The following is a 144,179-nucleotide window of genomic DNA, read 5'->3' as shown; positions in this document are numbered from 1 at the left end:
CATTTTTATTTGGCCTTCACAGCTCACTTTACTTAGCCTTCACTTAGCTCCATTTTTACATTATGTCCAAAGTATAGAAAGGAGTCTACTCAAGGAGAATTGTTACCTGTGAAGGGTTGTTCTGGTAGAATATTACTCAATAATTACTAAAAATGGAAGTACCCCCAACTTTATTTTTTAAGTAAACTTTTTATTTTGAAAAAAATTTCAACCTGTAGAAAATTGCAAGAGTATGACAACAAACTCCATATATTTTTCATCTAGATTCACAATATAATACATATATTTCTTAATATTTTCTGAACCAATTGAAAGTAGTTTGCAGACGTCAAGGACCTTTGCCTATAAATAGTTCAGTATGTATTTTCTAAGAACAAGAACTTTCTCTTCTTACACAGCCAGAGTTCAATTATCAATTCAGGAAATTTAATATTGATACAATAATATGCAGGCCCTATTCAATTTTTAAAATTATCTCAATATTGTCCATTAGAGGAGCTTTTTCAGGGATTTAATCCAGGATCATGCATTGTATTTAGTTGTCATGCCTCCAGTCTACTGTAATCTGGAACAGTTACTCAGCTCTTCTTTGTCTTTCAAGAAATGAACATTTTTGAAGAATACAGACCATTTGTTCTGTAGAAGGATTAGATTTGGTTTATGCAGCAATGGCAGGAAGACAAAAGTGATGTGCCTATCTCAGTGATTCACATCAGGGACATGCAGTGTCACTTTGTCACATTTTTTGTGATGTTATCTTGGATCATTTGTTTAGGGTAGTGTTAAAGTTTGTTAAAGCTGCCAGAATGCAATATACCAGAAATAGGTTGGCTTTTACAATGGAGACTTATTAGTTTACAAATTTATAGTTCCAAGGCTGTGAAAATGTCCAAATTAAGGCATCGACAGGAGGATACCTTCTCTGAAGACAGGCTGCTGGCATCCAGGGCTCCTGTCATGTGGGAAGGCACATGGCCGGTGTCTGCTGGTCCTTCTCTCCTGGGTTTCATTGCTTCAGCTTCTGGCTTCAGTGGCTTCCTCTCTCAGTTCCTGTGGGTGTGTCCTTGTTTCTCAGCTTCTCTAGGGCTTCTCTCTGCTCTTGGGGCTTCATCTCTTATAAAGGACTCCAGTAAAAGGATAAAGACCCACCTTGGGGCAACTCCGCAACTGAAATAACCTAATCAAAAGCCCCCACCTACAATACATCTGCACCCACAGGAATGGATTAAAAAAACATGGCCTTTTCTGGGGTACACAGCTTCAAGCCACCACAGGTGGTGTTTTCCAGGTGTCCCCACCATAAAGGTACCTTTTTCCCCCTTTGTGATTAATAAGGAATCAATGGGGAGATGTTTAAGGCTGTGAAAATATCCTGTCCCCAGCATACTTTCATCCATAGATTTTAGCATCCATTGATGATCCTTATCTGAATCGACTATTACCATGATGGTTCCAAAATGGCGATTTTCTAACTCTGTCAATCCTTATACATTCATCTGTGTGCATTCTACTACAAGGAGACCCCCCACTTCTGTTGTATTATCAATTCATGGATAGTTGGTTTTTTTCAAGTTTCAATTTTTTTATTCATACTGTATGAAATGTTCTAAAGATCTCACAATATATTATGCAGAAGAAAAAGTAAACATTCACCATAAACCACCCTTCCCCCACCCTCATACACACACACACACTAAAAAAAGAAAAGAAAGAAAAAAGTAAAACTAAACAAAGCAAAACAATGCAAAAAAAGAAAAGGCAAGCCCTTGTTCCCCAAAAAGGAAATAATGTCTGCACTATTTTCTGTAACACCAGCCAAGATATGCACAAGCAAGGGAAATAGAAAGCATCTGCCAAAATATTTGTAACAAATACACACCAAAATATTCGTATACGACTAGTTCCCCCTTAAAGCAGAGCATGTGGCAGTTGACACTGGAAGAGCAAACCACCGGCTGGGATTATAAACCACATATTGATCCAGAGGAAGAAGGCTCCATGCAGTGGAGAATTTCAGTTTCAACATTAACATCTCCAAAGTTTGGCAACATTATCTCTTTAATTCGTGCAAATTATGGAAACAGGAGGTACATTTTAAATCGATCTACAGGCAAAACTCGACATCACAAGGACACTAAGCACCAGGATTTTTCTCTACTAGACAGAGCCCACAACGGCAGCTGAAGGAAGCACGATGGCAGGCAAGTGAGCTCAGTGGGAGATTAATCCACCTCGATTCAACCCTTTTCCGCTCATGATTATAAAACCAGTTTATATAGAAAAACTCCGTAGGCACAGTGTACCCTGTTGTGGACAATGACTGCAGTTAACTGTACAAATATAAGATTGTCCTTAGATGAAAAAACAAACAATTCTACAGGGAGACAACTATCCTAAAAAGCTAACTGAAATGTTTTTCTTCCAGCCAATAGTATCTTTGCAGAAAAGGGAAGGGATAATATCAAGCAGTAGAAGACAATAGGCTACTTTTATCTCACACAAATTTATTAAGTTGTCATTACATATTTTATGGGCAAATCAAGAAGAAAACCATCATGCACTTTCTATGCAGTAAAGAAACTTAAGAGGTTTAAATTTGTATAAAATTTTGCTCTTCTGGGGCATAAAAACAAGATTTCTCCCACAAAACTGTGGGAGTCACAAATTGTGTGAGTGTTAGATGTGTACATGCGCATTATCATGTTATTTAGACTAGTTGCAAGCCTTTTGAAATGCAGAAAAGAAATTTATGGTTCCAACATGCATTTAATGACAAATTATTTAACGACGTAATGAAATAAATGAAAGGATAACCTAAGCAGTTGCGTGATTATTTCAGGTGTTCTTTATTAAGTAATGCAGATGATAAACATAATTGCCTCAGACAGCTTCTGGTCTTCATGTATCAAATAGTAATTACACATAACTTAGGTTTACTCCGGGACAAAATAACAGATGAAGCAGCCCTCAGCACTGTGCAGTAGCTCTAGGAACAGGAGAGCTAGTTCTTGGCAACAGCATTAAACTCTACTTCCTCAGGCAGAGATGTATTAAAAGCTGCTCAGCAATGGGACATAAGCCCTGGATATATGTATTTATAGGTATAAATAAAGTTATAGACTCCTTTGTTGCAAAAATGTAATTAAGGTAAATCATAGGATGTTAACAAATACTTTGTCAATCTCTCAAAGGAGAAACAGGAAAAGGAAAGTAACTGGCTTAACACCCAGCTCAAATTTTACAATCTTCTATCTACATAAAAAAACTGTGAAATAAAGCTAAAGATGTGTATAAACATGTTTTAAACTTTTCGTGTTCTTCTTGGCACTTTTTACCCTGTTGTTTTGTTTCTGAATCAAGTATATTAAATTAAAGCCAACCTACTACCTATATAGACAGCTACGTATATCTCTATATAAATATTTACGTAAGTATATATAGATACTTTCTTGTTATAAAAAAGTAAAGAATAGTAAATTAAAGGCCAATACCTTGCCTTTCTCCACCACACTGACATGCTCTTTTCCTCTTACTGTCTTTCGGATTTTAAAGTGCTACCCTGAGTTACTGAGAGAACAACATCTGGGAAGACTTAGTTGGCTTGGTGAGGCTCATGTTGAAAATGTGGCTTCACTGACAAAAAATACTTCATTTAAATACACAGAGAGCACTGCTGGACATCTTGAGCAGATCTTTAGATGATGGAGAAGAAAGCGAAAGTGTTAGTGGTACTATTTTAAAAAGGAGTCACACGCCTTCCCCCATCTCTTCGTGCACATCCAGGCCACCTGAAATGGCACAGAATCCTTCAAGGACATCCTTCCCCCGCCATCCTTATTTATTATGCATTTATTATGGTTTTGTCTACAATTTGCTGTAACTGTGTATCCCTCAGATTGTCCTCCACCATCATCTTCAGTCCCTGCAAGAGTGCCCCTTTGGAATTAGAGCCATCTTTACCCAAGTCATAGCCACAGAAAGCAAACCTCCTTCTCTCCTTTGACGCTGCACTGAGACTCCCTCGATGAATTCTTTGAAGTCTCCTTCTCCGTTCCCACCTGCGTCAGCCATCTATTACTCGCTGGACTAAAGGGCTCTGTTGTCACTCAGCAGAGACATGAACTCTTCCACACCCAAAGTACCAGAATTGTCCAAATCAAGCTTCTGCAACCTCTTTCCTGCCTTTTCGTTCCGGCAGCGTCCGAGCGCGAGCACATTTCCCCAGGATGATACTCGCCTCCTTTCTCAGTCTGCTCGGCGGGCCGGGGGGGTGTGGGCGCTCAGACTTGCTTCTGCAGGAGCCAGACGCGGGGCGGGATGCAGGAGGAGGTGGTGAGGAAAGAAATTAAGGTCGAGATTCAGAGGCAGAGAGAGAGGAGGAGAGACAAGGGGGAAAGAGGGGCCAGAGGGGGCAGCAGCTGCGGGGCCGCAGCCGCGCTGGACAACCGCAGTGTCTCGGGCTGACCCGTGGGTTTTCTTTACCCTCTCTTCACCCTGATGATCAGCCTGTCCTACCCTTGACCAATGGGAGCACCTTTTGGCTGGTCTGTGTCCCACTGGCACGGCACCACACTTCTTTGGGACTCTCTTCACTTTCTGGCACAATGGGCTGCTCACGGTTCATTTTGCACTTTTCCTGTCCGGCCCTGGGTCAGCCGTGGCTTTGGGAGTCCCGTTTCCTTCAGCGTCCTGTGGGCGGGAGCTGGGCAGTGCCGTCTGCCGAGCCCAGTCAATAGATGTCTGTCAGAGTTGAAAACCAGCGAGAAGTTTGTGTCGTGGCCTGAGGGAAGCGAGCCCATTCTGTCCACAATTGCTGCGTGTGCCTGTGCGAGGACGCTGTGCGCTCTGCGCTCTCTTCCAGCCCTGAAGGCCAGGAAGTTTCTACTGCTGATGTTTGGGGCACCGCTAGGACATGCTCACCAGGGGTCCTTATAAAGGGCCGGGACATTCAGCACAACATTTGAAAAATGAGTTCAGCCCTCACTTAGAGTCACGGTTTAACATATTGTTAAGTGCCTTCTCCTAAGTTTGCACAGTTAAAAACAGTTTGGGGAAGGTTTTCTTTCTTATTTCCATGCTGTGAATTATAAAGTACCTTAGAATGCTGCAAAAGAGGAAAGAACTACAATTTGATTGACCTTTGTGATTTACCTAATGTTTTTCAATACTCAAGAAAATATGAAATTTATTCAAGGTGAATTCTTTGCTTGATTATACTTTATCATAAAAAAATTTTATAGCCACTGATACAGAGGAATTAAAACCCAGTCCTTACTTAGCAGTTGTTCCTGAAATGCTCCTCTCTAAAAATAAATAACTCATGAAATATTTATTTCAGGAAGCTAACCTTTTAAGTTTTGGTCAATAGTGCTGAACACAGTAAATCAAATGTATACCTTTAATAAGTTAAGTTGGACTTTCAAAAAAATGGATATGCTTTATTTGTGTATTCTTTGGGGGTGCCGTCATTGCTTTGTACATTTTTAAAATAAGCCCTTTATTCTAGAATGGTATTAGATTTACAGGAAAGTTACACAGTAGAGAGAGTTCCCATATACTCAGGCCTGATTTTCCTATTATTAACATCTTACATTAGCATCGGATTATATCTGTCACAATTAATGAGCAAATATTGATACTTAACTATTAACTAAAGTCTCTACTTTATTCAGATTTTTTTTAGTTTTTACCTAATGTCCTCTTTCTGTCCAGGACCCTAATCATATTTAGTTTTCATGCCTCCTTAAGCCTCTCTTGGCTGGGACTGCTCCTCAGACTTTCCTTGTTTTTGATGAGTTTTGAGAACTAGTCAGATATTTTGTAGATGTCCCTCAATTGGGAATTTTTTTGGCAACGTATATACAACATATTTTCATCTTAACCACTTTCAAGTATACAATTCAGCGGCATCAACTGCACTCACAATGTACTACCATCACCACCATCCATTACCAAATTTTTTCCATCACCTCAAACAGAAACTTGGCACCCATTGTTGCAGCCCATGAGGGCCATGCCAGTCCAGAGGCCAAAGAAGACAACGAGCATTTTCTGATACATGAACTTTTATTCAGGGCTCACTTACAGGGTGAGAAGTCATGGAGAGATCACGATGGCTGTCTCAGGCCGCGCAGGCATCGCATTCACAGGGAAGACAACCCAGCAATGCAAAAAGGACAGAAAGGCTTTTATAAGGGTTTAAGACAAAGGCCTTCCTAAGTGTGGGGGGAGCATAGATGCAGGAATAGGTCATTCTGACCTGGGGGATGGTGCAGGAAGGACTAGAATAACACTTGAACAGTTATATTTTGCTCTTTTTGTGAGACTAAGAGCCTCTCACTTCCTGCCTGCTTGCATAAAGTTACATTTGAAGGTCATTTAGCTGCCTAGGTCATGCAGACTGCTGTGCACCAAAGATCTGCAGGCCTGATTTGCTCAGGCCAGGGGTTGCCACACCCACTAAGCATTAATCATCCATTTCCCCTTCCCCTAACCCCTGGTAACCTGTACTCTACCTTCTGTGACTATGAATTTGCATGTTCTAGCTATTTCATATAAGTGATATCATACAATATTTGTCCTTTTGTGTCTGGCTTATTTCACTCAACAATGATGTCTTCAAGGTTCAGCTATGTTGTCACATATTTTAGAACTTTGTTCCTTTTAATGGCTGAATAATTTTCCATCATGTGTATATACCACATTTTATTTATCCATTTGTCAGTTGGTGGACACTTGGGTCACTAACACCTTTTGGAACACAGGTGTACAAATATCTGTTTGAGTCTCTGCTTTTGATTCTTTGGGTATATACCCAGAAGTGGGATAACCAGGTAATATGGTAATTCTGTACTTAACTTTCTGAGGAACCACCAAACTGTCTTCCATAGCAGCTGCACCATTTTGCATTCCCACCAACAATGTATGAGTGTTCCTCTTTCTCCACATCCTCTCCAACATTTGTTATTTTCTAGGTGTTTTTTTTTAAAGAGTAGTCAATTTAGTGTGAAATGGTTTCTCAAGGTTTTGGTTTGCATTTCCCCAATGGCTAATGATGTTGAGCATCTTTTCATGTGCTTTTTGGCCATCTGTATATCTTTTTGGAGAAACATCTATTCAAGCCTTTTACCTATTTTTTAATTGTATTACTTGACTATTTGTTGTCGAGTTGCAGGGTTTCTTAATATATTCTGGATATTAAACCCTTATCAGATATGTGGTTTCCAAATCTTTTCTCCTATTCTGTAGGTTGTCTTTTTACTTTCATGATGGACCCCTTTGATGCCCAAAAGTGTTTTAAATTTTGATTAAGTCCCATTTATCTATTTTTTATTTTATTGCTTGCGCTTTTGGAGCAAACTCTAAGAAACCATTTCCTAACACAAGGTCCTGAAAGTGTTTTGCTATGTTTTAGTTTTTATTTTAGGCCTTTGATCCATTTTGGGTTAATTTTTTATGTGGTATAAGGTAGGAGTCTGCTTTCTTTCTTTTATATATGGATATCCAGTTTTCCAGCTCCATTTGTTGAAGAGATTATTCTTTCCCCAGTGAGTGGACTTGGCACATTTGTTGAAAATCAGTTGGCCTAAGATGTGAGGGTTTATTTCTGAACTCTCAATTCAATTCCATTGGTCTGTATGTCTGTCCTTGTGTTGTTTTGATTACTGTGGCTTTTGTAGTAAGTTTTAAAATTCAGAAGTTAAATCCTCCAACTTTGTTCTTCTTTTTCAAGATGGCTTTGGCTATCTTACCTTTCTATATAAATTTGATGATTGGCTTTTCCATTTCTGGAAAGAAGGCTGCTGGAATCTTGATTGACATTGCATTGAATCTGTAAATCACTTTGGGTAGAACTGACATCTTAACAATATTTAGTCTTCAAATTTATGAACGTGGAATGTTGTTCCATTTATTTAGGTCTTCTTTGGTTTCTTTTAGCAATGTTTTGTAGTTTTCTGTGTACAAGTCCTTTACAATCTTGGTTAGATTCATTCCTAGATATTTGATTCTCTTAGTTGCTATTGTAAATGGAATTAATATCTCCTTGATTATTACTAGTATATAGAAACACCACTGATTTTTTGCATGTTGATCTTTTACCTTGCCACTTTGCTTATTTGTTTACTGGCTCTAACTCTACTGTGGATTTTTCAGGACTTTCTAAATACAGGATCATGTTATCTGCAAATAAGGAAAGTTTTACTTCTTTCTTTCCAATTTGAATGCACTTTATTTCTTTTTCTTGCCTAATTTCTTTTGCAAGAACTTCCAGCACAATGTTGAATAACAGTGGTGACAGTGTGCACCCTTTTCTTGTTCCTGATCTTATGGGGAAGGCTTTTATTCTCTCATCATTGAGTGTGATATTAGCTGTGGGTTTTTCATATATGCCCTTTATATGTTGAGGGAGTTTCCTTCTATTTCTTGGTTTCTAAGTGTTTTTATCAAGAAGGGGTGCTATATTTTGTCAAATGCCTTTTCTGTGTCAATTGAGATGATCATGTGTTTTTTTTTCCCCCTTTATTCTATTATTTGGTGTCTTACATTAATTTTCTAATGTTGAACCACACTTCCATACCTGAGATAAATCCCACTTGATCAATGTGCTATTGGATTTGGCCTGTATTTTGTTGACGATTTTTGGTTCTATGTTCTTAGGGAATATTGGTCTGTAATTTTCTTTTTTTTTTTTATTTTATTTTGAAATAAATTCAAACTTACAGGAACAGTTGCAAAAACCATACAAACCCCATACACAGAACTCCAGCATACCCCAACCCCCCTCCCCCGATACCCCAATCCACCAACTTTAACATCCTGTCACACCACCATTTCTTTCTTTCCCTCCCTCGCTCCCTCCCTCCCTCCCTATCATCCATCATCTATTGCTTTGTCTTCTGCAAGTATGAGAGCAAGCTGCACACATCCTTGAACAAACAATATAATTCACATATGCATTTCCCATGAACAAGAACATTCTTTTATGCAATCCCATTAAAAGCAGCTAAGAAGTTCAAGAAATTCAACATTGATACAAAGCTTACATTCTATATATCCTTTTTTTTTTTTTCTTATGTCCCATCTGTGTCCCTTTGAGCCTCCTATCCTCCATCCTCAGATCCCATTCAGGATCATCCTTGGCATTTAATTGTCATCTATTTAGACTTTTTTTTTTTTTCAATTGTGGAAACATATATACAGCCTAAATCTTCCCATTCCACCCCCTTCCTGGCATTCCATCAGTGGGATTAATCACATTTAGAATGTTGTAATGCTATCACCTTCCCACCATCCATTACTAGAAATTTCCCTTCACCTCAAACAGCAACCCTACACTCATTTCTTAACTCCTCATTGCCCCTTCCCCCATTTCTCTTAATTCATACTCTACTTTTCATCTCTATAGTCATATTCTCTGATAATTTCTTTGTGTTTACTGTGGGGCTTAAAATTGCCCTCTTAAATCCATAACAATCTTGTTTTTCTTTGATACCAACTTAATTTCAATAGGACACATAAACTGTGTACCTATACTCCTCCATTCCCCCACCTTTATATAGTTCTTGTCAAAAATTACATATTTTACATTGAGTTCAAAACCACTGATTTGTCATTAGAGTTTGTGTATTTTATATCATGTAGGAAGTAAATAGTGGAGTTACAATTCAAAAATTATTGACTTCTATTTGTATTCCATTGTGGTCAGAGATTGTGCTTTGTTTAGTTTTGTTTTAATTTATTGAGGCTTTAATTTAAATTAAATTAATTTAATTTAATTTAATTTTTGAGGCTTGTTTTATGTCCCAGCATATGGTCCATTCTTTAGAAAGATCCGTGATCACTAGAGAAAAATGAGTGTCCTGGTAATTTGGGATGTAATGTTCTATATATGTCTGTGAAATTTCTCTCTATCTCTCTCTCTTTTTTCTTTGTTTCTCTGTTGGTAGGGCTCCCTTTAGAATCTGAAGTAGGGCAGGTCTTTTATTGGCAAACTCTCTCAGCATTTGTTTGTCTGTGAAAAATTTAAGCTCTCCCTCAAATTTGAAGGAGAGTTTTGCTGGATAAAGTATTCTTGGTTGGAAATTTTTCTCTCTCAGAGTTTTAAATATGTCATGCCACTGCCTTCTCGCCTCCATGGCGGCCGCTGAGTAGTCACAACTTAGTCTTATGTTGTTTCCTTTGTATGTGGTGAATTGCTTTTCTCTTGCTGCTTTCAGAACTTGCTCCTTCTCTTCAGTATTTGAGAGTCTGATCAGAATATGTCTCGGAGTGGGTTTATTTGGATTTATTCTATTTGGAGTTTGCTGGGCATTTATGCTTTGTGTATTTATATTGTGTAGAAGGTTGGGGAAGTTTTCCCCAACAATTACTTTGAATACTCTTTCTAGACCTTTACCCATATCTTCCCCTTCTGGGACACCAATGAGTCTTAAATTTGGACATTTTATGTTATCTATTGTATCCCTGAGATCCTTTTCAAATTTTTTGATTTTTTTCTCCATTCTTTCTTTTGTTCTTTCATTTTCTATTCTGTGGATGTCTAGGATATTGAGTCGTTGTTCAACTTCCTTTAATCTTGTATTATGAGTATCCAGAGTCTTTTCAATTTGGCCAACAGTTTCTTTTATTTCCATAAGATCTTCTATTTTTTTATTTCATCTTGCAATTTCTTCTTTATGCTCTTCTAGGGTCTTCTTTTTGTCCCTTTTATCCTGTTCCATGGTCTTCTTCATGTCTTTTATATCCTGTGCCATGTTTTCATTCCTCGATTGTAATTGTTTGATTAATTGTGCCAAGTACTGTGTCTCTTCTGATATTTTGATTTGGGTGTTTGGGATCAGGTTCTCCATATCTTCTGGTTTTATCATATGCATTAAGATTTTCTGTTGTTTTTGGCCTCTTGGCATTTGTTTTGCTTGATAGGGTTCTTTCAAGTTGTAAAAAAAAAATACCAATCTAATTTTTCAGAAATACAAGTTGGTGGCGTACACTTTCTCCAACTAACCAGCAGATGGCATCTGCGAGTCACCTATACCCCTCAAGTCAGTTCTCCCCAACTCTGTCTCTGTGGTGTGTGGGGAAATGATTTTTGTGGGGTTCACTTGGTGAACTCAGTTTGGGTTTGTTGTTGGAGCTCTCTGCCCTGAACGTGGTGCTTGTGTCTGGGTGGTCCAGGAGGCAGGGCCGCTTTAATATTCAAACCTTCCAGGTGTTTCCAGAGATTCAAGGCTGTTGCAAGAGTCTAAGCCTTCATTTCAGTTTTGCCCCAGATTTTCTCTGTCTCTGACCCACAAATCACCAGCATTGATACAGCATCCCTGGGTTTTCCGAGCAGGCCCCCCTTCTCAGCTGTGATCTTCCAGGACCTCTACTGAGGAAAGGCTGTGCTATGTCACCAGTGCATGTCGTCCCTCAAGGGAAGCCCTGGGCCACCGGACCTTGCAGGGGCGCCCTCTGCCTGATGCCTATAATTCTTGACTGGTTTATGTTCTGAATGAAAGGCAGGCAGTAGAGCTGGGCCCCACCCCTTTCCTCTTAGAGAAGATAGACGCCTTGGGGGGGGTCATTAGCATTTCAATGGTCTCTCTCTGCCTGTGCCACACCCCTGTCTAGGTCACAGAACTGGGAACTGAAAATGGCTGAAGCTTTCTCCACTGAGTCAAAAAAGGAACAGAGCTAGTCTGAGGGGACCCTCCGGCTCTCCAAAGTCAGTCATCATCCAAAGCCTCTGTCTACTTGTTGGGGATGCATACCTCGTAGTGAGCAGTTCACACTCGCTAATTAAAACCCTAGTTGGAGCTCAGCTGAGCTATATTCGCTTGCTGGGAGAAAGCTTCCCTCTGGCACCAGGAGGTTTTGTAGCTCGGGCTGTGTGGGAGGGGTCTCCCGATTTGGATCCACAGTTTTTACTTACAGATTTTATGCTGTGATCTCGGGCATTCCTCCCAATTCAGGTTAGTGTATGGTGAGTGGACGGTCACGTTTGTCCCCTGCAGTTATTCCAGATTATTTACTAGTTGTTTCTGTTTTTTTTCAGTTGTTCCAGGGGGACTACTTAGCTTCCACTCCTCTCTATGCCACCATCTTAGATCCTCCATTTACCATGTGATCTTTACCGGAAATCTTTATTTCTTCATGTAGTTTCAGTCAATTGTTTAATATCCCTTCCTTTCAGCCTGCTCAATTCTCTTTAGCATTTCTTATAGGACTGATCTACTGGTGATGAAGACCCTCAGCTTTTGATTATCTGGGAGTGTTTTCATCTCCCCCTCATCTTTACCCTCCAGGTGTTTGTGAATTCTCCAAGTATCTGATGGTTATTGACTTCTATTTGTATTCCATTGTGGTCAGAGAATGTGCTTTGAACAAATTCAATTTTTTTTTAATTTATTGAGGCTTGTTTTATGTCCCAGCATACGGTCCATTTTGTAGAAAGATCCATGATCACTAGAGAAAAATGAGTGTCCTGGTGACCCAGGATGTACTGTTCTATATATGTCTGTTAAATTTCTCTCTCTCTCTCTCTCCTTTCTTTGTTTCTCTGTCAGTAGGGCTCCCTTTAGAATCTGAAGTAGGGCAGGTCTTTTATTGGCAAACTCTCTCAGCATTTGTTTGTCTGTGAAAAATTTAAGCTCTCCCTCAAATTTGAAGGAGAGTTTTGCTGGATAAAGTATTCTTGGTTGGAAATTTTTCTCTCTCAGAGTTTTAAATATGTCATGCCACTGCCTTCTCGCCTCCATGGCGGCCGCTGAGTAGTCACAACTTAGTCTTATGTTGTTTCCTTTGTATGTGGTGAATTGCTTTTCTCTTGCTGCTTTCAGAACTTGCTCCTTCTCTTCAGTATTTGAGAGTCTGATCAGAATATGTCTTGGAGTGGGTCTATTTGGATTTATTCTATTTGGAGTTTGCTGGGCATTTATGCTTTGTGTATTTATATTGTGTAGAAGGTTGGGGAAGTTTTCCCCAACAATTTCTTTGAATACTCTTTCTAGACCTTTACGCTTCTCTTCCCCTTCTGTGATACCAATGAGTCTTAAATTTGGACGATTTATTTTATCTATCGTATCCCTGAGATCCATTTCTATTTTTTCGATTTTTTTCTCCATTCTTTCTTTTGTTCTTTCATTTTCCATTCTGTCATCCTCGAGGATGCTGAGTCATTGTTCAGTTTCCTCTAATGTTGTATTATGAGTATCCAGAATCTTTTTAATTTGGCCAACAGTTTCTTTTATTTCCATAAGATCTTTTTTTTACTCTTGCAATTTCTTCTTTATGCTCTTCTAGGGTCTTCTTTATGTCCTTTATATCCTGTGCTATGCTCTTCTTCATGTCCTTTATATCCTGTGCCATGCTCTTGTTATTTGTCTTTAGTTTGATTAATTGTGCCAAGTACTGTGGCTCTTCTGATCTTTTGATTTGGGTGTTTGGGTTTGGGTTATCCATATCGCCTGATTTTATCATATGCTTTAAGGTTTTCTGTTGTTTTTGGCCTCTTGGCATTTGCTTTACTTGATAGGGTTCTTTCAGGTTATAAAAAATACCAGTCTCTAATTTGTCACATCTACAGCTTGGTGGCGTACACTTTCTCTAACTAACCAGCAGATGGCATCCGCAAGTCACCTCTTCCCCTCAAGTCAGTTCTCCCCACCTTTGTCTTTGTGGTGTGTGGGGATCTGATTCTTGTGGGGTTCAATTGGTGCATTAAGTTTGGGTGTGTTGTTGGTGCTGTCTGCCCTGAATGTGGGGCGTGTGTCTGGGTGGTTTAGGGAGGTTTAGGGAGGCAGGGGAGCTTTAATAATCAAACCTCCCAGGTGTTCCCAGAGATTTAAGGCTGTTGCAAGAGTCTAAGCTTTCATTTCAGTCTTTCCACTGATTGTCTCTGCTGCTGACCCACAAGTCCTTGGTATTGGCGTAGGGTCCCTGGGATTTCCGAGCAGGTCCCCCTTCTCAGCTGTGCTCTTCCAGGACCTCTGCTGAGGGAAGGTTGTGCCATGTCACAAGTGTGCGCTGGCCCTCCAGGGAAGCCCTGGGCCACTGGGCCGTGCAGGGTTGTTCCCAGCCTGATGTAAAGATGGTTGAATGGGGCATGTTAATTTTCCCCTTTTCGCACAGCTCTGCCTTCCCACCTCCGGGACAATTAGCTGTGGGTGGACTAAAGGCCACTGTCCATGGCCGATATTGTGGCATGTGCGCAGTGCTGTGGGAAACACTCCCCATCACACTGGGTTTCTTGGTGTGGCTCTGGGCTGTGGGTCCAGCCCGGGGCAGGAGTGTCCCCAGCCCACCAGGGAGATGGCTGCAAGGTGCGTGGTTTCTTTCTCCTTTTGGCTCCCCTCTGGCCCCTGGCCCCAAGACAATCAGTAGTGGGTGTGGGAAGGGCTATCTTCCATGCCAGACACCGAGGCATTGGTACAGCCCGCTCCTGCCATGCTTCACTGTGCGGTTCTCCCCGTGGTACCCGCAGCCGCTCCCGGGTTTGTTTGTTTTTTTAAAGAACTAGTCTGACTCCAAACGCCAACTCATGGTTTCCCCACACCGCAGCGCGGCCACCGGATTTTCAGCCAGCTCACTCACTCGTTTCAGAATGCAGACTCCCGGTTTCACCAAATGCATGGTCCCTGTGGATTTAGCAGCCCTTGTCTGGCTGGTGCATCGCTGGAACTGGTGTTCACTTCACAGAGGTGTTTTTTTGCCCTGTCTCACCTAGCCGCCATCTTAGTTCCTCTCTGTAATTTTCTTTTATTGTGGTATCTTTATCTGGCTTTGGTACTAGGGTGATGTTGGCCACATAGAATGAGTTCAGGAGTGTTCTCTCCTCTTCAGTTTTTTTGGAAGAGTCTGAGAGGGATTGGTTTGATTCTTCTTTTTGAAATGTTTGGTAAAATTCACCTGTAAAGCCACCTGATCTTGGGCTTTTCTTATTTGGGAGGTTTTTGATTACTGATTTAATCTCTTCACTAGTTACGGGAATGTTGAGATCTTCTATTTCTTTTTTAGTCAGTGTAGGTAATTTGTGCCTTTCTAGGAATTTGTCCATTTCCTCTAGGTTATCTAATTTGTTGATGGATAGTTGTTCATAGCATCCCCGTATAATCCATTTTAGTCTGTGAGGTCAGTAGTAATGTCCCCCCTTTAATTTTTTTAATGCAATTTTATTGAGATATATTCACATAACATACAGTCCTCCAAAGTGTACAATCATTTGTTCATAGTATCATCATAACAGCTATGCATTTATCACCACAATCTTTGAACATTTTCATTACTCCAAAAAAAAAAAAATTAAAATAAAAAAGAACATCCAAAGCTTACCATTCCCCTCCTGCCCCACTGTTTACTTATTTACTTTTTTTAACACTCATTCATTTTTTTAACTTTACCAAAAAATTAAAAGACCATAAAAAAAATTTCAAACAAAACCAAAACAAAGGAGTAAGAAGAAACAAATAACCTAAAATAACTACATTGCTTCCAACATGTTCCTACCATACCCCAAGAACTTCCTTTAATTTTTGATTTTAGTCATGTCCTCTCTCTTTTTTTCTTTGTTGGTTGAGCTAAATATTTGTTTATTTTATTGACTTTTTCAAAAAACCAGCTTCTGGTTTTGTTGATTCTCTCTATTGTTTGCTCTATGGTCTATTTCATTTATCTCCACTTTTGTCTTTATTTCCTTCCTTCTGCTTACTTTGGGATTTGTTTGAGGTCTCTGATTTGAGATCTTTCTTATTTTTTAATGTAAGCATTTAGAGGGATACATTTCCCTCTCAACATTGCCTTTGTTGCATCTCATAAGTTTTTTTTCCATAAGTTTTTATATGTGTTTTTATTTTGTCTCAAGATATTTCCTAATTTTCCTTGTGATTTCTTCTTTGATCCATTAATTAAGAGTGCATTGTTTAATTTCCACATATTTGTAGATTTTACAGTTCTCCCTGTGTTACTGATTTCTAGCTTTATTCCTTCATGGTCAGAAAAGTTATAATGTATGAATTCAGTATTTTTTAAATTTATCGAGACTTGTTTTGTGACCTAACATATGATCTGTCCTGGAGAATGATCCATATGCATTGGAGAAGAATGTGTATTCTGTTGCTGTTGGGTGAGGTGTTTTATACATTTTCTGTTAGGTCTGCTTGGTTTAGAGTATCGCCCAAGTCTAGGATTTTGTTATTGGTCTTCTGTCTAGATGTTCTATCCATTATTGAAAGTGGTGTACTGAAGTCTCCTATTATGAATGTAGAATCATCTATTCCTCCCTTCAAGTCTGTTAATATTTGCTTCATATGTTTTGGGGCTCTACTGTTAGGTGCATATACACTTATAATTGTTAACATCTTCCTGTGGAACTGTTCCCTTTATCAGTATATAATGACAATCTTTGTCCCTAGTAACTGTTTTTGACTTAAAATCTGTTTTAAGCAATAATAGTATAGTGACCCCAGCTTTCTTTTGGTTACTGTCTGCATGGCTTTTGTTTTTGTTTTTTTTGTCCACCCTTTCACTTTTGACCTACTTGTTTTCTGAATGTAAGTGGAACCTCTTGTGGACAGCTTATAGTTTAGTTATGCTTCCTTTCATTCATTCTGCCAATCTCTGCCTTTTCACTGGAGAGCTTAATCCATTTGCATGAATTTCTTCTGCCATTTTGCTATTTGGTCTTTTTAAGACATATCTTTTTTTTTTTTTTTTTTTGTCCCTCAATTCTTTGTTAATGCCTACTTTCATATTTATTTGATTTTCTGTAGTGTACCATTTTGAGTCCCTTCTCATTTCTTTTTGTATATATTTTCTTTGTGGTTACCTTGGGGTTTAAATTTAACATCATACATCTATAACAATCATGTTTGATTTGATACCAACTTAACTTCAATAGCATACACATTCAGTGTTCCCATACACCTCTATTACCCCAGCTTTTTGTTGTACTTGTTACAAATTATATGTTTATGCATTGTATGTCTAAAACCATAGATTTATCTTTTCTGCATTTTCCTTTAGAACCTGTAAGAAGTAAAAAGTGGAGTTGTTGGATTAATATTGGATGGAGGCCCACCCTCACCCAGTTTAGGCATATCTTAATAGCATCTTCAAAGGTCCTGTCTATAAAGGGATTCACACCCACAGGTCCAGAGGTGGGACCTGAACATGCCCTTTGTGGGGGGTGTGATTCAATCCCTAGCAGTACCTTTTTAGTTTCCAGGCCTTCTGAAGGTCGAGTGGATACCACATGGCCCAGAGCCCCCATCATATCAGTGTATTAGTCGGGGTTTTCCAGAGAAACAGAACCAATAGGAGATAGATATCATATATGTATACATATATACACATATATATAAAGGGATTTATTGTAAAGAATTGGCTCATATGACCATGGGGACTGGTAAGTCTGAACTTTGTAGGGCAGGCCGTAAGCTGGAAATTCTGATAATGGTGGTTCTGAAGTTCTTAGTTTGAATTCCATAGGGGAAGCTGGCTGGCTGGAAATTTCCAGTAAGAACAACTGCTGAAGCTGAATCTGAATTCCTCTTCTGACCCCTGAAAATCCTCAGTTCTGGCTTTTAAAATCACTAACTGATTGGATAGGGAGAGTCCCCAGGTTGCTGAGGACAATCTCCTTTGTTGATCATAGATGCAATCAACTGATTATAAATGCAAATCCCACCTTGAAATACCCTCGTATTTACAGGTAGGCTAGTGCTTGACCAAAAACTGGACACCATAACCTAGCCAAGCTGACACGTAAAATTAACCATCACAATCAGATAAGACATTCCAAGACCCAAGAGATCACCCCCCAGTAGCCAAGGACAAAGACCAGACTTTTTTGGGGGTAAGGTTAAATTCTTTACCACATGGTCTTTTTCTCTTTCTGGAGGATTTCCTTGACTTTTATCTGTAATTCTTCTGTTGAACTTTTAATTTCAGCTGACAGTTTTTATTTTACAGAATTCTTTCTCATTCTTTGTTCTTTTTTTATAGCATTCTATTCTTGCTTTATGGATTAATATCATCTCATATCCAAGAATGTTAATTAAAGTGACTTTGGGGTTTTTCTTTGTATTATTGCATTGTCTTTTTTCCTTAAGTTTCCTTTTTTATTTTATCCTCTCTTATGAAGAACTGAGTATCTTATTGAACGTAAATACTATTCAACCTGGATTTTATTAATATTTCTGTACTTTGCTGTATGTTTGAATTATTTCATGTATTTTAAAAGTAGTGTGATGGTTTGAAGCAGTTAAGTACCCCAGAAAAGATAATGTTCTTAAAGCTAATCCATTTCTCATTCCTCCGGGTATAGACCATTTATGGGTACAACCTTTTGATTAGGTTCAGTCGAGGCGTGCTCCAGGTGGGACTTAATCCTCTTACTGGAGTCCTTTATAAGAGGATGAAATAGAGGGGCAGAACAGAAGCTAAGAGAGAAGGACTCACACAAAAGCTGAGAAAGAAAGCCACAAGATGGAGAAGCCAGAAAGTGAAAGCACTGAAACTTGGGAAAGAAGGGAGAGACCAGCGGACCTGCCATGTGCTTTGCCATGACAGAGGAGCTGAGGATGCTGGCAGCCTCTCTTCAGAGTTCTGATACTGTCTCGATGATGCCTTGATTTGGACATTTTCACAGTTTCAGAACTGTAAGCTTGTAAGTTAATAAGTCCCCATTGTAAAGCCAACCCATTTCTGGCATATTGCATTTTGGCAACTTTAGCAAACTACAAGTAAATTGGAAACTATGTGTATCCATATGTCTTGATGACTGGAAGGCTTCAACATAGTGTAATCTTCAGCGAGCTGGCCTTTTCGTGAACCTTCAAGTGACAGCATTTGTAGGTCTTTCCTGTTGGGCCAGGCTGTCCAGAGAATTCCCCAATCTCCTGCCTGGGTACATATGCATGTTGCCAAAATTTTTGGAAAGGGAGAGGAGAATGGGGAGGAAAGAAGCTAAGGAACCCATCTTTCAAGGTGCAGGTATTCATTTAATTCCTTGTTTTCAATTCTAATACTCATCTCCCCTTTTCCTGAGCCCAGTTTCCTCAAGTCTGGAGTTTATTTTCTGCAAGTAATAAACCTCTAGAAGGGGTGGGAGCACCCCTTGCTGTGAAGGTTGGGAAGGGACTCCTGGGGATCCCCTTATTTTCTATACAGACTTTCTACCAGCCCCACTCTAGCCTGTTGCCACATGCTGGACCATGGAACCTGGGGCCTCAAAATCCTGGAACTCTTGAGATTCTTGAGGGCAAATTTGCTCACTTTTTATTGGTATTCCCCTTTGAAAACATTTAGGCTGTAACTTCTGCTCTAGAACAGTTAGTGCCCTATCTGTTTCCCATCTTCCATTTTAAAAAGTCGTAGTTGTTCAAGATTTGCAGAAATAAATATTTTAATTCTCATTTGCAGTTGTCTCTTGCCTTTCTTTTAGTCTGTTTAGGCTTATATTTTTAAAATTTGTGTGGCTCTGCTTACCATAAATTCTTGATGGACACACAGACTGACGGGCTCGGGAGTTTCCTGTGGCACGCAGGAGAAATGCGGTTCCCTGGAATGGTCACTAGGTGGCTCAGTAACCCTCCATTTAATTTATAGTTGCTGCATACACAGCCCTGCCCCAAGAATTGGATTCTGAGCCAGTTAATCCAGCAGAGGGGAACCACAGAATCATAGAATAGTCACACTGGACAAAATCTCGAAGGGCTTTTTCAACCACCTCCTTTTATTTTTATTTTTTTTAATATTCATTTTACTGAGATACATTCACATACCACGCAGTCATACAAATCATACATTCGATTGTTCACAGTACCATTACATAACTGTACATTCATCACCAAAATCAATCCCTGACACCTTCATTACCACACACAAAAAAATAACAAGAATAACAATCAAAGTGAAAAAGAGCAATCAAAGTGAAAAAGAGCAATCAAAGTAAAAAAGAACACTGGGTGCCTTTGTCTGTTTGTTTGTTTCCTTCCCCTATTTTTCTACTCATCCATCCATAGACTAGACAAAGGGGAGTGTGGTCCCCATGGCTCTCCCAATCCCATTGTCACCCCTCACAAGCCACACTATTATACAATTGTCTTCAAGATTCATGGGTTCTGGGTTGTAGTTTGATAGTTTCAGGTATCTACCACCAGCTACCCCAATTCATCAGAACCCAAAAAGGGTTGTCTATATTGTGCGTAAGAGTGCCCACCAGAGTGACTTCTTGGCTCCCTTTGGAATCTCTCTGCCACTGAAGTTTATTTCACTTCCTTTCACATCCCCCTTTTGGTCAAGAAGATGTTCTCCATCCCACGAAGCTGGGTCTACATTCCTCCCTGGGAGTCATATTCCACGTTGCCAGGGAGATTCACTCCCCTGGGTGTCTGATCCCACGCAGGGTGGAGGGCAGTGACTTCACCTTTCAAGTTGGCTTAGCTAGAAAGAGGGGGCCATGTCTGAGCAACAAAGAGGCACTCGGGAGGAGGTTCCCAGGCACAATTATAGGAAGGCCTAGCCTCTCCCCTGTAGCAACAGTCTCCCCAAGGGCAAGTCCCATGGTAGAGGGCTCAGCCCATCAAACCACCAGTCCCCTAAGTTTGTGGGCATGTCAGCAACCATCGAGGTGGGGCAGGCCAACACCCCTGCATTCTCCACCAGCTCCTCAAGGGGGCTCTGCATATTTTTTTGTTTTTTTTCTTTTTTTAACTTTTTTTTTTCCAAATCGACTGTATTAAAAAAAAAAAATTTTAAACCATACAATAAAAGAACATTTCAAAGAGACCATAACAAGGGAATAAGAAAAAGACAACTAACCCAAGATAACTACTTTGCCTCCAACATGTTCCTACTCTACCCCAAGAAAGTAACCCAATATAGCAACATTTCTGCGAACCTGCTCCTACCATACCCACCAGAAACCAACAGACCAGTCATTCCTGGGCATTCCCAGAACACTAAATCTACCCACAATAGCCTATCCGTTCTTACCAGATTACTGTTCCGCCTTCCCCAACCGCTCTCCATCGCCAGTTCCCCCTCATTCCACACCACAAACCACCTGTTCTACATCTTTCAAAGTTCACACTAGTGGCAGCACACATTTCTCCTTTTGTGCCTGGCCTATTTCGCTCCGCACCACGTCTTCAAGGGTCATCCATGCTGCCATGTTTCACAACATCGTTCCTTCTTACTGCCGTGTAGTATTCCATCTTGTGTATATACCACATTTTATTTATCCACTCATCTGTTGAAGGACATTTGGGTTGTTTCCATCTCTGGCAATTGTGAATATTGCTGCTATGAACATTGGCGTGCAGATATCTGTTCGCGTCACTGCTTTCCAGTCTTCCGGGTATATACCAAGAAGCGCAATCGTTGGATCAAAGGGTAACTCTATATCTAGTTTTCTAAGGAACTGCCAGACTGACTTCCAGAGTGGCTGAACCATTATACAGTCCCACCAACAATGAATAAGAGTTCCAATTTCTCCACATCACCTCCAGCATTTGTAGTTTTGTTTATTTAATGGCAGCCATTCTAATTGGTGTGAGATGATTGACCACCTCCTTTTAGAGTCAAGGAAAGGGAGAGCCACAGAAGTTAACCAATTTATCCACTATCGAGATAAAGTCAGTAGTAAACTTGGGCTTGGATCTTCAAGTTCTTTTAAAGGTATATTAAAGCTGCCTTTCAATTGAAGTACAAATGTGAATGCATGAAAGTGGGAAAGGGAGGCCCTTGCATCTCCTGCTGAATGTGGCAGGGAGAAAGCTGCGGAAGGCCAGTCCTGGATTCACTTACCACATGTCCCAAGCACTAAGAGCTGTGAAGACAGCAAGGGCGCCAAGGCACAGTCCCTGCCCACCAGGCACTTACAGTCTCTTAGATAAGCCATACAGAGGCCATGTAATGCAGCCCAGAAGGCGGCGATAAATGCCCAAGGGAAGTGTAGTAAAAAGCTGTCTTCCAGGTACTGAGGAACATCCTAGAGCTGGCCTTTGAAGAATAGTGGACATCAGCCCTTCTCAAACTACTGTGCAGAACTCACTGAAGGCTCTTGTTTAAAGCAGATTCTAATTCAGTAGGGGTGAGGCAGGGCCTCATGTCCAACAAACTCTCAGGCAATACTGACGCTGCTGAGCTGAGGATCACTTTGAGGAGCAAGGGTGTATGTAGGGCACCAGTTCATGAACTTTGCTGCACACTGGACTCACCAAGGGAGTTCAAACAACAAAACACTAATGCCTGAGCGTCACTCCAGAAGTGGTTGGGGTGCAACATGAACATTGGAATTTTTTTAAAGCACTCCCCAGGTGATTCTGAGGGCAGCAAAGTTTGAGAGCACTGGCATGGGGACATGTGTCACTCTTGTCCACCCAGGACCTAAATCCTCCACCTCAGAAGTCAGAGCCCACCTCCCACTATTGAAGCTGAACACAAGAGACACTCCCTTTTGCCACTTCCTTAGCACCTGGGGCATGGGCATACTTTTCAGGCTTCACCAACTGATGTAACTACCCCAGGCTCTGAACCAGAAGCTACTGAAACAAGGAAGCGCAGGCAGCAGTCCACCCTAGCAAAGATTTTGGCATTGGTGGCCGCTGTAATGTTCCAGAGACGGCAGCAACAACCCTCAGGGCCTCGGGTCTGTTCAGCAGCGGTTACAACAGGGCCTTACCTGGGCCAATTCTGCAGCCTGATTAGGGGCGTTGGTCTTGGCTGTATATAGCCTCTAAGACTAGTTCTTTGGTCCTGGAGATTGTGAGCACCCCAATATAATCTTTAACTCACACACACACAACCTTTTATGGTTAAATATAATACAACTTTTAAAACGTATGTAAGGCAAACAAGTAGCTTAATAAATTGTAATAAGGCAATGCTCTTGTGACCCACATCCATACCAGGAGATAGGACCTGGCTATTCACCCCAGAATCCCTCCATGTACCCCTACCAATTATAACCTCTCCCAACCTGCAGTAACAATTTAAAATATATTATCTTCACACATCCCTAAACAACACTATGGTTTAGTTTTGCCTGCTTTTTTCCCTTTTTAGTCTTTTGTTAATTTGCAGTTTCTCTTTGTCTCTGGTTCCTGCCCTTGAAGTTTAATTGTTGGAAAGATTGGATTAATTGTCCTATAAAATTTACCAGTCTGGATTTTTCTGACTGGTGTTCTTTCATATGTTCCTCTCTTCTCAGATATCCTAAAAACCAGATGTTTATCCTGATTGAAGTTTGATATTTTTGGCATGGCCTCATCATAGGAAGTATTGTTCCTCAAAAGGATCTCTCTATTTTGTGGATCTCTAATGTTAGTAGCCTTTGATGATCATTGCCTAGATCTTTTAGTTCATTAGAGGCTGCAAAAGTTACAATCTATCATTTGTTCTTTATTTCTCAGAATACTTCTCAATAGAGCAACTTCACCCTACTTACGAGTTACCAGTGGTGTAATTTATATAGGGAAGGCAAAACATAATTCTTGGTTCTTCTATTTACCGGAGAAGAGCGCTCTTTCCCCCTGGTCCACCAAAGGCGACCGATTGGGGGGTGTTGTGTGTGCTGTGGCATCGTTATGAATTCACGGATTTAAACATATTTGAAGTGTTCAAATGATACTCTTTGGCCACAGCAGGCCTCTTCAAGTTGGTCCCCAAGCCGTACTGACTCGTTCTTAGTGGACTTAGTGGAGAGTTTTCCTGTTGTTTGATGTCCCAAGATATTTCAGGCTCATCTTACACACTTCCTGCCACAAACTTGGAATCAGCTATTTCTTCAAGAAGTCCTGGTTTCTTTTAGGGGGGAGTGGAATTTCACAGGGCCCAGACTGTAGCAGTTTCCTTGGAGTTCACTGTGGATCCCTGCTACTTGGAGTGTGCAACCCTACTGCAGTTGTAGTCCACTGCTCTTCAGCTGGCTTGCAGAACCTTTGAGTACCTGCTGGTTATTTTGAAGTGCTGAGGTCCATCAGGTGCCCCAGTACTTCCCTTTGCTTTCTTCTGCAAAGAGGGTGGTATTACGTAGGTCTTGTTTCTGCAAGAGGTTTGTTCCCTACCTGCTTGTAATTGGGGGTTTGTGAGGATCTCCTGTCACCTACTTTTGCTGTATATGTCGTTCATGGCGTTTACTATCTTGGTTGTTGTTTCTAAAGAGAGATTTCTGGAAAATAAAAACTATGTTACTGTCACCACCTTCTAATCAGAATCCAAACTTAATATCATTTTAGTAAATACCCTTTTCTGCTTAAATTAGGCAGTGCTGGTTTTTACAGCTTGCAGTTAAGTCTCAAAACTGACACAATCAGATGTTAATTAAGCAAAGGAGTGGGGGAAGCAAAAATTCTGTTGACTTGTTTTGAGGTCTATAAATAGCTGAGTGGATTTATTTTGCACTTTGGTGCAAGTTAAGGCTGTTAATGGGTTGGGACCTGGTTATAGTCCCAAAGTTGGCTCAGGTGAAGCTGCTTTATTTCCTTGAAAGCTAGGACAGTGACAAACTGATTGAACCTGCAGATCCTTACTGTAGAGAATGGGAGCAGGAAAGTGGGGTATTCAGAAGATTAGGTCCAAATACCACAAGTAGAGCAGTGGGAATATAAAGGAGAGGACCTGAGACGAGGCAGGAAAACAGAAGGTTATAGGACGCTGGAGAATGGGGAGGGGGCATCAATGTTGGTTTCAAAGCTGAGTGATTCGGAAAAAAAGTATAAGTAACATCAGCTCTGCTACTTGTGCATGTGGTGTCTAAAGCAAATGGATCCTTTCCATTCAACACTAAAAACTCACCAGAGGTTAATGTTGAATTGACTGCTCTCTAATTCCACTCAAAAGACCAATAGAGACGACCATTTCAGAATCAAATGAGACAGTTAATGATCCTTTTAAAAAAAAAATAAAATAAACTGTATGCCTATGGCAAGTCACATCACCAAAAAGCTAGACTTCTTACTTCGGCTCCCTGCAGAAATGTCACCATCGATTTACAATTTAATTTTGCTTGCCTTTTACTGGGATTCAATAAATGATACAGGCAGACAAGCAAATTATTGCATTTTATAAACCCGCATTGAAGATATTTTCACTAAGAAAGTTCAGTGATTCTCAATTTTCACAGAAATTCCTGAGTTTTGTGCTAGAAAAAGTTTTCTTTCCTTAGCAATTGTTATGCTCTTCAAGTCCGACGCCTCAGGAGCATGGCCTGTTTCTCTCAGCACTGGAAAGCCAAACCTCAGTGTTTCCACAGCACTTGCTCGTGGGTTTTCAGCCTGGCTCTCTCACCTCCCACTAAATGGTTTTAGTCATTTATTGCCAACGACTTCAAATGCACGTGGAAGGTAGCATAAGCCCTATCCTACTGCCTTCTTCCCCCTCCCATTTCATGTTACCACTGTTACTCACCGTGGCAGCCAGGATCAGGCAGCAGGAACCCCTCAAAAGATAGCCTCAGAAGGCGGTTTTGGAGAACTGTGAAAAGCAACTGCCTTCTTGTTTACTCTTAGTTTGGACCAGGAGGAAATGTAATAAAATTAACAAGGTGGTGAGGGGTAATAATATAGGTTTAAAGGAAAAACAGTAGTAAACTGATCTAAGGTCCTTTTCGAGGGCACTCCTCCTTTTTAGATGGTACCAAGGTTAGGCTAAATGGTTATGTTAACCAGATAAGACCACCCAGCATTCTATTTTTGTTTGCTCTGGCGCGCATTTATCACACCCATTATAATCATTATAACCAAACCTAAACCTTAAAACCATATCCTGAGAAACTGATATGGTGATATGAAAAAAGGGTGGACAATGAGGTCAGGCTTGGTCTCAAAATCCAAATCTGACCAGCCATGACACATTAAGTAAATGACTTAATCTGAAGTAGAATCTTACCTCATGAGATATTACCTACTTCACCAGGTTGTCCATTTCAGAACACAAAGAATCTAGAACACTGCCACAAGCACCTACTAGGCTCATAAGAAATACTTTCCCCTTCATGTCTCCCCTAACTGTAACCCCACATATACCTCTGCCATCATTTTGGCCAGACCCTATTCAAACCTGGAATTCAGCATCCTTGGTGATCTCTAGCCTTTCAGCCTCTCTACTTCCAACTCTTCTAGACTTACTTTCCCCAAACACACTCTTCTTACAACTTACAAGAGACTATTGTGGCTCCCTACCACCCATCACGCAGTCCAGCTGGGCCTCTGGCTTTTCACAGATGCTCAGCTCACTGCTGACTCAGCTCTGCAGTCTGTCCTTCCAGGGCTTCCCTCCTGCCCTAGACAACCAGGCTACACCCCCAGGAACTAGTTCATGCCCTCCTCCCTCAGAAAGCCACCCCAGCTATTCCCACCAACTGAACTAGCTCTATTATTACAACACTTAAAATCTGGATCACAACTCTGCTGTTCTTGTACATGCTTTACTGGTGTCAGTTTTGCTATCTAAACTAGATCACAAATTTAAGAGCAAAGACCGTGTCCTATTTTCCTAAACCAATCTCAAAGGCAATTCCTAGGCCCCACACTAAACAAAGAAATCAGAAATATTTTGGGGGGAGGGTGTGGAGATGAACCAGCATTAAAACCATTCCAGGTGATTCTTATAAACACTGAAGCATGAGAAAACCCCTACATACCACCCTTCCAGGAGAGGTATTCTTGTTAATGAAATGAATACTTATCTTTTTTTGTCAAGACTTGGGCCAAAGTTGTTGCTTTTAGTTCATAAAAACCTGGGAAATACTTTACATTTTTCGGGTAAGAGGGCAGTCACAGCTAAAAGGAATATTCATCGTTCTGGGCGGTGCACTCACCTTGATGCCCCCGGGGAAGTCAGCTGACTTCAGTTGAAGTTGGACCTTGGCAAATTCCGGTGGTGTCAGCCTGGGTTTGACGAGGATCAAGGCACCAAGATGACTCTACTCTCGTGTCCTAGAGATAATGGTTTTATCTTCATAGTTTCTTGTCAAAGATAGCCTAATACCTCCCCAGTTTTCCATAAGCTGAGGAAGCTATTTCTACTCTCTGATATTTAGCTTACTGTTTTGCATTATTTTCAGAAGTAATCCTCCATCTTCAACTCCATAAATAAATGAAAACCAAACCACATAGTTGGAAATCAAGTTTTGTTTTTATAGGAACAGAAGTAGACCATCTAGAAATATTTCAGTTTATTTAAATTGTTAAGTAGAATATGAAACCAAATTTGTAACTAGTACCAGATAATGGACTTAACTGGTGTTTAATGAGAACAGCTTCTACACAGGATCCCAAGAGACTTACAGAAAATGGGCAAAGCCCTAATATTAAGCAAATAAAACTCATGTTTCCAACAGATACAAAAATTGATTCATACTCCATCCCCCCCCCCCTTTTTTTTTTTGATATTTAGAAAGTGCAGATTTAACAACAGGTAGCCACATCTTTTCTTCGGACAATGCCAGTTATAATTATGCAAACAACAAAAACTGTCAGTCTGTTACCTGAAATCCCAGTGTTTAGTTCTCAAACCTTAAGTCACTTCATTTAATAAGGATTAAGGAGAATTTAAAATAAAAAAGCTACTGCCACATTCCAGAGAAAGGGAAAACAAGTTAATCTAACAACAGTAGGCTTAAGCTAAAACTTTCTGAGAAGCTTAGTATCATTTCATAATTTTTTTTTAGTGGAAAATTAGGGATTATTTGGCAAGGCTGCTTTATTACTACAAGTAAACAATGATAAAGTCCAGTGAGGGGAAAACCCAAGAATGACAACCAGTTAGGCATATAAAATTGTTTTTAGGGCACTATTTGAAAAATTCTTGCATTTCCAGAGCAAATACGTCCATAGGGCATTAAAAGAGCCAAAAGGGCATTAAAATGCTATCCACGACACAGAAGGACTTTTCAATGGAAACTGCTGTCCTAAACTCAGCCTCTGCTAGAAATGAATCATGCTATTCACAATTATTTCAACAAAGGTATCATCTTAGGATGCTAGCAGCATAGCAAATTTAACTTACCCTATTCTAATGATAAACAATGAAGCAAAACTAGAAAATGAAGCAAAAAAAGGGGCAGGGTTAGAGATAGCTAGAGATCTTAACTTTACATGAAAAGCCTTTTGTTGTCCTTTTTCCAACAAATCTATGGTAATACAAGTTTTCCAAAAGCATGTGAAGATAAGACTTAAAATTAATAATATTCTAAAGTATTTTTAAATCTTAAGGTAAAGACAACTTAACACTGAAAAATGTCTTCAAAAGCCAAATCTTAACACATTTGGCAAACATGTTAATAAATTTCCCTCCTCCTTCCCTGCCTTTAAAAAACAAAAAATAAAAAAACCTTTATTGGGCTACCAAACTGCTGGAGGAGTTGCCAAAACAGAGTACTCAAATTTAGGTTAAGAGATTTATTCTAGGAAAATGAATAGGCTACACACCTAATTAGAAAGACAAACCACAAAACCCTCCAAACACTAGTGCATGCAATTAACTCTTCCATTTCATAAATGCAATGGATAGACAGGAGGGGAACAAAGAAGGAAGGAGAAGAGGACACAGAAGGAAAACAGAAAATGAAGGAATCCAGAGATGCAAGTTTTATGGGAGAGAGCACATGAGGGGAAGACACCAATTAACTGACATTTGTAGGCAGTTCGATTTTGTCTTTCAGTTTACTTAGCAAGTTAAATCAGTGCTTCATGTTAAATCTGACAAAGCTATTAGTTTTTTCCCTTTCATTTTTAAATAACTCATATCATGGGATGGTGGGGGGAGGGACAGGCAAATAAAGCAGCATGCAGGAAGAGAAGCAAGGAAAACGTGGCTAAGGAGAAGTGGTGGCAAGAATCATCTTAAATATCAGTGCTACTTAAAATGAGACTCAGCAAACCAAAGTTATCATTTCTGCAATAACCCTTTGTCCTCAATTAACTACTTTGAAAATTATAGCCAAGCAAATCACAAACATTTTAATAGTTTGTTTGGATGATATGTCTCCTGCACATGCGGCCACCAAAACAAAAAAGGTGAAACCAAAGAAGTTCCTTTCCACATAAGGCACAGGACAAAATTAACCCCATTTACATATTCAAGGTGAAAATGAGCATTTTCCTGGCTTTTTTTTGTTTCTTTTGCTATCGCACGTACGTCCATAGATTATAGGGACCCAAGCACATCATCCATGACAGAAAATTCCACTGTTGTACAAAATAAAATTGTTAATTCTAACTTTTATTCTTACACAATTTGCAGAATAGAGTTGAAATGATTGCTATAGGTTTTAATGTCAATAAGAACTGGACTATAACACAACTGAAATGCAGTGGTGAGCTGAGCAAGTACATTTAAAAATGAAGTCACAGACATGATTTTTCTATACATTTTTTGTTTGAAGAAACTATAAAGTCAGCAAGCAGTCACAGATGAAAGAACAAATAAAATAGGTGGATTTAAGATGAGGAATAAAAATATCTGTTTAGGGTTAAAAATGGACAGAGTGGTTTATTTTGCAGCAAGAGGAGAAAACCGGGTGGTGGATGGCAACTGGTGGAACAGGAGGACACTCAGCAACATTTGCTCTTCCAGCCTGTCATGCCCCCTCCACTGGAGATATCTACATTTTCACTGTTGGGCTCTTTTACCGGGGTCTGGAACAAACACACAAGGAAAGTAACCCATGAAAAAGTGTTGCCATGATTAAATCAAGATCCCAAAGAAATAGTCTCACAAATGTCAATTTATGTAACAAAATGTAATTGCAGTCACAAGAGATGTGTTTTTCCCCCACATAAAGAAAAGCTCTGGAAGTTACTCTTTTGACCTTCATCTCGACAGCTTTCTCCAAACTGTGAAATGCCTGGGGGCCTCCTGGCATCCTGTTCGAGTTTCTGAAATCTTCTCTGCCCTAATGCTTTTGAATAGTGGTTTGTATCTCCTAGCCCTGACCTCTGAGTACTTACAATACTTAAAGGAAAGCATGAGCAAGCATAACGTATAAAGCCAATGCTGGGTCATGCCTAACTTTATATTAGAGACGTGCAGCAGCTCTTGTCTGTTTAGTTATTTGCCTTTTGAGACTTGAGTTTGTATTTCTGTACATATATAACTTTAAAAAGGCAATCTCAATTATGATAATAGTAACATGAAGTTGGGGGAGAGGGGTGAGCAGAATGCAAAGCTGTCCTATGTTTTACGAAAAATGGATACAGAAAAAATCAAAAGAATAGACACTTAAATGTTAACAATAGTAACCCTTAACTGGTAAGCTTGTGGATGACTTTTATTTTCTTCTTTTATTATAATGTATCTTCCTAACATTCTAAATAATCCTTTTAAAATTAGAACACCACACCACTTTAAATGGGCACCCCATATTGTATGTATGAAAGGAGTACTTTAATGATAACTTTCATAGAGTAAAGTGCACAAATAATAGGTTTTTACAGCTTGGTGGATTTTTAGTGTACAGTGTGAAACCACCGGCTCAAGATACAGAACATCAATAACCCCAGAAGGCTCCCTATGCCCCTTTCCAGTCAGCATTACTCTCCCAAACATAACCAATATTCTGATTTCTCTCACCTTAGTTTTTTCTATTCTTGATCTTCTTGTATAGGGACCCATATTTTATGTATCCTTTTTGTCTGCTTTCTTTTACTCAGTATCAAGCTGTGAGGTTCATCTATGCTGTCGTGTGTAACAGTAATTCATCATGAATCGAATGCCAAAAGTTAGGAAGTAACTGGAAACATATTCTCTCATGGAAATATAAAGTAACACTCATGTGCAGCACAAGTCAGAAAAATTAAATTATTTTTAAAACTCAGGCAGCCCAAGAGAAGCCTGCTTAACTCATAATGAGGTGAAATTTCTAATTGCCCTTGAAGCACACCTACCTACTTTTCACTGCTTTAAGGGATTCTTCTACTCCTGGTGTTTTTAAAACTGTAGATGATGTATTAAAAGGACTTTGTGGGTTTTCCTGACCATCTGACTTTGCTACCTAACAAAGATCTTTGAGGAAAAATGTACAGAAGAGAAGGAGGCACCACTCAGCACCCAGCCCACAGAAGAAAATAATACGGTTGCATAAGAAATTCTCTCTGGGAACCTCCAGGTATGGGTCAGCTGTTAAAGATAACTTGGTGCTTGTAACTAGGGAGCTGCCTACATTTATTAATTTAACGCCTCACTCACAGTCCATCTTTTTACAATGTAACTTAAATCCTTGAAACAGTCTCTAAAAAAGGCAAATATATCTTACAGAGCAAAAATTTCAGAGCCAAAATATCAACCAAATTTATTAAATAGAGCTTTGGCTCCCAGCTAAAAATAAGAAAAAGGGCAATAACCAAATAGAAGCAACAGGCAAAAGAATACAAAAAACTTTACAGAAGAGGAAATGTAAAGCGATTCTTAAAACACCTAAAAAGATGCTCAGCTTTACTTATATATATAAGAAAACAGCAAATTAAATCTAGTTTTTTTGTTTTGTTTTTTTGTTATTGTAACTGCCAGACTGGCAAAGATCTGAAAGTCTTGTAATCTATGGTGTTGACCAGGGTGTGTATAAACACTCATACCCTGTTAGTGGTAGTATAAAGTGGTACAGCCCCCATGACAGAATCTGGCAGCATCTATCAAAATTCCAAATATATATAAATGCTTTTTGGCCATTTCTGGGAATGCATCCCTCAAATATACTTGCACATGTGCAAAATTACTTAAATATGACAGTATTCACCACATCACAGTTTATAAGATCATGAGGTAGAAAATCACCTAAATATCCCTCACTGGGAGACTTGCTCATTTTGATTCATTTATTCAAAGGAAGAGCATGCAGTTATTTAAAAAGTGAAATTAATTATATTAAGTGAAAAAGGCACGGTGCCAATGTACAGTATATTTGTTTTTTGTTACTTCATCCGTAAAACGGGTGGGGAGGTGGGGAGAGGAGGATATTCATATTTATTCATATATGAATAAGAAATAATAACTGGTTATTTGTGGTGAAGGAAAAAGGAGACGGCAACTGAGGACACTGGGGGAAAGAGGTGGGAGACTCTTCTGTACTTTCACTCTCTATTTTAAATGTTTGAATAGGATGAATTATCTATTCAAATCATTTAAGTTAAGAAATATTTTAAACTGTGGTCATTCTAAAGTTAAATTTTCTTGTATAAACTCAGGTGAAAAAGTATTGTATAAGAGGTTGCTAGTTAGGAAATCATTACCTCTATTTCTTCTAATATAAAGCATTTTTGTTTAATGTTTTAACTCATAACTTTATCACATCGCAGAGTGTGTGTGCGCGCGTGCGCATGTATATGAATAAAAAACTGTACATGGGGAAGGCTCTAGACTGAAATCTTCATTTAAATTTGTGCATCCACACTGTAATCTTTAATATAAAATAAGGAAGATCTACCTCGCCGTAACACATATTATATGCTGATGATTTAGAGCCATTCAAAAAAAAAAAAAAAAAAAAAAATATGCCAAGGCTGGTAATAGGATTGAGGGACAAAGTATAAACAGAAAGAAATTAGAACCATAGAGAAGACTTTTTAAAAGGCTAGAAAGAAAACAAACACAGAAAGATATACAGAGAAAGGGTGTTTCAGTAAGCTTTCTGAGGGTTTTCACCTGGACTGTGTGTACTGGAATAATTTTTCACTCTGGCCCACAACCTCTGTAAAAAAAAAAAAAAAAAAAACAAGCACCTTCTACCAATAAAAAGTATTTCAAAAAAGCAAATCATTTTTTTCTTAGGCCACCAAGTATTTTTCTATTCTTCTGTTTTTCAAAGGAATATTGTAAAATAAAAATTTATTTTCTTAAGGAATTCTGATGGGGTTTGTCCACTTGTGAAAGAATTACTATTTAAAAATTTATAATATAAAAAAGTAACATGTTAAAATTTCAAAATAAAACTGTGAAATACAAGAAGAGGCAGTGAGTGGATGAGCTTGGCCCTGGCATCGTGGGATTGAGAGAGCCTTCTTGAAACAAAAGGGGGAAGAGAAATGAAACAAAAAAAAGTTTCAGTGGCTGAGAGATCTCAAATAGAGTCGAGAGGTCATTCTGGAGGTTATTCTTATGCATTACATAGATATCCCTTTTTAGTTTTTAGTGTATTGGAATAGCTAGAAGGAAATAACGGGAACTTTATCCTTTATCCTTTATTCTTGAAGACAATTATATAACTACATAGCTTACACAGTGTAACCAAGTGACTGTGAAAACTTTGTGGCTCCCACTCCCTTTATACAGTATATGGACAGATGAAAAGAAAAATGAGGACAAAAAATAAATGAATCATAGGGAGGGATGGGTAGTATGGGATGTTTTGGGTGTTCTTTTTTAAAATTGATTGTGATGATGAATGCACAATTATATAATGGTAACTGTGAACAACTGATTGTACACTGTGGATGACTGTATGGTATGTGAATATATCTCAATCTTGAATTAAAAAACAAACAAAAAAGAGTCAGTGAGTGATTCTATCCTGTGTCCCCCCTCACCTTACCACTAGTCACTCCCTTGAAGTACCCACTATTTAGAGTTTGGTATTCCTCCAGACCTTTATTTGCTAAGCACAACTAAGGATGTGTATGTGTATGCATGTATCTTAGCGTCATATATAATTTTTAAAAATGAGATAGTATACATTGTAACTTGCTTTTCTTTACTCAGTGTATTATAGATATCCTTTATATTTATTTAATTATCTAAGCCTCTCTCATTCTCCGAAATTAAATTCAATTTTTGATCTCATTGAATTCTCATGGAAAACTTTACCTCCTAAAGCACAACTCCCAAAACATGATTGTTGGGGGCACAACTTTTGTTTCAGTCACTTTGAATAGCAATAACTGATGGTTATTTTTCCAGTTTGAACACTCAATTGCAGTTAACAGATATCAACATTTCTCTCTAAAAACCTAAGTTGCTTGGTTTCAACTTTAGTTAGTCCATTCAGAGAATTTTATTTACTTCAATGTAAATATCTAAGTCAACTTCTTGTAACTGTTCAGAAATTTTACTGGATTTATATTTAATATACCACCTCCATCACAGCTTATGTTCAATAGATACATACCTTCTTTGATATATGGGTTGATTTTTTTAAAATACTTACATTTCAGATATAAAGAAAGATTATCTTACCAGCAGCAATTACATTTTCTCCTACAGGATGGTCACTTTCTTTGGGATTTGTCAGGTTTTCTCTGTATTTATTTGCATTTAATATTTACAACAGATTGAATAAAGAACTCAGGATGCATTCCCAAATCTATGTATTTTATCTAGCCACTTGAGAGAAAATATGAAAATCAGACTTCCCAATTTTGTAACATGTTATCTGCAATGGCAAGTTTGGGGATTCACACATCTTAAATCCAGAAACAAACCTGAGGTAAAACGAAGTCCCAAGATCCAATTTTCAAATGTTTTATTTGTTTTTTTACATCACAGGTTGAAATGATGACTAAAAATGAAATTATGGAATAGTGTTTTTTCCATTTACTTAGTAAATACTATATAGCTGTCCCATTTACTGGCATGGCTGAGAACTGACTATACAGAAAAATACACAATAGATTCACTTATCTTAAATTTACCTTCTTAAATCATCTATGAGAATGCAAAAGACCTGTAATCACCTTAAGTGAGAAATGAGTGGGAAAGTCAACAGGAGAGCCACCCCACATACAAGATTAAAAACTTGGAAAAGGAATATGAAATGGAGGACCAGAATGAGTGTGAGAGCACAGATTTATTATTACCACTGACTAGAACTTTCAGGAGTTTGGATGGTTGTTTGCTCCTTCCAGTTTCTTACTTCACTTTGGGGGACTAGATATTGGTCAACAGCTAATAAACCTTTAGGAAAATACCACCCAATCCCAACTTTTAGATGTAAATTCAGTACTTCAGAAATGGTTGACTGCTCAACTGTGCCTGAGCACGTTGCCAGTAATTAAGTATAGGAACTTACCTTTCGAAGGATATCTTCAGCTAATGTGAGGAACGCCTTCTCGATGTTTATATTTGCTTTTGCACTAGTCTCAAAAAATCTAATACCATGCTCCTTTGCAATCTAAAATGGAAGCAAAATACCATCAAAAATCATCAGGTATGGGTTGTCAACTGATGATTTTAGCATCTGAGAGAAAATATAATTATTCTTCTAAAGGCAGCAGTCTTGACTACATAAAACAAACATTATGTCAATGGGTCACAAGAACAGGGTTCTATCAAAAAAAAAATAATCAAAATAAAACAATCTTCTTCCCACCTCAAGAGTTTATTTCAGATTTTCTAACTCAGATATTTTACTCTAAAAGCAAATTTAAAAGAAGCTCAAAATGACTTAAGCACTATTTGCTGCCTGTCACATGCTCCTGACTGTCAAGCTTTGGAAACATACTAACAAACAATTTTTTCAAGTTTTAAGTTTATTAAAAAGAAAAAGAGAGAGAGAGAATCATTGATTACATATTTTCCCTCTTTGAGGTTTAAATAAGGCTAAAAACACTACTGCCACAGATTTGATTCTCCCACACCTGTTGGATAGGCACTGAAAAAATTCACTCAAATGATAAACTGTTGGTTCCAACAGCACTAAAAAAACGATGCGAGTAGTGCAGTGCACTCTGTCCCCATTATTGTAAAAACAATCAAAAGTAATACCATCTTCACAAACAAAAGGGAGCAAATCAGTTTCATATAGAACTTTTTACCTGTTCTCCTTTTCCTTTAGGTACAACTCTTTTATCGTCCATATCACACTTGTTTCCTAGTAACATTCTTTCCACATCTTCATTGGCATGCTACAAAGGAATAAAATTTTATTTGTATATGCTACCAAGAATTATGGAAAAGACTTAAAAGTCTCTAAAAAGTGGCTGGAGGGAGGAGCGCGTCGGGAGGCGGAGCGCGGCCGCTGTTCTCCAGACCTCCGGGCCCTCGGACCCGTCCGCCCCCGGGCCGGCGGGTGAGCTGGGGGCCCGGGGCGCCCTGTGTCCCTGCCCTGCGGAGACCCCGAGTCCTCACCGGGACTGCCCACCGTCCTGGTCCAGGCCCTGGGGCAGCGGCAGGACCCTGTGCTCCCTTCCCCCATCACGGCCTGATGGCGGCGCCGCCGGGTTTCCCTGCCCAGACCTGCCCGGCGGCGGGCGTGGCGGGAGGGGAAAATGGCGGCCTCCCGAATGCCGCGGAGGGCCGATCCGGGACTCGAGCGCCCAGAAGGCGGGTCGTGTAGACTCGAGCTCGGTCCTCTCTCCAGCTCGGGCCATGGATCCGGGACCTGGGGTGACCGCCCCATTCCAACTGGACGAGATGCCACCTCCTCCCAACAACGACGGACAAAGGCCTTAAGGGGCCTGGAAGGTGAGCCGAGCCCTGGACGGCCACGGGTGGAACGGTTAGCGGCCGTAGGGCGGTTAGTCTTTGTTCTACCAGACCTTGCTTGACATTGAAAGAAATGGTAGACTAACCTGCGACATCTGTCCAATAAGAAGTGCCCACCACCTTTTGGGAAGATTACTGGCCATTTATGGAAGAAGGCCTGTGTATATAATATGAAAAAGCTGCTCTCAAATTGCCCCCCAACCTTTTTAAAGAAAACTTTCGCCACATCTAGGCTTTCTAGATGTCAAGAGGTTGCCGACTTATGATAAGAATTAGAAAATCACGTGTCTTCTAATGCCGATTTGTTAGGGGGAAAAAAAAAATCTTAGAAAATGTCTTCTGGAAATGACTTTGAAATGGAATTTAGACTGCCTCTGGAAGCAACATCAGGAGAGACACACATCCACGCTTGTTCTGTAGGTTGGAGGCCGAGAAGCAGAAGGCTAAGAGGAGGAAGAGGTTCTATGCCAGACTGGTCATATTTAGAAGATATTTTCATATTATAACTATTACTTTGTGTGTGCAATTTATTCTTCACTACTGTATATATAATTGACAATGCTAAGTACGTTTTGAAATATCTCCTCTTCCTAAATGTTCTGAAGTGCCTGACATATGTTAAAAGTAGAGGTAGCAGAATAACACGTTTTGTAAGTATCTTTTTGTTAAAATTCATATGAAATATTGTGGGGTTTTTTGGAATGGCCAAACCACCTCTGTAAGTTCACATTTTGTACACTGGTTTGGGGGAGGAGGGAGAAGGAAGTGCAAAGGGTTCTATGCCAGTGTGTTTACAATGAGACAAGATTAACCACTGTCCCTATATTTGTGCATTTGGTTTTACTTTGCTATGTATATAGATATATAATGGATGCACATGTCCTAATTTGCATCTAGTCTTCTAGATGTTAAGAGGTTGCCAGTGTATGACAAAAATAGAGTTAGTAAACTAGTACATCTTGTACATCTTGTGTTAAAATTCCTAAGAAAGATTATCTTCTGAAATTTTGAGCAGTATAGCCCCCAGGGTTGGTGGAGGAAGTATAAAAGGGAAGGGTTCTAGAGTAGAATGTGCATATTTAGAAGACACTTTCTGATTAACTGTTGTTGTATGTGTGCAGTTTATTCAAGACTGTTCTGTATATAGTGGACAAATTAAGTCATTATTTGAAACATCTAGTCTGTCTAGATGTTTAGAAGTGCCCAACGTATGCTAAAAGTAGAAGTAGTAAAATATTACTTTGTAAATACTGTTTTGCTCACATTCATAGGAAATAATATCTTTTGGAAATGAGAATGTTAAAACTATCTCTGTGAACAGCATACAACTGTCTGTATGCTCATTTAGTGGTTTGGAGGAGGTGGGAGGGAAGCAATAGCAAAAGGTAATATGCTAGTGTGTTCAGACAAAACTTTTTCTGTATGTCCTGTGTAGTTTATTTGGCTGTTATATAATGGACATATGAGTCCTAATTTTGCAGCATCTAGTCTGTAGATGTTAAAAGAGGTTGTCAGTGTATGACAAAGTAGAGTCATTAATATTAGCATGTTTTCTATACTCTTGTGTTGAAATTTATTGGAAAGCTTGTCTTCTGTAAATGACTTTTGGGTATGAATTTGTTCAACTGCCTCAAAGCATTACACTTGCCTGTACTTGTCTGCTGAACTGGTGGTGGAGAAAAGGAAGTCAGGAGGCTATGGTTGGAGACCAAGATGGTCATGTTTAGGCGATACCTCAGATTATAACCATTGTTATATGTGTATGGTTTTATTTAACAATACTATATATGCAGTGAACAAGTAAATTTTTATTTGAAATAGCTAGTCTTTTTAAATGTTTAGAAGTACCTGATGTGTTTAAAAATAGAGGTAGTAGGGTAACACTGTAAATAGCTCTTAAAAATTGATGAGAAATATTGTCTTTGGGAATGGAATTGTAAAACCACCTCTGAACATTGTACTTGTTCCTTGGTTTGAGGGAGGTGGGAGGGAAGAAATTGAAAACAGTGTTTTGCTAGTGTGTACAAGAACATTTCTGATCATCCATTGCCCTGTATGTTATGTGCATTCATTTAACTTTGCTGTGTTGTATATATTGTGTATATACTGGACAAATGAGTCCTAATTTTATAATATCTAGTCTCTAGATATTAAAGAGGTTGCCAGTGTATGACAAAAGTAGAGTTAGTAAACTAACACATTTTGTACACTTTGTGTTAAAATTCCTAGAAAGGTTGTCTTCTGAAAATGACTTTTGGAAATGAAATTATAAAATTCCATCTAAGTGACACATGTGCCTGTAACTCATCCACTGGGTTTGTGGTGGAAAAGGAATCAGGAGAAATGAAGGGCTGTAGACCAGAGTGTTTCTATTTAGAAGACACTTTCAGATTTAACAATTGTTACATGTGTGTGTAATTTATTGAACACTACTGGGTATATAGTGGACAAATTTAAGTCCTTATTTGAAACATCTAGTCTTTCTAGATGTTTAGAAGTGCACAAAGTATGTTAAAAGTAGAGGTAGTAAAATAACACATTTTGTCGATATTGTTTTGTTAAAAGTCATATGAAATATTTTTTGGAGACGGAATGGTCAAACCACCTTCAGAGCAGTACACATGCTGTTTGTGCTGTTTCAGGGAGGAGGGAGAAGGACGTGCCAAGGGCCCTATGCCAGTAAGTCTGTAGTTGGGCAAGATAAACCATTATCCTATATGTCTGTGCATTTTGTTTTACTTCACTGTGTATACAGTGTATATAGTGGACAAACGAGTCCTAATTTTTTATCATCTAGTCTTTCTAGACCAGTGTATGACAGAAGTTGAGTTAGTAAACTAATACATTTTGTACATTGTGTGTTAAAATTTATAGGGAAGACTCTGTTTTGAAAACGACAGAATTTTACTTGTGGAAGCAAAATCGTTTAAAAAACAAAACAAAACAAAACAAACCTTCTAAGCACTGCAGATGCAACCACTGGGTTAATAGAGGTGAGAAGGGGAAGGGTTCTAGGCCAGAATGTTCCTATTTAGAAGACATTTTCAGATTATATCCTTTGTTACATATGTATGGTTTATTCAAAGCTACTATGTATATCGTGGACAAATTTAACTCCTTATTTGAAACATCTAGTTTTTCTAGATGCTTAGAGATATACAACATATGTTAAAGTACAGAGTGTAAAATAATACTAAATATTTTTTCTGTTAATACAGAGGAATGGCTGCATTTGGGGAATGGCACTGTTGAACTAGATGTCTTGGAGCGGTGTGCTGAGGGGGCGAGGGGAGTAGGGAAGGAACAGCAAAGGGAAGGGTTCTTTGCCTGCGAGTTGTTAGACAAGTTCAGATTGTTTGACCATTGTTCTGTATAGGCATTTTAGTTATTGCTGTGTATTAAAGGACAAGTCCTAATGTCCAAAGTATACTAAAAATAGAAGTAGAAAGATAATCCCTATAAAATGTCCTTGTGTTAGTTTAAAGGAAGGCCTGTCTTCTGGGAGCAACTTTGCTAATCCACCTGTTGGAGCCAGATGCATTTCTGTACTTAGTCATTGAAATAGTGGAAGAGGAAGAAGAGGAAGGGCTCTTAGCTAGTATCTCTATATCTAGAAGATAGTTTTAGATTATAACTATAGTTCTATGTGCATTTTTTTGTAAAATACCTGTGTTTATTGCAGATAAGATTCATTATTTCACATTATCTAAGCTTTTTAGATTTCTTGAGGTGACAATGTATGATAAAAAGTAGAGTAGTGAATTAACGAATTTATAAATATCTTTTTGTTGATAGAAAAGAAGCATCTTGGACATGGAATTGTTAAACGACCTCTGAGCAGTTGGCATCAGAACTTGTTCATTCGGTTGGCTGCAGAGGGGTGGAAGAAGGTGCGGGGGAGGGATGTATGCAACTGTGTTCATATTTCCATTTTGATGTAACCATTGTACTTGGGCATCTCTTGGCTGTGCCACAGGAAAACACTGCTAAAATAATTCAGTGGAAACATAACCTTGCTATTTCAATATAGATCTGACAATGAATTCTCTTTCATGAATTATACTTATTGTATTCTTGCTTTATGTCTATTAAGGGAATGAAGGATTTGTAACTCTGCCAATATCTATAGAGGCCTGTTGCATTTTTGTCTTTTATGAAATTTTTGTCCCCAGGAAAGGCAGAAATACATTTTGCCCCCCTGACTGAGTTGGTGTCATGTATTCTTGGTTATCCCAATATGCATAGCCTGGGGATTCTGAATTGGTAAATATTCATGAAAAAGCATGATACACATAAAAATGTATGCTCAGTTGTATGTATACACATAAAGCACCTAGGATATGTCAACCTATAAACTGCTTGTGATTCTGGATGACTTTTGTGTTCGCTTCTTGTGCTATTCAGTTTTCTATATTGCACAATTAAAAGTTTGAAAAAAAAAAAAAAAAAAGTCTCTAAAAAGTAACTTTAGAATTTTTCTCAATTTCTATAGTTTGGAAATTTTAAAGCAGCCCACCCTGAAACCACTCCATGCTACAAGTATACACAAATTATTAAATTGTCTAGAAAAAGAAACACAATTTCTAAGGTGTATTCCTGTCAAATACTATCTTCCTCCTATAGGAAGCTGTCTAGTTTTCAAATATTTTCTCACCAAAAGAGAGCATTAGACAAAAGATAAGACACTGGACTCTCATACGCATAATCTAAACCCAAGTGGGATCATGATTTTAGATCATGCATATTACCCCAGAAAAGCCTTAGTAAAAAATCTCATAGAGCCCTTAAAGTCTCAAATACCTACACTGCTTGGGTACAAGGTGAAGATCACACACAGAAAAATCAGTAAAAAAAACACAGATGTTTGCAGTTAAGTCATAAAATGTATTCTTGACCTAAAAAATAAAGTTTGAGAGGGGACAAAAAAGGTGGGGGTAGGGAGAATACCTCTTTGTGTAGGAGATACTCTTAGAATCACAAGCTTAAAAAAGAAAAAAAAATTGTACTCCTCTTCATGTATCTGGGGGTTCAATGTTCTCATCTGAACTTACTGACTCCTAATCTATGTTACTGCAGACGCAAAGGGAACTTGGCAAATATCCGATACAAATCAGCAGTCCACTAGGTGCTCCTAACACTTCACAAGGGCCTTGAGGATTCCCAGCAACGAGGCACACAACTTCATGGCTTATGTGAGTACGTACATTTTTCTGGTAAGCGTCTAAATTCTCAAAGGAGTTCATGACCCAAAAAAGGTACAGAAATCATTGTCTAGAGAGATTCCCAGCTACTAATTGGACAAATTATCAGTCATCTGAAATAATCTGCCAATACCCTGATCATTATCAGACATGGCAAGCTGCTGAAGACATTAACACGAGCCTCCTCCAGAGGACAATTTATGTAAGTCCTTACTTAGCTTTGGGCTAATATTCCCCTACCTCAGGATTACTTATAAATTACGGGGTAAGCAGGCCAGTGGAAGGAGACCAACAAATAAATGATCAATAAAGGTCAAAACAGGGTCAATTACCTTAGATGCAAATTTCTAAGTGGCAATGCATTCTCAGCCCAGTGAAAAACAATTCAAAAAATTTTTAGCAATTTAACTACCAATTTACAACTTCCCCACCCCCATACTCACAAATTATTATTCTGGAGCTAGTGAGGGAGTAGACTCTAGCTCAAATATAGATTTCAAAGTAAGCCTGAGGAAATAAGGCCATAGAGCCCTGCCTTCCTGAAATCTTGCTTAACTGTCATCCAAGAGCAGCATCACATATCCTAGTATTAGTGTGAGTTTCCTTCAGGCCCAGGCACAAATGAAATTTACTAGATTGCCTCAGTCTCCCTGGACCAGCTCTTCCCCATACTAAGCCTTGGCTTCCTGCTGGGTTTAGGAGCCTCTTAACAAAAGCAGACAGTAGAGCCTTGATGACAGCAGGTTCCATTGTCATTAAAAGTTTTAGTATTGATCAGGAAGGTGTTTTTCCATTTTGAATGTTCCTTTCTCTTTAGAATTGGTATGTATCTTTTTCCTTTGAAGGAAAATTTGGAACTGCATTTGGATTGACCCAAGGCAGAATATCACATATCTATTCACTGTTAATGTTCATTGGGAAGCTCAAGTCTACCGCATTAATGATACAGAAGAAAATACCTCTTAGTATACTAAAAACCAGAAACAAGGTATCCAGCTTCATAAAATGTGCTATGATGTTGTGAGGTCTTATTACAATTCTTGGCTATATGTCATGACTATTAGACATAGTCTGATAGTAACATAGGGTCTTTATACCTAAACTTGGTATCTTAATTATGCATGCCCCATCAGTTCTTATCAGGCTAGGTCTCAGATACAGAAATGAAAGACTAAATATATATCGAGCAAATGACTTATTTCTGTGTTCATGGAGTAGTAACATATTCCTATCAATCTAGGGAACTTTCTGAGTTAGTATTTTCTTGGCTCAGATTTTTTTTTTTTTCTTTTTCTGATTATTGTTCCTTTTACATAGTGTTAAAGAAATACTACCAAGGCTAAGAAAAGCAGGGCCCTAAATACAGCTGGGATATATTTCTCTGAATAACGAACACAAAAACTAAAAAAAAAGTCCCAACAGTATTAAACAAATCTCTACAGCTAAGATCATCCTTAAATGGCAATATTGACAATAAAAATCAAGCAAGATAAGGTTAAAGCAGGCTTCACTGCTGGACTAGGGGCTCATTAAAACAGTCTTCAAAATGCACAAAACTTCTCACACATTTTCTTATGCCAATATGCATATTCTTCTTTTTCATTCAGATACACAGAACTTGTATTTACAACAACATGGTGCAAAAACACAAAGAAAGAACAGGTAGACACATCATACAGACATGCCATAAAGAGATGTTATGTTTACTCAGGAACACATCCATCTCTATCCAGACAAAACTACATATCCAGAGTGTAACAAGCTTAAAAACTGGCTAATATCCCAAGGTACTAATAGAGAGATGAGTTTACATCAGGGTTTCTCAACTTTGGGGCCAGATAATTCTGTGTATGTAGGGGTCAGGAGTAGGGGAGACTGTTGTCCTGTACACTGTAGGATGTATCCCTGGCTTCAGGCCACTAGATGCCAGTAGCACCCCCCATCCCCAAGCCAGTTGTAACAACCAAAAATGTACTCAGACATTGCCAAATGTATCCTGAGGAGTAAAATCAACCCCAACTGTGAACCATTGGTTTAGACAAAGACCAGTGCCCAACATTAAGTCAAATTAGAGCCTCCCAAGTAACTCAAAAGAATGTTTCAGTCTCAACAATTAACCATGAAACAACTCAGAAGCCAAGGTACATGAGCCTCAAAGTTGTTAACTCCTACTCATCCCTTCAAGTCTCAACTTAAATGTCACTCCTCTCGCCTTCCAAACTATGTAAGTACTTTTTATTTTTACACACTAATGAAGTGTTTTTCATTTCCTGACCCTTAACACTTGGTAGAGGACCATTATCTTGTTCATGCTGCATCCCCAGCCTCTATGAATGTGCCCACAGAGTTGGTTGACTGGTTGTTTTTTAAAATTGCCTCCACAATTCAAGCCTTATAGAAACCATAGTTTTACACAGAAGTACAAAAAGATTCTTTAGTTGTATGTTCTCAAGTGTTTTTCTGTATCATTTTACAATTCACATAATCTGAGTAGCATAGTACTGCCTGGGGGTGGCTGCTCTCCCCATGCCACAAACGCGCAGGTACACACACGCACACACGCACACACACACACACACACGTAGGCTATAAAAATACTACGAATTTTCAGAGTTTTTAATAAAACTAAGTTCTCTTAACTATCACTTAGTGAAGTAACTACTAGTGAATTATTATTACTGAGCTCTAAGGCTCTCAAAATATTTTCCCATCTGTTAACAGCACAATCAGATCAATTTTTAGCAGCACTAGCTTCTTTAAGTTAATCTTTAATATTTGTAAGGCACAGACTTGTTTCTTTTCCCCAACAAAATCATACTTGGAACACTAATATGTAAAAGAAACAAAAGGAGGTAGCTGATTAAAGAGGAGGTGGGAGAAGCCAAAGTATTGCCTTCTCTGCTCGGTCTCACCCCACATCACCAAGGAGACCTTTGTAGTACCTTTAAGGAACCCTAATAACTCTGCTGCTGATCTTGGAGAATGTCTTTCATCTAGGGCATTGCTTCTCAAAATGTACTGTACATACAAATCACCTGGAGATCTTGTCAAAATGCATATTCATATTCAGTAAGTGTGGGGTGGGGTCACAAATTATTAGTTCTAACAAACTCCCAAAAGATGCTGATGTTGTTGGTCCACCAATCTTTCCTTGGGAAGCAAGGATCTAGAGCTCTGCACTTCACTCAAAGAGCACCTTTATTTACACTTGGTCCTTTGTTTCATCACACACACACATATATTTGAAACATCCTAAAGTTAGGTGATATGATGACATACATCACTAGCATGCTTTTAAATGTTAAAATTTTTCCCATTTGATCATTCAAGTATCACAATTTATTATATATCCACAAACGACCCCCCCCACTCCACCACAAATTAATTTTATGTTGATCAGGGATGGCAGCACATGCCACTCCTATTATTCTTTGGGCATTTTATTGCACTTTTATCCGAAGGAAATAAAACTGTCAAGTATAAAACAGTAATTTGACAAGGCTTATCTCATGAAATCTTAACAAATAAGATGTGAAAACATCTTAAGCTTTTGGCTTGGAAATCCAACTTCATCCATAATGACACCATCACAGGTGAATCAACATCTTCTGACATGATTTAAAAAACAAAATTACTTCAATCCTATGAGCACTAAACACTGTGGGTGTCTTATGCAAATTATATTTATTACTGACCTGTAAGGATGGAAGACATCATTCCTTCATAAAAGATGAGGAAATTAAGGTTTAAAGCCATTGCTTTAAAGTTTTCTCAAACTTTAGTATGTATGAGAGCCACCAGGATAGTTCTTTAAATACAGATCACTGGGCCCCACCTAATTCAGATCTGGGGCAGGGCCTGATAATTTGCATTTCTCTTAAATTCCCAGGTGATGCTACTGCTGAAGACTCTGAGACATGCTGGTTTAAAACAATTATTTCAAGAAGCATAATGTGCACAACACTGATCCTAAGAGTTGTTTCACACTGACACATGTCAACAAGTTTGGCAAAAGCTACACAATCTGACTCTCCTCTTGTATATAAGAGCATGCAAAAAGCTCACAGGACCCACAATAAAGACCTGCTTAACTTATTTGTTCACAAAACACTTTATGCCAAATAATACCCACGAGAAAGTAGAACACACTTTAGAAAACACAGAATTAAAGAGATTAAAAATGTATTTAATGTAAGACACTCACCACTAAGGTCTCCTGAAAGTCATGTGCAAGAGGGCAACATAATCAGGAGGCTTACATTTAATTTATAAAGGCATTGAAGACCAGTCTCAAACAGGCCTAAAACTAAAGCTGTCAATAGTGCATGGTTGCCCTCTTTTTTTTTTTTTCAAGATGAGGTGTTCTGAAGATTAGTAGAGATTTTGAGGGGCTGCCTAAAATAAGGATATTTTAAGTATCAACAAATTCTAGTGAGCAGATGGTGCCAAAATACCACAAAGAGGTGGCCCATCCTTCTCTACCAACGCTTTACACGGGGCCTCCCCGCTGTGTCTTCAGGCTCCTAAGAACAGACGAGTAGTGATACATTTATGTGTATATGTGAAACTCTCAAGACATACTAAAGTTCCAAAGTCATTGTATTCATTCCACTAGAGTATTTTATAGACCATTATCTAGCAGGAAATTTGTCGTTTACATAAATGCATTCATTTTTTCACATTAAAAAAAGAGTGCATAAAGCAAGGTCATGATACTAAAAAGCAGCAGGACTAAGATTCTAACTTAGCTATCATCACTTCTCACCTCTTTCCATTATTCCAAAGCACAGAAAACTTGTACTTGTCTCCTTTTGCTAAAGAAATAATTGTAAAACAAGGCATTAATGCTCAATTCAGTTTCTAAAAATATTGAGGTATAATTCATACACCTTAAAAATTCACCCTTTAAAAATAAACAAATCAGTGATTTTTAGTATATTCACAAGTCTGTGCAACTCACCATAATCTAATTTCAGAATATTTTCATCACCTCCCCCCAAAAAAACAAAACAGTACCCATTAAGCAGTCACTCCCCTCCTCCCCAATCCCAGCCCTAGACAGCCACAAATTTATTTTCTGTCTCTAGGGATTTCCCTATTCTGGACATTTCATGTTTTTAAGGTTTGTTCATGTTGTAGCAAGTTCAGGACTTCAATCCTCTTATGGCTGAATAATATTCCATTGTATGGCCATACCACATTTTACTTATCCAGTTCACCAGTTGATGGATATCTGAGTTGTTTCCACTTTTGGGTTATTATAAATAATGCTATGAACAACCATGTACAAGTTCTTATGTGGACATATATTTTTAATTCTCATGGGTATATACTTAGGAATGGAAATGCTTGGTCAAATGGTTACCCATCTGTGTTTCACATTTTCAGGAACTGCCAAACTGTTTTCTAAAGCAGCTACATCACTTTACAATTCTAAGAGCAATATAAAGGTTCCAATTTCTCCACATCCTTAGCAACACTTATTATTGTCTGTCTTTTTTATTATAACACTCTACTGGGTATGAAGTGGTATCTCAATTGTAATTTTGATTTGCATTTCCCTAATGACTAATAAAACTGAGCATCTTTTCATGTGCTTATTGGCTATTTGTATATCCTCTTTGGAGAAACGTCTATTCAGATTCTTTGCCAACTTTTTAATTGGGTTATTTGTCTTTTTATTGTTGAGCTGTGGGAGTTCTTTACATATTCTGTATTCACAAATCCCTTATCACATATATGATGGTATCCCTGGAAGCAATTTACAATCAGCTTGTCAATTTTTACAAAAAAAGAAAAAAGAAAAAAGGAAAGTGAGGAGTTGATAGAGAGTGCACTGAATCTGTAGATTATGTTCAGCAGTATTGCCATCTTCACAATATCATCTTCCAATTCACAAACATATGATATCTTTCCATTTTCAACAATGCTTTATCGTTTTCAGTCTTGCACTTTTGTTACATTTATTCCCAAGTATTTTATTCTTTTTGATGCCACTGTAAGTTGAATTGTTTTAATTACATTTTCAGATTGTTCACTGCTAGTGTATAGAAATACAACTGATTTTTATACAGTGACCTTGTTTCCTGAAAACTTGCTGAACTTGTTTATTAGCCCTAATAGGATTGTTTGTGTATGTATGTAGATTCCCTAGGATTTTCTATATACAAGATCATGTCATCTCCAAAGAGAGAATTTTACTTTCCAAACTGGATGCCTTATTTGTTGCCTTGCCTTAACTGCCCTGGCTAGAACCTCCAGGCAATTAGAAGTGGCCAAAGCAGATATCACTGTCATGTCCCTCATCTTGCTGGACAAATTTTAAGTCTTTTACCATTAAGTATGATGTCAGCTGTGGGGTTTTGTAGATATCTTTTATCAGGTTGAGGAATTTCCCTCCTAGTTCTAGTTTGTGTTTTTATCATAAAAGGATGTTGGGTTTTGTCAAATGTTTTTTCTATGTCTATCAAGATGATCATGTAGTTTTTGTCTTTTAGTCTATTAATATGGTATATTATATTGGTTGATATCGTTATGTTGAACCACCATTGCATTTCTGGTACAATCACACTGAGTTATGGTATATAATTCATTTTTTTAAAATGTTGCTTGGATCAATTAAGTTTTTTATTCAATGCTTTAATTTCTACAACAGGTGAAAATGAAGTAAAGCCTACCTCTTATATTTCAGAAAAACAGGATTTGTATTTTTAATGGCCAGGTTTTAGGTATGTCAGTTACTGCTGGAAACCCAAGCCAACCAGTCTACGAAATCAAGTACGTAAGGCTCTAAATAAACTGTTCTAATTACACACACTATTTGGCTGAACTATAAAATAAAGGCTAAGAAAATCCAAACTGGAGCTCCCCCCACACTCTGCTTTTATAAGATCTCTGTATCTTTGCTCATTAAATAATAAATATAGGTTCCTACCTTAAGATTTACTATAGCAATGGAAAAATAGCAATGAGCCCCTAGGACAGCTTCCATTGAAAATATTATCCTTGGGTCTAATATTGCTTTAAGACATAATCTTCATGCAGCCAGCCAAAACTTGGTTTAAAGAGAGTTGGTCTTAATTTCACTCAAAGACTAGGCAGAAATAAGGCATGAAAAATAGTTCCAACAAGAAGCCACCTATGCTGCAGCACAGAAACAGACATGCTCTGATACACAACTCTGCCTTACAAAAACTGACATGTTCAGTACAATAATTTGGCACTATTTTCTTGGTTAAGCTTTTACTTATTAGAACACTCATTCAAAATGTCGAGAATATGACATTTCTGTAACTTAAAAATAAATTTTAAAATTATTGTTGAAAACCCAATCCATTCATTCAACAAAAATGCACTGAGAAACAATCCATTTAGAAATTAGAGAAAGGCACTGTAAAACTACTGGGAGCTTCTATTTGGGGCCATTTTATAGATGGATGTACAGAGGTTTTACGTTATTTGGTCATTCACTTAGATGAGGTTCAAGATAGACCTGTCCAAATGTTTAAGAAAAAAGTAAGCAAAGAATAGCATTAAGCTTTAAAAAACAGACACATGCTTTTTGCCCATTTGTATATTTTCTTTGGAAAAATAGTACATTATATCTTAAAAATCAATTGGAATACTTATTCTTCCCAACCAAACACACTATGTGGGTTCATGAAGGGTTTATAAAATTACTAGGTCTTACCTCATCTATGTTTCTAAGCCATTTGCTGATGTTTTCAAAACTTTTACCATTCGTGATGTCATATACTAGCATGATACCCATAGCTCCTCGGTAGTAGGAGGTTGTGATGGTGTGAAATCGCTCCTGGCCTGCTGTATCCCTGAAACAAACAGTCAATAATTTGTATTAAGCATTCTGATATTGCTACATTCCACATAAAGGAGAAAAACAGTAACAGTTTAGTAACGTAAACAGAGATTAAAACCCACTGGATACCACAAAGCAAAACAGAATAATGTTCAATAATTATTCTTTATAAATATGGGGGAGAAAAAACTTTTAGTCAAAGGAAATCAGTGACCCATCCATACTAAAATGGAAATCTGGAAGGGAAAACAGGAGAAAGTGATAACCAAAACTCCTGAGGTTATTTAATAAGTGCTAGTAAACACCTTAAAAACTCCTGGAATTTAATTTTATTTAGTGACTTAGCTCCATAATGTAATAAAAAAAGCATGTGGGGTTTTTCAAACATTAACAACTGTAGTACAGACATATTTACCTTTAGAATCTTTTATAAAAATCATCAAGATAACCTCATTTATAAATAACAAGACAACTATATAAATAGGAATATTTTTCATTATTCTTTAATCCCTTCAAATCAAACATTGAAGATACAGTTTGCTTCTATAATTATCCTCTCTTCTTTTTATCACTAATCCTCTTTTATGGCTCATTCTCATCAACATACAAACATGTCTTATTATTTTGTATATATTGAAAAAAAAAAAGCAAAAATAAACAAACAAAATTCCTCTCAGCCCCACGTCCCCTTCAGCTAAACTTCATTTCTGTTTCCCTTCCCAACAAACTTTTAATTTTAAACTTTTTATTTTGAAATATTTATAGATTCATAGGAAGTAGCAAAAACAGTAGAGATCTTGTGTACCCTTCACCCAGCTTTCCCAATGTTAACTTCTTATATAACTACAGTATAACAGCAAAACCAGCATATTAACATTTGTACAACCTACAGACCTTATTCAGATTTCAATAATTTTTACATGCATTCGAGCGTGTTGAGCTATTATTCTCTGCAATTTTATCACATGTACAGATTTGTGTAACCACCACCAAACAAGAGAGATAACTGTTGCCATCACAAAGGAACTTCCTCATGCTACTCTTTTATAGATGCACACCCTCAGATCTCTCAACCCTAAACCCTTGGCACCTAGTTTGTTTTTCATTTCTATAATTTTGTCATATCCATAATTTTATATAAATGGTATTATGCAGTATATGACCTCTAGAAACTTTTTCTCTTTTTACAGAACAATGCCCTTGAGAGCAATCCAAGATGTTGCATGCATCCCTAGTCCACTCCGTTTTATTGCTGAGTAGTTAGTATTCTACAATATGGATGCACCTCACCAGTTCTTTTTTTTAATTAAATTTTATTGAGATATATTCACATACCATACAATCATCCAAAGTGCACATGCTGGTTTGAACATATTATGTCCCCCAAAATGCCATTATCTTTGATGCAGTCTTGTGTGGGCAGGAAACATATTGGTGTTGATTGGGTTGGAGACTTTGGATTGAATGCTTCCATGGAGATCTGTTCACTCAACTGTAGGTGAGATCTTTCATAGGATAATTTCCATGGAGGTGTGGCCCCGCCCATTCAGCACGGGCCTTGATTAGTTTACTGGGGCACAATATAAGCTCAGACAGAAGGAGCAAGCTTGCTACAGCCAAGAGGGACACTTTGAAGAACACACAGGAGCTGAGAGAGAGGCTGCAGATGAGAGACAGTTTGAAGACAGCCATTGAAAGCAGACTTTTGCTCTGGAGAAGCTAAGAGAGGAAAAACGCCCCGAGAGCAACTAAGAGTGGCATTTTTGAGGAACTGCAGCCTAGAGAGGAACGTCCTGGGAGAAAGCCATTATGAAACCAGAACTCTGGAGCAGTCGCCAGCCACGTGACTTCCCAGATAACAAAGGTTTTCCGGACACGACTGGCCATCCTCCATCCAGTGAAGGTACCCTTGTTGATGACTTACCTTGGACACTTTATGGCCTTAAGACTGTAATTTTGTAAACAAATAAATCCCCTTTATAAAAGCCGACCCATTTCCGGTGTTTTACGAAAAGGCAGCATTAGCAAACTAGAACAGTGTACAATCAATTGTTCACAATACCATCATACAGTTGCACATTCATCACCCCAATCTATGCTTTGAACATTTTCCTTGTACTAGAGAAAGTGAAAATAAGAATAAAAAATAAAAGTAAAAAAGAACACCCAAATCACTTCCTCCACCCCATTCTTCACTTAGTTTTCTGTCCCCATTTTCTACTCATCCATTCATACACTGGACAAAGGGAGTATGATCCACAAGGCTTTCACAATCACACTGTCACCCCCTGTAAGCTACATGGCTATACAATTGTCTTCAAGAGTCAAGGCTACTGGGCTGCAGTTTGACAGCCTCAAGTATTTAATTCTAGCTATTCCAATTCATTAAAACCCTAAAAAGGGTTATCTATATAGTACAGAAGAATGCCCACCAGAGTGACCTCTCAACTCCATTTGGAATCTCTGAGCCACTAAAACTTTACTTCGTTTCATTTGGCATTCCCCTTTTGGTCAAGAAGATTTCCTCAATCCCACGATACTGGGTCCAGATTCATCCTCGGGAGTCATATCCCATGTTGCCAGGGAGATTTACATCCCTGGGAGTCAGGTCCCATGTAGGAGGGAGGGCAGTGAGTTCACCTGCCGAGGTAGATTAGCTAGAGAGAGAGCGCTACATCTGAGCAACAAACAGGTACTCAGGGGGGAGACTCTTAGGCACAATTATAAGCATGTTTAGCCTCTTCTTAGGAGTGACAACCTTTATAAGGGCAAGTCCTGTGATAGAGGGCTCAGCACATCGAACCACCAGTCCTCAATTTCTGAGAACATCAGCAAAATCCAGGTGAGGAAGTCCAACACCTCTGCATTTTCCCCCAGCTCCCAGGGGGGCCCTGCATGTATAATTTTATTCTCTGTCCAAATTACTTTGGGATGTGTCACTATTTCACACTAACCTATGCAAACCTACCAGGTCTCACTTCCTATTAAAAGTTCCATGTAATTATGGTATTTGAATGAACTGTACAAGTTAAACTGTTTAGGAAAAATAGATCTTGCACCAACTAAACATCTCTTTCCTTGGTCTCACATGGAATTTGAAGTTTTAAAACACAATTGGTATTGTCCTTTACCCTTTGGCCTGATTTGCCCTAGTCCTAACCACATCTGTTTCATTCATGTCTCTAGTTGAAGTCTGGACTCTTTTTCAGCCTTTTTAACAGTTGCTATTTGTGCTAATACTGACATTCATATCTGCCGAGTTCTAGCTCTGAGTTTCAGGTGTCACACAGATACCCCAAGTTCCAGGGATCAATCAGGTTATACACAAAAGGATCAGCATTTTGGAATATGGAGATCACACCACAGTCTTAACCATTCACCTGCTGAAGGACATTTGGATTGTTTCCAATTTATGACCTTTACAAATACTACTACTATAAACATTCAGGTACAAGTTTTTTGGTGGATTAATGTTTTCATTTCTCTGGAATAAATGCCCAGAAATGTTAATACTAGGTCGTACGGTTAATATATATTTAACTTATAAGAAACTGCCAAACTTTCCGCAAGTGGCTGTACCACTTTACATTCCCACCTGTAATGTACGAGAGATCCAGTTTCTCTGCATCCTCACCAGCATCTGGAGTTACCACTATTTTTTAGTCATGTGATATCTCATCTTTGTTTTAATTTGTATGTCCCTAATACAATGTTCAATATCTTTTCGTGTGCTTATTTTCCATTAGCATATCCTCTTTGGTGAAATGTCTGTTCATGTCTTTTGCCTATTTTCTAATTGGATTGTTTGCCTTTTTTATTTTTTTAGCACTGAGCTCTGAGAGTTCTCCACATAAGTCCTTTGTCACAAATGTGGTTTGCAAATATTTTTTTCCCAGTCTGTAGCTTATCTCTTCATTCTCTTGACAGAATCTTTTGCAGAGCACAAGATCTTAATTCTATTGAAGTCCAATTTATAGACTTTTTCCTTCTATGGATTGTGCTTTTGGTGTTTTGTCTCAGAACTCTTCACCTAGTCCTAGGTCCTGAAGATTTTCTCCTATGTTTTCTTCCAAAAGTTTTATGGTTTTTCATTTTATTAAATTGATGATGCATTTTGAGTTCATCTGGGTATAAGATGTGAATTTAAATAAAGCTTGTTTTTTCCTTATAAATGTCTAATTGCTCCAGCATCATTTATTGAAAAGACTATTCTCCCTCCACTAAATTACTTTTGAATCTTTGTAAAAAAAATCAGTTGGCTATACTTGTATGGATCTATTACTAGTTCTTGATTCTATTCCACTGACCTATGTATCTATGTTTCCACCAATACCATACTGTCTTAATTACTGTAGCTAAATAAAAGTGTTATAACTTTTAGTAGTAGTGATTCCTCCCACTTCAATTTCTTTTTCAAAACTGTCTTAGCTATTCTAGCCTTTCTATATAAATTTTGGGATTAACTTGCATACATCTACCAAAAAAAATCTTCCCAGCAAACTTCCTTAAAGAGTTATAGCTCTAGTTGCTATCTCCCACACCTATTTCTCAACCAAATCCAACCGTACTTCTATTACCATTACTATTCTAAGAATAAAGAAGAAAGCGACTAGAACTAATAAATGAATTCAGCAGAGTTGTGGGGTACAAAATAAACACGCAAAAATCATGGGTGTTTCTGTACATCAGAAATGAACACTCTGAAAAGGAAATCAAGAAAATAATTCCATTTATAATAGCATCTAAAAGAATAAAATATGTAGGAATAAATTTAACCAAGGATATAAAGACCTGTACAGTGAAAACTACAAAACATTGCTGAACAGAAATTAGATGGAAAGTCATCCTGCGTACATGGATTGAAAGACTAAATATTGTTAAGATGGCAGTACTATCCAAAGCAATTTACAGATTCAACACAATCCTGATCAAAATTCCAACAGCCTTTTTGCAGAAATGGAAAACCCAACCATTAAATGCATATGGAATGGCAAGGAGCTCCAAATAGCTAAAATCATCTTTAAAAAGAACACAGTTGGAAGACTCACACTTCCCAATTTGAAAACTTACTACGAAGCTACAGTAAAGTAGTGTGGTAGTGGTATCAAGATAAACAAATAGAACAACAGAATAGTACTGAGAATTCAGAAATAAACCCACACATCTATGGCCAATTGATTTTTGAGAAGGGTAAGTCCATTCAATACTAGAAAGAAAAGTCTCATTAACAAATGGTGCTGGGAAAACTGAATATCCACATGAAAAGGAACAAAACTTGACTCCTACCTCACACCATATACAAAAGTTAACTCAAAATGGATAATGACCTAAATATAAAAGCTAAAACCATTAAACTCTTAGAAGAAAACTTAGAGGAAAATCTTCAGGACCTTGTATGAGGCAGTGAGTCCTTAGATGTTACACCAAAAGCACAAGCAACAGAAGAAAAAAAGCAGATTAACTGACTTCATCAAAATTAAAAGCTTTTGTGCACCAAAGGACATTATTAAGAAAGTGAAAAGATAACCTACAGAATGGGAGAAAATATTTGGAAATCATATATGACAAAGGTTTAACATCCAAAATATATAAAAACTCCTACATTCAATAACAAAAAAACCACAAAAACCCCAATTTAAAAAACGGGCAAAGTTCCTGCATTGACTTTTCTCCAAAGATATACAAATGGCCAATAAGTACATGAAAAGATGCTCAACATCATCAGCCATTAGGGAAACACAAATCAAAACCACAATGAGATACCACTTCACAGCCACTAGGATGGCTATAGCGCAAAGACAGATGGTAACAAGTGTTGACAAATATGTGGAGAAAATACACCCTCATACACTGATGGTGGTAATGTAAAATTAAGTAGCTACTTTAGGAAACATTCAAGCAGTTCTTGAAAAGGTTAAACATAGAGTAACCATTCGATCCTGCTATTTCCTGCCTAGGTTTATATCCAAGGGAAATGAAGCACTTATTCACAAAAAGTCTTATATATGGACATTTACAGCAACATTATTACCATCAATTCAAATATTTACTGAGTATCTACTAAGTGCCAGGCACTATGCAAGAACACACCCATCACACGGGTTGAGTCAGATCCAAGTTCACCCTCAGGCTCCGCTTGTTCCTGCTAGGTAACTTTAAAGCTACTTAATCTCCCTGGACCTTAGTTTTTTCATTTATAAACTTTTCATTCCACTTATTCATTTTTTTCATTTATAAAATTCGGAAGGATAGTAAAGGTAAAATTCTATAACTTATTTATCTTTGTTACAGATAACCCCAAAGCAATCTCTATGATGAAATATGCGAAGATGCAATGTTACTACAGGTGACCCAAAATTTAATTCAAGAGATCCGAACAATGCTCCAGGTCAAAACCATCTCTCTCATCTGAATACTTGACTGTGTTCAAAGCTGCTTCACAAGGAAACTCCCAGCTTTGCCTGCAGTCCACTTCTGTATAAAGGTATAATAAAATAGTTTATCATTTAGCCAGATAAAAGACCTAGTTAGACTTTTCAATTTTCTTATTATCTCAGCCCTCTCACTTGCTCATCTCATCTTCAAAGAAGATGGATCTGCCCTTTAAAACAACTCAAAACCCCATTCATTGATTCAACAAGTATGTATTGAGCAAATATTTATTCAGACACTATTCTAGGCATCAGAGGTACAGCAACAAACAGAACAAAAATGTCTGCTTTAATGGAGTTTATATTCCAGTGGAGGTAGACAATAAACCCTGACCGCCAGGGATTGTAAGTGCCAAAGACGCCAAAATAAAAGCAAGAAAAGAGACTGGGGTGATGTGGGGGCATGGCATGCAATTGTGAACAGAGCGGTGAGGAAAGGCCTGAGAAGGTAAAAGGAATTGGGGAAATGAGCCCTACAGATATCTGGGGGAACAGTGTTCCACAAAGGAAGAATAAGAGTAAAGGTCCTGAGGAGAGAGTACCAGGCATAGTAAAGGAATATCAAAGAGGCCGGTGTGGCTGGGAACAAAGTGAGTGAGGGGAGACTAGATGAGATCAGAGAGGTGGGGGTGGGGGTGGGGGCGGGGAATGCCGACAGTGTAGGACCTTGTAAACCTCTACAGGAACTTTAGATTTTCCTGAGGGAGATGAGAAGTCTATTTGAGGGTTTTGTACAAAGAAATGACAACCTGGGTTACTAAGAATCATTACAAGAAAGAACTTTGTGAAATTTTTTTCTGTATTTGCTATAATCTGTTTTTCATCCTTAATTTTTGAAAAGAACAATGTAATTTATTGGGAAATCCTCTATTCTCCCCCCCTTTTTTGGTCTTTGGTTCTAAGAAATTTAAAGGTAAATTTTACAATTAATCATAGCCACTGAGTTGTCCTTTAGAAATAATATATTTGTATCTTCCGTTTTTCTCATTTCCAATTTCCTGTTTTATCTTTCATTAAATCTTATCATGTATTTAGTTACAAGATGCCTTAAATAAAGTATAATAATAAATTATTTCATGGAAAAACAAAGATTTGTCTCATCACAGTAGCTTAGTTCTTTTTTGTAACAAAGGAAAAAGTATAAATTAATGATTCCATTTCCTTATAGATGGGTTAAAATCTCCCACTTAAAATCCAGACCAGAAACGTACTTATCCAAAACAAAGAGTGGGCAGCACAGGGGCTAACAGTAGTGCCCAAAAGTCAGAGGGTAGGACAGATACCAACCTGTCCTTTCAGCTTCTGTCCTAAGTATTAACTGCTTGGAGGCAAGACTCAGTACTCCACTATGAATGGATGCCCAGCACTTCTAGCAGTTATATGCCTCCTCCTCCTACACTCATTCTCCACTCAGTCGCTTTGTACAATTAGTCAATTACATACACACTTCGTAGTCAAATCTAGACTAAATTCTCCACCAAGAACGAATATACTGCAAAAGAGTCTACTCTACTTACCTAAACCTGAATCAACAGAACAAGAGAGGGAACTTTATCTTATAACACAGGTTAGTTATGAAATACCAAAATAGAAGATTTTGAAATATTAATGGCCCCTCCAAAAAAAAAAAATCACTATTTTCATTCAAAGTATGTTTCTGATTTTGATTCATGGCATATGACTTCCTCTGTTCTTTGATTTTTGTCTCTTCCATATTCCAGACTCTCTTACCCAATGATCCTCCCTTTTTATATGAGCCCCCCTCTAGTTTTTTTTAAAGCTTTCTATAGTCCATTGTCTTTTATACTTTTCATACACTTAGATATTTAGCTTTTCAACATGATTATATCTGACCCACAAAATGACCTGTGTCCTAACATGCTGATCTCAAATTATCCTTTTCCTGGGTCTTACCATCTAGGCCCTCATTTTAACCAGCCCTTGCCAGTTAAGGCAACAATTTATTTCAAACCTGGGAAAGAGAGCTTCAATTCAATATCTCTAGGCTAACAGGTGACCCTTTACCCAGGTCTAAAAATATCCACAGCTGCTTGTTCATCTGACAAATTATTCTTAGGTTTGCATGCTCACATATGGCCAGGTCTAAAGACAGTAGGTTGAATCCAATCAGCACAATGAGGTGTTAATATCCGAAGAGCAATTAAACACTGTACCAGTTCACAATGCCTTTTTGTGTCACCATAATACAGGCTTTTCAGCCTCTTTCAAAATCATTTGCTTGGTTTTCCTCTGCTATTAAGTTTTCTCTTCCCAGTCTACACAGTTTGATCAGGTTTCTGAAATTAGTCAATGGCAGAGAATTTTTCTTACATAAAATAATAGATACAGCTAAAAGAATGTTGTGAAATTCCTTTTTTCCCCAACTAACATTATCATAATGAAGAGTGATAAGTTCCTAGGAACTAAAACAGTTTATCTCCTTAATTGCTAGCCCCAAAGGCAGGGGCAGGGAAGCTGTGTACTCTGGTGGCTACTATGACAGTTATTTTTAGTCTGGGCATGGAAGGCAGTGGAACAGGCCAGAGACAATATCAATCTGCTCTGCACGGCAGAGGCACAAATTTCCTAACTTCTGTCTTTTGGGTAATATAATGCATCTAATTCTTAATTTTTAAATTAGGATGTGAAATGTCACATGTTAAGTTTTACTATAACAAGACCTGGATTTCCTCATAATGTGTAATTTCCCCACAACCAAAACACCATGAGTTAAAATTGTTTATCTTCATTTAAAAAAATTTCAAAAGTAAAAAGCTTGATATCTACCCTCTCAGAGCTTATATTCCAGTGGGTACAGGAACAAACAAGTGAACAAATATATAATCACAAATTGTGATTAATCCTAGTAAAGGAAATAAGGTGGACTGACAGAGAATGGGGTAAGATGGAGGAAGGAAGTAACCTGGATGGAATGATCAAGAAAGTCCTCTCTTGAGATGATGCTTAAGTTGAGCAGTGAAGTATGAAGAGCAAACAACCTAAGAAAGTCATTCGGTTAACAAATATTTACTGATATCTCTATTTGCCAGGATCTGTTCTAGGTGCTGGGGATATAACCATAAAGAAAAAGACGGAATCCTCACCCTCAAAAACCTTACACTCAGCTAACACGGCTGAGCGCACCGGCCGGCGGCGGAGGCAGCAGCTAGCACCAGGGGCAGTTGGAGCTGCAACGGGCAGCGGCGGTCAACTTCGAGCATCCACCGGCTCGCCAGCGCCCGGGAGCATGTGGAAGCCAAACAAGAGCAAAGCGCTTCTGCGCGACTCCCGCGAGGAACAGCACCTGCAGGAGGAGAAGCCGCCCCTGCCGCCCCCGCAGGGGTTCCGGGAGCAAGTTTCAGAGCTTCAGGAAGTGACTTCTCTGTTTAATAAGGGTGGTGAACAACATCTACTCGAAAGATGTAAATCTCCCAAGTCTAAAGGAACTAATTTACGAGTAAAGGAAGAGCCGAAGACATAGAAGAAATCTGGATTTGGGGACAATTTGGTTTTAAAACAGAATATACAGTCTAGGAAAAAAAAAAAATGAGATTGAAGGTTGGGAATCTCCAAAAATCAGTCTCGAAGATGTAGCAGCTGATTCAAGTATCACCTCGAGTGACCATATGTCCTGGCCAGTCTGGGAAGATGCTACTAAAGGCTCTACTAAATACACTAGCCGGATCAGCTCAGGAGATAATTCGGTGGAGCATCAGTCAGCTGGAAAGCTGCTCCGTATTAGACGACAAAGCAAAGGTAATCTTATTGATAAGTGGGAAGAATTAGAATGAGAGCAGAAGAGGAAATACTATATAAAAGAAAAAGCCCGCAATTTCCATATATTTTCAAACAAATATTGGCCTAATATTGCACCTTTGTATTTCATTTTATTAAGAATCTTAAATTTGCTATCATTGTATTTTTTATTAGTATATGGTTAAGCTGTTAAGCTGTTTCTCATATTAAAAAGTTAATCTTATTTTGTGCCTATGCATTTGGAATTTTATTTTCATATGTTGAATTCTGAAACTTCCAAACATACTGATTCCTTAGTGAATATATACAGAGGTTGTACATTTGATTGCCTTATTGTACTACTTACACAATCCATGTTTTGCTGAAACTGGGATGTGAATTTTTGATGCTGTCCCCTAAGATATTTGCAGTTTGCCACAAAAATATTTTCCTGACAGTCTTACTTGTATTTCTTTGTTTCAGAATTTACATACTTTATTCTTGCATGCAACATATATGTACAGTCTATGAAATGCAACAGTGTAGGAGTTGTGCAATTCTTTTCTGTTGCCAGAAAACTGCAATCGAGGTGGTGAAATGAATTTTCCAAACATTATGTTAAATGTGTAGCAAATTAAAATTTATTATTAAATTTAAAAATATGTAAACAAATTAAATACCAGAACAGCAAAGGTTATATTTGAGTATATATTCAGTTTAAAAAAGCATATTCCCTACTGCCTAGGAAAGCATAGCTTCTAGTGTGTACAATGCAGAGGTAATGGTGGTTTTTTTTCTGAGATTTTACTTGTACTTCTCCTGAACTTAAAAATATTGATCTTTATTTTCTCATAAAATGTGTTCTTTTATGTTTACAGATTAATTAATGAATGCTTTAAAGTGTGGATAAATTTTAGTAACTTGATGCTCTTAATTTTGTTTGGAAAGCATTAACTTGCTCACCGTAGGGTTCAAACTATTGGAAGTGCCTCTTTTCTATTATACCCAGGATTTTGGTTTTTCAAAATGAGATACTTATTATGATTGATGTTGCATCTGTAAAAAATTGTATATTACCCCCCAAAGGAATAATTTGTGGTTAATTTGAGAACATGACTGTGGAATTATGTCTCTCCCTGTCTCTTTCTCATACAGATTAAAGTTATCTAGACTTGCTAACTGCCTTTGATAATGGGATCCTCTGTATCAGGTATACAAGCAACGTCTCTCGAGCAATATGGCTCTTATCAAGCAGGCAGTGCACATATCTATCTTAGGTAAAAGTGATTTGAAAGGAAAAAAAAGCTAGTGGGAGGAACTAAAAAAACATTTTAAAATAAGGTAAGTTCAGATATTGAAAAATACTATGACAGAGATTACTAGGACAAATGTGACTGTGCCTGGAGGGACTGGCCTGCTGTAGGCAGTCCTATGCAAGGTCTCTCTGTGAAGATCACAATAAATTGAGAGATGAATGAGAGTAGGAAGCAGGGCAAAAATCTCAGGAAAAGCATTCCAAACAGAAGAACAGTAAAAGGGCCTGAGATAGTAACATGCTTGGCATGCTCAAGTAAAGAAGAAAAGGGCAGAGTGGTTGGAGCAAAGCTGGTGAGAGATGAGGACAGAGGTGGGCAGTACCCAGAATGTGGAGTCCTCCATTTTTATTCCTGTTGAAATGGGAAGCCCCTGAAATGGAGTGGTACTTTAGAAGGCTCAGTCTAGCTTCTTTGGGGGGAGGGGAGGAGACATAAGGACAGGGCATGTATAAAGGTATTAATTTGGAAAAGAGCCTGTCAGTGTTATGGAACTGAATAGATATCAATTGGGGTAGAGACTATAAATACAAAGGGAAAAAAAAAATACAGCCCAGGATGAGGTCAGAGAGGTGGGCAGGGGCCCATCCTGTAAACTGTGGTAAGAAATTTGGATGTGGAGTTTGGACTTGCTTTTGAAATGCAATGGTAAGTCAAAAGGGTTACAAATAGGGGAAGGAATGACAACCATGATCTAATTTATATTTGAAGTAATGAATCACTGACACATATAAAATCATCGATGATTTGGGTTCCAGCTGGACAAAACCCAGAACAGTTCTCCCACAAATACAATGGCTACATACGTTTATTTCATATTGAATGTGGATATCAAGTGTATTTGTTTGTATGTTTTTAAAATTATAATAAATGTTACTCTGAAATTAAAAATAAAAAAAAAATAAAATCATTGATAATTTTCAAAATAATTATGCGGAATGAAAGAAGCCAGACCATCCACACACACCGCAAAAAAAGAAAAACTGTCTGATTCCATTAATAAAAAGTACTGGAAAATGAAAACTAAAGTAACAGAAAGCAGATCAATGGTTGCCTGGGACCAAGGGTAGAGGAGAAAGAGGGATTACAAAGAGACTCAAAGAAACTTTTAAGGTGATGGATATGTTCATTACCTTGGTTGCAGTGATGGTTTCACTGATATATACACATGCCAAAACTTAACCAAGTTGTACACTTTAAATATGTGCAGTTTATTATGTCAGTTATACCTTAATAAAGCTGTTTAAAAAAAAGGAATAACACATACTTCATAGGGTCATTATCAGTATTTAATGCACATAATACATAAAAAACGCATAATATTCACTGAAAAATATTGCCATTTAATTTTAAATCGTCTATAATTCAAACCCGAATATAAACTTAAGGAATTTTATTGTACTCTTATACAGGAAAACCGTATACAAACTAATAAAAATAATACCTGTTGAAAGTTATAATCGCATTTAAGAAAATAAATTTTAGTTTAAGACTCTCAAAACAACAAAAGGATTATATATTAACTTTTTTTTTAACTAGATGTTCCTCAGCAAAGCGTTGTGCTAGAGGCTTTACATAAATTATTCAGGTAATCCCTGTAACAATCCTTTGAAATAGGAGGTATATCTCCTTTTTACATTTGAAGATACAAGAGGCTCACAGAGCACAGCATATAACTTGCTCAAGTTCACAGACCAAGTCGAAGATGCAGAACAGTCAGTCCAAAGTCCATGGCAATAAATTTTTTTTACTTCACCTTATTGTTAGTGTTAGAAAGCAAGTTTCTCAGAATCTAAACAGGTGACAAGGAAGAATTTCAATGTGAAACCTTCAGGAATCTGCCATTACATTATATATAAAGTGAGTAAGTTAGTATCGCTTACCATATCTGTAGCTTGATCTTCTTTCCTTGTAATTCAACTGTTTTGATCTTAAAGTCTATTCCTACAACACAGAAAAAAAGTAAACTGTAACTGTGGCCCTGTGATTATCTGTATTAAAATTCATTGGAGTAAAAATTCTTAACATTTTAAAAATCTGTGTTTGTCTATGTCTCTTCCTTAAATGTACAATTCTGAGCAAATGGATTCAATTTTAAACCTGAATGTAAGACATATGCTGGCATGAGGAACAGTTATAGAGTTTCTACAAATTAGAACATAAGAAATTAAAATGTTAAATATCTAATATTTTAACATATAAAAATAAAAGACATTTCCTAGTAGGAAAAAATATAGGCTTCACTAGATTGCAGAGCAAAAGAATACTACCAGGGATAAAGAAGGTCATTTCATAAAGGGATCAATCCATCAAGAAGACATAAAAATACTAAAGATATTAAATTTAAAAATTACTGGTTTATGCACCTAATAACACAGGGCTTCAAAATAAATGAAGCAAAAGCTAACAGAATTGCAAAAAGAAATAGACAAATCCACAATTAATTATAGTTGGAGATTTCAATACCCCTTTCTCAATAACTGAAAAAAAACAAGTAGACAGAAAATAAAAATGATACAGAAAACCTGAACAACATTATCAACAATTTGGTTTAACTGGCATTTATATAAATCTCTATCCAGCAACAACAAAAATATACATTCTTTTCAAGTACATACTGAACATCTATTGAGAAAACATTTAGGGCCATAAGAGACGTTTCAATACATTTAAGAGTACTGAAAGCATACAAAGTATGTTCTCTGACCACAACAAAAATTGGAAATTAATAACAGAAAGACATCTGGAAAAATCCCTAAATATTTGGAAATACATGAGTCAAAGAAGAAATTACAATGAAAATTAGAAAAAATGTCAATAGAAGGAATATGAAAACACATCAAGATCTGTGGGATGCAGCCTGAAGTGTTCCAAGGGAAATATAACATTTCCATTAGGAAATAAAACTGTAACAAAATCCAAGTATTTGTTTTAGAAGGGGAAAATATCAAAAGAATAGAACATATAAAGTCTGAAACTGAGGACATTATGTTGAGCAAAGTTAGCCAGAAACAAAAGGACAAATAACATATGAGCTCACTAATATGAACTAACATTAATGAGTAAACTTGGGGAGTTAAAGCTGAGAACACAGGTTATCAGCAGATAGAAAGAGGACAGAGACAGACATTTGATGCTAAAGGAGTATAGAATGTTCAACAGCACTGACTGTATAGATCCAGAAATGGATAGCACAATACTGTGTGATGGTAGCACAATATTATAAGTACAAAGAACAAAGACGTCTGTGAGTAAAGTTGAAAGAAGGCAGCTAGGGGCATGCATGACACTAGAAAGATGATTAAAAAAATTTAAAAAGCCTGTAATTGCTAAAGTATGTGTCAAAGATCAGAAGTGCCAAGTCTTTGAAAGTACCCCCCTGTATGGCTTATTTGGCAAAGTGGAAAGTACCTAAAGAAAGAAAAAGGAACCTTTAGAACAATCAATCCAGATAAAGGCATGAGCTACAAATTTAACACTGCTAGAAGAATCAGGACATTATGGCAGTGACTCCAAACTCCGTAGGTATACTCTAAGTTCTGACATGCATCCTTACACTTTGTATATCAGAATTCTGAAGCTGCTGTGTGACTGCATCATCTTATGATTGATGATAATAACTGGCCCATTTGCCTAGAGGGTAATAAATTGAATAAGCGAAGAGCAAAATGCAAAGGAGAAGAGGCTAATAAATCAATTTAGAAAAGAAATATTAAGTAAATCTGCAGAGAAGGTTAGTTGTCCAGTCCTGACAACAGAGCTGACTCAATAAAATGGAATTTATCCCACTACAAAACACCAAAAAATGTTACATATATCAGATGTATTTTCAAGAAACTAAGAGAAATGCTTATGGGCCAAAACCAGAGGAAACTGAAAACCAGAGCAGATAATCAGGTTTTAGTTACACCTGAGAGACAGGGACAGAGGCTATAACTTGGTAACCAAAGGGCTTGAGTTACAACAGTCATACTGGAGACATACTGGAGTCATACTGGGCCATTATGAGGCAAATACTGGAACTAAGAACTCTGCCTAAAACCTAGAAAGCGCTACAGCCTTAGTGAAAGAATCACCTAGAAAAACAAATCTGCTCACGGGCAAAAGGAGACCATAAAGAAGCTTCTGATACCAGCGTTTGTGCCTCATTCAGGTTTGAGGATTCAAATTTAGATAAAAAATGGTTCCTGGCTATTAATAGCAAATGTAATAACTGGCTGGAGGTATAAATTCTTTCACTGAGATTCTCATAAAGAAAGCCTTTATTATTCAACATTGTGCTAGAAGTTGTAGCCAGAGCAATTTGCCAAGACAAAGATATAAGTTTTCCAAATTGGAAAGGAAGAAGTAAAACTCATTATTTGCAGATGATATGATCTTATATTTGAAAAATCCTGAGAATTCAACAACAAAGCTACTTGAGCTAATAAATTCAGCTGAGTAGCGGGATATAAGGTTAATGCACATAGGTTAGTAATGTTCCTATGCACTAAAAATGACCTAACTAAAGAGGCAATCAAAATAAAAATTCCATTTACAATAGTAACTTAAAAAATCAAGTACCTAGGAATAAACTTAACAAAGGACATAAAAGACCTCTATGCAGAAAACTACAAAACTTTACTAAAAGAAAAAAAAACAGGACCTAAATAGGTGGAAAGAATATTCCATGCTCATGGATAGGAAGACTAAATATTGTTAAGATGTCAGTTCTACCCAAACTCATCCACAGATTCAACGCAATCCCAACCAAAATTCCAATAACCTACTTTGCAAAAGCTAGTTACTAAATTTATTCTCGAATAGAAAGGGGCCTCAAATTGCCAAAACCATCCTAAAAAAGAAGAACAAAGGACTTACATTTAAAGACTTTGAAGTCTACTATGAAGCTACAGTGGTCAAAGCAGCATGGTATTGGCATATAGATAGATATATTGATCAACGGAATCGAATTGAGAGTTTGGAAATAGACTCCTGGATACGTGGTTCACCGATTTTTGATAAGGCCCCCAAATCCAGTGAACTGGGACAGAACAGTCTCTTCAACAAATGGGGCTGGGAGAACTGGATAGCCATATCCAGAAGAATGAAAGAGGACCCCTACCTCACACCCTATATAAAAATTAACTCAAAGTGGATCAAAGACCTCAATATAAGAGACAGTACCATAAAACTCCTAGAAGACAACATAAGGAAAAATCTTCAAGACCTAGTATTAGGAGGTTGCTTCTTAAACCTTACGCCCAAAGCACAAGCAATGAAAGAAAAAAATAGATAAATGGGAACTCCTCAAAATCAAAAGCTTCTGTATCTCAAAGGAATTTGCCAAAAAGTTGACGAGGCAGCCAATACAATGGAAGAAAATATTTGGAAACCATGTATCTGATAAGAGACTGATTATCTTGCATATATAAAGAAATCCTACAACTCAACGACATAGTACAAACAGCCCAATTATAAAATGGGCAAAAGATATGAAAAGACATTTCTCTGAAGAAATATAAATGGCTAAAAAACACATGAAAAAAAATGTTCTTCACTACCTATTAAGGAGATGCAAATTAAGACAACAATGAGCTATCATCTCACACCGATAAGAATGGCTGCCATCAAACAAAAAGGAAATTACAAATGCTAGAGAGGATGTAGAGAAATTGGAACTCTTATTCACTGCTGGTGGGACTGTATAATGGTACAGCCACTCTGGAAGACAGTTTGGCAGTTTCTCAGAATGCTAGATATTGAATTACCCTATGATCTGGCAATTCCACTTTACAGTATATACCCAGAAGACTTGAAAGCAGTATCATGAACAGACATTTGTACACCGATGTTCATAGCAGCATTGTTCACAATTGCCAAGAGATGGAAACAATGCAAGTGTCCTTCAACAGATGAGTGGATAAACAAAATGTGGTATATAGATTTGATGGAATACTATGCAGCAGTAAGACCCAACAAGGTCCTGAAACATATGGCAACATGGATGGACCTTGAAGATACAATTCTGAGTGAAATAAGTCAGACACAAAAGGAGAGATACTGTATGTTACCACTTCTGTGAACTATCTGAACAATGTAAAACCAACTTCTTATAATGTAGAATAGTGATAGGCAGTAGCTGGTGAGGAGGAATGATAATCCAATATGTTCATATATGTTAATGATGGTAAATTCAAAGGTATAGTAATGGATATGGGTGACGATTATTTGTTAATGGGATTATAAGTATCAGAGCTGTATGAAGGCGAATAAGATTGAAACAGGTTGTTTAAAGGCATGTTTCCCACAGATCAGCACCACAAATATAGATATAGGTGCTTGCATGATATACTTTCAAGGTATGACACTAGTGCAGAGAGTTGACAACAGAAGGGCATAGGGAAAAATCTACATATTGCATACTAGGGACTATAATTAATAGGGATACAATAATAGTATTACACAAGTACTAGGGACAAATAATTAAGGGCTGACAAGAGCTACCAGATGTTCTGGGTCACGAGAATTGTTTAAAAAGGAGAGTGATGAGGATTGTACAGCTAAGTGATGAGAATGTGAGAGATGGATGGATTATAGTGGAGATAACACATGCTATGTGAATTTAGGAACACCCTGCTTTATAAGTCTAGCCCTTGATCTTGAGGCTTGCTCAGGTGAAACTTATGGTTGTAAAGTGGAGACTAGCTAAACCCACCTGTAATTATGCCTAGGAGTCACCTCCACAGAACTTCTTCTGTTGCTCAAATGTAGACTTTCTCTCTCTAAGCCTAACTCTGCAAATAAATTCATCACCCCCTCCCCAACATGGGACAAGATCCCCAAGATGAATGAGTCTTCTTGGCGACGTGAGACATGGACTCTGGGAATGAGCCTGACCCTGGCATCGAGGGTTGAGTGTGCCTTTTTGACAAAAAAAGGGAAAAGAAAGGCAACAAAATAAGGTTTTAGAGGCTAAGGGAATTCAAACAGAGTCAAGAGGCTGTCCTGGAGGTTACTCCTATCCAAGCTTCAGCTTGATATGCCAAATGAACACAACATGATAAGCCCAAGTCAACAGTAGTCCTGAAAACTGTAAAAAAAATACCTGGATCCCTATCTGGGACTCGATAAAAGTTTCACTCACCATGTTTATTCTTCAGAGTCTTAAATCCTTTAGAGTGCTACTATGACAGCTAAGTCACAAAAGCCAGAGGCAACAGCCTCTTCAAGAACATCAACTACATGTGTCCCCTTTAAGTTGACACCCCTTTTCAACATGAAGAGGTTAGGGTGGTCACTGCCTAGACATCCCTGTAGATCAGGAAAGTGATTAAACTAGAGGAAGAAGTAGCAACAGACAAGATGGAATTTATCAAAGAATTATGAATTAACGTTTATATAATTTTCTTTTTCTTAGTTGTAGGGTATTAGAATAGCTAGAAGGAAAGACTTGAAATGGTAGAATTGTAACCCATAGCATCCTTTGAAATTTGTTCTATAGGTACTTGTTAAACTGTAATTTGAAAGCTAATTTGTATGTATGTTTTTTTCACAATAAGGAAATAACTGAAACTATGGTACTATAACTCGTAACAACTTTGGAAATTTCCTATGTCTACTTGTTAAATCATACTTTGAAAGATATTACCTTTGTGTATATATGTTATATTTCATAATAAGGAAATAACTGAAACTGTGGAACTGTAACCTGTAATATTTTTTTGAAATATGCTCTCTACCTGTTAAATTGCACTTGGAAAATTATCACTTCTATGCATATATGTTATATTCAACAATAAAAAAAAAAGATTTAAAAAACTTAGGACACAGACTGAAAGTTCTAAAGCCCCTAAGGTGGAAACTAGATAGCATTAGAAAATTTGTAAAAATTAAAGCTGTTTTTAAGCTAGCTTGCCTAACTAATCATTCAAGGTAGAAAACTCATCCTACATGCCTTGGGTTTCCCTCACCACCTCACAGAATCAATCACAACTAGTAGATTTGACTTCTAAACCTCTTAAATTTATTCTGGAGATTAAGCATCCTTTCCCACCAACCCTCCCCATCTCTCTCTTTATAACAAAACTCACTGAAAGGTACCTATAAGAACCATCTCTACATGATTCCCAGGGGAGAGCCTGGCCCTGGCAGTGAGGGACTGAAAATGCCTACTTGACCAAAAGGGGGAAAAAAGAAAGGTAACAAGCTGAGGTCACAGTGGCTGAGAGATCACAAATAGGGTTGAGAGAGCATCCTGGAGGTTTCTCTTATGCAAGCTCGAGCTAGACATCCCAAATGGCCACAGTATGCCACACCCTTACCAAAAGTAGTTCCCAAATACCTAGGTCCCTACCTGAGATTCTATAAAAGATTCACTCACTAAGTTTTATCTTTCAGAAACTTAAATCCACCCGAGTATTCCTATACCAGACAAGTCCTAAAACCCAAGAGGCAAAAGCCTCTTTAAGATCAACAATTAGATGCAGCCCCCTTCCCTATACTGTCGACACCCCCTTTCAATATGAACAAGTTAGGATGTTCACTGCCTAGGCCCCCTGAAGATAAAGAAAGAGATTAAGTGAGAGGAAGGAGTAGCAACAAACAAAATAAGATTTAACAAAGGTCTATGAACGCTGAAATTCTATATAATTATACGTATTTTTTGGATGCTGGGATGTTGGAATGGCTGGAAGGAGGTAAATGACATGGTGGAACTGTAGCCTATAGCATCCTATGGGATTTACTCTATCTATAGCTGCTTGTTAAATTGTGCCTTGAAGGTCTTCACCTTTCTGTATTTACCTTGTATTGCATAACAAGGAAGGGACTGAGACTGTGGAACTGTAACCCATAATTTTTGAAATTACCTATATGACTGCTTGTTGGGCTGTACATCGAGAGTTGATACCTTTTCTGTATGTATGTTGTATTTTACAATAACGGAAATGACTGAAGTTGTGGAACTGTGACCCATGACATTCTTTGAAATCTGCTTTCTAACAACTTGTGAAATCATACTTTGAAAGTTATCGTTATTATGTATAGATGTTAAAGTTCACAATTAAAAAAAAAAACCTGTCTAGTTTTTTTTCTCCCTATTCTCGACTATTCCAATCAGGTTTTGTTATTACTACCCCCCCAAACTCTCTCACAACTCCACCAAAACTGCTCTCACTGAAGTCAATGATCTCCATATTGCTAAATCCAATGCTCATTTCTACTTAACTGCTCATCCTAATAGCAGTATTTGAAACAGTTCTTCATCCTTTTCTGCCTGAAAATCCTCCTGGTTTTACCACCAATCTGGTCACCTTCAAATCTTTATTGCTGTTTTCTCCTCATCTCTCTGACCTTTAAAAACTGTTGTAAATTCTTCTCTTTTCTGTCTTCACCATTCCCTTGGTGATTTTCTCCTAGCTTTAAGTTCTACAAACATACCGATGATTCAAATTTACATCACCATCCAGACTGTGTCCCTTGAACTCCAAACTTATGGCACCCAACAGGTTATGATACACCTACAATTCTAATCTCTCACAAAGCATAAAAGCAGAAGTCCTTAAAATGTCCTCATACATATTGCCCACCTCCCACTTTCTACCTGACCTCATCATTTTCTGCATTATTTTACTCTGATCAAGCTGACAATCCTGGCTCCGTTATTGTGTTCCAGAAATAGGTTAGGCAGATTCCCACCTCAGGGCTTTGCAATACACTCTTTCGAAACCCCAACCTGGAATACTCTTCTCCTAGATATCATCGTGACCACTTCCTGTGGCTAGCCTGTCCTATACGTTAGGCATTGTTCTAAATGGAAATTCAACTGAACACACAGAAAAAAATCACTAACCTTGTGGGTCTTACATTATGGTAAAGGGAGACAGACAATAAAACAAAATTAAGTAAATACATATAGTATACTTCAGAAATGTTAAGGTAAGCAAGGAAGAGGAATAGAGATTAATAACAGACAATGTATAGAATCAATCTTTAGACTGAAAGACATACCATGTACCTAGCATGATGAATAAAATAAGATCCATACAAGGCACATCATGGAGAAATTTCAGAACACCAGGATAAAGAGAACATTATAAAAGCTTGCAGAGAAACAAATGAGGCCACATTAAACAATCGAGAACAACTATCAACTATTCAGACTTTTCAATAGCAACACCAGAATCAAGAAGACTAAAAAGGCAATGTCATCCAAAAAGTATTTTCAACCTACACCTAGCCAAAACCATGTATCAAATTAGAGGGTAAAATAAAGGCATTTCCAAACATGAAAGATCTAAAAATCTTTAGCTCCCATGCACCCCAAGACAGCTAATAGGGGACTGATTTATCAAACCAAGAAAGAGGAAGAAATGAAAACAAACAAACTCAAGCTCTAATAGAGTGAGGTAAAGGGCAAATGGGCCTAGAGAGCAACTAGTTCAGAACAGAATGAGAAGAAAGTTGAAGATGCCTCTGGAGCGGGGAGGGGGGGGGGCGGGGAGACGGTGGTATTAATAGAATTTGTATGGAAAACAGAATTCCGAGGTGTCTGACCATTCTTTTGCAAGCTTGGGATAAAGCAGGAATAGTGCCTTGAAATCTAGACAAATTTAACAATGAACGCACTGTAAACTAAGAACAAAAAGTCCAAGGAAGGAAAATTATACATACAGCTCAAGGAATTAATACTGGTTTTGGGAGTAAGTAGTATTACTTGGTTTAGCAGTTAACAAAAACAGGTATCATTACTATTTGAAAAGATGGAGGGAGAGAAGCTAGGAATGTTTAGTAGTATAAAAGTATTAAATGCTTACCTTATACAACAAGAGAAAATTTCTAAAATTAATCTTTTTAAATGGTAAAAGCATATGACTAGGGAATATGGAGTTGAATAGCACAAAAAAAATAGCCAAAAAATGTTTGGGGAAGGTGACCAACAGGTGGGAATGGGGCAAGAATTTGTTGTTGTGGTTGCTGCTGCTGTTGTTGTTACTGGCTTATAGTACTATCTGATTTCCAAAATTATATACCTATTACATTAATAAAAATAAAAATAAGGTTAACAGAAAATGGTGTATGCTCACAAGTATGTTCTCTCTACTACTTAAACACCTCAATTTGATCATCATTATGAATATCTCTTAGCAAAGCCCCAACCCACCCCTCCAGTTTCATTCCTCCGGTCTTCCTCCTGCAGTCACATTCAAACACAACTTATATAGCTCTGTACATTTTCCAAGTAGGTACCTTTTATCACTCCAGCATGTACCTTTCATACTCCCAAACACACACACCTAAACATGCAAAAACTTCTAGAACAGAAAAGCAGTTGATCAAATTTAGGAAGGAGAGCAACCCCAATAGTTCAGCTGCCAAGAGAAGCTACAAAAACCTACCTCCTTTAAGATTCTGCCAGGAGGAAAACTCAGATTCTCCTCCAACATTATCATTTGCTTTAATTACTATAGACTACATAAAGCAATCATAGGATTTGATCCAACCAGTGATCTTTTTTAGGCTTTGCTTATGTAAAAGCACACTAGAGGAAATTCCCACTTTTTACAGACTCCTGGGACCTCAGCCCAAGAGAGTACTTTAATTGCTTCTAATTCACTCATTGATTTTCAGCTGCTCGGGAGAGAGAAACGGTATCAGGCAATACATATGCCTTAATGATGTTGCAGAAGCACCATCAAGTGGCAACAGGAATAACTGCAACTTCTAGCCACTATGAGAATCAGTTTCCAAAACTAGTATTAATTCCTTTAGTTGTATGCAGAATGTGAAAAAAGTTCCCTCTAAATATCCTTTCATACTATTAACAATAGCTTAGTTAACACTGTGAGAAGTAACAACATGCCTTGGCACTGCTCCAAGCTTTTGTATGAATTAATTCATTAAATCCTCAGAACAATTCTAGTCCATACTATTATTCCCATCCTACAAATGAGGAATAAAATAAAAATCAATAGCAACAATAATAGCAGTGACACTAATAACATTCACCGGATTACTACTAATTGTGCTAAGCTCTTCACATGCACTTCTTCTCATTCAATACTCCCCAAAATCCTCTAAGATAAACTAATATGCCTATTTTATAAAGAAGAAAATCTGAGGTAATTTACTTTAAGGTCACAGGACTAATAAGTGACAAAACCAGGGTTCAATTCCATGTCTATCTGATTTCAGATCATGTATGCACTTAACCTACATTAAATTTCATAACTCCATTAAAATTTTAATTTTTGAAATGCCTAAGAGGAGAATGTTTTGGGAATTGAAAAATTCCTGATGACAGAACTAAAGCTCAATTCAACTTCTGGCAACTTCATTCTAAGCTACAGTTGAGGGATAAAATGAGAATTTCTAGTACAGTGTAATGCATATGTTCCTGAGAAACCCTCATGTTCTGCAAAACCACAAAGTAAAAACCAGGCTTATGAGAAAAATTAAAGTTGGGACAGAACACTTACATGCAATTTTGCTTGGGGCACTAAAAATACTACCACTATTTAAAAAGACATGTTGAATTCTTAATAAAAAACAACTGTAGTAAATATAGAATTCTGTCCTTAAAAAAGATCAAGGTAGCTTGATGAAAAGTGGTATAAGGAAGGACTGAAACTGCAGAATTATGAAGACGGGGCAAAATATACAAAGACCGCATACAACCTCAAAAACTTCCCTTGGCCAAACTCTGCCAAGAGCAAGAATGAGAGATGAATTGGTATGTGCACATTCCTGTATTTCTGAGGCATACTATGATCAGCTGTAGTAGTATACTTGGCAGCACAAAACACAACGTGCTGCGGGAAAGGACATATGATCCAACATGTGCCTTCGTCATTATTCTGATATCACTCTCTTATTCAACAACTTTCCATGAGCTAATTCACTTTACAGTAATGTGTTCCACAGAATAAACCATACTTATTATATAGTTAGCATTGAACATAAGTACACAAAGTCCTTCTGTAGTAGCAATTTACAGTCCAGAGAGGGAAGCCAAAAACAAAAACAAAAAACAGCAGTGATAAATAAAATGAATGAGAATGGGAGGGGGAGCTATTTTATAGGTAAGTCAGGGAATGTCTCACTCAGAGACATTTGAGCAAGGACCTCAAGGAGGTGAGGGGAAAAGACAAGGGAATATGTGGGGAGAATGTTCCAGTCAGAGAGAATCTGCAAGTGCAAAGGGTCTGAGGTGCAAATATGCTTGGCATGTTTAAGAAAGATAGGGAGGATTTTGAGCCGAATGATTTACCTAAGAACATGGTAATGCTCTCCATTTATCTGGGGCTTCATCAAAATTTTCAGCAATGTTTTGTAGCTTTCAGTGTCCGTGTCTCACACATATTTTGTTGAATTTATTCCTATTTCATTTTCATTTTTTGGATGCTACTCTATATGGTATTTTTTAATGTTTCATTTTCTGTTTGTGGCTAAACATTGAAAAACAGTTGACCTTTATATTCACTTATTAATTCTAGTTGCCTTTTTATAGGGAGTGGTAGACTGCTTAGGATTTCAGTGTATATAATCATGCCATCTGCAAACAAAGGCACTTTTACATCTCTCCTTCAAACCTCTAAGATTTCTTTCTCTTGTCTTAGTATACTAGCTAGGAACTCTAGTATAATGTTGCTTTGTACTCGATCTTAGGGAAAAAGCTTTCACCATTATAGTATTGTGTTAACTGTCATCTTTTAGCAAAAATAGTCTTGTACTCCTAGTTTTCTGGGTTACATTTTTATCACATGCTTTTTCTGTGTCTATTAAGATGATCATATGAGTTTTAGTCTTTATTCTGTTAAGGTAGCTAATTACATTGATTTTTTTAATGTGAAATAAATCTTGCATTCCTGGAATAAAGTTCACTCCATCAGGATATATGATTCTTTTAATCAGTTCCTGGATTTGACCTGCTAGTATTTAGTTGAGAATTCTTATGCACATATTCATAAGGACATGTCTATGTCCATTAGGGATAGGTCATTTCTTTGTCTGGTTTTAGTGTATGGAATAACGCTGATCCTACAAAATGAACTGGTAAGTGTCTCCTTCCTTTATTTACAGAAAAGTATAAGGTTGGTATTATTTCTTAAAAGTTTGCTTGAATTCAATGATGAAGTAATCTGGGTCTTGGGATTTCTTTCAGGAAGATTTTAAATTAAGAATTCAATTTCTTTAATTTATGTCTACTGAGTCTATCAATTAAGAAGAGAAGAATGCTGATATATCCAACTATATAACTGTGGACTATCCATTTCTCTTTTCAGTTTGTCAGGTTTCATTTCATGTATTTTGAAACTGTTATTAGGTACATAAATATAACAAAGTGACCCTTTACCATTATGAAAAGACCCTCTTTATTCCTGATAATGTATTCCTTGCTCTGAAATCCATGTTGTCTAATATTAATATAGCCACTTCAGCCTTTTTTGAGTAGTAGCTTGTTAGATATACCTAATTTGGTTTTTTTTTAATGGTTACTCTAGAATTTATGATATATGTCTTTAGCTGCACAGTCTACCTTCAAATGATACATCTAGCATAATATAAGAACCTTACAGGTATGTTTTAGTTACTCCTCCAGGAAAGTAGGTAAAAAGCCAGGAACTGCGTGGACTGGACACCACAGAGCAATCTGTCTTTGGGCATACTTCATACAACACTCATGAAAACGTGGAACTGCTGAGATCAGCGAAATCTGTAAGTTTTTGCGGCCAGGGGACCCCCGCCCCTCCCTGCCAGGCTCAGTCCCGGGGGAGGAGGGGCTGTCAGCTCCAGGAAGGAGAAGGGAGAATTGCAGTGGCTGCTCTTATCGGAAACTCATTCTACTGATTCAAACTCCAACCATAGATAGACTGAGGCCAGACACCAGAGACTCTGAGAGCAGCCAGCCCAGCAGAGAGGAGACGGGCATAGAAGGAAAACAACACGAGAAGCTCCAAAGTAAAAGCAGAGGATTTTTGGAGTTCTGGTGAACACAGAAAGGGGAAGGGCGGAGATCAGGCCTTGAGGCGCATATGCAAATCCCGAAGCAAGGCTGATCTCTCTGCCCTGGGCACCTTTCCTTAATGGCCCTGGTTGCTTTGTCTATTAGCATTTCAATAACCCATTAGATCTCTGAGGAGGGCCGTTTTTTTTTTTTTGTTTTTTTTTTTAAATCCTTTTTGCTTTTTCTAAAACAATTACTCTAAGAAGCTCAATACAGAAAGCTTCAAAGAATTGAAATTTGGGCACGTCAAGTCAAGAGCAGAACTAAGAGAGCTCTGAGACAAAAGGCAATAATCCAGTGGCTGAGAAAATTCACTAAACAACACAACTTCCCAAGAAAAGGGGGGTGTCCGCTCACAGCCACCATCCTGGTGGACAGGAAACACTCCTGCCCATCGCCAGCCCCATAGCCCAGAGCTGCCCCAGACAACCCAGTGTGACGGAAGTGCTTCAAATAACAGGCACACACCACAAAACTGGGCGTGGACATTAGCCTTCCCTGCAACCTCAGCTGAATGTCCCAGAGCTGGGAAGGGGGAGCAGTGTGAATTAACAGAGCCCCATTCAGCCATCATTTGAGCAGACTGGGAGCCTCCCAACACAGCCCAGCAGCCCAGAACTGCCCTGGGGGGACGGCACTCACCTGTGACATAGCACAGTCATCCCTCAACAGAGGACCCGGGGTGCACAGCCTGGAAGAGGGGCCCACTTGCAAGTCTCACGAGCCATACGCCAATACCAAAGACTTGTGGGTCAGTGGCAGAGACAAACTGTGGCAGGACTGAACTGAAGGATTAGACTATTGCAGTAGCTTTAAAACTCTAGGATCATCAGGGAGATTTGATTGTTAGGGCCACCCCCCCTCCCCGACTGCCCAGAAACACGCCCCACATACAGGGCAGGCAACACCAACTACACACGCAAGCTTGGGACACCAATTGGGCCCCACAAGACTCACTCCCCCACTCACCAAAAAGGCTAAGCAGGGGAGATCTGGCTTGTGGAGAACAGGTGGCTCGTGGACGCCACCTGCTGGTTAGTTAGAGAAAGTGTACTCCACGAAGCTGTAGATCTGATAAATTAGAGATAAGGACTTCAACTGGTCTACAAACCCTAAAAGAACCCTATCAAGGTCAGCAAATGCCACGAGGCCAAAAACAACAGAAAATTATAAAGCATATGAAAAAACCAGACGATATGGATAACCCAAGCCCAAGCACCCAAATCAAAAGACCAGAAGAGACACACCTAGAGCAGCTACTCAAAGAACTAAAGATGAACAATGAGACCCTAGTACGGGATATGAAGGAAATCAAGAAGACCCTAGAAGAGCATAAAGAAGACATTGCAAGACTAAATAAAAAAATGGATGATCTTATGGAAATTAAAGAAACTGTTGACCAAATTAAAAAGATTCTGGACACTCATAGTACAAGACTAGAGGAAGTTGAACAACGAATCAGTGACCTGGAAGATGACAGAATGGAAAATGAAAGCATAAAAGAAAGAATGGGGAAAAAAATTGAAAAACTCGAAATGGACCTCAGGGATATGATAGATAATATGAAACGTCCAAATATAAGACTCATTGGTGTCCCAGAAGGGGAAGAAAAGGGTAAAGGTCTAGGAAGAGTATTCAAAGAAATTGTTGGGGAAAACTTCCCAAATCTTCTAAACAACATAAATATACAAATCATAAATGCTCAGCGAACTCCAAATAGAATAAATCCAAAAAAACCCACTCCGAGACATATACTGATCACACTGTCAAACATAGAAGAGAAGGAGCAAGTTCTGAAAGCAGCAAGAGAAAAGCAATTCACCACATACAAAGGAAACAGCATAAGACTAAGTAGTGACTACTCAGCAGCCACCATGGAGGCGAGAAGGCAGTGGCACGATATATTTAAAAGTCAGAGAGAGAGGAATTTCCAGCCAAGAATACTTTATCCAGCAAAGCTCTCCTTCAAATTTGAGGGAGAGCTTAAATTTTTCACAGACAAAGAAATGCTGAGAGAATTTGCTAACAAGAGACCTGCCCTACTGGAGATACTAAAGGGAGCCCTACAGACAGAGAAACAAAGACAGGACAGAGAGACTTGGAGAAAGGTTCAGTACTAAAGAGATTCGGTATGGGTACAATAAAGGATATTAATAGAGAGAGGGAAAAATATGGCAAACATAATCCAAAGGATAAGATGGCCGATTCAAGAAATGCCTTCACGGTTTTAACGTTGAATGTAAATGGATTAAACTCCCCAATTAAAAGATATAGATTCGCAGAATGGATCAAAAAAAATGAACCATCAATATGTTGCATACAAGAGATTCATCTTAGACACAGGGACACAAAGAAATGGAAAAAAATATTTCATGCAAGCTACAGCCAAAAGAAAGCAGGTGTAGCAATATTAATCTCAGATAAAATAGACTTCAAATGCAGGGATGTTTTGAGAGACAAAGAAGGCCACTACATACTAATAAAAGGGGCAATTCAGCAAGAAGAAATAACAATCGTAAATGTCTATGCACCCAATCAAGGTGCCACAAAATACATGAGAGAAACATTGGCAAAACTAAAGGAAGCAATTGATGTTTCCACAATAATTGTGGGAGACTTCAACACATCACTCTCTCCTATAGATAGATCAACCAGACAGAAGACCAATAAGGAAATTGAAAACCTAAACAATATGATAAATGAATTAGATTTAACAGACATCTACAGGACATTGCATCCCAAATCACCAGGATACACATACTTTTCTAGTGCTCACGGAACTTTCTCCAGAATAGATCATATGCTGGGACATAAAACAAGCCTCAATAAATTTAAAAAGATTGAAATTATTCAAAGCACATTCTCTGACCACAATGGAATACAATTAGAAGTCAATAACCATCAGAGACTTAGAAAATTCACAAATACCTGGAGGTTAAACAACACACTCCTAAACAATCAGTGGGTTAAAGAAGAAATAGCAAGAGAAATTGCTAAATATATAGAGACGAATGAAAATGATATACCCGGAAGATCGGAAAGCAGTGACACGAACAGATATCTGCACGCCAATGTTCATAGCAGCATTATTCACAATTGCCAAGAGATGGAAACAACCCAAATGTCCTTCAACAGATGAGTGGATAAATAAAATGTGGTATATACACACGATGGAATACTACGCGGCAGTAAGAAGGAACGATCTGGTGAAACATATGACAACATGGATGAACCTTGAAGACATAATGCTGAGCGAAATAAGCCAGGCACAAAAAGAGAAATATTATATGCTACCACTAATGTGAACTTTGAAAAATGTAAAACAAATGGTTTATAATATAGAATGTAGGGGAACTAGCAGTAGAGAGCAATTAAGGAAGGGGGAACAATAATCCAAGAAGAACAGATAAGCTATTTAACGTTCTGGGGATGCCCAGAAATGACTATGGTCTGTTAATTTCTGATGGATGTAGTAGGAACAAGTTCACTGAAATGTTGCTATATTATGTAACTTTCTTGGGGTAAAGTAGGAACATGTTGGAAGTTAAGCAGTTATCTTAGGTTAGTTGTCTTTTTCTTACTCCCTTGTTATGGTCTCTTTGAAATGTTCTTTTATTGTATGTTTGTTTTCTTTTTAACTTTTTTTTTTCATACAGTTGATTTAAAAAAGGGAAAGTTAAAAAAAAAAAAAAAAAGAAAAAAGAGAAACAAGGAAAAAAAAAAAAAAAAGATGTCGTGCCCCCTTGAGGAGCCTGTGGAGAATGCAGGGGTATTCGCCTACCCCACCTCCATGGTTGCTAACATGACCACAGACATAGGGGACTGGTGGTTTGATGGGTTGAGCCCTCTACCATAAGTTTTACCCTTGGGAAGACGGTTGCTGCAAAGGAGAGGCTAGGCCTCCCTGTATTTGTGCCTAAGAGTCTCCTCCTGAATGCCTCTTTGTTGCTCAGATGTGGCCCTCTCTCTCTGGCTAAGCCAACTTGAAAGGTGAAATCACTGCCCTCCCCCCTACGTGGGATCAGACACCCAGGGAAGTGAATCTCCCTGGCAACGTGGAATATGACTCCCAGGGAGGAATGTAGACCTGGCACCGTGGGACGGAGAACATCTTCTTGACCAAAAGGGGGATGTGAAAGGAAATGAAATAAGCTTCAGTGGCAGAGAGATTCCAAAAGGAGCCGAGAGGTCACTCTGGTGGGCACTCTTATGCACACTTTAGACAACCCTTTTTAGGTTCTAAAGAATTGGGGTAGCTGGTGGTGGATACCTGAAACTATCAAACTACAACCCAGAACCCATGAATCTCGAAGACAGTTGTATAAAAATGTAGCTTATGAGGGGTGACAATGGGATTGGGAAAGCCATAAGGACCAAACACCACTTTGTCTAGTTTATGGATGGATGTGTAGAAAAGTAGGGGAAGCAAACAAACAGACAAAGGTACCCAGTGTTCTTTTTTACTTCAATTGCTCTTTTTCACTCTAATTATTATTCTTGTTATTTTTGTGTGTGTGCTAATGAAGGTGTCAGGGATTGATTTAGGTGATGAATGTACAACTATGTAATGGTACTGTAAACAATCGAAAGTACAATTTGTTTTGTATGACTGCGTGGTATGTGAATATATCTCAATAAAATGATGATTAAAAAAAAACAAAAAAAAAAACAAAAAACAAAAAAAAAAAAAAAGAACCTTACAGTAATATACTCCCATTTCTCCTTCCCATCACTGTACAATTATTGTCATTCATTTTGTTTCTACGTTATAAATTCCACAAAACATTAATTTTTTTTGCTTTAAATCACCTATGAAAGAAATTAAAATTAGATTTTAAAAAGTATTTTATATTCTCTACATAATTGTTTCTACTTTTTTTCATTTCTTTGGGTAGAGGTGAGGTTTATTCCCTCCCACCCCCACCTCAGTGTGGGTGTTACTTGTTAATATGATTAGATTCAATTATTGGCTTATGCTTTTTCTGATGCAAAGTCAACAATTTGTTCTAATCTTTGTCCCTCCGTAAATAATGTCTTCCCCTCCTCCTGTCCCTGCTCTAGCTTCTCTTAAGTTCTCTTTATAAGTGGTTTTCAGTAATTTGACTAAGATGTGCCTTGGTGTGACTGTCTTTATCCCATATAGGTTCACTGAAATTCTTGGGTCTGTGAATTTATGCCTTTCATCATATTTGGAAAATTTTTCAGCCATTAGTTCTTCAAATAGTTATTCTATACCCCCACCTCCTTCTTGGACTCCAACTGCAAGTGTGTTAGACAATTTAATACTATCCCACATATCACTGGGGCTCTTAATTTTTTTTCAACCTTTTTTCTCTCTGTGCTTCAAAGTTTAGATAGTTTCTATTACCATCACTGATCTTATCTCTGCGGGGTCTAATCTGCTGTTAAGTCCATCAATTGGATATTTCACCTTAGTTTTTATATCTTTTAGTTCTAAAAGTTCCAGTGATCTTTTATACATATTACATTTCTCTCTTTATGTCCATGTTTTCCTTTAAATGCGCCAACATTTCCTCATGTGGTATCCATCATCTCTACCATTTTTGGGTCTGTTTTTCCGATTTTGCTCCTGGTTAAGGGTTACATATTCCCGTTTCTTCTTGCATCTAGTAATTTTGGATTAGATGCTGAACATTTTGTATAATTCATTTATAAATGTATATACTGCCATCCAACTTTTAAAAATGTTGAGTTTTATTCTGGTAGACAGTTAAACTACTTGAGAATCAGCTTGATCCTTCTGAGGCTTGTTTTTCAGCTTTTGTAAGGGCAGGGCTGGAGTAGTTTTCCTTAGAGTTACATTATACCTACTTCTAAGACGTCCTTTTCTGGGTCTCTATCGAAAAACCACGGGGTTCAACAACGTCTCACCACTCTGGGTGGACAGAACTAGAATGTCTCCCAACCAAGTGTGAGCTTCCAGGTAGTTGTTCCCCCGCCCCCCTACCCGATGGTGGTTTGGAACTAAGTACCCTGAAAGCACATATTCATGTAAATAAAACCCTTTGATAAGGTTACTTCAGATAAGGTGTGGCCCAGGATGGGTCTTAATCCTATTACTGAAGGCTTTATAGGGAAGGTCACAGAGAGAGAAAAAGGCCACAGAAGGAGCAGCCAATAGCCCAAAGTCAACAGAACTGGGCACATATAGATAATTCCTTGAGTCTTTAGTGTATTTCCTCCATTTTCTTTATTCCCGAGGTCTCTATGTTCCTCTTACACTTTTCTATAAAAGAAAGAGGAAACTTTCTGGTGCCCATGTTAGTTTGAAGCTGTTATGGTACCCCCGAAAAGGCAATGTTCTTTTATTCCATTCCTGTGGGTGCAAGCCTATTGTGCGTAAGACCTTTTGATTAGATTATTTCAATTGAGATGTAACCCACCCCTTTCAAGGTGAGTCTTAATCCCCTTACTAGAGTCCTTTATAAGTAGATAAAGGACTCAGAAAAAGCCAAGAGAGCTCAGAGAAGCCCCAGAGAAGCTGAAAGACAAGGACACCTCCACAGAAGCTCAGAGAGGAAGCCACTGGAAATAGAAGCTGAAAGCAATGAAATCCAGGAAAGAAGGACTAGCAGGCACCAGTCACATGCCTTCCCATGTGACAGAAGTGTCCCAGATGCCAGTAGCCTGTCTTCAGAGTCGAAGTATCGTCCTAATGATGCCCTGAATTGGACATTTTCATGGCCTAAGAACTGTAAATTGTACATTAATAAATCCCCATTGTAAAAGCCAACCCATTTTTGGTATACTACATTCTGGTAGCTTTAGCAAACCAAAACAGGGTCAAAGAACGTGAGTAAATTCTGTGATGAAACACCATTCTGATGGTTTTGCTGTCCTCTTCCTCTATCCAAAACTTTGGGAACACCTTCCAGAAAGAAGTGTTATCAAGAACATGGCAGTATCTTTTCCTATCCTCATTTGGCAGCAAAGCAAAAAGAGTAGCCCTGCCTCATATAACTCTCTTGATTCCTGAAAAGCTATTCCAATCAGGTTGTGATGATCTGTTAGCTTATAAATTATACATCCATAAGCAAATTCAAAGATAGTGTTGACAATGGATTCATTTTAGGAGCTAAGATTTAGAAATTAAGGAACTAAAAGGGACTCTGGCTATGCCACATACTAGCTGTGCTGGCTGAAACGTTAACCCCTCTAGACCTCAGTTTTCCCCATCTACAGCAAGAATAATAATTTTCACCTCAAATATGCTGTGAGAATTATATGAAAAAAAAGTCTAGGATAGTGTCTGGTATATAAAAAGTCATCAATTAAGTTATTAAGTTCTCTTGGTTCTGTACACTACTGTACCAACTCAATTTCAGCTTTCTCCTAGTCTAATCCTTTACCACTAGCAAGTCAAATCATCTATCCTTCTTTGGCCTGCCCTAATCTACAAATACACCTTCTTGATCTGACCTATATTGCATCCTAGGTAGCAACATCACTCTCAGGTCTGCAGCTATCTTCTCAATTTTCCCAGAACTTGTTCACTTATCTCCTAACTCTCTGCCTGCCCTTCCTTTATCCTTCTCCACTCTTTTAAGACTGTCTCTAAAGGCCACCAAATCTTCATAATCTAGAATTTGTTGATTAGTGTTCAAATTCATTAGTGCACACTTACTCCCCAAATGCCACAATTTCTCATTTGCTCATGATACTTTTACATCAGACTAATACTTTGCAATGTTATTTGCTTATTCATATTAGATAAAACATAGCCACTTTAAATTCCTGTTAATTTATGACTTCCCCAAACCTTTGCCTTCCCCGCTCTAGCTTTCATCTGAGGTTTCATGATTTCCCCTCTTTTTATTTTTAAGGAGAAAACATGTTACCTAGCTTGTTTATCAGAGAAACATAACTTCTGTCTAAACAAGTTTAATCTAGGCTGATCTATTCAGGACACAACCAGCCAAACCACAGTACCCCTTAATCCCAACAGAGGAGCATGAGGAAGGGGGGTGAGGGTGGGAAGGATCTTCAAATGGCATCAGGCAATGACTTAATGGAGGAGATGAGGACTGCTTTCCTTACTGAGGAATGAAGAACAGTTCTGTTTTAGACACTAAGGAATTTAGGGGACAAAGATTTATTAAGAATGTGTGACGTGGGAAAAAGAGACAAAGAATAGGCCCTAATTAAAATTGAGAATAATACTCTCTAATTCTTATAAATATTCCACTTTCAATTTATCTTATCCTGGCATCTGTTAATTCTCCAGAAGTCTAAACCCTCATAAAGCCCAATCTAGCTGCCCTTGAAAAAACTTATATGGCTTTTAAATGTATTTTTAATGACTCTTTATGTTCATACTATAAAAGTCAAAACTGAGATTAAAGGATCTTATTCACACAATTGTGCCAGAATAATTATGCCAGTTCTCCCAATGCTGGATTTTTCTTAATGCTAAACAGTAACTGAGAATAAAAATCAAAACCTAAGTTTTGTCAAACACAAGACAAAACTTGCTTTTTTAGACTGTTTTTAGCAATTTGAGGCATCTTACCGTTTTAAATAAATTTGATAACTAGTTTTTCCAAGTCTACAAAGTATGTTGTTGGAATTTTGATTGGAATTGCACTGAATCTGCAGGTGAATTTGGGTAGAATTGACATCTTAACAACATTCAGCCTTCCTGTCCATGAACATGGAATGTTTTTCCATCTTTTTAGGGCCCCTTCTATTTCTTCTAGTAAAGTTATGCAGTTTTCCATGTATAGGTCTTTTACATTCTTGGTTAATTTTATTCCTAGGCACTTGAATTTTTTAGTTGCTATTGAGAATGCAATCTTTTTCTTGAGTGTCTCTTCAGTTAGGTCATTTCTAGTGTATAAGAACATTATTGATATGTGCATTAATCTTGTATCCCACTACTTTGTTAAATTTGCTTATTAGCTCAAGTAGCTATGTCATCAAATTTCTCAGGGTTTTCCAGATATAAGATCATAATATCTGCAAATAATGACAGTTTTACTTCTTCCTTTCCAATTTGGATGCCTTTTATTTCTTTGTCTTGCCGCACTGCTTTGGCTAGCACTTCTAGCACAATGTTGAATAACAGTGGTGACAGTGGGCATCCTTGTCTCATTCCTGATCTTAGAGGGAAGGCCTTCACTCTCTCACCATTGAGTACTATGCTGGCTGTGGATTTTTCATATATGCCCTTTATCATATTGAGGAAGTTTCCTTCACTTTTGAAGTGTTCTTTTCAAAAAAGGGTGCTGGATTTTGTCAAATGCTTTTTCAGTGTCTACTGAGATGATCATTTGATTTTTCCCTTTTGATTTGTTAATGTGTTGTATTACACTGATTGATTTTCTTATGATGAAACATTCTTGCATGCCTGAAATGAACTCCACTTAGTCATGGTGTATAATTTTTTTAATGTGTCTTTGAATTCTATTTGCAATATTTTGTTGAGAATTTTTGCATCTATATTCATGAGGGAGATTGGCCTGTAATTTTCCTTTCTTGTAGCATCTATACATGGTTTTGGCATTAGAGTGATGTTAGCATCATAAAATGAGTTAGGTAGTGTTCCATTTTCTTCAATTTTTTGAAAGAGTTTAAGTAAGATTGGTGTCAGTTTTAAGAAAGACTGGTGTCAGTTCTTTTTGGAAAGTTTGGTAGAATTCCCCTGTGAAGCCATCTGGCCCTGGGCATTTATTTTTGGGAAGCTTTTTGATAACTGAATGGATCTCTTTGCTTGAGACTGATTTGTGAGGTCTTCCATTTCTTCTATGGTCAGTCTAGGTTGTTCATGTGTTTCCAGGAAATTGTCCATTTCCTCTATATTATCTAGTTTGTTGGCAAACAGTTGTTCATAGTATCCTCTAATAATTTTTTTTAATTTCCTTGGGATCTGCAGTAATGTCGTCTCTCTCATTTATTATTTTGTTTATTTGGGTCTTCTCTCTTTTTGATTTTTGTCAGTCTAGCTAGGGGCTTGTCAATCTTGTTGATCTTCTCAAAAAAAAACAACTTTTGGTTTTATTTATTCTCTCTATTGTTTTTTGTTGCTGTTGCTGTTGTTCTCTCTGTCATTTATTTCTACTTTAATCCGAAAGCGAATTAATCTGAAAATGAAGTGGGAGTACTTACACTCCCTGACTCTGAAGATTACTATAAAGCCACAGTAGTCAAAACAGCATGGTACTGGCATAAAGATATACATGTTGATCAATGGAACTGAACTGAGAATTCGGAGATAGACCCCCAGATCTACAGTCAACTGATCTTTGATAAGGTCCCCAAAACCACTGAAGTGGGACATAACAGTCTATTCAACAAATAGGGCTGGGAGAGCTGGTTTTCCATATCTAAAAGAATGAAAGGACCCCTACCTCACAGCCTACACAAAAATTATCTCAAAATGGATTACAGACCTCAATATAAGAGACAGTACCATAAAACTCCTAGAAGATAATGCAGGGAAACATCTTCAAGACCTTGTATTAGAAGATCACTTCTTAGACCTTACACCCAAAGCACAAGAAATGAAAGAAAAAATAGATAAATGGGATATCCTCAAACTTAAAAGCTTCTGTACCTCAAAGGAATTTGTCAAAAAGGTGAAGAGGCAGCCAACTCAAAGGGAAAAAATATTTGGAAGCCATGTGTGCCAGTATGAATGTATCATGTCTCCCAAAATGCCATTATCTTTGAGGCAATCTTGTGGGGCAGATTGATTAATCTTTTGATTAGGGTGTGACTTTTGATTGTTTCCATGGAGATGTGACCCACCCAACTGTAGGTGATAAATCTGACTGGATGATTTCCATGGAGGTGTGGCCCTGCCCATTCAGCGTGGGCCTTGATTAGTTTACCAGAACACTATATAAGCTCAGACAGAAGGAGCAAGCTTGCTACAGCCAAGAGGGACACTTTGAAGAATGCACAGAAACTGAGAGAGTAGCTGCAGATGAGAGACAGTTTGAAGGCAGCCACTGAAAGCAGACTCTCACTCTGGAGAAGCTAAGAGAGGACAAACTCCCCAAGAGCAACTAAGAGCGACATTTTTGAGGAACTGCAGCCTAGAGAGGAATGTCCTGGTACAAAGCTATTTTGAAAACAGAACTCTGGAGCAGATGCCAGCCACGTGCCTTCCCAGCTAACAGAGGTTTTCCGGACATCATTGGCCATCCTCCAGTGAAGGTACCCAATTGCTGATGTGTCACCTTGAACATTTTATGGCCTTAAGACTGTAATTGTGTAACCAAATAAAACGCCTTTTTTAAAAGCCAATCCATCTCTGGTGTTTTGCATTCTGGCAGCATTAGACAACCAGAACACCATTTCTGACAAAAAACTGATACATACATGAAGAAATTCTGTAACTCAACGACAAAGTACAAATGGATGGACAGAACATCTAGACAGAGGATCACTAAAGAAACAGAGATGTTGAATTGTATGATAAATGAACTAGACTTGACAGACATTTATAGAACACTACATCCAACAACAGCAGGATACACTTTTTTCTCAAGTGCTCATGGAACATTCTCTAGGATAGACCACATGTTGGGTCACAAAGCAAGTCTCAACAAATTAAAAAATATTGATATTATACAAAACACTTTCTCAGAACACAATGGAATGAAGTTGGAAATAAATAAAAGGCAGAAGGTCATAAAATTCACAAACATATGGAGGCTAAACAACACCCTCTTAGAAAACCAGTGGGTAAAGGAAGAAATTACAAGAGAAATTACTAACTACCTCGAGGCAAATGACAATGAAAACACAACTTATCAAAACTTAACGGATGCAGCAAAGGCGGTGATGAGAGGGAAATTTATTGCCCTAAATGCCTATATTAAAAGAGAAGAGAGAGCAAAAATTGAAGAGTTAACTGCTCACCTGGAGGAATCAGAGAAAGAACAGCAAACTAACCCCAAAGCAAGCAGAAGGGAAGAAATAACAAAGATTAGAGTAGAAATAAATGCAATTGAGAACAGGAAAACAATAGAGAGAATCAACAAAACCAGAAGTTGGTTCTTTGAGAAAATTAATAAAATCAATGGACCACTGGCTAGGCTAACAAAAAAAAAGAGAGAGAGCAGATGCAAATAAACGCAATCAGAAATGGGAAAGGAAATATAACTACCGACCCTGCAGAAATTGAGATGATGAGAAGATACTATGAGCAACTGTATGCTAATAAACTAGACAACTCAGATGAAATGGACAACTTCCGAGAAAAGCATAAACAACCAACATTAACTCAAGAAGAAATAGATGACCTCAACAAACCAATCACAAGTAAAGAGACTGAGTCAGTCATCAAAAAGCTCCCAAAAAGGAAAAGCCCAGGACCAGATGGTTTCACATGTGAATTCTACCAAGCATTCAAGAACAAATTAGTACCAATCCTGCTCAATCTCTTCAAAAAAATTGAAGAAGAGGGAAAGCTACCTAACTCTTTCTATGAAGCCATCATCACCCTAATACCAAAGCCAGGCAAAGATACTACAAAAAAAGAAAATTATAGACCAATTTCTTTAATGAATATAGACGCAAAAATCCTCAACAAAATACTCGCAAATCGAATCCAGCAGCACATTGAAAGAATTATACACCACGACCAGGTGGGATTTATTCCAGGTATGCAAGGCTGGTTCCACACAAGAAAATCAATTAATGTAATACACCACATCAATAAATCAAAGCAGAAGAACCACATGATCATCTCGATTGATGCAGAAAAGGCATTTGACAAAATTCAACATCCTTTACTGATGAAAACACTACAAAGGATAGGAATAGAAGGGAACTTTTTCAATATGATAAAGGCAATATATGAAAAAACCACAGCTAACATCACACTCAATAGGGAGAGACTGAAAGCTTTTCCTCTAAGATCAGGAACAAGACAGGGATGGCCACTATCACCATTATTATTCAACATTGTGCTGGAAGTTCTAGCTAGAGCAATTAGGCAAGAAAAAGAAATAAAAGGCATCCAAATTGGAGAGGAAGAAGTAAAACTTTCACTATTTGCAGATGACATGATTCTATATGTAGGAAATCCAGAAAAATCTACAGCAAAGCTACTAGAACTAGTCAATGAATACAGCAAAGTAGCAGGCTACAAGATCAACATGCAAAAATCTGTAGTGTTCCTATACACAAGTAATGTGCAACAAGAGGAGGAAATCAAGAAAAAAATCCCATTTACAATAGCAAACCAAAAGAATCAAGCATTTAGGAATAAACTTAACCAAGGACACAAAAGACCTTTACATAGAAAACTATAAGAAACTGCTAAAAGAAATTGAACAAGACCTAAAAAAAATGGAAGAACATACCATGTTCATGGGTTGGAAGACTAAATACAGTTAAGATGGCAATTTTACCTAAACTGATTTACAGATTCAATGCAATACCAATTCAAATCCCAACAACTTACTTTACAGAAATAGAAAAACCAATAACTAAATTTATTTGGAAGGGTAAGGTGCCCCGAATAGCCAAAAATGTCTTGAGAAAAGAGGAATGAAGTGGGAGGTGTCACACTACCTGACTTTGAAGCATATTACAAAGCTACAGTGCTCAAAACAGCATGGTACTGGCATAAGGACAGATATACTGATCAATGGAATCGAATTGAGTGTTCAGAAGTAGACCCTTACATCTATCAAAAACTAATCTTTGATAAGGCAGTGAAGCCGAAGCAACTGGGAAAGAGCAGCCTGTTCAATAAATGGTGTTTGGACAACTGGATAGCCATTTCCAAAAGAATGAAAGAGGATGTCCATCTCAAACCTTATACCAAAATTAACTCAAAGTGGATCAAAGACCTAAACATTAGCACCAAGACCATAAAACTCTTAGAAGAAAATGTAGGGCAATATCTTATTAAAGATCTTGTGAAAGGAGGTGGTTTCTTAGACCTCACACCCAAGGCACGAGCAACCAAAGAACAAATAGACAAATGGGATCTCCTCAAAATTAAACACTTTTGTACATCAAAGGACTTTGTCAGAAAAGTAAAAAGGCAACCTATACAATGGGAGATATTTGGAAACCACATATCAGATGAGGGTTTAATATCCCGAATATATAAAGGAATCCTGCATCTCAATAACAGAAAGACAAACAATCCAATTAAAAAATGGGCAAAAGACATGAACAGACATTTTTCTGAAGAGGAAATACAAATGGCTCAAAAGCATATGAGAAAATGCTCAACTTCACTTGCTATTAAGGAAATGCAAATCAAAACCACAATGAGATATCATCTCACACCTACCAGAATGGCCATTATCCAAAAAACAGAAAATGACAAGTGCTGGAGAGGATGTGGAGAAAGAGGCACACTTATTCATTGTTGGTGGGAATGTAGAATGGTGCAACCACTCTGGAAGACAGTGTGGAGGTTCCTCAGGAAGCTAAATATAGATTTGCCATATGACCCAGCTATTCCATTGCCGGGTATATACTCAGAGGAACTGAAACTTAAGACACAAACAGACATTTGTAAACCGATGTTTATCGCAGCATTATTCACAATTGCCAAGAGATGGAAACAGCCCAAATGTCCATCAAAGGACGAGTGGATAAACAAACTGTGGTATATACACATGATGGAATACTATGCAGCTGTAAGACAGAACAAAGACATGGATCATGTAATAATGTGGATGAACCTTGAGGATATTATGTTGAGTGAAGTTAGCCAGAAACAAAAGGACAGATTCTGTATGGTCTCACTAATATGAACAGACATTAATGAACAAACTTTGGGAGTTAAAAGCTGACAACACAGGCGACCAGGAGATAGAAAGAGGGCAGAGATCAGCCATTTGATGCTGAAGGACTTCAAAATGTTTAGGATTGATTGCATAGATCCAGAAATAGATAGCATAATACTGTGTGATGGTAGCATGGTATTGTAAGTACACTGAACAAAGATGTCTGTGAGTAAAGCTGAAAGAGGTGGGATAGGAGAATGTATGACACCAGAGGTAAAGATAGATGATAAAGACTGGGACTGTATAACGTGGCAAAAACTGGAGTGGCCAATGACTGTCACTAAATATACAAATATAAAAATGTTTTTGCATTTGGGAAAGCAAATGAATGCCAACCATGCAGAAATTTGAAAAAGGGATGGTATTCAGGAAAAACCATAATCAAAGCAAACTGGAGTCTATGGTCAACAGTAACACTGTAATATACCTCCATTAAATGTAACAAAGGCAATATGCCAATGCTAAATTTATATGAGAGGGGGATATAGGGGAATAATATGAGATTCTTGGTAGTGGTGTTATTTGCTCTCCTTAGTAGTATATTGTATTGTATGACATGTTATTTTTCTTTTTATCATTTTTTCTTATTGCTTAAAAAAAAAAAACAATTTTTCTTGTAGTAATCAGTATGTTCAAGTGCTGACTGTGGTGATAAATATACAACTTTATGATGATACCATGAACAACTGATTGTACACTGTGGATAAATGTATGGTATGTGAACATAACTCTATAAAATTGTAGGAAAATATATATATAGGAGTAAAAGTGTTGGAGAAAACATGCTGAGAGGGATGATGCCTCACCAATATGGACTAACTACAATGTGTAAACTCAGAATTGAATCTTAGAACATAGCCTAACGTGGACACAATAATTGTAATAGTCTCTAGATTGTAAGCTCTTATAGCAGTTAACTCTATCCCTGAATTGTAAGGCCTATCTCTAAACTTTGAGATGCTGATCCCCTAGCGTATAACCTGATTGGTCTCTGGAACAATGCATATCTCTGAGACACCTGAAACTCAGAGCTAGAGCTCGGCAGATATGAATGTCAGTATTAGTGCATACAGCCACTGTCAGAAAAAAAAAAAAAAAGCTGAAAAAGAGCCCAGACTTCAATTAGTGATATGAATGAAGCAGGTCTGGTTAAGACTACAGCAAGCCAGGCCAAAGGGTAAAGGTTGAAACTGATTGTGTTTTAAAACTTCAACTTTCATATGAGACCAAGGGAATAGATATCTATTTGGTACAGGATCTAAATTTTCTAAACGGTACAACTCTACAGTCGATTTGTTCAAACACCACAATTGCATGGAACTTTGAATAGGAAGTGAGATACGGTAGGTTAGTATAGGCTGGAGTGAAATAGTGACACATCCCAGAGTAATTTGGGCAGATAATATAAAATATATTTACAGCCTACCCCTCCCCAGCCCCAAGGATCTGGAGGAAGGTGCGGATGTGTTAGACATCTTCACCTGGACTGGTGTTGATGCTGTCACAAACACTGGGACTGGCGGTTTCATGTGCTGAGCCCTCGAGCACGGGACTTGCCCTTAGGAAGCTCCTTACCACAAAGGAGAGTCTAAACTTGTATGTAATGGTGCCTAAGAGTCTCCCCCTGAGTACCTCTTTGTTGCTCAGATGTGGCCCTCTATCTCTCTAACTGAGCCATCTCGACAGGTGAACTCGCTACCCTCCCCCCTACATGGGACCCAACTCCCAGGGGTGTAAATCTCCCTGGCAATGCAGAGTATGACTCCCGGGGATGAATGTGGACCCGGCATCGTGGGACTGAGAGTATCTTCTTGACCAAAAGGGGGATGCAAAATGAGACGAAATAGTTTCAGTGGCTGAGAGATTCAAATGGAGTCGAGAGGTCACTCTGGTGGATATTCTTATGCAATATATAGATAACACGTCTTAGGCTTTAATGTATTGGAATAGCTAGAAGTAAATACCTGAAACTACCAAACTCCAACCGAGCAGTCTGGACTCCTGAAGACAATTATATAATAATGTAGATTACAAGGAGTGACAGTGTGATTGTGAAGACCTTGTGGATCACACCCCCTTTATCTAGTGTATGGATGAGTGGAGGAATGGGGATAAAAACTAAAGGACAAATGGGGTGAGATGGGGAGATGATTTGGGTGTTCTTTCACTTTTATTTTTTATTCTTGTTCTGGTTCTTTCTAATGTAAGGAAAATGTTCAGAGATAGATTGTGGTGATGAACGCATAACTATGTTATCATACTGTGGACAGTGGATTGTATATCATGGATGACTGTATGGTGTGTGAATGTATTTCAATAAAACCGAATTAAAAAAAAAAAAAATCAAGTACCTAGGAATAAACTTAACCAAAGATGTAAAAGACCTATACAAAGAAAACTACATAACTCTACTAAAAGAAATAGAAGGGGACCTTAAAAGATGGAAAAATATTCCATGTTCATGGATAGGAAGGCTAAATGTCATTAAGATGTCAATTCTACCCAAACTCATCTACAGATTCAATGCAATCCCAATCAAAATTCCAACAACCTACTTTGCAGACTTGGAAAAGCTAGTTATCAAATTTATTTGGAAAGGGAAGATGCCTCGAATTGCTAAAGACACTCTAAAAAAGAAAAACGAAGTGGGAGGACTTACACTCCCCGACTTTGAAGCTTATTATAAAGCCACAGTAGTCAAAACAGCATGGTACTGGCACAAAGATAAACATATAGATCAATGGAATCGAATTGAGAATTCGGAGATAGACCCCCAGATCTATGGCCGACTGATCTTTGATAAGGCCCCCAAAGTCACCGAACTGAGTCATAATGGTCTTTTCAACAAATGGGGATGGGAGAGTTGGATATCCATATCCAAAACAATGAAAGAGGACCCCTACCCTCACACCCTACACAAAAATTGACTCAAAATGGATGAAAGATCTCAATATAAAAGAAAGTACCATAAAACTCCTAGAAGATAATGTAGGAAAACATCTTCAAGACCTTGTATTAGGCGGCCACTTCCTAGACTTTACACCCAAAGCACAACCAACAAAAGAAAAAATAGATAAATGGGAACTCCTCAAGCTTAGAAGTTTCTGCACCTCAAAGGAATTTCTCAAAAAGGTAAAGAGGCAGCCAACTCAATGGGAAAAAATTTTTGGAAATCATGTATCTGACAAAAGACTGATATCTTGCATATATAAAGAAATCCTACAACTCAATGACAATAGTACAGACAGCCCAATTATAAAATGGGCAAAAGATACGAAAAGACAGTTCTCTGAAGAGGAAATACAAATGGCCAAGAAACACAAGAAAAAAATGTTCAGCTTCACTAGCTATTAGAGAGATGCAAATTAAGATCACAATGAGATACCATCTCACACCGATTAGAATGGCTGCCATTGAACAAACAGGAAACTACAGATGCTGGAGGGGATGTGGAGAAATTGGAACTCTTGTTCATTGTTGGTGGGACTGTATAATGGTTTTCAGCCACTCTGGAAGTCAGTCTGGCAGTTCCTTAGAAAATTAGATATTGAGTTACCATTCGATCCAGCGATTGCACTTCTCGGTATATACCTGGAAGATCGGAAAGCAGTGACACGAACAGATATCTGCACGCCAATGTTCATAGCAGCATTATTCACAATTGCCAAGAGATGGAAACAACCCAAATGTCCTTCAACAGATGACTGGATAAATAAAATGTGGTATATACACACGATGGACTACTACACGGCAGTAAGAAGGAACGATCTTGTGAAACAGATAACATGGATGAACCTTGAAGACATAATGCTGAGCAAAATAAGCCAGGCACAAAAAGAGAAATATTATATGCTACCACTAATGTGAACTTTGAAAAATGTAAAACAAAAGGTTTATAATGTAGAATGTAGGGGATCTAGCAATAGAGAGCAATTAAGGGAGGGGGAACAATAATCCAAGAACAGAGAAGCTATTTAACGTTCTGAGGATGCCCAGGAATGACTATGGTCTGTTAATTTCTGATGGATATAGTAGGAACAAGTTCACAGAAATGTTGCTATATTAGGTAACTTTCTTGGGGTAAAGTAGGAACATGTTGGAAGTAAAGCAGTTATCTTAGGTTAGTTGTCTTTTTCTTACTCCCTTGTTATGGTCTCTTTGAAATGTTCTTTTACTGTATGTGTTTTTTGTTTTTTTTTTTTCATACAGTTGATTTAAAAAAAAAAAAGTTAAAAAAAAAAAACAAGGAAAAAAAAATATGTAGAGGCCCCTTGAGGATCCTGTGGAGAATGGAGGGGTATTGGCCTACCCCACCTCGATGGTTGGTAACATGAACACAGACATACGGGACTGGTGGTTTGATGGGTTGAGCCCTCTACCATAGGATTTACCCTTTAAATTTAATTTTTTTTTTTAAATCAACTGATTTAAATCAAATCTATTTCATTCCCTTGAAATGAGAAGGTCTTTTCTCCCTTCTCATGCCATCATCTCATGCTTAGATTACCAATGACCTCCCCAAAGCAGTCTCTCTGATACTCTCGTTTCATCCTGAATTCTCCCACTCTTCTAATATAATGAGGACTTCCATCCTGTCATTTTCTTCCTTAAGTTTCTACTACACAAAGTCCAAATTCCTTTGCCAGTTTTTCACAGTACTCCCAGGCTGCATATTCAATCTGATTTCTTATTACTCAGAAATATATATCTTCCTCTACATTCTAATCAATTTTTCCATTGTAATCTCCCTTTATCTATAATGATATACCACCTGGAAAGCACTCCCTAATTCTTTCCAACCAATCAAACCCTATCCCTTTCTTATGGTTCTGATCATATTCTACTTTTATTTTTAGTTTTCTCCATAACACTCTAGTTCTAATCATTCCCTTCTGTACTTATTTTTCTTTTCCAAAGTGTAATGACAACCACATCAAGAATCAGGAGCTCTGAGTTTAGAGCTCTTCTTTAGTTATGCTGTGTTCACAGCCTAGTGTACCAGTTATCCGTCTGAGGCTCAGAGCCCCATACTCACGCTTGTTTTCTCACCGGTACTACCAACTATGCAAACCTACAATCTACAGTTCCCAGACCCTCCTGCAAGGGGGTTCTGGTAAGGAATTGCCAATGGAAGGCACTGGCAGGAAATTATAAAGCAATAGATTTGATACAGGCTTCAGCAATCAGGTAAGCCTGGAGAAGCAAACGGGAGGAGATACTATCCAGAGATCAAGAAGCTGCTACCTTCTCTGAGCTGTAGTTGTTGAGCTGCTGGAGTTACCCTTTCTGCTGCTTAAGCAGGAACTGTTCCTGTTCCCATTGCTGCTTGGCATGGCAAACTATTGGGTTACTACCACTACGCGAGGCTTTCTATCACCATGTTTAAGGCATGGATCTGATATTTTTTTATCAAATGATAAAAGGGTAGGTCATTAGAGTCTGCTTCCTCACCTGTGATATGATAATTGTTATCTACTTTGCCTCTTCACAGCATTATACAAGGCTCATAAGAAGAGAAGTACTCAAAAATTTTTCTAAAATTAGGTTTAACAAAAATCAAATCCAAGAAGGAAAACTAAAAACTTGAGGTTCAAAAAGATATACAGGAGAAACTAAGATGGCAGCTAGGTGAGACAGGGCAAAAAAACACCTCCATGAAAAACACCAGATAAAAACCAGAGGGTGACCCAGAATACCGGTTATAGTGATGCGCCAGCTGGATGAGCTCTGCTAGATCCAAAGGGGCCATATACTTGGTGAAACTGGGAGTCTGCATTGTGAAACAAGTGAGTGAGCTGGCTGGAGACCCGCAGCCACGCGGGGGTCTGAGGAAGCTGGGGTTTGGCGTTTGGAGACCAAAAGGCTCTTTAAAAAAAAAAAAAAAAAAAAAGGGAAAAACCCAGGAGCGGCTGCAGCAGTGATAGTGGGAACCACGCAATAAAACACAGCAAGAGGGGGCTGGGCCAGCTTCTAGGGGTCTGGCCTGGAAGACAGCCTGCTGCAGATACCCTTGAGGCCAGGGTAACGGAGGGGAGAGCCGCAAGCTGAAAGAAACCCCGCAGCTAGCACCTGGATCCCCGGAGGGCTGGATAAACTCCTGCCTGGGGCCATGCCCACAGCCAGAGCCCGGCCAGCTGTCCCGGAGCTGGGAAGAAGGAACTGTGCAAGGAGGGGGGTGTGGAGACGCCCCATTAGGCCATCTTTGCATCAGGCTGAACGCGAGCCGGTGAGGACTGGTGGCCTGGGGCTTCCCTTGAGGGACAGCACACACTGGTGACGTAGCAAGGCATTCCCTTGGCAGAGGTCCTGGAAGATCGCGGCTGGGTGGGGAGACCCGCTCGGAGAACCCAGGGACACTACGCCAAGTCCGGTGGTTTGTGGGACAGTGAGAGAGAGGGTCTGGGGCTGAAATGAAATGAAGGCTTAGACTCTTGCAGCGGCCTTGAATCTCCAGAATCCTGGGGGACTTGAATATTAAAGATGTCCTTCCTCTCTGGCCACCCGTACTCACGCCCCACATTCAGGGCGGACGGCTCCAGCAACACACCCAAACTGAGTTCTCCAACTGACCCCCACAAGAATCATTTCCCCACACACAGCGGGTACAAGGTGGAGAACTGACTTGAGGAGTATAGGTGACTCACAGACGCCATCTGCTGGTTAGTTAGAGAAAGTGCACGCCACCAAATTGTGTTTCTGAAAAATAAGATAGTTTTTTTTTTTTTTTTTTTTTTTTTTACAACTTGAAAGAACCCTATCAAGCAAAGCAAATGCCAACAGGCCAAAAACAACAGAAAATCTTAATGCAAATGATAAAACCAGACGATATGGAGAATCCAACTCCAAACACACAAATCAAGATATCAGAAGAAATACTGTACCTCACACAATTAATCAAAGAACTACAATCGAGGAATGAAAACATGGCAAAGGATTTAAAGGACATCAAGAAGACCATGGCCCAGGATATAAGCGACATAAAGAAGACCCTAGAAGAGCATAAAGAAGACATTGCAAGAGTAAATAAAAAAATAGAAGATCTTATGGAAATAAAAGAAACTGTTGGCCAAATTAAAAAGACTCTGGATATTCACAATACAAGATTAGAGGAAGATGAACAACATCTCAGTGTCCTAGAAGTCCACAGAACAGAAAATGAAAGAACAAAAGAAAGAATGGAGAAAAAAATCGAAAAAATCGAAATGGATCTCAGGGATACGACAGGATAAAACGTCCAAACTTAAGACTCATTGGTGTCCCAGAAGGGGAAGAGAAGGGTAAAGGTCTAGAAAGAGTATTCAAAGAAATTGTTGGGGAAAACTTCCCCAACCTTCTACACAGTATAAATACACAAAGCATAAATGCCCAGAGAACTCCAAATAGAATAAGTCCAAATAAACCCACTCCGAGACATATTCTGATCAGACTGGCAAATACTGAAGAGAAGGAGCAAGTTCTGAAAGCAGAAAGAGAAAAGCAATTCATCACATACAAAGGAAACAACATAAGACTAAGTTGTGACTACTCAGTGGCCACCATGGAGGTGAGAAGGCAGTGGCATGACATATTTAAAATTCTGAGAGAAAAATTTCCAACCAAGAATACTTTATCCAGCAAAACTCTCCTTCAAATTTGAGGGAGAGCTTAAATTTTTCACAAACAAATGCTGAGAGAGTTTGCCAATAAAAGACCTGCCCTACTTCAGATACTAGAGGGAGCCCTACCAACAGAAAAACAAAGAAAGGAGAAAGAGATACAGAGAATTTTAACTGACATATATAGTACCTTACATCCCAAATCACCAGGACACTGATTTTTCTCCAGTGATCACAGATCTTTCTCCAGAAGGGAACATAAGCTGGGACATAAAGCAAGCCTCAAGAAATTAAAAAAACAAAACAAACAAACAAAAAAAAACTTGAATATACTCAAAGCACATTCTCCAACCACAATGGAATACAAATAGAAGTCAGTAATTTTTCAACTGTAACTCCACTATTTACTTCATACATGATACAAAATACACAAACTAATGACAAATCAGTGGTTTTGAACTCAATGTAAAATATGCAATTTTAGACAACTATATAAAGGTGGGGGAATGGAGGAGTATAGGAACATAGTTTGTGTCCTATTGAAGTGAAGGTGGTATCAAAGAAAAACAAGATTGATATGGATTTAAGAGGTTAATTTTAAGCCCCACAGTAAACACAAAAGAAATTATCAGAGATTATAACCATAGAGATGAAAAGTAGAGTTTGGGTTAAGAGAAATGGGGGAAGGGGCAATGAGGAGTTAAGAAATGAGTGTAGGGTTGCTGTTTGAGGTGAAGGGAAATTTCTAGTAATGGATGGTGGGAAAGAGCATTACAACATTCTAAATGTGATTAATCCCATTAATGGAAGGCTAGGGAGGGGGTGGAATGGGAAGATTTAGGCTGTATATGTTTCCACAATTGGGGGAAAAAAAAAAAAAGGACAGTCTAAATAGATGACAATTGAATGCCAAGGATGAACTTGGATGGGATTGGAGGATAGAGGATAGATGGCTCAAAGAGACACAGTTGAGACATAAGGAAAAGGAAATATAGAATGTAAAGCTTCGTATCATTGTTGAATCCCTTGTACTTCTTCGCTGCACTTAATGGGATTGCATAAAAGAACGTTCTTGTTCATGGGAAGTGTATACGTGAATTATAGTGTATGTTCAAGGATGTGTGCAGCTAACTCTCATATGTTCAGAAGACAGAGCAATAGGTGATGCATGATAGGCAGAGAGGGAAAGAAATAGCAAAGTGAAAGCAGGTTAAAGTTGGTGGATTGAGCTATCGGGGGAGGGGATCAGGGTATGAGGGAATTCTGTGTATGGGGTTAGTATTGTTTTTGCAACTGTTCCTATAACTTTGAATTTATTTCAAAAAAAAAAAAGATATACAGTCACTTGATAAAGTGACTGTGAAAACTCATATACCTCTATTTAAAACAGGTAAAAACATAAAACCCCACTGGCCCAACACCAGATTTACTATTACTTTGCTCAAATCACAACTTCTTAATTTAAGCTAGTCTTTCCCATTATTTCCTACTGAGCAATTCCCAGCTACCCTTCTAGACCCAGCTCTAATTTCTGTACTTCCAAGAAGAGCCAAAAGCAAATCTTCTAATCCTTGCAAAAAACCAGGAAGCCAAATCCAGAGAAAGAGAAACTTGAGGCCCAGAATGCCAGCTCCAATAATAAAGCCAAGGATGCAAACCTTCAAGTCTAAGGCTCTTGATCCCTAAAACAGAGGAACTCTAGAAAGAGTACCTGTAGTTGTACATCTATTAAAGCCCAATATAGTAGACAATGCAGAGTCAAAATAAATCTAAGACTGACAAAAAAGTACAGTGCTCCAAAACCAAGACCGTTTTCATCAAAGTATCTGAGTGCAGTTAAAGTTTTTTAAATGGCTTGCTGGTATCAAGATGTCTCAGAAAGTGTAAATTATGAAAAACAAAAATCTATAAACCCTGAAAAACACTACAATTTAGTATTATTCCTGAAACATTTAGGATTATCTTTTTTACTACAGAGGCAACAATGCAGTTTTGCTGACTTGACTAGCTATGGGCCTGCTTCTGGTGACAGAACCACCAGCCTCAACCATGGTTTCCCAGTTGAAATTACCACCATGACTAGTAAGTCCAGTTTGGGATATAAGCATTGCAAAGCACCTCAAGGATGTGTAGAGGGCAAATCTGCATTAGATACTAAGAAAATAAAATCAGATGACACTAAATATATCTATGAGATTATAGAGACGAATAAAGCATATTAGAAAATCTGAAATTCCAACTTCCACTAAAGCACAAAGAGGTATGTTAGTTCTCTAGCTATAGTGCACTGTATTCTCTCCTCACTGAAGCCAAAATCTGCATAAACTGATACACCAACTGCTCTGCAAAAAAAAAAAAAAAAACCTTTTATTTTTAAAGTAATATAAATAAAACATATGTAAGGTAAAACAAACAAACAAACAAACAAACAAAACCCTTCTTTCCTGACTTCTTTAGCTGTTATTAAGTTTGCTTAGTTGTTCATAATTAAGCCTGGCCACGTAGTCTGAAAGAATGACTCAGCAAGACTCAACCAGAGTGTTAACTAGAGTTAAGCAATTTAACACAAAGTTAAGCCTCTCAAATATGCCCAATATACAGAGAAAAGAAAGAGGCTCAGAGGTTAAAGAGGCTCAGAACTTGTTTGAGCACACAAAGCAAATGAACCATGATTACAGCCCTGACTCCCAGCTCAATATTCTATTATATTTGGCACTAAAAGATTAGCTCCAAATAAACGTTAAAGGTTCATTTTCAGTCACTGATAGGCACTTTCACATACACTCTCTCATGAAACCTAAGGATTCAATAGCTCAATATCCAAATAGAGTTTAAAACACATCTTTGACGTGTCTTAAGAAAATTCGGCGCAATCCATTCCATATACTGTCGGGGCCAGCCATCTTTTTAAAATTTGAATCAAACCATGCCATGTCCCTGCTCAAACCTCCAGTTGGATGAAAAACCTTAGGTATGGCCCACAACTGCCTCTCCCACATCCACTGCTGCTGCTCTCCTCAATCATATCTGCAAAACACACCGTCCTTTCCATTCTTTGAGCCTGTAAGTTTCTTTCCTGACCAAAAATCTTTACGCAACTATTTCCCCTGCCCCGAATGTTCCTCTTCCTCTCTGCCCTCTTTTCTCCTACCTAACTTCTAATCATATCTCCTCTCAGCATAAACATCAATTCCTCAGAACAGCATTCTCTGAGCCACCTCCTACCCCCCCCAAACAGAGTAAGAATAAGAACCTCTGCTTATTCTTATTGCACACCGGACTTTTTCTTTATAGAAATTATCTAATCAGATAATTATTGTGGTGTAGTGGTTTGTTTGTCTGCTGAATGTTTATCACCCACCAAACTGCTACAAGTATGGTGATCATAAGTCTGATAAGTTTTCATTTATGACTTTCCCAGAATCCTGTACAAATTCACCATCTGCTTCCGATTTTACACGTTTAACAAAGCTGCATTAAATTATGTGGGAAGGCACCTGGGTTATTACAGATACTCTCACAAGCACTGAGGACTACCAATGTAGTAGGCCAAGCCCTTGATACTGAGGCTTGCCCTTATGAAGCTTGTTACTGCAAAGGAGAGGCTAAGCCTACTTATAAATGCACCTAAGAGTCTCCCCTAGAGAACCTCTTTGTTGCTCAGATGTGGGCACCCTGCCCCTCACCTCTAAGCCCACTTAGCTGGTGAACTCACTGCCCTCCCCCCTACGTAGGACATGACTCCCAGGAATGTAAATCTCCCTGGCAACGCAGGACATGACTCCCGGAGGTGAGCCTGGACCCAGCATCATGGGATTGAGAAAATCTTCCTGACCAAAAGGGGGAAGCAAAATGAAACAGTTTCAGTGGCCGAGAGATTTCAAATAGAGTCAAGAGATCATTCTGGAGGGCATTCTTATGGATTATATAGATAGCGCTTTTTAGTTTTTAGTGTATAGGAATAGCTAGAAGGAAATACCTGAAACTGGAAATACCTGGAAATACAATCCAGTAGCCTTGATTCTTGAAAACAACTGCATCACTATGTAGCTTACATGGTGTGACCGTCCGATTGTGAAAACCTTGTGGCTCACACTCCTTTTATCCAGTGTACGGACAGATGAGTAGAATAATGGGCACAAAAACTAAATGAAAAATAGGGTGGGATGGGGGTGGTGGTGCTTTGGGTGCTCTTTTTTACTTTTATTTTTCTTATTTTTATTCTTTCTGGAGTAATGAAAATGTTCAAATATTGACTGGGATGATAACACACAACTATATGATGGTACTGTGAACAACTGACAGTAGTCTGTCAATGATTGTATGGTGCATGAATATATCTCAGTAAAACTGAATTGAAAAAAAATAAAATAAATTTTAAAAATATTAAGTGGGTAGGGCTTGAGAGACCTTGAATTGGTACTTCCAACTTATGCCAAGGTCTTACCTAGCAGTATGTGAGCTATATGTGCAGTATGAAGAAAGTTACCACTTTTTAACACATGATTAAATCTAAAAAGATGACTAGTGATAACCTCTTTTCTCCCAGCCCTTTCCAAATGCAAAATATCTGCCATCCCCCTTTCAGGCACAGCAAGCAGGGCACCAGCTGATATCAGTATGAAAAGAAGCAGCTAAGTCCCTCTGGTCTTGAGAGATGCTGATAGAGTGTTTGATAGCTGCTGCCCCTACCAGTGTGGACAACGCCTCAGCCTACAGGATGCAAATACCAATCAGTGTGATTAGTGGGAAACAAGGAATTACATGTATATGTGAAAAATGTATGAGTGGTCCTTTATAGAATACACAGAAATACTATAAATGCTTTTGCTACAGTGGTTTTATCATGTACTATATGATGTATATCTACAATTATCTACTTACGTGTTGTACAGTAAGCCCTTCAGACAGCAATGCACCCAAAGTGCTTGTTTAAATGAAAAATTAAGTACTGAATCCACAATTTCTCAAGAAAGCTGATGATGAACATTTACCTTACACACAGTTTGCTGATACTAACCATCCACTATAGGAGCCACAGTGATAACACTGACATGAAACAAATCTGAAGAAGAATCAGCATTTAATTCAAAAGGTTACAGTTATTCTAAGATTGTACCTGAAGATGACAATACAACACATGCAGCTATAAAAGATGCCTTTACAGAACATTCTATATGACTCTTTAGATCAAATGACTGTTTTAAATTAATTTTTCATTTTTTCTCAATTCCAAGTTTCTTGACCATTCAAAAAAAATGAATCAAAAATTATTCATCTGTTTGCTTTATTAGTGGAAGAACTTCACAAAGAGATAACAGATGCAAGTTAATATCAGGAGATAGTTCAAATAAAAAATCAATTAAGCTCATTCCATTCATGATTTAACTTCTTTCATTCAATACATGGAATCAAAATAATGCTTTTAGAAGTTCATACTGTTTAAGGACAAATACCTGACATTACTGTGAATGCTATTATGAACTCAGTTAAAAAATACGAGTGATGATAAAATTTTTTGTTTTAGCAATGATGAGAATATAAATTTCTGTGCAATACAGTGTCATGATAAAAATAATATTCTCACTAAGCTAAAAATAACTGTGTAACAAAAATTTACTTGGAATGTTTGTGGAATATGCATTATTCATAACTTCATACAAAAAGGCTACAATATTCTACCAACTGAAAGACAAGCTTCAGATGTCAAAATGTAGATATACACACAGTAATATATACGGAGATTACGAATTTTGAGTGATCATGAATTTGAGTGAAATAAGCCAGACACAAAACAACAAATACTGTAAGATCTCATTGATAGAAAATAATTCGAATATGCAAATTCATAGTCAGAAACTAGAATCCAGGTCACCAGGGGCTGGAGTAGGGCTAAGGAATAGGGAATTAACATAGTGTTCCAGTTTGGGGTGATGGAAAGATATCAGTAATGGATGGTGGTGTTAGTAAACCAATATTATGAATGTAATTAACACCACTGAATAGTATATTTGAATATGGTTAAACGGAGAATTTCTAAGTTATATGTACGTTACTAGAATAAAATTTTTAAAATAACATCACCATGAAAGGACTGTACAACATAGTGAACCGTAATGTAAACTATGGTCTACATTAATAGTATAATTGTAATATTGTTTCACCAATTGTAATAAAGGTACCACACTAATGCAAACTGTTACTATTAGGGAAAACAGGGGAGTGGGGGGCAGGAAGTGAACTCAGTACTTTCACATGATTTTTCTGTAAACCTACAACTTCTCTAATAAAATAATGTATAAATAATAAGAATGACTGTAAACGAAAACACAACATACCTTTAGGTTAAAAACTATTTTAGAAACAGATGGTGATTTGGAATCTATTTCTAACGACTTATTCCACCACTTTCTAATAGGGTATCAAAAAAGGAAACTGATGACAATAGAAAGGAAAACAGTTAAAGTACATGCTTCCTTGCAGCTAGGTTTTTTAGGAGCACCAATTAAAGTCTGAATTCTGCTGAAAAATAGACTTTTCAACAAGTAGCACCAAGGGATTTTTATTTATTCAATAAACATTTACTGGGCACATATCATGTATAAGGGATATGATGGTTCATATTGAGATGAAAAGAAAAAATATAAAAGTTTCTCCTTCAAAGAGCACAATTTAGCGATCCACTCACCCTAACAATTAACTGTTTATTACAATGTGGTGAATAATAATAAAGCTATGTAAAACTGTTGAATGGGAAGCACAGGGGAGGACTGATAAGCTCTGATTGGGAGTACAGGCCTACTAGAGGAGACCTTATTTAAGCTGAGCTGTAAAGCATTACTGATGAGATGGTGGCGAGGAGGGGTTCAGGTAGAGGGAACCACATGAGAAAACGTATGGAGGCATTGATAAATCATGTGTTTAGAGTCTGCAGATAGTACAAAATAACTGGAAAGTGAAATACAGCAGTAAAAAACTTGGAGCTGGGATAGTAGAGGGCCTTTAAAGTCTTGTGAACAAGTTTGGATTCTCTAAACTGTTATCAAGAGTTTTTAAATAGAGGGGACAGTGATATCAAATTTAGCACGTGAATGTTTCTCTGTTTGAAAAGTATACTGTCGGAGGCGGGGCAAGATGGCGGACTGGTGAGCTGTATGTTTTAGTTACTCCTCCAGGAAAGTAGGTAGAAAGCCAGGAACTGCGTGGACTGGACACCACAGAGCAATCTGACTTTGGGCATACTTCATACAACACTCATGAAAATGTGGAACTGCTGAGATCAGCGAAATCTGTAAGTTTTTGCGGCCAGGGGACCCACGCCCCTCCCTGCCAGGCTCAGTCCCGGGGGAGGAGGAGCTGTCAGCTCTGGGAAGGAGAAGGGAGAACTGCAGTGGCAGCCCTTATCGGAAACTCATTCTACTGATCCAAACTCCAACCATAGACAGACTGAGACCAGACACCAGAGAATCTGAGAGCAGCCAGCTCAGCAGAGAGGAGAAAGGCATAGAAAAAAAACAACACGAAAAACTCCAAAATAAAAGCAGAGGATTTTTGGAGTTCTGGTGAACATAGAAAGGGGAAGGGCAGAGCTCAGGCCCTGAGGCGCATATGCAAATCCCGAAGAAAAGCTGATCTCTCTGCCCTGTGGACCTTTCCTTAATGGCCCTGGTTGCTTTGTCTCTTAGCATTTCAATAACCCATTAGATCTCTGAGGAGGGCCCTTTTTTTTTTTTTTAATCCTTTTTTCTTTTTCTAAAACAATTACTCTAAGAAGCCCAATACAGAAAGCTTCAAAGACTTGCAATTTGGGCAGGTCAAGTCAAGAGCAGAACTAAGAAAGCTCTGAGACAACAGGCAACAATCCAGTGGCTGAGAACATTCACTAAACACCACAACTTCCCAAGAAAAGGGGGGTGTCCGCTCACAGCCATCATCCTGGTGGACAGGAAACACTCCTGCCCATCGCCAGCCCCATAGCCCAGAGCTGCCCCAGACAACCCAGTGTGACCGAAGTGCTTCAAATAACAGGCACACACCACAAAACTGGGCGTGGACATTAGCCTTCCCTGCAACCTCAGCTGATTGTCCCAGAGTTGGGAAGGTGGAGCAGTGTGAATTAACAAAGCCCCATTCAGCCATCAGTTCAGCAGACTGGGAGCCTCCCTACACAGCCCAGCAGCCCAGAACTGCCCTGGGGGGATGGCACTCACCTGTGACATAGCACAGTCATCCCTCAACAGAGGACCCGGGGTGCACAGCCTGGAAGAGGGGCCCACTTGCAAGTCTCAGGAGCCATACGCCAATACCAAGGACCTGTGGGTCAGTGGCAGAGACAAACTGCGGCAGGACTGAACTGAAGGATTAGACTATTACAGCAGCTTTAAAACTCTAGGATCACCAGGGAGATTTGATTGTTAGGGCCACCCCCGCTGCCTGACTGCCCAGAAACACGCCCCATATACAGGGCAGCCAACACCAACTACACACGCAAGCTTGGTACACCAATTGGACCCCACAAGACTCACTCCCCCACTCACCAAAAAGGCTAAGCAGGGGAGAACTGGCTTGTGGAGAACAGGTGGCTCGTGGACGCCACCTGCTGGTTAGTGAGAGAAAGTGTACTCCACGAAGCTGTAGATCTGATAAATTAGAGATAAGGACTTCAATTGGTCTACAAATCCTAAAAGAACCCTATCAAGTTCAGCAAATGCCACGAGGCCAAAAACAACAGAAAATTATAAAGCATATGAAAAAACCAGATGATATGGATAACCCAAGCCCAAGCACCCAAATCAAAAGATCAGAAGAGACACAGCACCTAGAGTAGCTACTCAAAGAACTAAAGATGAACAATGAGACCATAGTACGGGATACAAAGGAAATCAAGAAGACCCTAGAAGAGCATAAAGAAGACACTGCAAGACTAAATAAAAAAATGGATGATCTTATGGAAATTAAAGAAACTGTTGACCAAATTAAAAAGATCCTGGACACTCATAGTACAAGACTAGAGGAAGCTGAACAATGAATCAGTGACCTGGAAGATGACAGAATGGAAAATGAAAGCATAAAAGAAAGAATGGGGAAAAAATTGAAAAAATCGAAATGGACCTCAGGGATATGACAGATAATATGAAACGTCCGAACATAAGACTCATTGGTGTCCCAGAAGGGGAAGAAAAGGGTAAAGGTCTAGGAAGAGTATTCAAAGAAATTGTTGGGGAAAACTTCCCAAATCTTCTAAACAACATAAATACACAAATCATAAATGCTCAGCGAACTCCAAATAGAATAAATTCAAATAAACCCACTCCGAGACATATACTGATCACACTGTCAAACACGGAAGAGAAGGAGCAAGTTCTGAAAGCAGCAAGAGAAAAGCAATTCACCACATACAAAGGAAACAGCATAAGACTAAGTAGTGACTACTCAGCAGCCACCATGGAGGCAACAAGGCAGTGGCACGATATATTTAAAATTCTGAGTGAGAAAAATTTCCAGCCAAGAATACTTTATCCAGCAAAGCTCTCCTTCAAATTTGAGGGAGAGCTGAAATTTTTCACAGACAAACAAATGCTGAGAGAATTTGCTAACAAGAGACCTGCCCTACTGGAGATACTAAAGGGAGCCCTACAGACAGAGAAACAAAGAAAGGACAGAGAGACTTGGAGAAAGGTTCAGTACTAAAGAGATTCGGTATGGGTACAATAAAGGATATTAATAGACAGAGGGGAAAAATATGACAAACATAAACCAAAGGATAAGATGGCTGATTCAAGAAATGCCTTCACGGTTATAACGTTGAATGTAAATGGATTAAACTCCCCAATTAAAAGATATAGATTCGCAGAATGGATCAAAAAAAATGAACCATCAATATGTTGCATACAAGAGACTCATCTTAGACACAGGGACACAAAGAAACTGAAAGTGAAAGGATGGAAAAAAATATTTCATGCAAGCTACAGCCAAAAGAAAGCAGGTGTAGCAATATTAATCTCAGATAAAATAGACTTCAAATGCAGGGATGTTTTGAGAGACAAAGAAGGCCACTACATACTAATAAAAGGGGCAATTCAACAAGAAGAAATAACAATCGTAAATGTCTATGCACCCAGTCAAGGTGCCACAAAATACATGAGAGAAACACTGGCAAAACTAAAGGAAGCAATTGATGTTTCCACAATAACTGTGGGAGACTTCAACACATCACTCTCTCCTACAGATAGATCAACCAGACAGAAGACCAATAAGGAAATTGAAAACCTAAACAATCTGATAAATGAATTAGATTTAACAGACATATACAGGACATTACATCCCAAATCACCAGGATACACATACTTCTCTAGTGCTCACGGAACTTTCTCCAGAATAGATCATATGCTGGGACATAAAACAAGCCTCAATAAATTTAAAAAGATTGAAATTATTCAAAGCACATTCTCTGACCACAATGGAATACAATTAGAAGTCAATAACCATCAGAGACTTAGAAAATTCACAAATACCTGGAGGTTAAACAACACACTCCTAAACAATCAGTGGGTTAAAGAAGAAATAGCAAGAGAAATTGCTAAATATATAGAGACGAATGAAAATGAGAACACAACATACCAAAACCTATGGGATGCAGCAAAAGCAGTGCTGAGGGGGAAATTTATAGCACTAAACGCATATATTAAAAAGGAAGAAAGAGCCAAAATCAAAGAACTAATGGATCAACTGAAGAAGCTAGAAAATGAACAGCAAACCAATCCTAAACCAAGTAGAAGAAAAGAAATAACAAGGATTAAAGCAGAAATAAATGACATAGAGAACAAAAAAACAATAGAGAGGATAAATATCACCAAAAGTTGGTTCTTTGAGAAGATCAACAAGATTGACAAGCACCTAGCTAGACTGACAAAATCAAAGAGAGAAGGCCCATATAAACAAAATAATGAATGAAAAAGGTGACCTAACTGCAGATCCTGAAGAAATTAAAAAAAACTATAAGAGGATATTATGAACAACTGTATGGCAACAAACTGGATAATGTAGAAGAAATGGACAATTTCCTGGAAACATATGAACAACCTAGACTGACCAGAGAAGAAATAGAAGACCTCAACCAACCCATCACAAGCAAAGAGATCCAATCAGTCATCAAAAATCTTCCCACAAATAAACGCCCAGGGCCAGATGGCTTCACAGGGGAATTCTACCAAACTTTCCAGAAAGAACTGACACCAATCTTACTCAAACTCTTTCAAAACATTGAAGAAAATGGAACACTACCTAACTCATTTTATGAAGCTAACATGAATCTAATATGAAAACCAGGCAAAGATGCTACAAAAAAGGAAAACTACCGGCCAATCTCCCTAATGAATATAGATGCAAAAATCCTCAACAAAATACTTGCAAATCGAATCCAAAGACACATTAAAAATATCATACACCATGACCAAGTGGGGTTCATTCCAGGCATGCAAGGATGGTTCAACATAAGAAAATCAATCAATGTATTACAACACATTAACAAGTCAAAAGGGAAAAATCAATTGATCATCTCAATAGATGCTGAAAAAGCATCTGACAAAATCCAACATCCCTTTTTGATAAAAACACTTCAAAAGGTAGGAATGGAAGGAAACTTCCTCAACATGATAAAGAGCATATATGAAAAACCCACAGCCAGCATAGTACTCAATGGTGAGAGACTGAAAGCCTTCCCTCTAAGATCAGGAACAAGACAAGGATGCCCGCTGTCACCACTGTTATTCAACATTGTGCTGGAAGTGCTAGCCAGGGCAATCCGGCAAGACAAAGAAATAAAGGCATCCAAATTGGAAAAGAAGAAGTAAAACTGTCATTGTTTGCAGATGATATGATCTTATATCTAGAAAACCCTGAGAAATCAACGATACACCTACTAGAGCTAATAAACAAATTTAGCAAAGTAGCGGGATACAAGATTAATGCACATAAGTCAGTAATGTTTCTATATGCTAGATATGAACAAACTGAAGAGACACTCAAGAAAAAGATACCATTTTCAATAGCAACTAAAAAAATCAAGTACCTAGGAATCAACTTAACCAAAGATGTAAAAGACCTATACAAAGAAAACTACATAACTCTACTAAAAGAAATAGAAGGGGACCTTAAAAAATGGAAAAATATTCCATGTTCATGGATAGGAAGGCTAAATGTCATTAAGATGTCAATTCTACCCAAACTCATCTACAGATTCAATGCAATCCCAATCAAAATTCCAACAACCTACTTTGCAGACTTGGAAAAGCTAGTTATCAAATTTATTTGGAAAGGGAAGATGCCTCGAATTGCTAAAGACACTCTAAAAAAGAAAACGAAGTGGGAGGACTTACACTCCCTGACTTTGAAGCTTATTATAAAGCCACAGTTGCCAAAACAGCATGGTACTGGCACAAAGATAGACATATAGATCAATGGAATCGAACTGAGAATTCAGAGATAGACCCTCAGATCTATGGCTGACTGATCTTTGATAAGGCCCCCAAAGTCACTGAACTGAGTCATAATGGTCTTTTCAACAAATGGGGCTGGGAGAGTTGGATACCCATATCCAAAAGTATGAAAAGAGGACCCCTACCTCACCCCCTACACAAAAATTAACTCAAAATGGACCAAAGATCTCAATATAAAAGAAACTACCATAAAACTCCTAGAAGATAATGTAGGAAAACATCTTCAAGACCTTGTATTAGGCGACCACTTCCTAGACTTTACACCCAAAGCACAACCAACAAAGGAAAAAATAGATAAATGGGAACTCCTCAAGCTTAGAAGTTTCTGCACCTCAAAGGAATTTCTCAAAAAGGTAAAGAGGCAGCCAACTCAATGGGAAAAAATTTTTGGAAACCATGTATCTGACAAAAGACTGATATCTTGCATATATAAAGAAATCCTACAACTCAATGACAATAGTACAGACAGCCCAATTATAAAATGGGCAAAAGATATGAAAAGACAGTTATCTGAAGAGGAAATACAAATGGCCAAGAAACACATGAAAAAATGTTCAGCTTCACTAGCTATTAGAGAGATGCAAATTAAGACCACAATGAGATACCATCTCACACCAATTAGAATGGCTGCCATTAAACAAACAGGAAACTACAAACACTGGAGGGGATGTGGAGAAATTGGAACTCTTATTCATTGTTGGTGGGACTGTATAATGGTTCAGCCACTCTGGAAGTCAGTCTGGCAGTTCCTTAGAAAACTAGACATAGAGTTACCCTTCGATCCAGCGATTGCACTTCTCGGTATATACCCGGAAGATCAGAAAGCAGTGACACGAACAGATATCTGCACGCCAATGTTCATAGCAGCATTATTCACAATTGCCAAGAGATGGAAACAACCCAAATGTCCTTCAACAGATGAGTGGATAAATAAAATGTGGTACCTACACACGATGGAATACTACGCGGCAGTAAGAAGGAACGATCTGGTGAAACATATGACAACATGGATGAACCTTGAAGACATAATGCTGAGCGAAATAAGCCAGGCACAAAAAGAGAAATATTATATGCTACCACTAATGTGAACTTTGAAAAATGTACAACAAATGGTTTATAATGTAGAATGTAGGGGAACTAGCAATAGAGAGCAATTAAGGAAGGGGGAACAATAATCCAAGAAGAACAGATAAGCTATTTAACGTTCTGGGGATGCCCAGGAATGACTATGGTCTGTTAATTTCTGATGGATATAGTAGGAACAAGTTCACAGAAATGCTGCTATATTAGGTAACTTTCTTGGGGTAAAGTAGGAACATGTTGGAAGTTAAGCAGTTATCTTAGGTTAGTTGTCTTTTCTTACTCCCTTGTTATGGTCTCTTTGAAATGTTCTTTTATTGTATGTTTGTTTTCTTTTTAACTTTTTTTTCATACAGTTGATTTAAAAAAGAAGGGAAAGTTAAAAAAAAAAAAAAAAAAAGACAAACAAGGAAAAAAAAAAAAAGATGTAGTGCCCCCTTGAGGAGCCTGTGGAGAATGCAGGGGTATTCGCCTACCCCACCTCCATGGTTGCTAACATGACCACAGACAAGGGGACTGGTGGTTTGATGGGTTGAGCCCTCTACCTTAGGTTTTACCCTTGGGAGGACGGTTGCTGCAAAGGAGAGGCTAGGCCTCCCTATAATTGTGCCTAAGAGCCTCCTCCCGAGTGCCTCTTTGTTGCTCAGATGTGGCCCTCTCTCTCTGGCTAAGCCAACTTGAAAGGTGAAATCACTGCCCTCCCCCCTACGTGGGATCAGACACCCAGGGGAGTGAATCTCCCTGGCAACATGGAATATGACTCCCGGGGAGAAATGTGGACCTGGCATCGTGGGACGGAGAACATCTTCTTGACCAAAAGGGGGATGTGAAAGGAAATGAAATAAGCTTCAGTGGCAGAGAGATTCCAAAAGGAGCCGAGAGGTCACTCTGGTGGGCACTCTTACGCACACTTTAGACAACCCTTTTTAGGTTCTGAAGAATTGGGGTAGCTGGTGGTGGATACCTGAAACTATCAAACTACAACCCAGAACCCATGAACCTCGAAGACAGTTGTATAAAAATGTAGCTTATGAGGGGTGACAATGGGATTAGGAAAGCCATAAGGACCACACTCCACTTTGTCTAGTTTATGGATGGATGAGTAGAAAAATAGGGGAAGGAAACAAACAGACAAAGGTACCCAGTGTTCTTTTTTACTTCAATTGCTCTTTTTCACTCTAATTATTATTCTTGTTATTTTTGTGTGTGTGCTAATGAAGGTGTCAGGGATTGATTTAGGTGATGAATGTACAACTATGTAATGGTACTGTGAACAATCGAAAGTACGATTTGTTTTGTATGACTGCGTGGTATGTGAATATATCTCAATAAAATGAAGATTTAAAAAAAAGAAAAAATTATAGAGTCAGCCATCTTGGCAGGTGGACTCGCTGCCCTCCCCACTACATGGGAGATGACTCCCAGGGGTGTAAATCTCCCTGGCAACACAGGCCATGGCTCCGGGGGATAAGCCTGGATCCGGCATCGTGGGACTGAGAAAGCCTTTTTGACCAAAAGGGGGAAGAGAAATGAAACAACATAAAGTTTCAGTGGCTGCGAGATCTCAAATGGAGTCAAGAAGTCATTCTGGAGGTTATTCTTATGCACTGTACAGATATCCCTTTTTAGTTTTTAGTGTATTAGAATAGCTAGAAGGAAATACCTGAAACTTGAACTGCAATCCAGCAGTTTTGATTCTTGAAGACAACTGTGTAACTGTATAGCTTACATGGTGTGACTGTGATTGTGAAAACCTTGTGGCTCACACTCCTTTTATCCAGTGTATGGACAGATGAGTAGAAAAATGGGGACTAAAAGTAAATTGATAATAGGGGGGTATGGGGATATGGGATGCTTTGGGTGTTCTTTTTACTTTTATTTTTATTATTAGTTTTGTTTTATTTATTTATTTATTTGAGTAATGAAAATGTTCAAAATTTGATTGTGGTGAGGAATGCACAACTACATAATGATACTGCAAACAACTGATTGTACACTTTGGCTGATTGTATGGTATGTGAATATATCTCAATAAAATTGCATTAAGCAGCAAAAAAAAAGTATACTGTGTATATTTTATATGCATAGAAAAAAATATCAAAAGATATATACCAACCTGTTCATATGGGAGTTAATGGAGGTAGAGAAACAAATTAGCAAAATGCTGAAAGAGGCCAAGAGAGAGATGGTGAGTGTCTTGAGCTGGGAAGGTGAGAAGTGAATAAAGATATTAAAGAAGTAAATTTGATTTAGTGTGGTTAGAAGTTGGGAACAAGAATGGGAGAGCAAGGGACCAGTCAGGTTTCTAACCTGGGCAGCTAGTAATTAAAATATCCTTTACAAAACAGTGATGAGAGGCAGGATGGGGGTGGGTATTTCCCCTCTTTATCCAATGTGTGCAATCAGTGGCTTTCAGTATATTCATTACTTTAACTCTTTTGGAAAGATTAAAGGGATGAGCTGTTCATTCAGTCAGCAAGCATATAGTAAATATCCACCCTCGGCACTGTGCTTGGTCCTGAGGAGACAATGAACAAAACTGAGTACGCCTGTGACTAGATGACCATTAATTTATCATCCAAATTGGACACTCTTGAGAGTGAAAGGAGGTGCTAAAAATAGCTAAAATTACAGAATTTGTTGAAATATTTGACAGACTGGTTTTTTTTCTATTCAAAAACTATTTTCAAAAATAGTTATTACTTAAAAATTTTAAAAAGCAAAACAATTCTATATTGAATACCTGATTGTTAAAAACATGATGCAGGCAGAATTATTCTTCATGTTATCATATTCATGTACTTTCACTAGCTGTTTCTGTCTCTAATGTCATGTTCCTTGTATTTTTCTGAGGCATATATTTTTTTCCAATATGGTTGTATTGTTTTTAGTTTTTTTTATAAAATTTTCTGCAGGCCTCTAAGCTGTATTTTGTAGTTCCTAAATTGGAAATTGTTGACATTTTCAATTGGCATTTTTCTGTTGGTAGGCTTTTATTTTCAATAATTGCATATGCCAAAGACTTTAAAACCTCAAAGTTTTTTTGGCAGTTCAATTCATTGAATAATTTGATTAAATAACTTCAACTGATTAAAAAAATATAACCAAAATTTGGAAAACTCATCTATAAAATAAGATCAGTACCACTGTAGGACAATAAGGATGATTCATGAATAGTTCTTTAAAGGCTTAAACATTTTCAAAATACAATTGATTACATGCAACAGAGAACAATCACATGCTGCCACTGATATGTATAAAAAAGCTACAAAAAACAAAACAAAAAAAAAGGATACAATGTCTTCAAGGTTCATCCATGTTGTAGCATGCACCAGAACATCATTCTTTATTATGTCCAAATAATATTCCATTGTATATATATACCACATTTTGCTTATTATCTGCTGATAGAAACTTGGGTTGCTTCCACCTTTTGACAAGTGTGAATAACGCCACTAGGAATACTGGCATGTAAATATCTGTTCAAGTCCCTGCTTTCAATTCTTTTGGGTATATACCCAGAAAGTGGGTTTGCCAGGTCATACATGGTAATTCTATGTTTAACTTTCTGAGAAATTGCCAAACTGTTTTCAACAGTGGCTGCACCATTTTACATCCCCACCAATAACGTACAAGTGTTCCTATTTTCCACTTTTTAAAAAGCCATTCTGGTGGCTGTAAGATGGTTTTGATTTGTATTTCTCTGATAGTTAATGTCACTAAGCATCTTTTCATCTATTTATTGGCTATTTGTGTCTCTCCTTGGAGAAATGTCTATTTAAGTCTTTTGCCCATTTTTTAATTAACTTGTCTTTCTATTGCTGAGTTGTAGTTCTCTAAAAATTCTGGATTTAAACTCTTATCAGATATGTGGTTTCCAAATATTTTCTCCCATTTTGTAGGTTGTCTTTTTTACTTTATTGATAAGGTTCTTTGATGTACAGAAGTTTCTAATATTGATTACATCCCATTTATCTATTTTTTCTTTTGTTGTTCATGCTTTGGGTGTAAAGTCTAAGAAACCACTACCTAACACAAGTTCCTGAAGATGCTTCCCCATGTCTTCTTCTAGGACTTTATGGTTTTAGTTCTTTTTCAAGCAATCTTACTGAAATATATTCACATACCATACAATCCATCCAATATGTACAATCAGTGGCTTCTAGTATATTCAGAGTTGTGCATTCATCACCATAATTTTAGAACATTTTCATTACTCCAAAAAGAAAAACCCCATACCCCTTAGCAGTCACTTCTCAATCCCTCTCTCATTCTCTAGCCCTACGTAAGCACTAATTTGTCTCCGTAGATTTATGTATATTTATATTTTATATAAATGGAATCATACAATATGCAGTCCTTTGTGTTTAGTTTCTTTTTAGCATGTTTTTCTGGTTTTTTATGTATTTTTCTTTTAATTGGAGGAATTGTAGTTTATATCCTTTTTAGCCACTTGTATCTTCTCTTTGGAGAAAAGTTTATCCAAGTCTTTGACCCATTTTTTTTTTAATTAAATTCAGTTTTATTAAGATATGTTCACATACCATACAATCATCCATGGGATACAAACAATTGTTCACAGTACCATCATACAGCTAGGCATTCATCACCCCAATCCATTTTTGAACATTTTCCTCACACCAGAAAGAATCAGAATAACAATAAAAAATAAAAGTAAAAAAGAACACCCAAATCATCCCCACCATCCCACCCTATTTTTCGTTTAGTTTTTGTCCCCATTTTTCTACTCATCCATCCACACACTGGATAAAGGGAATGGGATCCACAAGGTTTTCGCAATCACACTGTCACCCCTTGTAAGCTACACTGTTATACATCATCTTCAAGAGTCAAGGCTACTGGGTCGGAGTTTGACAGTTTCAGGTATTTACTTCTAGCTATTCCAATACATTAAAACCTAAAGAGGGTTATCTATATAGTGCCTAAGAATGTCCACCAGAGTGACCTCTCAACTCCATTTGAAATCTCTCAGCCACCGAAGCTTCACTTAGTTTCATCTCGCATCCCCCTTTTGGTCAAGGTGTTCTCAATCCCACAATGCCAGGCTCAGACTCATTCCTGGGAGACACATCCTGCGTTGCCAGGGAAATTCACACCCCTGGGAGTCAGGTCCCACGTAGGGGGGAGGGCAGTGAGTTCACCTGCCGAGGTGGCTTAGCTAGAGAGATGGCCACATCTGAGCACTCAGGGGGAGAGTCTCAGGCACAATTATAAGCAGGTTTAGCCTCACCTTTGCAGTAACAAGCTTTATAACGGCAGGGCAGGGCCCAAGATAGAGAGCTCAGCATACCAAGCAGTGCAGTCACTCCTCCATGTTTGTGAGAACATCAGCAACAATCCAGGTGAGGAAGTCCAACACTTCCACATTTTCCCCCACCTCCTCAGGGGGGCCCTGCATATGTATTTTTATTCTCTGCCCAAATTACTTTGAGATGTTTTGCTATTTCACTCTAACCTATACAAACCTACCATATCTCACTTCCTATTCAAAGTTCCATGTTAACTGTGGTGTTTGAACAAAGTGACTGTATAATTTATATTGTTTAGAAAATATAGATCCTGCACCAAATAAAAATCTCTTCCGTGGTCTCACATGGAAGTTGAAGTTTTAACACACAGTCAGTTTCAACCTTTACCTTTTGGCCCTATTTGCCCTAGTCTTACCCAGATCCGCTTCATTCATATCTCTGATTGAAGTCTGGGCTCTTTTTCAGCTTTTTTTTAAATTTTTTAACAGCTGCTGCATGCACTAATACTGACATTCATATCTGCCGAGCTTTAGCTCTGAGTTTCAGGTGTCACACAGATGCCCAATGTTTCAGAGACTAATCAGGTTATACACAAAGTGATCAGCATCTCAGAGTCTGGAGATAGCCATTACAATTCAGGAATAGATTTGACTGCTGTTAAGAACTTACAATCTAGGGACCATTACAATAGTTTCCTTGTTAGGTTGTGCTCTAAGATTCAATTCTGAGTTTACACATTGTAGTTAGTCCATATTGGTGAGGCATTATAGGGTTTGCCTTGGTTTCTGGTGTACTTCATTCAAAATGCTGTCTACAGGATCCATCCACCTCAGGCCCATTTTTTAACTAGGTTGTTTTGTATTTTTATTGTTGAGTCGTAGGATTTCTTTACATATTCTGGATATTAAACCCTTATCAGACGTGGTTCCCAAATATTTTCTCCTACTGAGTAGGTTGTCTTTTCACTTTTGTGACAAAGCACTTTGAAGAGCTAAGCTAAAGTTTTTAATTCTGAGGAAGCCCCATGTACAGTATCTATTTTTTTCTTTCACAGCTTGTGCTTTGGGTGTAACGCCTAAGAAACCATTGCCTACCATAAGATCTTGAAGACGTTTTCCCCTACATTTTCTTCTAGGAGTTTTATAGCCCTGGTTCTTATATTTAGGTCTTTGATTCATTTTGAGTTAATTTTTGCATATATAGTGTGAGGCAAGGGTCCAATTTCATTCTTGTGCATATGGCTCTCCAGTTCTCCCAGCACCATTTAAGACGCTATTCTTTCCCCACTAAGTGGACTTCGCACCCATCTCAAAGATCAACTGGCCAAAGACATGAGGGGTGTTTTCTGAACTCTCAATTTGATTCCATTGGTCTATATGTCTGTCCTTGTACCAGTACCACGCTGTTTTGATTACTGTAGCTTTATAATAAGTTTTAAAATCAGACGATGAGTCCTCCAACTTTGTTCTTTTTCAAGACAGTTTTGGCTATTTGGGGCTGCCTTCCTGTTCATATGAATCTGATCACTGGGTTTTCCATAGCTGTTGTTATTTTATTAAAGGGTGGACAGGGAAGACTTCAGTTATAAAAATGATACGTGTGCAAAAAGCTGGAAGAAGTGAAGGAATAAGCCATCCAAGTACCCAGGGAAAGTGATTGCAGACAGAGAACAAGTAAAAAAGCCCTGAGAGGCAGGCATGTGCTTGGCAAGTTCAAAAACCAAGGAAGTTGAATTGTTGAAGGGTGGACAGAACAATACGACTCAGAAATAGGAGACAAGCAAAGAGGTACCAGGAGACCAAATCACACTGAGCCCTATATGCTCTTTTTGAGTGAGATGGAAAATCACAAGAAGGTTCTAAGCAGAGAAGAGTGACATGATCTGAATTAAATTTTAAATTAATCATTGTTCCAGTTTGCTAATGCTGTTGTTATGCATAATACCAGAAATGGACTGGCTTTTATAAAGGGGGTTTATTTGTTTACAAATTTACAGTCTGAAGGAGATGAAAATGTCCAAAATAAGGCATCAACACAAGTATACCTTCACTGAAGGAAGGCCAATGGCATCTGGAAAACCTGTTAGCTGGGAAGGCACATGGCTGGCATCTGCTGATCCCGGGTTGTCTTCCAGCTCCTTTCTCAGCTTCTGTGTGTTCTTCAAAATGCTACTCTTGGGGTGTTTTGTCCTCTTAGTTTCTCTGAAGCAAAGTGTCAGCAAAAGTCTGCTTTCAATGACCGTCTCCAAAATGTCTCTCTTGGCTGTAGCACCAAGCTCCTTCTGTGTGAGCTCTTATAGCGCTCCTGTGATTTAATTAAGGCCCATGCTGAACGGGCAGGGCCACACCCCCATGGGAGTAATCCAATCAGTTATCACTTTATCACCTACAGTTGGGTTGATCACACCTCCATGGAAGCAACCCAATTCAAAGGTTCCAACCTAATCAAGACTATATACCTCTGCCCCCATAAGACTGCATCAAAGAACATGGAAGTAAGAAATTTCATCCCAACTGGCACAATCATTGTGGGTATCTTGTCAAGAAGGGACCACAGAGGACAAGAAAGGAAGCAAGGAGACCAGTTAAGAAGCTACTACAATAATCCAAACAAGACGATGGTTCATGCATCAGGTTGGCAAAAGTGGAAATAATGAGAAGTGGGGGAAGATTCTGAAGGTGGTGCCACAAAAATCTGATGTAAGGAATCAGAGAAAGAGGCACCAAGGATAACTTCAAAATTTTTGATATTCTTTACAAAGATCTAACTGAGTGCCTTCTATGGTCCAGACTGCACTAGTTTTCTACATCATTCCATTTAAACAATCAATTTGCAAGGTAGGCATTATTAGCGGCCAACACCCCCAAAAGGTTCACAGAGATTAAATAATTTGCTTGATGTCACACAAGTAGTAAAACAGATTTTAATTACCCCATATTCTTTTCACTACACCCTTCCCCCTAACACTCTAGTCATTGCTTCTTAATTTCCTTGCTGGATTCCTATCTGTCTACACCTTAAATGTTGGTGGACTCCTTAGTTTTTGGAGGTCTTCTCACTCCCCATTGAGAGTCTTATACACCACCATTATGGCTTCACTATTTTTACTAATCTGGATTCAATTACACTTCCAGACCTGGACATACAAAAGTCTACTGGACATAATGACCTAGATACGGGCACATGTCCGAACTTAACAAGTTAAAAATTCATTATCTTGTCTGAGATCTACTCCTGCTAGCATATTCCCTAAGTGAATGGCATCAATTCACCCAGCTAGTGGCAGCACCAGAAATAATGACAGATCTAATCCTCCCATTCACTCCCCCTATCTACATGATGAAATACAAATTCACTGCCAGATCATACAAGGCCCTTCACAATTGGCACCATATATTACTAAACATTAGACTTAATGCTCCAGGCACCAAAACATTTATTCCCGAAATAAATGCCATCAAATTTCTTACTTCCGCGCCTTTTCTCATGTTTCCCACCTGTGTCTCAAATGCCTTTCTCTCACCCAGATTCATCATTCAAAACCCCCCCACAGTCTAGTAAGACTTCCTAAAACAGGAGGTATCTGATTAAAGAGGACGACATCGTTAAGGGACAACAACAGTATGAGCATCGGCAAAGAAGCAAGTAAGCACAGGCAGGACACATTAAGAATCTTTTGAAATAACATACAATAGTAACTAGGAGCTATCAAAGGAAAGACTAGAGGAATATATTCAAAGACATACTTTAAAAACACTGGTATGACAGTTAAGAGATACTATAAATTGAGACTGAGAACCAAGCACTAGTTCTTTATCAGCCTCCTAATTGCCTTCTGAACCTAAGCTACTATATTACAGAGATGATAACTTCGCTGCCATTTCAATGATGCATTCTAAGATTCAGGGCAGTATCAGGTCCCTTTTCCTCTCTTGCCTCCACTGTATCCTGCCATTTTGCAAAACACTAGAAATGGATTGGCTTTTATAAAGGGGGTTTATTTGGTTACAAAGTTACAGCCTTAAAGCCATAAAGTGTCCAAGGTAAGGCATCAACAATTGGGTACCTCTACCGGAGAAAGACCATTGGCATCTGGAAAACCTCTATTAGCTGAGAAGGTACGTGGCTGGCATCTGCTTGCTCCCAGGTCACATTTCAAAATGGCGTCCTCCAAAACGTCTGTCTCAGCTTTCAACAGCCATCTTCCAAAATGTATCCCTCAGGTGCGGCACCAAGCTCCTTCTGTCTGAGCTCTTATATAGGGCTCTAGTCAACTAATCACCTCCATGGAAATTATCTAATCAGAGTTATCACCTACAGCTGGGTGGGTCACATCTCCATGGAAACAACCTAATCCAAAGGTTCCAAACTAATCAACACTAATACGACTAGCCCTACAAGACTGCATCAAAGAACATGGCATTTCGGGGGGCATAATACATCCAAGCCGGCACAATATTCAATGGACTATTGAGCAGCGGCAAGAAGAAATGAAGTTGTGAGGTATGCAACTAGGTGAATGGACCTTAAGGACAGTATGTTGAGTGAAATAAGCCAGAATCAAAAAGATAAACATTGTAACGCCTCACTAATATGGACTAACTATAATGTGCAAACTCTGAGAAATGAATCAGAGACCACAGGTTATCAGGGGAAGGCTTATGGTAAAGGGTCCCATATTTTAAGCTCTTACAGCAGTCATCTCTATTCATGAATTGCAATGGTTATTTCTAAATTCTGAGATGAAGAGCTGTTTGTGTACAACCAGGACAGTCTCTGGACCTTCGGGTTATCTGTGTGACACCTGAGACTCAGAGCCAGAGTTCAGCAGCTATGAATGTCAGCATTACTCCATAAAGCAAATGTTAAAGGTGAAAAGAGATCAAACTTTAATTAGAGCTGTGAACAAAATGGACTTGGTTGGGACTAAGGTAAACAAGACTAAAGGGAAAAGGATGATATTGACCGTGTTTTAAAACTTTATAACTTCTATGTGAGAACAAAGGAATTGATGTTTATCTGTTGGAAAAATTTATATTTTCTGTAGCATGCTATATAATTTAACTTGTATGGTCACTTTATTCAAATACCATAATTACATGGAACCTTGAAAAAGGGGTGAGATCTGGTTGGTTTGCACAGGTTCGTGTGAAGCCCCAATACATCCCAGCCTAATTTGGGCAGAGAATAAAAATGTATTTGCTAAGCCCCCATGAAAGAAGAAAAATTGGAAATATTACACTTCCCCACCTGGGGAATTCCTGATATTCTTGCAAGCACTGGGAACTATCACCGTAGTAGGCCAAGCCCTCGATCTGGGGGCTTGCCCTTATGAGGCTTGTTACTGCAAAGAAGAGGCTAAGAGTCACCCCCAGAGAACCGCTTTTATTGCTTAGACATGGCCTCTCTCTCTAAACCAACACTGCAAGTAAACTCACTGCCCTTCCCAATATGTGGGACCTGACTCCCAGGAGTGTAAATTTCCCTTGCAACATGGGACAACTCCCGGGGATGAGCCTGGACCCGGCATCGTGAGACTGAGAAAGCCTTCTTGACCAAAAGGAGGAATAGAAATGAAACAAAATAAAGTTGTAGTGGCTGAGAGATTTCAAATGGAGTTGAGAGGTCACTGTGGAGGTATTCTTATGCATTTTATAGATATCCCTTTTTAGTTATTAGTGTATTAGAATAGCTAGAAGGAAATACCTGAAACTGTTGAACTGCAATCCAGTATCTTTGATTCTTGAAGACAACTGTATAACTATATAGCTTATACGGTGTGACTGTGTGATTGTGAAAACACTGTGGCTCACACTCCCTTTAGCCAGTGGACAGATGAGTAGAAGGAAGAGGACAAAAAGTAAATGCAAATGGGGGGGGGGGGTACGAGATGTTTTGGGTGTCCTTTCGTACTTCTATTTTTATTCTTATTTTCATTTTTATTTGTTGGAGTAATGAAAATATTCAAAAAATTGATTGTGGTGATGAATTTACAACTACATGATGATACTGTGAACTGATTGTATGCTTTGGATAACTGTATGGTCTGCGAATATATCACGATAAAATTGCATTAAAAAAAAAACGGCCTTTTCTGGGTACATAACAGCTGCAAACCAACACAAACCCCATAATAACTGTTAGCTATAACTGGCTGTTAGGTAACTAGTGATCTGTTATAGAAAGTTCTTAAAGGCAGATGGAATTGGAAGAGGAAAAAATAAAACCAAAATTACCAACAAATCCATACCTCACACCTTACACCAGGATGAAATCCAATGTTATCAATGATTTAAATGTCAAAAATAGAATCATAAAGCACTTAAAGCAACAAGTGGAAAACACTGTTTTAATAATCTCAGAGTGGTAAAAGCCTAAGTGTGCCATAAAACTCAGAAAAGATAGATAAAATAGTGAATTTTATGGCATGTGAATTAGATCTCAAAAAAAAGAAAGAAAGAAAGAAAGAAGACTGATAAACTCTACATAAAGTATTCTGAAACAGGAAAACCACCATGATCAAAACCCAAAGGAGGAAAAAAATATATATTTGTAAATTTGTATTACAAAGGGCTACTTTTTGTATAACAAATGCCTGCAAATGAATAGGGAAAAGACTATCAAGTCAACAATAAATGGGCAAGGGTTATAAAAAGACAGTCCATAAATAGGAAACATGGCTCTTAAAAACAGCAAAAGATGCTTACAACTCACTCATGGGAAATACAAATTAAAGCTACAGCTACATGAAGATATTAGCTTTCATCTATGAGATTTACAAATATCCAAAATTGATAAACACTGGCCAGAGTATGGGGAAACAGGTACTTTCACAAATTGTTAGTGAAAATGTAAATTGTATGAAGACTAACTCAGCAATAGCTATCAAAATTTAAAATGCACGTAGCCTTTGACCCAACAATACTTACCTGGGAATTTATCCAGATCCATGTAGAAGATAAGTCAATACAGTGTTGCTTGTAATGGCAAAAGAAAGGAGGAGGAGGTGAGGGAGGAACCCAAAATGTCAATTAGTAGGGAAATGGCTGAATAAATTATGATGCATCTATCTAATAGAGTACCATGCAGCAGTGTTAAAAAAAATATGAAGCTATTTAACACTGATAAGGAATTGTGTGTGTGTGTTGGTGTTCTCTACAATTTATGTAAAAGGGAAAAAAGATTATATACCTATTTGCTTTTTTATGCAAAAATAATCTCTGAAAGAACATTAAAAAAAAAAAAAAAACGGTAATCCTGTTTGCCTCTAGGGAGAATAATTGGGAGGGAGACTTCTGAACCTTCTGAATTTTGAACCACATGGCTACTTACCCAATCAAAACAAGAGGGGCAACGGGTGCTGTTTAATGACCCAAAAGAGGAAAGAGAATCACAGAATAGCCAAGGAGCTGAGCAATGGTTACAATTCCAAAAGAACAAACTCCCAGAAACTATGTCCAATCAATAAGTAAAAGAAAAAGAAAAAAGAAAACACACACACACAAAGAAGGCTGCAGACAATTTTTAGTTTCTTATCAGACCCCTAAACTTAAAATATTATCTAGATAGTGATGTTCACTGCAACATTATTTGTAAGGATTTTGAAGAAGGAACCTGCATGTTCAGCATTTATTTAATAGTACAATCTTGGTTCTCAAACTTTAGCTTGCACCAAAATTACCTGGAAGGCTCTGTTCAAAACAAATGGCTTAGGCCCTACCCAAGGAGTTTCCAACTCAATATGTCAGAGGTGGAACCCAAGAATCTTCATTGCCAGAAAGTTTCCAGGTGATGTGATGCTGCTGGCTTTGGAACCAGTCTTCTTCACACGTTACTGAAATTCCAAATTGCTCAAAAAATGCATCATTCTTTACCATCTTTAAAGAAAACCAACCAACTACAGATCGCCCAAATTACACAGTGTTTGAGGAAGGCCAAAAACTGCTAACAGCAAACAGTCCATCCACTGAAGCAGATCATGGAAGTTACATGAAAAAAAATTAACCAACAAACTGCAAAAAGTTTGAAGAAATAGTTCCATTCAGCAGGAACATTTTTTACAACATTAAAGAGAAGTATTACAAGGGAAGACAAAATTCCAAGGATGAGGTTGTTACCTGACTCTGAATAAAGTGTTGAAATTGTAAACCGGGCTTGACTAAATCACTGCCAGAATTTGAAATAATCATTAAAAAGAAAGACCACGCCAAGTAAGAGCATTCATATACACATACTGCCTTGTTATAAATGACCTAAAACAGTGCCTGCTAAAAGGCATAACCTAGAAAAAGGTCAAAATCAGTTCAATTAAGCATGAGTTGGGGACTAAAGAGGAAAATCTTAAGTGCCCTGTATTTTTAAAAGTTCCATATTTTGTGGCACCTCAAGCAAAAAAAAAAAAAAATTCATAAGGGAATATTTTAAGAGAAACAGAAGAAAAATTAGAGGGGAAGTCATGGTAATTACATTATAATCTAAAAATCAGTTATATTGGATTTTATCAGGTAAATATTAAAATTATTTTTATTCCTTTAAGCACACACTAACCATTAGCCATGAATAGCCCCACAAAGTAAAAAGAAGTCCACATGCTGCTTAATTTATATTATATATTACCTATAACCTATATTACATATTACTATGTAACATTTTGTTTAAGTATTTTATTGTACAAAGAAGCACAAACTGCCAAAAAACTGTCGGACTTTTGATCCAAAAAGCCCACTATTCTTCTGAGGGAGGCATATTAAGAGCAAGGCTCGCCTTCCCCAAGTCCACCTTAGAGGTTAGGTATAAGCCAATTTTACTACCATGCAATCTATGGCTCCGAAATTCACATGTATGTGTGACCCTTTTTGAATCTACTGTAAGAAATTACTTCTTTAAAAATAACATTCAATATGGAAAAAAACATTTATATAGCACCAGAACTGTTTTGTTCACACTTCAAAGGATGACCCTTCAACAATACTAATACTTGAGAGTTGGTGATAAATCTTAAATTTACCTTACCCAGGGACTCAAAATTTGTTTCGATTATATCCACTTTCAGGCTTCACCATTCCACTGATGTATCTCAATTTTTAAAATTTATCCCTTTGAAAATAATAAATCACTTATCCACCATTTTGTGGGAAAAAATTTTCCACTTAAACTCTGATTATATTTAAAGCACCAAAACTTAGACACTTTTAATTAAGTCTCTAAACTTTCTTAGGAAACTATCAAATCTCTAACGATCAAACTTGTCTTACCTTTTCAAAGACATTGAAGACAAAGAATTTCTTCTCATTAATCATAATGGTCAATTCACAAATCTATAACTGTGAATGGTATAGTAATACAATCTTTAACCTTCATTTTAGTTTTCTGGTCTCATCATTGGATGTCTGACTATCTGGTGTCATTTCCATTGGCCGGACACATTACCTGCGCAACACCAAAAGTTTGCTGCTTCTGGGGTTAAAAATCCAAGTCAGTAAGATATTAAGAAAAGGTCAAGTACTGTATGTGGTTTTAATTTAGGGGACTGATGAATACACAATTTATTTCTTTTTATGTGTACTTTTTTATTAATTTTTATTTACAAACCCTTATTCTGTTTTGAATCCGATTCCATACCATACTCAAAATCAACTCTCTTGAGATAACAGCAAATATAGCCAAATGTTGACAAATAGTAAATCTAGAATAATACAAGAGGATCCACTGTAATAATTATCCTAACTTTTCTGTGGGTTTGCAATTTTTCAAAACAGAAAAGGTTTAAAACTTTTTACTCACCTAGGCAAAGAGTTAATATTTGAACAATTATTGTGATATTTACCTTGCACAGCATTCTTGCCCATTTTTTATACTAAACACTAAAATATGCAAAAAGATTGTTCAATTTTTTTAACATCACACATCCATTGATAACTAATTTAAGAAAGGCAAAGGCATTATTTTTTATAAGACTAAGAATATATGAAGAATTTGAATAACTCAATATTCATATGCTGTCAGCACAAACGTTTACTAAGAGGTCTCAAACCAACAAAAATCAAGGGTTAGATAACTTATCATTCAATGCCAAGTGCCATAACGTATGGGACCCACTCCCATCCTCTGACAAAGTATGAATTTGCTGACTTATTTGTTGTTTGGTATCTTATAAAATAGCAAACATATCAAGAGTATAAAACTGAAATTTAAGATTGTAATCCTTCTTTGTTCAAAAAGCAGGAACACTTCTTTTCTCTAGTAAATCAGACAAAAAGTATACATCTAAATTAAAGAATTAAAGTTGTCTCCGTTAATGACACTGATCAATAGCAGTGGAATTCTGACTCCCTAACACATTCGTCTGACTATCCTAAATAACAAAAATCTCAGTATTTTGAGGATGGACTGAATATTAACAAAAACAGTAGCAAAATCTCATCCCTCCCTAACTCAACTGGATATTCAAAAGTTAACCGTAAAAACATTTTTATCTTTGTACTTTCCTGAAATCAAAAACTTGAAAATGTTAAGTAACATAGGTAATCAGTATAGCAAAGTTGATATTTGTAATAACTTTCTACTTTACATTTTGAGAATGTTCCTAGTTTTGACAGCCAATCAAATGGTTTTTAAGTTAGTGTTAAATACTTAGAATTTAAGAAATCCTGATATTTGTATCTGTAGATTTTTTCCTTGTTTGCCTTATTTTTAAATGGTTTATGAAACTTACTGCACAAACACAGGCTTTACCATAATTATTTCCTTTATTCAAATATGGCTAACTGATAAAATGACTGCCAAAGCTAGTATAATTCCTAGAGATAATTCAAATCTAATATACTTAGAGAATATATATTTGTAGTGGAATTAAACTATTACAAAATAAAGTAACAAAAACATATATACAAAAAATATATATATAACCAAATTCTACTTTCATTTCAATGAACAGAACTTTTAAACTCTAACACAATAAACGAAGACAAAACAGCTTATAATCTCAGGACCTGCTGAAGAACATATCAATGAAAAACAAGCCAATTCATGCCTCAGAATCTTGGAAATGCTTAGCAATAGGAAGTATCAGGTACCAGGCAGAGAATGCGGGCATGATTAGAAGCCTACGTAAGTACACCCCCAAGACTCAATCTCCATCTCAAATAGCCAGATATTACCACTTAAAACCAAGCAGGAGTCTAAAGGTTTATCTACAGAAAACCTGAAACAGACTCACTCTGAAGGCAAAAACACAAGGCTCAAAGGAGTGCAGGGATGAGAAATCCGACTAAAACTAGGGAGATTAAAAAAGAGAGACTGATTAAATACAAATATGCATAAAGAAACTAAAACTAACCTCCACCCACTCATCTAAGTCCCTTTAGATATTCAGATTCAAGAACACAAGCAGGCAGACGTATATCCTTCCCAGGGAGGACATCTCACAGTCTTTCTCTGGAGAAACCAAATGACTCCAGAAACAACACCTATAGATCTTGCTTGGGTGCTCTACCAATGAAAAAAACAGGCTCCATCACCTTGTAGCAGAGCCCACCAGTTAAAAGCCCCACCCATGCTTATGGAGCTTGCAAACATCTTTCTAATGACCCATTCTTAATTATGATTGTACAGCCTGAAATCCCCAGCCATTTGAGGAATGCCTCTAAACTAAAATACAGATCAAAACAAACAGTTGGAAAAAGAATCTGATGGAAAAAGCAAGAAATAGAAGAAAACAACAAACAAGCTAGTCTCCAAGAAATAAGAGAAGACACTATCCATGAAACAACAGAATTCTTTAATTAAAAAAAAAAAAATAGGAACAGAGAACAAGAAAAATCTAGAAATTAAAAATATGACAGGTGGAAAAGTTAGAAGATAAAATCAAGGAAATCTCACAGAAAGAACTTAAAGTTGGAAAACAAAAATTAGACAATCCAGGAAATCCAATATCCAACTAAAGAGAAAATAGGAAAAAAAAAAAAAAAAAGGAAGAATATAGGGGAGGGAAAAAAAGCAAGAAAACTTGTAAGAACTAAAGGACCTGAAAAGGTCCACCAAGTATCCAGCACAATGGCTTTATTAAAAAGATCCACCCACTAAGGCATTCATTGAAATCTGCTACTAAGAATTAGGCGGGGGTGGGGGGGGGTGGGGGTCCTAAAAACTTCCAGAGACAAACTAGGCCACAAATAAAGGATAAAGAATCAGAATAGCATCAGACTTGTCAGCAACATCAGAGGCTAGAAGACAATGGAACAATGCCTTCAAAATCCCAAAGGAAAACTGTTTTCAACCTACAATTCTATGCCCTGTCAAACTCTGAATTTAAGAGAAGAAATTTAAGATAGCGTTAAACATCCCAAGTCTCAAAAAATTTAGTTTGCTATGCACCCTTTTCATCAGAAGCTACAGAGGATGATACAAGGCAGTAAACCAACCAAGGAGGCATGGCAAAAAGCAGGGGATCACACAGGAGAGAGAGGGAGTTCCCAAAACTATAGGTGTGCAACTGACCCTGTCAAAAACCAGTCCATTATGGCAGCAGGATAGAGAAAAAATCTAGTAGGAAAGTCTCCAGAGAAGGATAAAAAAAAGGAAACAAAAGATAATCTCTTGATGGTCTGCCTGTTTTGAAAATCATTTTGAGATGCTAATGGAAGATGCAGGAAGATTCGACGATGGGTAAAAGAAAACTAATGAAACAAAGAGAAGGGAATTTTTAACTTAGAAGAAAAGAAATAGTCAAAGTAGACTAGCTCAATGGGACATATTTACATGGATATATAATGTAAACACTGGGTATCAATTTAACAGAAAGCTGGAATAAAATTCTTGTCTAACAGAAAATTAATGACTCAAGACACAGCTAAATAAGCATATCATTCGAAAATATAGAGTTCCATAAAAAAAAAAGAATTAGAGAATGCCCTCTGGAAAGCAGGACTGCAGGTAGAGAGAGGGACAAGAGATTGTTATTTTTTATCATAAAGCTTTTAGTAATATTTAATTTTATATACATGTATATATCACTGGTAAAATTAAAAATTAGTTTTAAAGACGCTTCAAAAAGAACAATGCAAATTATGAAGAGGCAATCACTAAATCAACTTTCACTCTTTTAGTCATATAGAATCTCAGAAATCTGAACATCTTTATCTGCACTTCAGCAAACTGCTGGAGCAACTGGACATCCATTAGCAAAAAAGAACCTAGACCCTAAATCTCATACCTTATACAAAAATTAACTCAAAATGGATCACAGGCTCATATATAAAACATAAAACCATAAAGCTTTTAGAAAAAAAAAACAGGAGAAAAATCTTGGGGATTTAGGACTAGACTAGGAGTTCTTAAACATCAAGAACATGATCCATAAAAAGAACAATTGAAAAACTGGACTTCATCAAAATTAAAAACTTTTGCCCTGTGAAAGCCCATGTGACGAGGATGAAAAGACAAGCTATGGACCAGGAAAAAAATATTTGCAAACCACATACCCAAAAAAAGACTAGTATCTAGAAAGTATCAAGAACTCTCAAAACTCAACAGTAAAAACCAAACAATCCAATTAGAAAACGGGCAAAACACATTTCCTCAAAGAGGATATACAGAAAGCAAAAAAGCACATGAAAACATTTTTCAACGTCATAGGCCACGAGGGAAATGCAAATTAAAACCATAATGAAATTATCACTAAACACCTATCAAAACGACTAAAATAGTGACAACACCAAATACTGGTGAGGATACACAGAAACTGGATCACTCATACACTGCTGGTGGAAAAGTGAAGTGGTACGGCCACTCTGGAAACAGTTTGTTAATTTCTTATAAAACTAAACATACAATTACCATATGACCCAGCAATTGTACTCTTGGGCGTTCTCCCCAGAAAAAAATGAAAACATGCTCACATAAAAACCTGTAAACAGGGGGTGACAGTGTGATTGTGAAGACCTTGTGGATCACACCCCCTTTATCTAGTGTATGGATGAATGGAGGAATGGGGATAAAAACTAAAGGACAAATGGGGTGGGATGGGGGGATGATTTGGGTGTTCTTTTTTCACTTTTATTTTTTATTCTTGTTCTGGTTCTTTCTGATGTAAGGAAAATGTTCAGAGATAGATTGTGGTGATGAACGCATAACTATGTTATCATACTGTGGACAGTGGATTGTATACCATGGATGATTGTATGGTGTGTGAATGTATTTCAATAAAACTGAATTTAATAAGAAAAAAAAAAAAAAAACAGATGGGGCAACCCAGTGTTAGTCAATGACCTGGTTATTCCCCGATTCTCCCCTCCTGTAGGTCACTGTTTCATACTTAAATAGAAGTGGTCTAAGACCTCATCCAAAGTCCAGGGAGTGGGGGAGGGGTAGGAACAGCATGCCAGCCCCCACTCCAAATAGCTCTGGAGCTACCTAGGAGCTTAGGCTAAGATTTCCTTGGCCCACTGAATCTTTAATCTCATTCACGTCTTGCCTGTTGCAATTTTGTCTTTTCACCCTCACTAGCCCAACATAAAAGGCAATACGTTTTCTTTTGATTCTCCAAAGCCACCATGATGTTAAGCCTTTGGAATGTATCAACCCATTTTTGAAGGTTTAAGAATGTGCCAGTTTGAATGTATTGTGTCCCCCAAATGCCATTATCTTTGATGTAGTCTTGTGGGGCAGACATTTTGGTGCTGATTAGATTTGCTTGGAATATGCCCCACCCAGCTGTGGATAATGACTCTGATGAGATGTTCCCATGGAGGCATGGCCCCACCCATTCAGGGTGGGACTTGATCAGTGGAGCCATATAAATGAGCTGACTCAAAGAGAAGGAACTCAGTGCAGCTGTGAGTGACATTCTGAAGAGGAGCAAGCTTGCTAGACAGGAACATCCTGGGAGAAAGCCATTTTGAAACCAGAACTTTGGAGCAAACGCCAGCCACATGCCTTCCCAGGTAACAGAGGTTTTCCGGACGCCACTGGCCATCCTCCAGTGAAGGTACCCAATTACTGATGTGTTACCTTGGACACTTTATGGCCTTAAGACTAACTGTGTAGCCAAATAAACCCCCTTTTTATAAAAGCCAAAAAAAAACAAAAAAACAAAAAAAAACCTGTAAACAAATTTCATAGCAGCTTTATTTGTTGTAACAGCCAAAAACTCAAATCAGCCCAGATGTCTTTCAGTAGGTAAAATGGTTAAACAAAACTGTGACAGATGTATATACTCAGCAATTAAAAAAAAAAAAAAACGTGACAGACAAAAACTTGGATGACTCTCCAGGGAATTAAGCCAAATCGGGGAATAAAGCTAATTCCAAAAGGTCACATACTGTTGTGGTTCTATTTATAGAACATTTGTGAAATGACAAAATTTTAGAAATAGAGGAAAGAGTAGTGGTTACCAGGGTTTGGAGGGGAGGAATGCTGGGGTGAGGCGAGAGGTGTATGGTTACAAAAGAACCCAAGGGATCCTTGTGGCCTTTGGAACTGTTCAGTATCCTGACTGATCAGTGTCTTGTGGTGATGGATACATGAACCTACACAGGTTGTACATAACTGAATTCACACGCACACACAAATGAGTATAAGTAAAACTGGAAAATCTGAAGATTGGTATATTGGACCAAAATCAATATCCCCATTCTGATATACTATAGTTTTACAAAATGTTACCACTGGGAGAAACTGGGCAAAGTGAACAAGGGATCCCTCTGTGTTATTTCTTACAACCGTATATGAATCTACAATTATCTCAATAAAAATTTCAATTCAAAAAAGTCTGTATAAGCATTACTACTGATATGAGAGAAACAAAGCAACACTGTCCTCTGTTCTGATTTCGATACATTGTAATTTTTGGGTCTCCAGAATAATGGTTTTTCCATTTTTTAACGTTTTACAACCTTGGATGCTTTGTTTCTGTGTCACACTGGAAACATCACAGGTTGCTGTTTTTCTCAAAAACATTATTTTTCATCTCTGGAAAGAAGGATAAACATCCAGCATTCATTTTTTTTGCTTGTAACCCAAACAACATGGCACTGTCTTTAAAGAAAAATTTTTCTAATTTCAGATTTCCCTTTAGAATGAGTTTTCTTAATCACAATTTTATTCTAACCTTTTCAAATTCCTCTTCTTATAATCCAGATTTAAAGAACTTATTCCATCAACCCCCAATTATGCACCATTTGAAGGAACCACATCTGTTTCTTTTACAAGACTTTTATCAGTCTTATGTTCTATTAACTGAAACACCATCAGAGCTCCTTCAAACTCTTCCTTTTATGACTTAACCATACCCATAAGCAGTTCTTACATGCAGATCTCTTTAGTTACTTGCACAGTTTATATTTTGTGCTAAATAACAGTCACTTATTTGTATATCAACACTCAACAAGCCCCCACTTCTGTTCATCACAGCTGCTACCACACCAATGACTGGGCAACCTTGTACTACTACAAGTTGAAACAGGCTGCCAGTATTTCTGCTTATCATTCTTTCCCTTTCACAAACCAAACAGCAGTATCAGTATTTCCTTTGCCACACCTTATACACCATTATACACCATAATCCTTGAGAAGAAAATTATTCCTAACATCATCAAGTCTATTCTGTTAGGTTTTAGGTTTGCAAATGACAAATAACCTGAAAAACAAAACCCTTGATATTTGGTACTGAAACACATTACTTCCCCACTCCCAAAACAAAACAAGCCCACTACTTTTCAAATTATAAACTAATGAGTAGGAGAACAATCCTAGCATTCAATTAAAAAAAAAAAAAGGCACAACAAGAAAACAAAGAGAAACACGGACATGAACAGGACTGGATCTGGAGTCTAGTCAAAACTCCTTCACAAATTAGTCATAAAACCTTTTGGAAGCCACTTCACCTCACCATTCTGTTTCCTCTTCAAATTCTTTGTAGGGTTCTTTCCCGCACTAACATTCTGTGAGTCTAACATGCCAAGGAGGTCTATGTAGACACTCAACAAAAAGATAAATCTGTCTTCAATATCTAAAAGTAACAGAACAATGATACTTAAAGCATGGGGTACTATGGCACCGCAGAGGAGCCTCTGAGTCACCAACACCCCCTTAACTAGCCATCACCTAGAACATGGGGGTGCCATCTCTGATCAAATGTTCTTTTAGAGAGCTTGGTGAAATGTTGGGGAGTTTAATCAATCCTAAAATGAGAGAAGTGCTCTGGCATTCCGAAAGCATGAGCAGTTGCCTGAGTGCCACAGCAGAACCCAAACACATTTAATTTGCTTCTCTAAAAAGCAGCCTCTCCATATATAATAGGCTGAGTTCAATTTAATCAACTGGTGGAACCAATCTACTTTTCCAAAGCTTAACAAAAACACAACACTCGGAAAGACAACAAAAAAGGATGCATTATACCTCTCCAAGGGGTGAGAGCCTTTACCAATTTAATTTCTCACATAAAGCCCAGACTCCATTCCCCAGTAGAAGATATTCCTTACAGAAAAAGTAATAAGTCTAGGTGTGGAGGGAAGATTAATGGTTACCTAAAGATAGCAGATCCAACAGAAATGGCCAGCTAAAAATGTGTGCTTTGGGGACAAGTCCATGTAACTACCATATCAGTAACGAATAATGCTTTCCTGAACTCATACTGCCATGAGAGTTACAGTCAAATAAACCACTGAAATCTAATCATCCAAACCCAGTACCTTTGTTTAGCAACTACTTTTCAAACAATCTATGAACTCCCAAGACCAGTATTGCCCTAAATTTACTCTCCTAGGCAAAGTAGAGTAATATTCTTAAGTAGCTCTGATCCCAGTCTAGTTCATGTAGCTCTTAGAAAGCAGGTAAAAAGGAAAATACTAAAATAAAAAATTAACCCTAATCCTGATTTGAAGATCCTGATTGTACTACCTGGCTGCCGCCTCCTTCATTCATTATTTATACATTAATTAAATGGAAGGACTCTACTAGGTGTTTATCATCCATCAGCAAAAAAAATAACGATCTCAGTCCTTGTACAGCTTATATTCTAGTGCCCTTGGATTCACTTTGAGATCGGTGAGTGTGAAACAAGCCAACAGTTTGGTATTGCAACTGTCTGCAATTTATCTGACCATAAAAGACATCATATATAATCTCTGACATAGAGGTGTGGAAACTGAAAGTGTGGGGAAAATATTTCAAAGCAGTAGTCTCTGTGGGCACTCAAAGTGAGCACCCTAAGCCTAAAAAATTTTTTCTTGAAAGAGTCAATAGCCCGATTGTGCCCAAGACAGTGAGGACCAGCCTTATTTTGGCAGTTTGGCCCTTCTGAACACCCTCAAGATAACTACTACTGTACAAACCTCAGAATGTTCTAACAATCAAGTGACAACTCACAAATTTCAGTATAATTTATACTACAGAATAAAAAACCCTAGTCAACCGACAAAATGAAAAATACCCTAAATGTGGTATACATGCACATTAGTCAACTGGCCATAATTGTACACTATTGTTTAGCAAGCACCACCCAACATGGTAGCCACCAGAGACATGTCGCTACTCTGCACTTGAAATGCGGCTAATCTAAATTAAGTTGAGCTGTAAGTATAAAATACATGTCAGGAAAAAAGATTGTAAAATATCTCAATAATTTTTTAATCTTGTTTACATAATAAACATTTTGTATATACCTAATTAAAATATATTAGTAAAATTACTTTTCCCTTTTTTACTTTTTTAACGTGGTTACTAAACTATTTAAAATTACATATGTGGCTCACATTATATTTCTTTTGCACAGTCCTTGTTTAACACAATAGGAAACTTCTAAACCCATACACAGAGCTAACAAATGCAGTTTTCCAACTGTACTCAGAATGGTATATCTTTATTAACTTTCTCTGCTTAAATTGTTCAACACTTCATATATCAAAATAGCAAATATATCAAACGTATTTTTGTATCAAAATATGAAAGTTTCAGAGTCTAAAAGTGAAACTGTTTAAAAGAGCACCAACAAACATTTGCAGTACCACTGCCTGAAGGGCATTCAAACCTGTTGTGCCCCCTTCAACAGCACAAGGGGCACATACTCTTATCTCACTAACATGCACTGCACTCCTACAATATGTCCGGCACCATGCTAAGTGCTTTACTCTCATTGACCATAAAATCCTCACAACCACCCTATGTGGTAAGTACTATTAGTAACACAATTTAAAGAAGAAACTGAGGGAGAGGTTAACTTGCCCCAAGTCGCACTGTGAAACCAGGATTCTGATTCAGCACGCTTGATCCCAAACCACTACACATTTCCCAAGTAAAAGTACTATACAAAAAGCCATTATCGTACAGGGTTGGGTTTTAGCTGTGAGTATAAACCCATTACAAAAAGATGAGAGTAGATGGAATTAGCTCTTGGATCCCTACTCTTCAGTCCAATCCTTCTCGATGGCAATGGTTCAGAGGCAACCACCTGAATTAAATCCCTAATCTTACTACAGGCTTGTTCAATACTCCCTTTTCAAGAAAGGCCTTATCCCACCCCTCCAGTGCAATTCCTATTTGTCCTTCAGGCTTCATCTTAGACACCACTTTCCCCATGCAAGCCTGCTCCCAACTCTGCAGCTCTGAGGCTAGTCACTCTCTTCCCTACCTTAGCACTTTCCACACTCTCCAGATTGCCCTTAACGACTCCATTGGGTTTACTACTTATCCTCAGAATCTAAAGCAGTGGCTAGCATTAGATGACCAGTAAATATATGCTGACCGGTCTAACCACCTGACCTACCCAGATACAACTAGTCAGTGAAAAATTTAAAGCAAATTTATCTGGAGCAAGTGCCAACCCACAAGGCAAAGAACAAGTTCTATATTTCATGAAGTGTGACAGAGAGAATATGATACTCAGGAAATAATGAAGAAAATCTTTCTCTTCCTCCCCCCACCCCCGAAAAAGATGAGTAAAATCAAAATTATTTAAAATCAATTGCCTCGTTTAATTTCAGTATAATTTGTTTTATTGAGAATGAATTAAGTAACTAATAAATATTTGTCTTCGTCTTAAGAAATACAAATCAATGATTTCAGTAATGCTATAAATTGTTTGAAATCAGTTTCATATTGACAATTCCCAGAGTTCACAGAGGACAGCAGCTGCTTTTTTAAATCCTCTCAATATAAAATTAGTTAACACTTAAAAATGGGTTTCATTGCACTGCCCTAGTACTGAATGCGGGTAAGAGGCACCCAGGTGTCCTTTAAGGAATGTACTGTGTGTGAAAAAGAAAGGGCTTCATATACAACTCATTTAGCACAATGCCACTAAATCTTCCAACTAGAGTCAAATGGGACTTTCCTAGAGCTTCCCTTTTTCTTTACTTAAACGGGAAACCGATTAAAAAGGGCAGTCTCTAGCACTTACTTCCACATTAAGTAATTCTGAAACACGAGGTGAAAGTACAAGTCCTTAGGGCTATGATTAGCAAAATACTTCCCTGTAACTTCTAGCGTAAAGTAAAAAATAAGGGAGAACCTGACTTCATTCCATCGGATTTAAGGACAAAAACTGATCATCTAGCTCCCTTAGATCACTGCTTCTGCTGATGCCAGAGTCCCACCCCAAGCACCAAGAGCCTCCGATTGTTTGACACATCAATGGATTTACTCAACGCAGGGCAACTCACTCTTCCCCTCTAATCTGCTTTCATTATTCTTCACACAAATCGTCAAGTTTATTCCAAGTTACCGACCATACGGAATGTTCTCTTTGCCCCGAAGGATAAATTCAGGCCTTTACCCAATGACTAGGACTGTTTCAATCCTACCCAGTAAAGCAGATCCCTTACAAATGTCATACATCTCGTAACTCCGCACAAACGTGGAAAAGCCACTCTAGTCGCTTAAAGAAAAAAGATTCTGGAACGTTGTTAAAATGCTGCATATTCTGTAACAGCGGGCACTGAGCAGAGCGAAGACTTGAATGCAAAAGACCGGATGGAAAGCATGGGCCGACCCCGCCCCAGAGAGCTCAATGCCGATTCAAACAGTGACTTGGGTCTGTCGCTTAGAATCGGGATCACCGAAACAAAGGCGTACATTACGAGAAGCAAGATGTCTGGAGTCAAAGGAACGGTCTGCAGCTACCGAGACCGAATACCATCCTCCCACAGGTCTTACCTATGGTGGAAATAAAGGTGGTATTGAAGGCATCATCCGAAAAACGAAAAAGGACGCAGGTCTTCCCCACTCCCGAGTCCCCGATCAGGAGCAGCTTGAAAAGCAGGTCGTACGTCTTCTTCGCCATTGGGAGGAGCGGCTCAGGCTCTCGCCGCCGGCGGCCCCAGGGGATCAGTCCCTCACTACAGCCAACTCCTCTCGGGCGTTCTCAGGCCGGGAAACCGGGGAAGCGTGGGAAAAGGAGGACTCGAGAAGGCGCGGGCGACCTACGAACCACTTCGTCGAGGAAGCCCCGACGGTGGAGGCGTCCAGTGCCTCCAAAGGCGGCGACCGCGGCTCCACAGCCTCTCCCAGCCGCTCCGCCCGGTTCCGGGGAGTCGGTCGGGACAAAATGGCCTCCCCTCCCCCCTCAGGGTTGCTCAGCCGGGACGCTCCCACGGGCAAGCGAGCAAGCTCTGCCGTCGAGGGAGCGCGGCGAGCGTGGGAACAGTCTCGCTCCCGAGCGGAAACCCCGAGCTAGGACGCGGCGGCGGCAGCGAAAGAGGACCTCGAGCCGCCAAGCTCAGCTACATAGCCACAGGAAAGCGAACCGCCGCGGCCACAGCCACCTTTTCCCCGTGCCCTCTCACGCCGGCGTGCGCGCTGCCTGAGACGCACGCAAGGACGTACGCCCGCCCTTCCCTCGCGCCCTGCCGGCCGGCCGCCACTGCGCACGCGCTCAAGAGGGCGTGTGGGCGCGCGGGGACGGGGAGCCGCGTGCTCGGGTCTCCAAGCTTCGGTCTGAGGCTGGGCAGAGAAGACAGAGGGGCGGGGCGAGAGAGGGCGAGGCCGCGGGCGCGCTCCCTGCGGCCGCCTGATAGGGTGCGCTGCGTTTACGAGCCCGCCCCGCGGGGAGGGGCTGCCTAGTGACTGCGCAGGCGCTGCACGGTGGAGTAGCCCCCTTGTGGTTCCCTCCCCTCCACCCCGCCCCGCCCTTTTTCCCTGGGGTCACCCTCTGGGCTGCGCTGGGTTGGCCGTCGTTTGTCGTGGGTGTCGAGCTGAGGTTCTTGGCGTAGCGAGAGGCTTGGATGTCCATGTGTTGCTGTGTAGGTGTAACTCGTAAACGCGGGGAAAGGTAGCGCCCTGGGTCATTTAATAGCTTCTTTGCCAAAATGCGACGCATCCTGGGGTGCCCTCCCTCGTGGGATCGTCATGACAGGGGAAGTATTAGGGCTCCGTCCGGGTTTAATTAAGGAACAGGAGTTCGATATGGAAAAATTGGCCATGCTGCTCAGACCGGGATGATGTAATCGGCCTTTCTGGGCGAGGTGAGGAGGGAGAAGGAATGCCTGGACACGCGGAGGCCCTCTGCGCGGAAAACACGCCCCAGGCCTTTGCCGTCCTTTTGGAATCTGGGGGAGCCCCGGAGCTCCACACGGAGGAGGCGGGGCCCCTCCCTCCCAACAAAATCGAGCCACCCGTGTGGGAAACTGAAGGGTGGTGAAACCTAACCCCACCCGACACAAACCACTTCCTTGCATTTTCTTTTCATAAACCTTTCATATGCCATCAGTCTTATTTATACCTCCCTTTTCCTCTTTTTCCTTTCTGTCTTTCAAATATGCATACTTCTGCCCTACCTTTCTCAGCGTGCTTCATCACTCCAAAGCACACCTAGGAGAGCACGGCAGGGTAGTCGAATCTGGGGTACCTGATACAGTAGAAACTCTGGGACAGCTTAATGTATTTAGTATGTAATTAAAATTCATCTTTGAAGCAGTTAGGGTAATCCTATTTCAGTCACCCATTCTTTAATTAAGACTTGTCTTACATTCTTCCATCATTCCTTCCCAGACACCCCTAAAGCTTCAGGCTATTGAAGACAGGCTACTGTCTTCTCTTACACATCTCGTCCTTCAGTTCATTTCTTTGATGGCTCTTCTTTGCCTGTCACTTAAACCCCATTATCTTCCATGAATCATTCTTCCCCCAATTGGGAATGTCTTATAATACCAGATTCTAAAATAGGCTAGATATGCAAATCACAAAATGAGTTAAGGTCAGTGCTTCACAGGTTTGTTGTCAATTCAGAGTCATAACCTTGAAAACACCTCAGGAAAATAAACGTTCAGTGTCAGTTTGAGCCTTCCTTTCAAAATAAGTGCGATTAACTTAAACCCCAATGTTGTAAAGCATTTAAAAATCTTACCTTTGTTTGTTTGTTTGTTTTAATGTAGAGAACCTAATTTGGAGAAGAATACCACTACTTTAGTTTTGGGAATAATAGACAGCTAAAAATAAAACTTCACCTTTTGGCCCAGTCATTTCCAAAGGTTTTATCAATTAGAACCTTTTCCTCATGGACCCTGTATTCTGAAACTTTAGAATTGCATTTATTAGCCATTTTTATTTATTATGTGTCAGGGTTATAGAACTTTAGAGCTTAGAGCTGCCATGATCTTTTGTCATTGTTCAATTCCTGCAGGTAATTTACAGATGAGGAAGAAGTCTGAGGCTCAGGTTAGGGAATTCCCAAAGATCACACGGTGAGTGGCAGAACTAGTCCTATGTGGGCCGGGGAAAAGGGAAAAGGGACATCATATTGCCTGAAAATGAGAATTGGGAGACCCAGTCTGTCATTCATGTTTGGCTTCCCTAAAGCTAATGAAAGGTTTTATGGCATGAGGCCCAAACATAAAGCCGTATCTCTGCCACAGAATCCTCCACAAGTGGTTGAAGCATGGAAGATCTAGAAAAAAGAATAAAATGGGAATCTCTATAGGCCTCAAAGGTAAACCTGGAGTTGTTAAGTAATATTTGATAGAAGTTGAAATTTAGTGAAAGAAAATGCCAATCTAGTTAGTAGCTTGAAGTTTATGCCTCTTTCAGAATTGCTCTATCAAGTAAACTAGTCCAAACATTTGCAAGCAAGGAAATTTTTCTAGAAAGAGCACAGCTAGCCAGCTCTTGGCCCCAGTCCTCAGCTTAAGCTCTTAGGACCTGCTCCCACACAGCTTATAGGAAATCTCAAAGATACTGACCCAGGATCAACTTTGCCACTATTCCCCTATATAGTCTGTACAGTTTCTGTGCCTGGGTTCTTGCTCTTTTATTCTCTCTGTTCTTCCTTAGAATGGAGTCTTGCCCTGAACCAAGCCCCATTGCTACAGCAGCACCCCCTCCAGTCTCTGGGACTTGGCCTATTAACTACTGCCCATTTCCTCTGTTCACACCCACAATCTTCCTGCTGGGACTTCCAGAAGGAAGGTCTTTGTTAGACCTTCCTGATGCTAAATACTCATTGCCAGGAGGCTAACAGTGGCTTTATTGCTAGAGGCTGTCAATATTCTGCTCTGCCTGCTTATCTTGACCTAGTCTTTTACCTCTGGTTAGAGAATTCTGGCCCATGAGTCTTCTCCAGCCCACTGGATGTGTTTGTTCTGGACAAATGCCACAGATACTCCATTTCTGAAATGCTGGCCTCTTCAACTTGGCTCTTAAGGGGCTCAGGCCCTAGTCGTGAGCTTTATTTCCTATCCTATCTTTCACACACTGTTTTCCAGACAGGCTGAATTAGTCTTCTTTCCCACAGTTAATGTATATTTTCTAGATGTCACACTTAATGTGGTTCTTTCATGCAAAATGCACCCTGGGCCCAGCCCACCCCACCATCCCTTCTGCCTTTAGCTTAAATGTCTTGGCCTGTCTTTCCAGCACCCTCGCCAGACCGGAAGTAATTCCTTTCTCCTTTAAACTCCCATAGGACTTTTTTTTGGTCATATAGTTAAACAATCATTATCAAAGATCAGGGCTACTGGGTTACAGTTCAACAACTTCTGTTATTTCCTTCTGTCTATTCTATAATACTGTACATTAAAAGGAAATATCTATATAATGAATCACTAGTCACAGTCATTTGTTAAGTCCTAATTTCTCAGTTATGCCTCCTGCCTCTCATCCATCATACTTTCAATCTTCAGGGATATCCGGGCAATGACCATTTTAACTTCTTCGTGCTGGAAAGGGGTGTTGACTTTATGGGGTAGAGGCATGAAACTGGTTGATGTTCTTGGAGAAACTGGTACCTCTGGATTTCAGGGCTTATCTGGCATGAGATGAATCCAGAGGCCTTGAGTTTCTGAAAAAATAAACTTACTAAGAAAAACTTTTATAGAGATTCAGATAGAGCCAGGACACATCCTAGGGTTTTCAGGAATACTGTTGGTTGGGGTTTGGCATACTGTGGTAGTTTGCAATATCTGGCTAAAGTTTGCATAAGAGTAAACCTTCAGAATGACCTCTCAACTCTATTTGAAATCTCTTAGCCATAGAAACTTTATTTTGTTCCATTTCTTTTCCTCCTTTTGGTCAAGAAGGCATTCTCAATCCTGTGCTGCCAGGGCCAGGCTCATCCCTGGGAGTCAGGTCCCACATTGCCAAGGAGACTTACACCCCTGGGAGTCATGTCTCATGTAGAGGGGAGGGTAGTGAATTTATTTGCAGGGTTGGCTTAAAGACAGAGGTCACATCTGAGCAACAAAAGAGGCTCTCTGCAGGTGACTCTTAGGCATAATTACAAGCAGGCCTAGCTTTGCCATTGCAGAAAAAAGTTTCATAAGACAAGTCTCAAGATTGAGGGCTTGGCTTATTAAATTGGGAGTCCCTAATACTTGAAAGAATATCAGGAATTCCCCAACAGAAAAGTATTCCACATACTGAGCCCAAGTCTGCTACTTTGTAACTGGAACCCATTTGTTTTAATTCTGTCCTCGGGGGCAATGAAGAAGAAGCCTTTCTCCACTTTTACATAACAACTGTCCAGTTATTTGAAGATAAACTTGGTGTTTCTCTCTAAGCTGCTCCAAACCAATTATTTTCATATAAGATGATTCTCAGATATCCACCACCATTTGGAGTGTGGCACCCATAATTGAACCCTGTGCTTGAGTTGGGGACATAACTGTGAAAAGGTCCAGATCAGGCTGCCACTAGCAGGTTACAGAAATAAGGACCAATTGGGATACTCTTTAAGACCTGATTAAGAATAAACCACCTTCCACAGCAACCTTACATTGTAAACATTCTGAAGTTACTTAAACTTTTCAATAAATTATGATAAAAATGACATCTTACATACAAATTTAAAATAGACAAAAGGAAAGGAACAGGCAATTCACAGAAGTATATGAAGAGATATGTGAAGAAAGGCTCAAATTCACTTATAATCAGAGAAATACAAATTAAAAGAGTAAGATAACATTATTCCACCCATCAAAATGGCAAAAATTAAAAAGATGGATAATAACAAGTGTTGGTAAGGATATATAAAGACAAGAATGGTGGGAATGTAATCTGGTCCAACCATTCCAAGAAGCCATCAGGCAATATTTAATAAAATGATGTGCATATCTGTGACCCAACCATACCACTCCAGGGTGCAACACAAAGAAATTCCCCTAGCTTCATCATGGCTTTGTTTGTGTTAGCAGAATGTTGGAAGCAATGTTAGTGTCCATTACTGGGGGAATGAGTAAGTAAAATGTGGTAGATACATGTTGAGTTAGTCCAGATCACAAAGGATGGGCCTGGGTTTGAAAATTGGCTAGTACTACAACACAGACCAAGGTCAAGGTTGTTGTCACTTCAGTTTACTAATCAACTAGCAAACAAGCAAAGCAAAAAAACACCACTTACCTACTGCCTCACAAAGGCATCCCCAAATTCTGGTGGTCAGTGCAGCCCATTCAAAGGAGGAGAATCTAAAAGTGATCTAATTAGTTCAGAATTGGGACTAAATTTTTCTAGGATTAGGTTTGGGGAGGGGCTGGGTCAGCATTCAAGAGCCTACTTTCCAGCATATAAGAAATGCCTTGTTGCACCATTACCTGCCCCAGCCCATAGTATCACTATAGAATACAATGTAGCAATAGGAAGCTACCAACACACT

The 144,179-nt window shown here is 38.3% G+C and overlaps 1 protein-coding gene, 1 long non-coding RNA gene and 1 pseudogene across 2 annotated transcripts; 1 reads left to right on the top strand and 2 right to left on the bottom strand.

Moving 5' to 3' along the window:
• Positions 1–3,543: 3,543 nt before the first annotated feature.
• Positions 3,544–4,223, bottom strand: LOC119516777 (annotated as a pseudogene).
• A 22,878-nt stretch (positions 4,224–27,101) lies between these two features.
• On the bottom strand, positions 27,102–138,903 carry RAB10 (RAB10, member RAS oncogene family). Its single transcript, XM_037812634.1, has 6 exons — positions 138,254–138,903; positions 62,779–62,839; positions 49,291–49,429; positions 35,730–35,819; positions 34,985–35,086; positions 27,102–29,624 (listed from the first exon to the last, which is right to left on the bottom strand). The coding sequence occupies exons 1-6, from the start codon at positions 138,378–138,380 to the stop codon at positions 29,541–29,543; spliced, it is 603 nt and encodes a 200-aa protein (XP_037668562.1). The 5' UTR covers positions 138,381–138,903; the 3' UTR covers positions 27,102–29,540.
• On the top strand, positions 38,450–40,771 carry LOC119516331. The gene is made up of 2 exons (XR_005213276.1): positions 38,450–39,078; positions 40,195–40,771. It is a non-coding gene; the product is annotated as an uncharacterized LOC119516331 (long non-coding RNA).
• Positions 138,904–144,179: the final 5,276 nt, after the last annotated feature.

This window comes from Choloepus didactylus, chromosome 20, assembly GCF_015220235.1.
Source record: "Choloepus didactylus isolate mChoDid1 chromosome 20, mChoDid1.pri, whole genome shotgun sequence".
NCBI lineage: Eukaryota > Metazoa > Chordata > Mammalia > Pilosa > Megalonychidae > Choloepus > Choloepus didactylus.
The sequence above is the reverse complement of the archived record's forward strand: the minus strand, read 5'-3'. Positions and strand labels throughout refer to the sequence as shown.

Excerpts from the sequence above, each read along its gene's own strand:
- RAB10 (XM_037812634.1), bottom strand. The coding sequence starts at position 138,380 with ATGGCGAAGAAGACGTACGACCTGCTTTTCAAGCTGCTCCTGATCGGG. Across the intron at positions 62,840-138,253 it reads CACCTTTATTTCCACCATAG|GAATAGACTTTAAGATCAAA; the intron begins GTAAGACCTGTG and ends TCTGTGTTGTAG. Across the intron at positions 35,087-35,729 it reads CTAAAGGAAAAGGAGAACAG|ATTGCAAAGGAGCATGGTAT; the intron begins GTAAAAAGTTCT and ends CTTCCATTTTAG.